Source organism: Sus scrofa, chromosome 12, assembly GCF_054392235.1.
Source record: "Sus scrofa isolate SSC_HxYL_T2T_F1_AM1 chromosome 12, Sscrofa_HxYL_maternal_Yorkshire_Landrace_v2.0, whole genome shotgun sequence".
Classification (NCBI taxonomy): Eukaryota; Metazoa; Chordata; class Mammalia; order Artiodactyla; family Suidae; genus Sus; species Sus scrofa.
In genome coordinates this window covers 36,053,590-36,197,768 of record NC_139394.1, presented here as the reverse complement: position 1 = coordinate 36,197,768, position 144,179 = coordinate 36,053,590, and the positions used below count along the sequence as shown (strand labels likewise).

The following is a 144,179-nucleotide window of genomic DNA, read 5'->3' as shown; positions in this document are numbered from 1 at the left end:
GAGCAGAATTGGAGCTCTGCATTCTGTGTCTCCCCATCGCCACTCCCTGTAAGACAGAAACCTCAGCCAAAGTGATAGTGTGGGGAGCTGTTCCAACCTCCTTGGTTACCCTGAATTTCAGCAGAGTGGCCATATGATATATACATATGGATGCATAATCACCCTACATCAGTAATGCTCTATCAAAGCCAACATGGAAGGCACTTCAAGTGATATATTGTCCAGAGCCTTGGAGAATGAACACTCATGCCCCCTCCAGTGGAAGGCTAAGGATAATTCCATGCTTTTATACCAGAATGTGAAGACCTAACCTCCTGATTGTCAAGTTTGGGGAACAGACACAACATTTCAGTAGAGACTAAGTTGATTCACACTTCATTTCTTTTTTTCTTTCTCTACTGGGATGAAATTAAGGCCAACTCCTCTCCCCATACTCTCCTGAAAGTTTGGAACAAATGACCATTTATATCAGACCAACATAAATCAAAAAATGTTACCAGTGGTTCAAAACTGTGTCTCTGAAGCAGAACTCATTTGACATCAGTAGTAGTGTTTTCTGGGTGACTATAAAATTCCATGAATAAGAACATGGGGCTTCTATTTGATTTTATTGTTTTTTGCTTGTTTATTGAATTATAGTTCATTTACAATGTTGCATTAGTTTCAAATGATTCAGTTATACATACATATATATCTTTATTTTCAGGTTATCTCCTGTTACAGGTTATTTAAGAAAAAAATACTGAGTCTAGGATGGGATTAAGATGGTGGAATAGAAGGACTGGAGCTCAACTTCTGCTATGGAAACAAGAAAATTACAACCAAATATTGAACAACCTTTAACCAAATGGACTAGAAACTTTCAAAAAGATATCCTACTACAGAAGACAAAGACGAAGCCACATCAAGAGGTAGGAGGGGCGATTACATGACATAAGCAACTCCATACTTCCCAGTGGGAAGCCCACAGACTGGAAAGTAACTGTATCACAGAGACTCACCTACAGGAGTGAGAGTTCTGAGCCCCATGTCAAATTCCCATGCCTGGGGATCTGGCATTGGGAGAAAGAGCCCCAGGAGCATCTGGCATTGAAGGCCAGTGGGGCTTGTGCACAGAAGCTCCATGGGACTGGGGGAAACAGAGACTCCATTCTTAAAGGGCACACAGAGACTTGCATGTGCACTAGGTCCCAGGGCAAAGCAGAGGCTCCATAGGAATCTGGGTCAGACCTGACTGCAGTTCTTGGAGGATTTCCTGGGAAAACAGGGGGTGACTGTGGCACATTGTGGGGGAAGGACATTGGAGGCAAAGCTCTCAGGAATATTCATCAACATGCCTTTCTCTGGAGGTGGCCATTTTGGGAAAATCTGCCCCCGCCCATCAGTGCTGAGAAGCCCCAGGCCAAACAACAATCCAGTTGGGATCACAGTCCCATCCATCAGTAAACAGCCTGCCTAAAGACCCCGCAGGCACACAGCCACCTCTAATCTCACCTGAAGACAAAGCCTCACCCACCACAGGGATAGGAATCAGCCCCACCTACCAGTGGGCAGGCACCAGTCCCTACCATCAGGAAGCCTACAGCAAACCCCTGAACCAAAGTCAGCCACAAGGGGGGTAGACATCACAAGTAAGAGAGGCTACAACTCTATTGGCCGCAAAAAGGAGACCACACCAAAAACTTTAAAAAATGAAAAGGCAGAGAACTATAACTCAGATAAGGGAGAAGGAAAAAACCTCAGAAAAACAACTAAGTGATCTGGAGATTCTCAGCCTTCAGGAAAAAGACTTAGACTGATGATGCTGAAGATGATGCAAGACATTGGAAATAAACTGGAGTCAAAGATGGATAATTTCCAGGAAACATTGAGCAAAAAAATACAACATTAAAACTTAAGCAAGCAGAGATGTAAAATACAATAACTGAAATAAAAAACTCATTAGAATCAACAAATAGCAGAATATAGGAGGCAGAAGAATGAACAAGTGAGGTGGAGGACAGACTAGTGGAAATCACTTATGTGGAACAGAAAAGAGAAAAAAGATTGAAAACAAATGAAAAGAGTCTCAGAGAATTCTGAGACAACATTAAACACACCAACATCCATATTATAGGGGTGCCAGAAGAAGAAGAGAGAAAGGAACAGAAAAAATATTCCAAGAGATAACAGACAAAAACTTCCCTAACATGGGAAAGGAACCACTCACTCAAATATAAAAAGGGCAAAAAAATATATATATATAAAAAGGGCAATGAGTACCATATAAAATAAACCTAAGGAGGAATACCCCAAGACTCATATTAATCAAGCTGATCAAAATTAAAGACAAAGAGAAAATATTGAAAGCAGCTCAGGAAAAGAAACAAATAACATACAAGGGAACCCTGATAAGGTTATTGGCAGATTTTTCAACAGAAATTGCAGGCCAGAAAGGAGTAGCACCATATACTTAATATGATCAAAAGGAAAAAACCTCCAACCAAGATTACTTTACCAGCAAGGCTCTCATTCAGATACAAAGGAGAAATCAAAAGCTTTACACATAAGCAAAAGCTAAAAGAATTCAGCAACACTAAACCAGCTTTACAATAAATACTAAAGGAACTCCTCTAGGCAGAAAAGAAAAGGCCACAACCAGAAACAAAAATACCACAAATGACAAGGCTCACCAGTAAAGGCATATACACAGTAAAGATAGGAAGTCACCCACAGGCAATCATGCTACCAAAATCAGAAATCATGAGAAGAGGAGGGTACAAATGCATGACACTGGAGAGGCACTTGCAATTAAGTGATAAACAACTTAAAACACTCTCCTATATATGTAGACTCCTATATCAAAACTTTAGGGAAACTGCAAAACAAAAATCTACAACTGATACACAAACAAATAAGATAAATCAACTCAAATACAACACTAAAGATAGTCCTCAAACAAGAAGAGGAGAGAACAAGAGAAGAAGCAAAGAAAAAAGAGTAACAAAACCAATCCAAAACAGTTAATAAAATGGCAATAAGAACATACATATCAATAATTACCTTAAATTTTAGTGGACTAAATGCTCCAACCAAAAGACATAGATTGGTTGAATGGATACAAAAACAAGATCCATATATATGCTGTCTTCAAGAAACCCACCTCACCTCTAGGGACACATACAAACTGAAAGTGAGAGGATGGAAGAAAATATTTCATGCAAATGGGAATCAAAAGCTGGAGTAGCAATAGTCATATCTGACAAAATATCCTAAAAATGAAGAATAATTTAAGAGACAAGGAAAGACATTACATAATGATCAAAGGATCAATCCAAGAAAAAGATATAACAATTTTAAATATCTATGCACCCAACATAGGATCACCACAATATATAAGGCAACTGCTAACAACCTTAAAAGGAGAAATTGACAATAACACAGTAATAGTGGGGAAATTTTACACCCCACTTACAGCAATGGACAGATCATCCAGACAAAACATCAATAGGGAAACACAGGCCCTGAGTGAAGCATTAGACCAAATGGATTTAATAGATATTTATAGGACATTCCATCCAAAAGCAGCAGAATACACATTCTTCTAAAGTGCACATGGAACATTCTCTAATATTGATCACATTCTAGGCTACAAATCAAGTCTTGGTAACTTAAAAAAAATGAAATCATATCAAGCATCTTCTCCGACCACAACGCTATACAACCGGAAATCAACAACAAGAAAAAAACTGCAAAAAAAAACACAAACACATGGAGACTAAACAACATGCTACTAAACAACCAATGGATCACTGAAGAAATCAAAGATGAAATTTAAAAGAATACCTAGAAGTAAATGACAACAAAGATATGACACTTCAAACCCTATGGGATGCAGCAAAAGCAGTTCTAAGAGGGAAGCTTGTAGCAATGCAAGCCTACCACAGGAAATAAGAAAAAGCTCAACTGAACAACTTAACTTTACAATGTAAAGCAGCTAGAGAGAAGAACAGACAAGACCTAAAGTTAGCGGAAAGAAAGAAATCATAAAGATCAGAGAAAAAATAAATGAAATAGAAATGAAGAAATGTATAGAAAAGATTAATGAAACTAAAAGCTAGTCCTTTGAAAAGATCAGCAAAATTGATAAACCCTTAGCCAGACGTATTAAGACAAAAAGAGAGAGGACTCAAATCAATAAAATTAGAAACAAAAAAGGAGATGTTACAATGGACCACAGAAATACAAAGGATCATAAAAGATCATAAGAGACTACTACATACAGCTATATGCCAATAAAACAGAAAAGGTAGAAGAAATGGACAAATTCTTAGAAAAGTCAATCTTACAAGACTAAACCAAGATGAAATAGAAAAGATGAATGAACCAAACAAAAGTACTGAAATTGAAACTGTGATTTAAAAACTTCCAATAAACAAAAGTCCAGGACCAGATGGTTTTACAGGCGAATTCTAGCAAACATTTTGAGAAAAGCTAATAGCTATCCTTCTGAAACTATTCCAAAAAAAATTTCAGAGGAAGGGACACACCCAAACTTATTCTATGAGACCACCATCACCCTGATACCAAAACCAGACAAAGATACCACAAAAAAAGAAAATTATAGGCTAATTTTACTGATGAATGTAGATGCAAAAATCCTCCACAAACTACTAGCAAACCAAATCCAACAATACATTAAAAGGATGGTACATCATGATCAAGTGGGATTTATCCCAGGGATACAAGGATTCTTCAATATCCTCAAATCAATCAGTGTGATACACCACATTAACAAACTGAAGAATAAAAACCATATGATCCTCTTAATAGATTCAGAAAAAGCCTTTGACAAAATCCAACACCCATTTCTGATAAAAACCCTTCAGAAAGTGGGCATAGAGGGAATCTACCTCACCATAATAAAGGCCATATATGACAAACCCAGAGCTAACGTCATTCTCAATGGTGAAAAACTGAAAGAATTCCCAATGAGATCAGCAACAAGACAAGGATGTCTGCTCTTGCCACTACTATTCAACAAAGTTTTGGAAGTCCTAGCCACAGCAATCAGATAAGTAAAAGAAATAAAATGAATCCAAATTGGAAAGGAAGAAGTAAAACTATCACTATTTGCAGATGACATGATACTATACCTAGAGAATCCAAAAGACTACCAGAAAACTGTTAGAGCTAATCAATGAATTTGGCAAAGTCACAGGATACAAAATTAATAAACAGAAATCAAATGCATTTCCATATACTAACAATGACAGATCAGAAAGAGAAATTAGAGAAACAGTCCCATTTACCATCACATCAAGAAGAATAAAATACTTAGGAATAAACCTACCTCAAGAGACAAGGGACCTGTACTCTGAAAACTATAAGATGCTAACAAAAGAAATCAAAGATAATACAAACAGATGGAAAGACATACAATGCTCTTGGATTGGAAGAATCAATATTATCAAAATGATTATACTACCCAAGGCAATCTACAGATTCAATGCAATCCCTATCACATTACCAAGGACATTTTTATCAGAACTTGAACAAAATATTTTAAAATTTGTTTGGAAGCACAAGAGATCCAGAATAGCCAATGCCATCCTGAGAAAGAAAAATGGAAATGGAGGAATCAGGCTCCCGGACTTCAGACTATACCACAAAGCAACAATCATCAAAACCATATGGTACTGTCACAAAGACAGAAATATAGATCTGTGGAACAGGATAGAAAGCCCAGAATTGAACCCATGCACCTATATCCAACTCATCTATGACAAAGGAGGCAAGAAGAAACAATGGAGAAAAGACAGCTTGTTCAATAAGTGGTGCGGGGAAAACTGGACAGCCACATGGAAAAGAATGAAATGAGAACACTCCCTAACACCATACACAAAAATAAACTCAAAATTGATTAAAGACCTAAATATAAGACCAGATACTATAAAACTCTTAGAGGAAAACATAGGCCAAACACTCCCTGAAATAAATGACAGCAACAGCTTCTCAGATCCACCTCCTAGAGTAATGACATTAAAAATAAACAAATGGGACTTAATCAAATTTAAAAGTTCCTGCAAAGCAAAGGAAACACTAAACAAAATGAAAAGACAATCCACAGAATTGGAGAAAAATATTTGCAAATGAAGAGACTGACAAGGGATTAATCAAAATTTATAAACACCTTTTGCAGCTCAATACCAAAAAAGTAAACAACTCCATCAAAAAATATCCAAAAGATCTAAACAGACAATTCTCCAAAGAAGACAACAGATGGCCAAAAGACACAAGAAAAGATGTTCAACATCACTCATTATTAGAGAAATGCAAATCAAAACCACTATGAGGTACTACCTTACACCAGCCAGAATGGCCATCATCCAAAAGTCTACAAACAATAAGTGCTGGAGAGGGTGTGGAGAAGAGGGAACACTATTACACAGGTGGTGAGAATGTAAATTGGTGCAACCACTATGGAAAAGAGTATGGAGATTCCTCAGAAAACTAAACATAGAACTACCATTTGATCCAGCATTCCCAATCCTGGGCAGCTATCCAGAGAAAATCATGACTTGAAAAGACACATGTACTCTGATGTTCATTGCAGCACTATATACAATAGCCAAGACATGGAAACAACCTAAATGTCCATCAGCAGATGAGTGGATAAAGAAGATGTGGCACATATACGCAATGGAATATTACTCAGCCATTAAAAGGAAAGAAATAATGGCATCTGCAGGAACATGGATGGACCTATAAATTGTCATGCTAAGTAATGTGTGTCAGACAATGAGACACCAACATCAAATGCTATCACTTATATGTGGAATCTAAAAAAAGGACACAATGGGAGTTCCCATCATGGTGCAGTGGAAACAAATCCAACTAGGAACCATGAGGTTGCAATTTCGATCCCTGGCCTTGCTCAGTGGTTTAAGGATCCGGCATTGCCATGAACTGTGGTGTAGGTCGCAGAAACAGCTCAGATCTGGCATTGCTGTGGCTGTGGTGTAGGCCAGCAGCTACAACTCCAATTAGACCCCTAGCCTGGGAACCCCCATATGCCATGGGTGTGACCCTAAAAATAAAATAAAATAAAATAAAATAAAATAAGGACAAAATGAACTTCTTTGCAGAACATACTGACACAGATTTTGAAAAACTTATGGTCTCCAAATGAGATAGGTTGTGGGGGTGGGGGGATGCACTGAGGGTTTGGGATGGAAATGTCATAAAATTTGGTTATGATGATCATTGTACAATTATAAATGTAATAAAATTCAATGAGTAATACAAAAAATACTGCATCTAGTCCCTGTGTTATGCAATAGGTCTTTGTTGATTATCTATTTTATATTTAATAATATACATAGGTTAATCTCAGATTCCTAATTTATCCCCCCCTTTCCCCTTTGGTAACCACGAGTTTGTCTACAGTCTGTGGGTCTATATCTGTTTTGTATGTGAGTTCATTCATATCATTTTTTTTAGATTCCACATATAATCATATGGTATTTGCCTTTTTCTGTCTGGCGTACTTCACTTAGTATGATATCTAGGTCCATCTGTGTTGCTGCAAATGGCATTATTTTGCTTTTTTATGGCTGACTAATATTTCATTGCATAAATGTATCATATCCTTAAGATCCACTCAACTATCGATAGACATTTAGGTTCTTCCATGTCTTGGCTATTGTGAATAACACTGCAATGCATATTGAGTAGGTGCATTGCTCTTTTTGAATTATGGTTTTCTCCAAATATATGCCCAGGAGTGAGATTGTAGGATCATATGGTAATTATATTTTTAGTTTTCTATGGAAACTTCATACTGTTTTCCATTGTAGCTGCAACAATTTACATTCTTACCAACCGTGTAAGAGGGTTCCTTTTTCTCCCCACCCTCCCCAGCGTTATTGTTCTTACACTTTTTGATGATGGCCATCCTAACCAATGTGAGGTGGTGTCTCATGGTAGTTTTGATTTGCATTTCTTTAATAATTAAGGATGTTTAGCATCTTTTCCTGTGCTATTTCTCTGTAAGGAACACGGGAATTTTCATATTAGAAAGATTTGGGTTTGACTCTCAGCTTCATCACTACTCTCTGTGTGACTTTAGACAAATGCTTTGTCTAAACTTCACTTTACGTATCATAGCGATAACCTCCCTACTGGGCTTCCTTCATTCTCTCTCAATCCTCCAACCTATGTTCTACAGATAAGCCACAGAATGTCCTTTTGAAACAAAAAAAAAAATCAGGTAATTTCATGTCTTTTCACAAAACCTCTCAATGTACTCAAAATAAAACTCACACTTCTTACCCAGAGCCCACAGATCTAGTCCCTGGTCCTCATCACTTTACAACCTCACCTTGGGCCACTCTTTTCCTTTATGCTTGATGCCACGCCAACGAGCTGATCTTTCAATTCCTCACACACCTCTTCTGTCTCAGGACCTTCTGTCATGCTCTGTCTTGAGTGCATGTCTTTCTGCTCTTTGCATAGCTGACCTGTCTTATCCTGTAAATTCCTATCTTAAAAGATGCTTTCAGCCTCATGCTAAATTAGCTTCTTCCTTCTCTCCTTGTTATTCTCTGTTAATGTATCCTGTTTATTTCCTTTATGGAGCTTATCACCATTTATTATTATACATGCATGTGTGTGTGTGTGTGTGTGTGTGTGTGTGTGTGTGTTTCCCCCATGACTGAAGGAATTCTGATTGTTTTATTCACCAGTGGGTACCTACTATCAACATTGCCAGGCACACAATGGGTACTCAAGATTATGTGAGTGTGAATGCATATATGTATGCACATTGTTTATTTAAATTTAATTGAATGAATGAATATCTCAACAAACCAAAATTTATCCTGTACATCTCCCCATTAATTCTAGCCAGCTGAAAGTAGGCTAAAATGAACATTAAGGACAGTCCCAAAAGGGAAAGCGGTCACTCTCAGGCAACATGAAATTTAATGAGAAATTTAATGAGAGATGATTGGACACAATGGAAGGGGTGTGAGGGAGGGAGGAACATGAATCTCTGCTCAAACCATCACTCAGTTCTAACAACTGCAAAACAAGTCCACTCTTAGAGGCTAAATGTTTAAGATGCAATCTAGAAAGAAAAGAGAGGAGAAAGAAGAAAATAAGGGAGGAAAGAAAGAGGAAAACATGGTACGAAATGTTCTTGATATTTTTATTCTTATACACTCAACAGCAAAAATCACCAGGGAAGAGCAGTATCTAATGAAATACTTGAAAACTTTATTACTAGAACTAAAGTGATTTGCGCCAGTCATTGACAAAGATCTTGTTAAACAGTTGGCCTCCTGTCCCAGTCCCTGATGACGGGCTGTCTGTGCATAAATTATTCACATCTCTTCCAGCAAGAACTGATCACATCACTTTCTTTTCCTTTTCTCTATGCTGCCTCTAGGAGTCTCCACCTACCCGAGGTCTCCCCAGCACTGCAGGGTGTCTCAGACCTGAGACTGGTTTCACAACTTGTCAGCATAATCCCTGGGGATGGCAGCTTTGGATGTGTTTCTCTGATTTTCTTCCAAAGGGCAAAAAGTACCTTGAGGATGAAGGTCATAAGAAACCAATGTTATTCCCAGGTTTGTTATATACCAGGTATTTTACATGAAAACCCAATGTGGAAAGTCTTATTACCCCCATTTTACACATGAGAAAAGTAAGGCTTGCAGAGTTATGTACTTTTTCTCTGTCATGTAGCCAATAAGAGGTTTGTTTGGTCTATTTGATTGCAAAGCACGTGATCTCTTCTGTATACATAGGACCGCTCAGCTGTAAGGCAGGAGAACTTTTGAGAAAAACAAAACTGCATCACTAGAGCCAGAGTGATCTTTTTGAAAACATACACCTCATCATATTACTCCCCTGCTTAAAACACTTCTGGACATAGCTCCTTCCCACGTGGAGATTGTACACACACACACACACACACACACACACACACACACACACACCATCATTCAGAGTTTCACTTACATGACTTTTCTCTTTAACCTTTTCTATACCCCAGATCAGTCGTTCTCCTAATTCAGGGTATGTATGTAAAGGCTTCACATTATATGTGAAGGCAGTTAAAATTGTTAATTGCCTGGCCTCATCACCAAAAATTCATCACCAGTGGATGCAGGGAGGGGATAAAAACCTGCATGTTAAATAATCACCTGAAATGCTTCTGATTCAGGTGGTTCCAAGGACTGCACCCTCAGAGGTATTTCAGGTGATAAAATTTCATACTATTGCTTTATCTGTGTAGCTCTTTCATGCAACAAATTTTATTTTCCAAACATTTGTTAAGCATTCACTATACTCCAGACATTTTTCTAGGCTTTGGGATTATGGCAGTTGAAAAGAATACCACAATGTTCCTGCTGTCATGCGCTTACACTCTTACTGGAGTAAAACCAAAAAAAATTTTAATGCACAGATGGTATATCAGGTGGCAATGAGTATTATAAAGAAAAATAAAGTAGGATAAGGAGATAATGATAGGCCACTTGTTTATTATGTTTATTTAATGTTTTCTCCTTAAAGGAAAAGACTTCATTTGTCGCCTTCAATTCTATCTCCTAAGTGTCCTAACCCTCAATAAATATCTGTTGAGGTAGGAATAGAACTACTTTACAGATGCCAGAAAAAAAGCAATTTATATGGCTTTTATCAAGCTAAGAATGATAACATGATGCCTAATGCTGCCACCTAGAGTGGCCCATGGAAGCATTCCAAAGTAAAACTAAGTGGTCTAGAGGCCAAGAACTTAAGTTTTATCACAAAAATAGAATAACAGGATTTCCACTTCCAATAAAGATGGAGTAACATGGGGCTGGATTTACCCTTCCACTAAACAACAATTTGTGTGTGTGTGTGTGTGTGTGTGTGTGTATAAAATGATGGTTTTTGAGCATTGGACATTAGACACTGCTGGACAGAGAGTCCCTTAAAAACAGCAAATAATCAAGGTAAGCACAGTTGTCCCAAGTTACTATTTAGAGAAAACGTCCAGGAAGCAGTGCACAGACCTGGAACTCAGGTTGAGCTCAGGCTTCTTTCTGAATTGAGGAGAGAGAGCTGGGTATCCAAGGAGATAAAGATGCCTAGCATTTCTAAGGTGAATTCCTTGAAAGACAATATCTACATGGATGGATTAAATTCCAGAAATATTCAAAAAACCCTTCCCAAATTTTCAGCTGATTACTGACCAGCACATATGTGTAAGGAAACCAGATGAGGCTACGGACAGAACAAGCCAAAGGAGCAGAGGTAACAATCAGTGAATTCACACATCCAAGAACAGTTAGTGTTCTCTCCAGTCAGTGGAAAACCTTGTAATTCATGTTCGATTAGGTAGAACATTCAGAAAGAAAGAAAAAGTAGCCCTAGATCAAAGGCTGCTCCAACCCTACCTCAAAAAGCTTGAAAGTAAGCTTCAAAGGGATCAGACTACTTACAAGTAAAGGAATCCTTCCCAGAACAAATCTAAAGCATATTTTTTATAATATAAAAATACCAATTTTACAATGTCTTGTATCCAATCAAAAATTATCAGGCATGCAAAGAAGCAAGAAAATACAACCCATACTAAGGTGAAAATTAATCAATAGAAAGAGACCCAGAAAAAAACAAGGATGATAAAATTAGTAGACAATGATATTAAAACAGTTATTATTACTATATTCCACATGTTCGAAATGGTAGAAGTAAGACAAGTCCATGTGGAGATAAGGAAGACATTCCTGAAAGATCCAACTGAACTTCTAGAGTTGAAAATTATAATATCTGAGATTTAAAACATACTGTATGGGCTAAATAACAGCTTGCACACTGCAAGAGAAAATATTAGTGAACTTGAAGACATAATAATAGGAACTATCCAAAATAAAGTACAAAGAAAAAAGACAGACAAAAAATAAACAGCATTAGTGAGTTGTGGAACAACTTCAAGAGGCCTAAGAGCATGTAATTGGAGTCTCTCAAAGGAAGAGAGAGGAGGATAAATAGAAAAAATATGGAAAGGGGGAAAAAATGGCCCAAATTTTTTTCCAAATGTTATGATCACTATAAGCCCATAGATTCAAGAAGCTTAATGAACACAAAGCACAAGAAATGTAAAGAAAAATAGGCCAAAGTCTATCCTAATCAAAATGCTTAAAAACAGTGATAAAGAGAAAATGATAAAAGCAGCCAGAGGAAAAAAAGACACGTTACATACAAAGGATCTAGATAAAAATAATAAGACTTCCTTTCAGGAACAGTGTAAGCAATAATACTGTGAAACAACATCATTAAAACTCTGAAAGAAAAACAAAAACAAAACAAAAACCTGCCAACGTAGAATTCCAAATCCAGAGAAACGACGTTTCAGAAACAAATGTAAAATAGATATATAACGTTTATCTTGCAAGAGATATAAAGCTAATCACCACGAGATTTTAAAATAAAAATAATAAGAATGTAATATGATATATATAATTTAGACAGATAAACATATAGCAAAAATAGCACAAAGGCCAAGAGAGGGAGAATAGAATTACACTGTTGTAAGATTATTATACTATATGTGAAGTGATATAATGTTATTTCAAAGTAGTTTGTTAGTTAAACATATATACTATAAACTCTAAAGCCTCTCACAAAAGGACATAGCTAATAAACCAACAAAAAAAATGGAATTTTTAAAATACCGAGTTAATCTAAAAGAAGGCAGAAAACTGCAGAAAAGAAACAAAATATAGATGGTACAAATACAAAGTGAATAGCAAGATGGTATATTTAAAGCAAATCATGATTGTTTATCATATTAATGTTAGTCTTCTTTACAGAAACACTCAAAGCTAGAAAATAAGCAATGCCTTCAAAATTCAAATGAACGTGTTTCCACATAGAACTCTACATACACACTACTAATCACACAAAGGGTAGAATAAAAATGTTTTCAGGGATGAACTACTGCCTCAAGAAACATAACTGGTTAGCTTCCTCACCCAGCCTCACCTCAGAGGCACTGGCCACCTCTAACCCACCTTGGCAGTTCTGGCACCGTATGTCACTTTAATTCAACCATATGGTATCTAGTCCATATCAGATGCAGTCCTGAGCATGGGAAACTACAAATGGCTAAGACGCCATCCACATCTTGAAGGAGGAAAGCAAGCATTCTGGTCACATCGGACAGCAATCAAAGCTAAAGCAGATTACCAGGAATCTCCCGTGGGGGTGTGTCGAATGGAGCAACTAACCATGTCTTGAGCATTTGGGAAAGCTTCTTGAAAAGCATAGGGCTGTATCATGTCTAAATTCCTCCATCTGGCATCCCCAAGGACCTCCTCACAATCTGTCTATGCTCTACCTACCAACAATCAACTGATACATTACCCCATTGACCAAACAACCAACGGACACGTTACCCCACTGACCACAGGGCTTCCATCCTACACGACTCCACTTCCTCCTCCATAACACCCTCTGCTCCAGTCCACCAGCTCCCATAACACTCTGCATATATGTTAGACTCACTGGAACCTCTGATCTCTTCCACTGATCTTCTCCATCACTGAAAGCACTTCTTTAATTATCTAAATCCTGCTCCACCCTTTCAGAGGAATTTCATTTCCACCATGTGGCTACTGCCTCTGCTCCCCCGGCACCAGAGAAGCAGTTTCCAGCCATGAACCCTAATGCAGCTTCACACAGTGCCCAATCAGGCATCACCCCCAGACTGGGAGTGAGCATGTGAGTTGAGACTCTTTGGCACCCCAGAATTAAAAGTGGGCATTTAGCATGAAAATAAATCATAACAACAAATGCTTGAGCACCAACTATGTATGAGGTCATGAAAGAGAGCAGAGAGGAGCTCTTGGTCTAAGCTGGGAAGGTGAGGTGTTCTCTTGTATTATTTGTAGATTGTTAGTAACTTGGGAGCAAGATTCATTGCATCTACCTCTGCAGACTCTCACTGTACAGAGCAGAGAACTCAGTGCTTAGTCTCAGTAAATACCAAGATGACATCATCCACAAAACAAAGAAAGAAGTAAAGCCTAATGCTGCTTCTTGAAAAGCATAGGGCTGTATCATGTCTAAATTCCTCCATCTGGCATCCCCAAGGACCTCCTCACAATCTGTCTATGCTCTACCTACCAACATGCTCTACCTACCATCAACTGATACATAACCAAGCTCTTGTCTCACTGCCAGGGAGCCCCACCAGCAGTTCAGACACCCAGACCCAGATGCATTCACCTCTCCTAGGTAGAATTACAGAGCTAGGCTTTCTCTCTTAACTGTCAGGCCTTTACATCTCATTCTGAGAGCTCAGATCAAGGTAAATGGCAATGAGATCATGTGCCCTAAGTGGGCCAATCACAGTAGCTCATTGCCTCCCTAGGATCTAGGGGGCCTGGGTCATGGGAAAACTGCCAAATCCCATCATTTTAGAAAAAAAAAAAAAAAGTCTTTTCTTAGCATTGCTTCATTAGCCTGACATGAGCCAAATGCTCCAACATGTCTACCTCCTTGGCTGAAAAGAAAGGAGTACATATTTCAAAATGTCAGGGACTGAGTAAGTTTAAAAGCAAACATCTTTACTGTGACAAGAAAGCAGTCATTCCTTTCCTCTATTAACAGAGCTAAAGAAAAGCCTTTCACCATTGTCTATGGTTAAATTTCCTGACACCTGCATTCTAAGTGCATACTCATCTCCTGCCCCTGATGCTTTCTTGTACTCCTGTAAACACACCACATGTACACCTGGACACAGCACTTGGGAAAAGAAACATGTTCCAATCTCTTATCTCAGCTGATTCTCCAAGCTGCAGAGTAAGACAGGCAAAGAAGAGATTATTATTTACATTCCTGTATGAGGGTCATAGTCAACAGGAGCAACAAAGCACAGTAATTGCCTCCTCTGGCTTGAAGAGACCTGACTACCTCCACCTGGTAGGGTGGCATACCACCCCACTGGTCCCATGCCTGCCAAAACTCACCTGGGTTTTCACAGACCCCCACCAGGACCTCAGCCTAGGGTTGTCCAGACAACTTGGAGTTGGAACTGCAGGGTGCAAAAGTTTTGGTACCTGGTGGGTGGTACTGTCCCCATATAAGACCTTTGCAGTCACATGTTCAGACACACTTTGACCTTGTCCAGAGGTGGCAAAGAGCCTAGGGTCTTTGTGGACTCCAGCAAGTGACTTTACCCTTCCTTCCTCCTATTTCTTCATCATAAAATAAGCAGGGTAGAAATGGCCCAGGTGTGTCATTAAGTGGGAATGAGGCAACATATGTAACACATGTGAGCCAGGGTCTGCTCAGAACTTACACTCACAGATGCTGGCTCATTTTACTTCTGAGTCTGTGTTACATGCTTCCCTGGCCTGGCCACCCCCCAGAAACAGCACAGGGCCTGGCACAGAGTGCCTACTCACTACATGAGCCCTGGGACAAGGGCCTAGCCCACCCTGTAGGTCTGCACACCCATTACTGCACACCCCCACACAAGCTCATTCTGCTTGCTGCATTACAGGTCAATAAATCAGGAGACAGGTTGTTGGGGCAAGGAATAACTACTTTATCTGGAAAGACAGCAGACTAAGAAGGTGTCAGACTAATGTCCCTCAGACAGAATTCGGCTCCTTTTATACAAGAAAGAGGAGGCCGGTGGTTAGTTGCTGCAAACGTCTATATACAGAAGTCCTTTATCCACAGAAATCCTGATCCACATAGATCAGGTCTCAATCTTCCTGTGAACCTCCAAAAAAACAGATGACATTCTCTGCTCTGCAAATTTTATCTAAAAACATAATACTCTTAAGACACCATCCTTTTGCAAAAGGTACAGAGCCAGCATGACTAAGCACAAGTAACAGAGGACAAAGTTAAAGTTAGAGGAAAAGGGACAGATCTAATATGGAGTCAGATTTGTTCTTCCCTATTACTCACCCACAGTGCAGGCATCTCTCCGAGATGGGGGCTGGCCTGGGATCAGCCCCAGCTTCCCTCCAAGGGAGAAGGCTGCCCCATCTACAACGGTTCCTACACCTGCTGGACTGCCCAGCAAAGTCTGTTTACAGCCCATCATAAAAGAGAGCACTTAGGAGGTAAAACAGGACCCAGTTCCCAGGCTCCGTGCCACCCCCTCCCTCCACTGTGCTGGCAAAGGAGCAGATGCCTGTGGGTCAGGGCAGGAAAAAGCATCATTCAGGTCACCAGGTGTTTCTCCCCACCCTAAAAACCACTCTTTGACCCTAATTTGTGGTCACCTTTTTTCCAGTGAATATAATGACACCATAGGAACATAGATCATTTCTTTCGGAATAAATTCATGAAAGTTTAAAAATTAAAAAAAAAAAAGAAACTCTCAAGCACCCTTTTTCTCAACAAGAGACAGAAAAATAGTCCCTACAAAATGAGAAAGTAGTCCAAGAAAAAGAACCCAGGAACAAAGGATCCAACACAAGAAGAGGAAGAAGTTTCCAGAATGAAGGTAAAAGGAAGTCCCAGGATATTAGCTGGTCATCACGCCCAGAGACCTGCCAAAATTGGCTCAAGAAGTTAAAAAGTTCCAATATAGATCATTCCAAGAAAAAAGAAGTAGAACTGATAGACTGTCTATAATGTTAACTGTAGGGGGTTCCCTGGTAGCTCAGTGGGTTAAGGACCTGGGATTGTCACTGCTGCTGCTCCGGTCACCTCTGTGGCATGGGTTAGAGCCCTGGCCTGGGAACTTCTGCATGCTGCAGGCATGGCCAAAAAAATTTTTTTTTTAATTTAAAAATGTAAAAAAATAAAATGTTAATTTGATTGAGAGTACTAACTTGTTAACTTGACATGCAACTCCAGTAAAGCATTATTAGAATGAATTAATGATAGATACATGCAAAATAAGCAAGTCAAAAATTAAGACAATCATTAATGCTAGGAAAAACACTTATTCAAAAGAGTAACATATAATCGTGTACTTCTTTCATTAAAAAATAAATATTTTAATTTTAAAAATATATTTACCAAGGAGCAGAGTCTACCCAGAAGCCCTGTTCTTTTTCTTTTTTTAGACACTCGATTTTTTTTAAACTTTATACCTTATTTAATTTACTGACAAGGGATAAAAAGGATTTACATTCACATATACTAGCATCCCTTGCTTACACACATACACGCACTTCTTCTCCCACCTTCCCATTATTACAATTTCGGGATAAGCAAAATTCAATGGTAATATCATGACCATACAAATATTGTCATAACTGTAGCTCAGGAGGATAGGAGCTGAGAAAGCTGTGCACAGAAAGTAAGTTGGTAAAATAATATCTAAAATTGAAAAAATCAACATTTTCTCAGCATATGTAGAAATATGGAGATAAAATTCAGATGGGTCAACTAAGAGTTGAACATTTCTGGGGAGCATAACTCAATGTTAGGGAGCAGGATGCCCGCAATTCTGTTTTATTATTTATGGTATGATTCTGCTTTTCTTTAATAATAATTTTAAATTAAAAAAATTTAATTACAGCCTCCAATGTGTTTGGTATTCCCAAAAAGCCCCCCTTTTTGGAAAAAAAAATCTCAAAATTAAAATATTCATTTGAAAATCAAATAATATACTGTAAAATTGAAAAGACAAATAATACAATATAGATTTAAAACTTGGACAAATTACCATCCAGGAATTCTAACCCCATGCCATTTGGCCAAGGGAGATTGACACATCACACTTAACTTTTTTTTTCAATTTCCTGTTTATCATCATGCTTCATTCCCCAAATTATTTGGAATTGAGAATGCATATTACAATTTAGCATGACCATCTTTGGATCAGTAAAATCTCTTTAGTCATATTTCCTCTTTGTTCACTGAGAACAATAAAAGAAGAACGATTGAAAAAAACATAATGCACTCTAAATCTATAAACCAGTCTTCAATTTTTAATCTAAAGCTCAGTTGATAAGCCTGCCCTCATGCAATGGAGAAAACAAACATAAAAGACATTGTGGGCCATGTATTCTCATGGTTCCAAAACACAAAATTATAGTTATAGAGAGCTGTCCTCACAGATTTCTTAACAATCTGTAGTGAAAAACAAATTTACTCCAAATTACAAAGTGTATGTTTGCTGGTATTCCTTCTGCAATTAAAAAAAAATGTAAATCTAGTTCTCCACCAAAACAGCAGACAGCAAAAATAAAAACATTTTTCTCTTCTAGTTAATCATCTGTGCTGCTGAGTTATTGTTACAGGTTAGCTGAATTCGCCAGAAAATTATCCAAAGCATTTATATTCAAGGTCTGAAAAAATTAGACTGAGTAAATAAAGTCTAGATGTTGGAAAACTTAATTTAAAAACTAGTGAAAATATAACACCCTAGCATGACTGTCATAGGTTTTGTGAGTCCTACATATTAAGAGTAGGACATAATGAAAAGAAGATTGGAATCAAGGGTTTTATTCCTGGACCTGCCACTCACCTGTCACTTGATAATAATGAACTAGTCGATTCCTTTTTCTGTGCTTCACTTTCTATCTGTAAAATGAAGGGACCTAACTAGATGATCTCTCAAGTTTCTTTCAGGTCTCAGGAGAAAAAGATACATTAGGAACACTACAAGAATTTCCTCTTTCTCTACTCATGAACCCCTTAAAATGATTTATATAGTTACATACAGGCATTTGAAAACCTTACAGTCTCCAAGGATGTGACCACCAATTACAGCAAGAAATGTGGTTGTCTAATTTAAGCTAAATCTTAAACATCACCAGCAAGACTGAAAGCTTGGATGCATCTCGATTAGCCCCAAAAATTAAGGGTGTGGTGTCAAATCTAATCTAAAACATGTCCCCTTCGTTTTGGGAATCCATTACTTTTTTTTTTTTTTTTTTTTGGCTTATAGCACACTCAAATTAACATTTTGGTTTATTTAGGCTGATTTTTAAATGTTGACCTAATTACCTAATTACATACTCAATAATCTAGTCTAAAAATGTGCTTTGCTGTATAGAAGAGACACTGTCTTTGAATTTGACATAGTCCTTGAATTTCTAAGGGCTGGTTCGCACAGAGACCCAGTGGACAAGGTAACAGAAGAGATCTTTGTGGTGGTGCCCTGCTCCCACTTCCCCCTTCTCTGAGAACAGCTCTCCACTCTGACTGGCTCAGCGATCTACATGGTGCTATGCTGTAAACCCTTCAGTTCCCACAAGCTTCAATAAAAAAGAAAAAGCAAAAATGGAAAACAATATTTAGGAAGCATCTTGCAGCATGGGTGGAGAAAAGTAAGCTCCGCAGAAATCCACAAGTGGGACTTTTCGCAGCAATACCTTACTCGGATTTTTCAGTCCTGCCATGTAGCACAAGGAACTGTGTCCAATATCTTGGGCTAGATCATGATGAGGGATGATTTTAGAAAAAGAATGTATACATGTATGCATGCCTGGGTCAACTTTCCTGTACAGCAGAAATTGGCACAACATTGTAAACCAACTATACTTTAATTTTAAAAATTAAAAAAAAAATCCTTATTTGGATTTTAAAATAAAAGTTGACTCCAGAAGTCGAGGGGACTAGGTTGTACACACCACACAAAGACACTTGGGTTATATATGAATGACCCACCCCCACACAATGGAGAAATATTTCTTCCATGTGACAGCAAATATCTCGAAATGGCATCTCATTGTCTTTAACTTTATCTTACCATTGTCTGACTTGTTTAGCTCCTACTGGGGTCCCACTTAGGACTATTGTGTTCTCTCGGCTTATTATTGGGTCACATTCCATTTCTTAAACAATTATGTCTACTACAGGTTCATGTTTACATAAAACAGTGACTGAATACTGATATGGATTCACAAGAAAAGCAGTCCATAAAAAAGAGGGTTGGATTTCAAAGGAAAAATAATTGAAGTGTTTTTTCCTTCTGCATTTATTTCTCTCAGTATGTAGCCAATGTGAAATAGCATTCCCACTTTATCAAGACCAAAAGTTATACACCAAGAAATTCATTTATTCCGCAACTATTTACTGCCCTCAGCCAAGTGACTGACACTGCTAGGAGGCAGGGCCATAAAGATAAATACTAAATGGTCATAATTTCTTTAGGGAAAGAGAAATGAAAATAAAAGTGGACGCCGGCATGTACAGTATGCTAAGACAATATAAGGATGTTTAAAGGACTATGGTTGGGGGAAATGCAGAAAGTCCCAAGTTTTGAAGAATTCATGGGAGCTCTCCAAGCCAACAGGAGGCCAAGGGCATTGCAGGAAGACGAGGGCATGAACCTATGAGCAACCACCACTCAAACAGGAAACAATGAGAAGCTTGAGATCTGGGGAAATGGCCAGGAGAATAGACGAAGGATGGCAGTGTTGGAATTTTGAAGATTCTTATACAACTGAGATGTTCTGCCTTTAACCTATGAACAACAGAGATCCAGCTTGATAGAGACCAGCGTGACAAAGATGACGTATTGCTTTAAGGGAGGGGGGAGAGGGTAGGAGTTCCCTGGTGGCCTAGCAGTTAAGGATCTGGCACTAGCTAGGGTTCAATGCGTGGCCAGGGAACTTCTGCATGCCCTGAGCCTGGCCAAAGAAATTTTTTTCATAAAATAAATAAAAGGGTGAGTTGGAAGGAAATAGAAATGGAATCTGGAAGCCCAGAAGATCTGAACTATGAAGAAACTGTAGGGGGAGCAGAAATATTATATCTTCATTATTGGCATGAATCAAATGGGATATCTCTGCTTTACTCCCTGAGTCTGGGTACCTACATCTTAAATTTGCCTAAGGGAGGAGGGTAAAAAAAGTAAAGTTAGCTGTTTCTTTTTTCCTAGACAATTCCCAAAGGAGGAATTCTATCTCCAAGCAATTTTTTTTGGTTTTCTTACGTTTTTAACACCTCATGGAGCCCTTTGCGTTACTTACTTCTACAGCCTCTTAGATTTCCATCCCGATTGCTAAGCAGAAAATCTTCTGTCCCCACTAAGATTTAGACCGGACGACCAGAGGAAGACATTGGTCTGTAAACGGCAGAGGAGGGATGAAGTTGACTCGGGTCTGAAGTTCTGAGTCCTGAGAGAATCACTAGCTATGCATCCCTCAGCTGGAGTGATTTGCAGTGCTCACCACCCCCCAGCCCAAACCACTACCACTGACCTTCACTGCCCCAGGAAATCCCTGGAAAGTCAAGTTGTACACCTATCATCTCTGCATGCAATCCATCCAAATGATCTTTTGCCAAATTCCAGTTGAATTTAGAGATCCTTGTGAAGGATGTGTGAAACTTTGTTGCCTTTAGACCAGACTTTCTCATTTTGTTTCTCTTCCTTCACTAGGACTTTGGAGGAAAGCTCAGCTTTCAGTTTGATGTGAGTTATCAGTGAAACACCTCATCCCCAAAGAGCTGTTTTGGAGTCTTCTAGCAATGATGTTGAAACAGTCTCTGTTAATCCATCAAGGATTTACTTCACTTTCCTTAGTGAAGACTCCTCTGCAATAGCTAGTTTTTATCTATAAACGCGAACTTATTTAGGAGGAAAAGTTAGGTTTAAGTTTTGTGTAAAATGCTTTTTACTAGAAAATTAGTTATGACTTGTCGAATGAAATGTTCTTCTTCATGCAATTTTAAATAGTTAGTGCTAGAAGGACCCAGAGCAAACATCTGAATGAATCCCCTCAAGGGGTAAATGAGGTCGCAGAAACCCACGGAATTCAAGTGACACCCAAGGTCACACAAGAAATATGTGGCAAAGCTTGACTTCAATCCAGGTGTCCTTTGTCCAAATCTTCTAAGCTACATTTCTCCTTCATTTTTACAGAAAAGACTTAGTTTATTTATCTACCTATCTTAGGTTTGCAACAAAATCCAGAGGAAGGTACAGGGATTTTCCACATCCCTCTGCTTTCACATAAGCTCAGGCTATTTTCAACATCACTCACCAGAGTGGTACATTTTTTCCTAAGAATAAACCTACACTGACATGTTATAATCACCCAAAAGTCCATTGTTTACCTTAGGGTTCATTCTTGGTGTTATACACTCTGTAGGTTTAGGCGAATATATGATGACATATATCCATCATTACAACAGCATATAGAGTATTTTCACTGCCCTAAAAGTCCTCTATTCTGTTTATTCAAACCCGCCCCTGGTAATGATTAACCTTTTTATTGTCTCTGTAGTTTTGCCTTTTCCAGAATATCATGTATCTGAAAGTATATGCTCTGTAGCCTTTTCAAATCAGCTTCTTTCATTTAGTAATCTGCATTTAAGATTCCTTCATATCTTTTCATGGCTTGATTGCTCATTTCTTTTTAGTATTGAATAACATTCCAGGCTACACACAGCAGTGGACCAGGCTATTGTTCCCTGGTCAGAGTGCATCACTGACTTGGTTCTACAGATGGGCAAAAATGCTGGTTGGGACTACCACTTGGGATCTGCAGGTAGGAACTGCGTCTGCCAGGATCCTGGTTCTGGTTTTTGCAAGTGACTCCCCCTTCTCTGTTGCAGATTCCCTACAGTCAATCCCTGCAGATTCCCTTGCAAAGCCCATGGGGGTTCCCAAGAAGTGACCCAAGACAATGCTGAGGGGTGGGCTTGATGTCCCCGAGGCTCTCATTTCTCACTGGAGGAGCTACGGGCTCAGGATTGATCTCTGGGTGTGATCCTATGGCAGCCTGAGGCAGAGCCATGTGATCAGCCTATGGCTGCTCCTCTCACCCTTCTGATGGGTCTGTTTTGGTCTTTTTGGCACTGGAATGCTTCAGCCTCAATCCCGTGTTCTAGAATTCTCTCAGCGGTATCTTATCCATGAATCACTGTTAATTGTTCTTCTTGTGATGAAGAGTGAAGTCAGCAACAACCTGTGTCACCACCTTGGTGATGTCACTCCTGAAGAATCCTGGAGGGACCAGTTTGTTTATCCTTTCTTCAACTGAACAATATTTTGGTTGCTTCCAAATTTTGGCAATTGCAAATCAAGCTGCTATAAACATAAACATGCAGGTTTTCACGTGGATATGAGTTTTCAGCTCCTTTGGATCAAAACCAAGGAGCACAATTACTGGACCATATGCTAAGAATATATTTAGTTTTCTAAGAAACAGCCAAACTGTCTTCCAAAGTAGCTGTGCAGTTTTGCATTCCCACCAGCAATGAATGAAAATTCCTGTTCCCCACAGCCTTACCAGCATTTGGTGGTGTCAGTGTTGCAGATTTTGGCCATTCTAGAAGATTTGCAGTGGCATCTCAGTGTTGTTCTAATTTGCATTTCCCCAAAGAGATGTGATGGGGAACATCTTTCCATATACCTATTGCCTTCTGTGTATCTTCTTTAGTGAGGTAGCTGTTAAAGTCTTTCTTTTTTTTTAATAAGGTTGTGTGTTTTCTTCATTTGAGTTTTAAGGGTACTTTTTATATTTTGGATAACAGTCCTTTTCTTTTGCCTATACTTCTGCACATGAAAAGCACATTTTCTTTGAAATACCTTAGCAAGAAAAGAAAAACCAGATAAGCTGTAGGCTTAAGACTTTCACAACTAATCTCACCCATTTATGATGATATCCTAGCTTTATATATATATATAAAAACTTTATATATATACTTTTATATATATATAGTAAGAAATTATATATATAATAATATCTATTTATAATTATATATAATAATATATATAATTTCTTAGTATATATACTCCTATTGATTTGTGTGTTCATATGTACAACTACACTTCTTAGGCATTTATTGTGGGCCTCACACAGATCTAGGCACTGGGGGTAACAAAGAGATAATATGGTTCTGATCCTAAAAGGGTTTCAAAGTCCAGACAATGAAACACCACACTAAAGTCATAGGGAATATGTGCTCTAATCCTGGGATGTGAAAAGTTCTGAAGTACAGAAGAAGGAAGATCTGAAAAGTGAAGGAGACAGGAGTTCCCATCATGGCTCAGCAGAAATGAATCTAACTAGCATCCATGAGGACACCAGTTTGATCCCTGGCCTCACGCAGTGGGTTAAGCATCGGGCATTGAGCTGTGGTATAGGTGGCAGACGTGGCTCAAATCTGACATGGCTGTGGCATAGGCCAGCAGCTTCAGCTCCAATTCAACCCCTTGCCTGGGAACTTCCATATGCTCTGGGTGTGTCCCTAAAAAAAAAAAAAAAAAAAAAAAAAAAAAAAAAAAAAAAAAGGTGAAGGGAACAGTTTAGGACTCTGACCTATAGCTAAGAATTTTCTAGAGAAGGAAGAAAGCAGAAGGCATTTCAGGACGAGGCCAGCAATAACACACACAAGCAGCTGTGGAGATACTGACTTGGGAGGAGATGGGTATCAGTCTTCCAGGCCAAAGCAGGCAGTGCCTGGTTCCTCTCTCCCCTACTAGGTTGAATGCCTTCTGAGGTTAGAGACAAGGTTTTCAAGCTAATGTTTGGTAGTTCTCATTTCCACTCATCTATTTAAGGCTGGCCTACTTTTTCTGATTATAAAATGGTCTGCAAGAGGAAATTCCTGTTCAGAGGGTGTCCTCTGGGTAAGAGGTCACAAGAGGTTTTTCTCAAAGAGAGAGAGAGAGATGTAAGGTAGATAGATAGGTACATAGGTAGGTAGATAGGTAGGTAGGTAGGTAGGTAGATAGATAGATAGATAGATAGATAGATAGATAGATAGATAGATAGAGGATTGATAGATATAAGTTTCTGATTAGACTTTCCTATCCTCACCCTCAGGGAAATCTAAGAGAAGACAGTGTCTTTGTTAGATTACCTTAGCTAACAATAACACAAGATGTGGGAGAAAGAGCCACAGACTGAAGAGAATTAAGATCCAACAAGCTCAATGCAATTCCTATCATGTTACCAATAGCATTTCTCACAGAACTGGACAAAAAGCTTTTACATGTGTGTGGAAACACAAAAGACCCCAAATGGCCAAAACAATCTTAAGAAAGGATAATGGAGCTGGAAGAATCACGGTCCCTGGCTTTAGACTATATTGCAAAGCTACTGTGAACAAAACAGTATGGTACTGGCATAAAAAAACACATAGATCAACGGCACAGAATAGAAAGCCCAGAAATAAACCTATTCACTTTTGGTCAATTAACCTACGACAAAGGAGGCAAGAATATACAATGGAAAAAAGACAGCCTCTACAATAACTGGTGCTGAGAAAACTGGACAGCTACATGGAAAAAAAATGAAATTAGAACATTTTCTAACATCATACACAAAAATAAACCCAAAATTAAAGAACTAAATGTAGACTGGATACTATAAAACTCCTATAGGAAACATAGGTAAATCAATATTTGACATAACTTGCAGCAGTATTTTTTTTTTTTGGCTTTGTCTCCTAAAGTAATGGAAACAAAAGCAAAAATAAACCAATTGGACCTAATTAAACTTAAAAGCTTTTGCACAACAAAGGAAACCATAAACAAAACAAAAAGACAACCTATGGAATGGGAGAAAACATTTGCAAACAAAGTGACCCGAGGGCATTAATTTCCAAATTATACAAACAGCCCATATAGCTCAATATAAAAAAAAAACTAATAAAAAGTGAACAGAACATCTAAATAGATAGTCCTCCAAAAAAATATATAGAGAGAGGGCCGACAGACACATGAAAAAATGCTGACAATCACTGATTATCAGAGAAATGGAAATCAAAACTACAATGAAGTATGACCTCGCATCAGTCAGAATGACCATCATCAAAAAGCCTACAAATAACAAATGCTTGAGAGGCTGTGGAGAAAAGGGAACACTCTTACTCTGTTGGTGGGAATGTAAATTTGTACAGCCTCTATGGAGAACAGAATAACTTAAAAGCTTGAATTTTAATACTTTAAACACTGAAAATAGAATTACCATATGATCCAGCAATCCCATTCCTGTGCATTTTAAAATAGCCAAGACATGGAAGCCATCTAAAAGTCCATCAACACATAAATAGATAAATAAGATGTAGTATAGGAGTTCCCTGGTGGCTCAGCAGGTTAAGGATCTGGCATTGTCACTGCTGAGGTTCAGGTTTGATCCCTGGCCCTGGAACTGGAACTTCTAAATGTCACGGGTGTGGCCAAAAAAAAAAAAAAAAAAAAAAGGAAGAAGAAGAAGATATGGTATCTATATTCAATGGAATATTGCTCAGCCATAAAAAATAATGAAGTAATGTCATTTGCAGCATCAAGGATGGACTAGAGATACCATACTAAGTGAAATAAGCCAGAGAGAGAAAGATAAATATTGTATATTGCTTATATGTGGAATCTAAAAAAAGATACAAATAAACTTATATTCAAAACAGAGATATACTCACAGACATAGAAAACAAACTTTGGTTACCAAAGGGCAAAAGTCATAGGGAAGGATAAATTAAGAGTTTGGGATTAAAATATACACACTACTATATATAAAATAGATAAACAACAAGGACCTACCATATAGCACAGGAATTAAGATATATTCAATATCTTAATGGAAAAGAATCTGAAAAAGAACATGTACATATGTGTGTATGTATGTATATATTTATTTATGTGTGTGTGTATAACTGAATCACTTTGCTAAAACATTTTAAATCAACTATGTTTCAATTTTAAAAAATCCAACAGACTGAGTGACCTTAGGCCTCTGAGTTTCTGTGTATAAAGTTAGCAGACTGTGCTAGATGACCTTGACCTCTCCTTTCTCTGACATTCCCTAACTTCTGAAAAATATGGCTCATAGCATCTTGGCTGAAAGCAAAATGCTTGTAATTAGGCCATATTTTCAGGAGTTAGTGGTTCTGAATAACCAGAGAATCCCTACTAGGAGAAAAATGTCGTTTCCGGCTATGAAGCTTTGGTCTCTGAATTTTCCCAGAGCAGCCAGAGAGAATTGGCCCAGACAATTTCTCTTCTTCTCATGTTTTTTAGACAGTCCAAAGTCTATTTGAGATGGTAAATAATGTAAATACAGCAGACTCCCAATCCATCCCTACAACACACTCCTATCACCATTTTAAACTATGAATCTGCCAAACTCTCAAGCAAGAGATGCTTTTTGAGAGTATTATGGGATTCAGAGTCTATCTTCTTGCTAAATGACTTAATTTTTCAGGCTTTCAATACAATGAGCTTAAGTGAGTCAGCCACCTCAGCAACATGAGTAAAGAGGGGATCCTTGAAACTTGTGGTATCTTGGGATTTGGACATCCCACACATAATCTAGCAAGTGCATTAAGGTGCAAAAGCAGTTTCTGGAAATGGAGGAGAGTATGAAGAGGGGAGAGAAGGGAGATTGATGCAAACTATGACTGGTCAAGTGAGAAAAAATGGTTTATTTTCTCAGCTGTTGCCAAAAATGTCACTAGTGATATTAAAAAAAAAAAGTGGAAAATGAGAAAACTTCACTATCATCCAAAAACCACTTGTCCATTTCCTGCTCTATGTGGGAGGGATAATTGGACCATATACCGCAGATTGGCCAGGAGAGTGTGGTCTTCTAGCTCCCTCTACTGTCAGGAAGGGAGACTGCAGCCGCCTGCACCGAGGAACCAAATGAGGGCCAAGCCAGAATCCAGCCCTGGGCCTGAGAATCAATAAACTGTTAACTGATAAGAAGAAATAAAAGAAAGAATGAGTATGATTAAAAGGGTGGAATGCCTGAAAATGCTTAATTGGAGGGCATCTCTTGACAGAGAGGTGCTCAAAAAAGTTTTGATGAAAGAAATGGAGTGGAGAATGAGAGAGAAAAAGACTAGCCAAAACTGTATTTTCATCCAGATTGTCATCTTAACGGAAATGTCTGAATCCATCACTCATTTTAAACTTTTTCATAAATTGTGTCAATCCTCCAGTTGTTTTCAAAAAGCTTCATGCTTGAACTGCTAAGGTACTGAGAAATACTTTAATTTGACTTTTTATGGAGACATAAATTCTCAATTATTCTATAAAGTATCTGTTGTGGTATGGATCATTTAAATTCAGAACCCTTAAAATCTGATGTACCTGGACCAGGGAATTTCCAATTCAGGGGCAAGTGGGAATACCTCATAACTGTAAGAGGTATATTATTCTCTAGCTTATTTCATTTAACTTAAAACAGTCCGTGGCCACCATTGAAAGGACATTGAAAGGACAAACAATCCTGGTATCCTCCACACCATCTGTGACATAAAGGCTGCTAATTGATGAGTGAGAGATGTTTGCAGTCAGCCTTTACCATCCACAGCAAATACTTGGTTCAATGCCAGAAGGGTTGAGCATGCTCTCACTCCCTTGATGGATGTCTTGACAATTACTCAAGTTAGGTAAATGAGGCTGCAGTAACAAGCAGGACCCTCCAATAAGCTCTTTCTTTAATTGAGTAGCAGTCTCAAGGTGAAGTTCCTGCTCAATAGCCAGCAGTGCTTCAGGCGGTGACTCCAGGGCCATTATTTCTTCCATCGTGTGGCACGGCCATCCCACAGGAATACAGACAGCATCATCACCTGGGTCCAGTCCTGGAAGAGACAAGCCCAGAGGTGGCCTCCAGCTTTTGTGCTCAAGTCCCATGGATAGAGCTCAGGTATGAAACCACCCCTAAGTTCAGGAGACATGGTCCAGCTCTGTGCCCAAGAAGAACACAGAGTTGAGTGCACAGCCAAATCCCAGGCTACTGCTACCAGAACTTTGGAGGTCAAAGTTTGGATAACTCATGCTATAGCTATCCCTCATTATTATTATAAAGCCCTCATAATAACCATCGCAACACTTTCAATGCTAGCACTGACATGTACAAGTTGGGTCACTCTGGACAAATTACATAATACTGCTAAGCTTCATTTCCCTCATCTACAAAATAATAATAATGATAGAACTTATAGATAGTACTTATACATTGCAAGGAATAAATGAGCTAATGTATAGAATGCATTCACCGTGGCACCAGCTGTTAAGTATAATGACCACATTTACTATTTCCTTCTTCTATCTTGACTGGTTTTTCCAAGTATCTATTGTCATTATGTTCAAAGTATCCTATGTAGTAGATATTTTATCCCTGCCCTCAATGAATCGAATCCATTTTGAAGATGAGACATAAAATGGGTGAAAAGTTAAGCCCTAAGAAAATGTAGATAGAACATTGATCCATTAATAGAAGAATTTTAATTAAAAAGTACATAACTAATTCCCAAATTAGTTGTGTGTACAATGAAATTTTCAGAGGAGGGAGTTAATGTCAGACATTACAGGAGAGGTAGGATTTGGATGGGGTCCTCCAGAATAGATTCCAGGTAAGGATATCAGGTAAGAATGAGGACAGAAGGTGCTGTAGGAAACTAGAATGAACTTAAAAAAAAAAAAAAGGCAGACAAAAAAAAAAAAAAAGAAATGGAGTTCCCGTCATGGCGCAGTGGTTAACGAATCCGACTAGGAACCATGAGGTTGCGGGTTCGGTCCCTGCCCTTGCTCAGTGGGTTAACGATCCGGCGTTGCCGTGAGCTGTGGTGTAGGTTGCAGACGCGGCTCGGATCCTGCGTTGCTGTGGCTCTGGCGTAGGCCGGTGGCTACAGCTCCGATTCAACCCCTAGCCTGGGAACCTCCATATGCCGCGGGAGCGGCCCAAGAAATAGCAACAACAACAAAAGACAAAAAGACAAAAAAAAAAAAAAAAAAAAAAAAAAAAAAAAAGGCAAAGACCAAAAAAGCAGAAACATGGAGGAGGGGGAGGGGATCAAGGAAAACGTCAAAGACAAAAGAGGATACAGTTTTTCTAAATGTGTATGAATAATAAAAAATAGAAGTGGAAGTATATTTTGGTGCTTATAGAAGGCTAAGCTAAGGACTTGTCCTTGCTGCCCCAGTGACTAGAAGAACTAAATGTGCAGAAAAACCTTTGGTTGATAGGGAAGATAGATAAAAGTGGTGGAGAGCAGGCGTTAAAAGCACAGGCTCCAGGGAGTTCCTGTCGTGGCTCAGCAGAAATGAATCTGACTAGTATCCATGAGGATAAGGGTTCAATCCCTGGCCTTGCTCAGTGGGTTAAGGATCCAGCTTTGCCAGTGAGCTGTGGTGTAGGTCAAAGATGTGGCTTGGATCCCAAGTTGCTGTGGCTGTGGTATAGGCCAGTGGCTACAGCTCCAATGTACCCCCTAGCCTGCTGCCATATGCTGCAGGTGCAGCCCTAAAAAGCAATAAATAAATAAATAGATAAATAAATGCACAGGCTCCAAAGCCACTGCCTGACTCAAACCTTGGCTCTGCCACTTAAAACATATGACCTTGGGCAACTTCATCCACCTCTTTGTGCTTCAATTTTCTCCTCTGGAAAATCAAGTGACAAAATTTCATGGAGCTATCGTGAGGATCAGATGGCTCTGCAAACCCATTGGAAGAGAACCTGGTCCTTGGTAGTCTCTCAGGCAGCATTAGTGACAGTTGTGATGACAATAGTGGGTGTCGGCCTCCAGGACTGAAATCAACCCAGCTTTATGCAATGGCTACTGGTAGAACACCTTTCCCACTTAGTAATAATGAACTTTCTGGAACCACTGGACCTTTAGAAACCTTTGATGAGTTCATACTTCCCATTTGGCTTCATATATACAAGTAAATCTGGCATGTGAAAGCCCAACTCAAGCTACCACTTTTCCTTGAAGCTAGGTGTATTAATTGGCTGGGGCTGCCGTAACAAAACACCATAGGCTGGGTGACTTAAACAACAGAGATTTTTCTTCTCACAGTTCTGGAGGCCAGATGTTCAAGACCAGATGTTCAAGACCAACGTCTTGGCAGGTTTGGTTCCTCCAGAGGTCTCTCTCCTTGACTCATAGATGGCCACCTTCTTACTGAGTCCTCATATGCCCTTTCCTCTATGTGCACAGCCCTGGTGTCTCCCAGTGCATCCAAATTTCCTCTCTTACAAGGAGGGCAGTCATACGGATTAGGGCCCACCCTAGTGGCCTCATTTGAGTTTAATCACCTTTTTAACGGCCCCATCTCCAAATACAGTCACATTCTGAGGTGCTGGGGGTGAGCACTTCATCATACGAATATTTGGGAACACAATCAACTCAACTCACAACAACAGAAGACCTTTTTCCTCATTATAGCCTCGTCTCCAGTCCCTTGTCAAGGAAGTCTCTTTTCATGACTATTTAGCTCATAATAAATAGTTGAGATTCTCCCAAGAAAGCCAAGCATTGTACTTGTGAATAGCTCACTCCTTCATCCATCCCCAGATACACACTAAGTGCCTCCTGTGCCATGTTTAGGCAGTGTGTCAGCATCTGGCTGTGGTTAGAACAAACTGCCCTTATGAAGCCTACATTCTAGCGGGGGTGTCCATGTATCTAACAAAATAGATGATGCACCTGGAAGTGTGTCAAGTGTGAACTAGGCTATAGAGAATAAGAAGCAAGAAGAGAAGAGGGGAGTGCCCTGGGTGGGAGGTGGGGGGAGGGACACTGTCCTATAACGGGGGGTCATGGAAAGTCTCTGTCCTAAGGTTACATTTGAGCAATGATTTGAGGAAGTCAGGGAATGAACCATGCAGATAATTGGAGGAAGAACACTTGGGGCAGATAGAACATCAAGTGCTAAGTTCCTGAGGTGGGAGTGGCTAGAACATCAAAGTGGATGGACCAGAATAAGTGAGGGGGAAGTGCTTAGAAATAAGAAGAGAGGTAGGTCAGGCCCCTGTGCAGGGATGTTGGCTCTTGCTGGAGTGAAATGGGAAATCACCAGAAGGTTTTGAAAATGGTCTGATTTGAACTAGAACAAACAATCCAAAAACTTATATGGAACCATAAAAGACCCAGAATTGCCAAAACTATCCTGAAGAACAAAAACCAAGCAGGAGGCATAACTCTCCCAGACTTCAGGCAATATTAAAAAGCTATGGTAATCAAAACAGTGTGATACTGGTACCAAAACAGACAGACAAATGAATGGAACAGAATAGAGAACCCAGAAATAAACCCAGGCACATACGGTCAATTAATCTTCAACAAAGGAGGCAAGAATATAAATTGGGGAAAAAAACAGTCTTTTCAGCAAGTAGTGCTGGGAAAACTGAACAGTCACATGTAAATTAGTGAAACTGGAACACACTCTCCCACCATCCACAAAAATAAACTCAAAATGGCTTAAAGACTTAAACATAAGACAAGACACCATCAAACTCCTAGAAGAGAACATAGGCAAGACATTATCTGACATCAACCAAACAAATATTTTCTTAGGTCAGTCTCCCAAGGCAACAGAAATAAAAGCAAAAATAAACCAATGAGACCTAATCAAACTGACAAGCTTTTGCACAGCAAGGGAAACCATTTAAAAAAAAAAAAACTATGGAATGGGAGAAAATAGTTTCAAATGGTGCAACTGACAAGGGCTTAATCTTTAAAATATATAAGCAATTTATACAACTCAAAAGCCAAAAGCACCAACCACCCAGTTAAGAAAAGGGCGAAAGCCTGAACACACATTTCTCCAAAGATATACAAATGGCCAACAAGCAGATGAAAAATGCTCAATATCACTGATCATTAGAGAAATGCAAATCAAAACTTCTATGAGGTACCCCCTCACACCTGTCAGAACGGCCTCATTAACAAGTCAACAAACAGTAAATGCTGGAGAGGGTGTGGAGAAATTGTACGCTCCTGCACTGTTGGTGGGAATGTAAATTGGTACAACCACTACGAAAAGTATGGAGGAACCACAGAAAACTAAATATAGAACTACCATATGACCCAGAAATCCCACCCTTGGGCATAAGTCCCAACAAGATTTCATGTAAAAAGACACATGCACCCCTATGTTCATTGCAGCACTATTCACAATACTAAAAGACATGGAAAAAACCTAAATGTCCATTGACAGACATGGAAAAAAAACCTAAATGTTCATTGACAAATGACTATATTAAGCAGATGTGGTATGTCTACACAATGGAATACCACTCAGCCATAAAAAGAACAAAATGATGCCATTTGCAGCAACATGGATGCAACTAGAGACTCTCATACTGAGTGAAGTAAGTCAGAAAGAGAAAGACAAATACCATATGATATCACATATTTGGAATCTAATATATAGCACAAATGAACCTTTCCACAAAAAAGAAATGCATGGACTTGGAGAACAGACTTGTGGTTGCCAAGTGGTTGGGAGAGGGAGTAGGATGGACTGGGGGTCTGCAAAGTATTACATTTTGGGTGGATAAGCAATGAGATCCTGCTGTATATCAGAGGGAACTATATCTAGTTACCTGTGATGGAACATAATAGAGGATAATGCGAGAAAAACAATGTATATTTATGTATGACTGGGTCACTTTACTGTACAGTAGAAATCAACAGAACACTGTAAACCAATTATAATGGAAAAAATTAAAATCATTTAAAAGGAAAATGGTCTGATGTACTTTTCTTTCTGTCTTTTGTCTTTTTAGGGCCATACCTGCAGCATATGGAGGTTCCCAGGCTAGGGGTCCAATCAGGGCTACAGCTGCCAGCTTATGCCACAGCCACAGCAATGCCAGATCCAAGCTGCATCTATGACCTACACCACATCTCACGGCAGTGTCAGATCCTCAACCCACTGAGCAAGGCCAGGGATCAAACCCACAACCTCTTGGTTCCTTGTTGGATTTGTTTCCGCCGTGCCATGATGGGAACTCCATGATGTACATTTTTAAAGGCTCTCTCAGGTTACTACACCGAGTAATAGACTGGGTGGGGTGGTGGGGTGCTGGCGTGGAAAACAGTGAGCAGGCCTGCTAGTTGCTCTTGTCAAGTTGATAGGTAATAGGAAGGTAGAAGCAGTGACGATAGTAGGAAAGGTTTAGACTCTTGATGTGTTTTGAACGCAGAACCAGCAGGATTTTCTGTTATTCCATCTGGCACTTACAGTTCCAACTAGGTTGATTTTGGCCTCCTGCCAATTAGCACTGTCAAGGTTTCAGTTGCATCTGAGCCTTCTCTATCCCAGGGCCAAGTATACAGTGTAAATCCATTCACATTCTCTCAAGTTCAATCTACATATCAAAATAAATGAACACAAACATTATATAAACCCTACATGGGAAACTGGATGAAATAGGCGTCTTTAATCATCTATACCCTGATCATGGATTTTAAAACCTCCAAAGCCAAAAGGAACGCAGAATGCCTCCAGATGGTATGACACTCAGATAAAGAAATGCAGAATGTCACCATGCATGTAAAACATTCCTAACCAAAAAAGGAAAAGAGAGCCTAAGAGAGGAAGGCAGACCAGGAAATTTATAAAATATGTTATCCCTAGAAGTGGGTGACTACCATGGGGCAATTATTTTTTTCTTAATAGTTATTGTCTATACTTTCAAAAGCAAGCCACAAAACTGTTTTCTAATTGCTGAAGAAGAGGTTATATCTTGAGTTTTTCTTTCTTAAGATAAAGAATTTAGCATAGTTCTATTCATATTTTCCTTCTTTGATTTTTGTTCATATAGTGTGAGATTTTAGCGCAAGATAAGTTTTAAATAGAAATAATTACAATTACTATTAATAGCAAGTATTGATTTTTACTGAAAAATGACCATCTCCGAAAACACTAGTTCCCCACCAGCTCTTTCAAAGAGAAGCTGATTTTTATTTCCCATTCTCCATGTGGTAGATTGAAAAATGACCTCCCAAGAAGAGATCCACATTCCTATACCTTAAATGCTACCTTATATCATGATATTTGCAGATGCCATTAAATTTAGGATCCTGAGATGGGCAGATTATCCTGGATTATCTGAGTGGATTCAAAATGCAGTCAAATGTATCCTTCTAAAAGTGTGAGGCAAAAAGAGATCTCTCTCTCTCTCTCTCTCTCTCTTTCTCTCTCTCTCTCTCTCTCTCTCTTTCTCTCTCTCTCTCTCTCTCTCTCTCTCTCTCTCTCTCTCTCTCTCTCTCTCTCACACACACACACACACACACATAAGAAGGCAGTGTGAGGACAGAGCAGAGAGAGCTCTGAAGATGCTAGCTTTTGTTGAGTTTATTTTTTAATTTTTATTATAGTTGATTTAATATGTTCTGTCAATTCCTGCTGTACAGCAAAGTAACCCAGCTATACATAGTATATACATCCTTTTTTTTACATTATCCTCCATCGTGTTCCATCACAAGTGACTAGATATAGTTCCCCGTGCTATACACCGGGATCTCATTGTTTATCTATTCCAAACGCAATAGTTTGCATCTACCAACAAATCCCAGTCCATCCCACTCCCTCTCCCTTGGTAACCACAAGTCTGTTCTCCATGTCCATGATAACCCATCTGTAGACAGGTAAATTTGTGCTATATATTAGATTCCAGATATAAGTGATATATATGATGATATATATGGTGTTTGTCTCTTTCTGGCTTACTTCGGTTAGTATGAGAGTATCTAGTTCCATCCGTGTTGCTGCAAATGGCATTATTTTTTTCTTTTTAATGGCTGAGTAGTATTTGAAGATTAGAGTGATGTGACCACAAGCCAAGCAGTGCCAGGATCCTCCAAGAGAAGAAAGAGAGAGAAGAAAGAGACAAGAACAGATTCTCCCCTAGAACTTCTGCAGGGAGTGCAGCCTTGCCTTGATTTGGGCTGTTATACTGACTGGACTTTGGACCTCTAGAACTGTGAAAGAATAAATTTCTGTTGTTTTAGCACAACATTTGTATCAATTTGTGCAGCAGCCACAGGAAAGCAATATACCCACATACTTCAGGATTATAGTTTAAGTCAAAGATTTGTTACCCTAAAGTGCTACTTTTTTTCTTTTTAGGGCTGCACCTGCAGCATATGGAAGTTCCCTGCTAGGGGTCCAATCAGAGCTGCAGCTGCCAACCTACACCATAGCCACAGCAATGCCAGATCCCACCCACATCAGAGAACCACACTGCAGCTTGGAGCAGCACTGGATCCTTAACCCACTGAGCAAGGCCAGGGATCAAACCCTGCATCCGCATGAATACTAGTTGAGTTCTCAACACGCTGAGCCACAACAGGAACTCTCAAACTACTACTTCTAAATGTATCTTTCCCCTTTATCCACTGGACTTGACCCCCTGACACCTTTTCCTTTTTTCTGTCATCTGGCCACTCCCTGACCACTCCCTGCTCATCAAGAGCTTTAGAGCTCAGCTGGCTTCCTTCTCTTCACTCTTATTCCTTTGACCTTCTTGGCAATTTGAACAGTTCTCTGCCCTGGGAAATTTTTTACTACTCAACTGAGAGCCTGTGCCCTTCACTGCACCTTGGCCATCCACACTCTCAGGCTTCATCACTGATAACAACACGCCCTGCTAAATCTCAATGTCAGTCATGCGCTTCTCCACCCACCACCTCCACCCCTCCCAGGGGATGGGCTCAGGTCAGGTCTCTGCTCCAAGCCTCTCTTGACCACCTAGGGACCACTGCATTGACCTTACCACTTACCACCACTCCACCCGCTCTTATGTCCTCTTCTCCCTCCATCTTAGAAGTTTGATCTAGAAGTTTCCTACCCTCTTTTTTCACCCTCTTAAAACTCCAATCTTCTTAACCAAATTATCCACCTACTTTGAGCTAAAGTTCATGGTTTTTTTTTGGCATACAGAAGTTCTGGGGCCAGGGATCACACCCCTGCTGCAGCAGTGACAATGCCAGATCCTTAACCTATGGGTTACCAGGGAACTCCCAAACATCTCACTTTAAATTCGTAATGACTAACCTCAACTCAGCACTGCCCAGCACGCCGACCCTATTTCTCTAGGATATTTGTTTTCTCTTTCTCCAACATAAATATTTCAAAACTTCTCCTGATTTTCAACCACATGTCCCTTACACAATCTCTGCTAATGACTTTCACTCATTCCTGAGTAAAAAACAAAGCAAAACAGAGCTCAGGAATCAAATGACACTAACCTCATCTTCCTACCACTAAAGCCACTCAAAACCCATTTTTCTTCTCTCTTGAAACGATGGAAGAATTGCCCCGGCCCCTCGCTGGACCATTTTTTCCATGTTTACTCTGGATCTCATCCCCACTCAAGGAACTTGCTCCTATAATTTTCCCTTCTCTCTTGGGTTGCCCCTTCACAACTGGATAATTCCCATTGGTTCACATAGATGCTTTAATATCACTCATATAAAAAAACTTTGTTTTAACCCTTCACTCCCACACTGGCCTCCAGCTACTTCCCCTTTCTCTGCAATCTTTCACAACCCAACTCCTCAAAATTATCTATACTCGGGGCATCTACTTTCTTACCTTCTTTTCTCAACCTACTTTTTGGGATTTCTTTCCTTATACCCATCCTCTAGGAAAAACTTGGGTTTTTATCAAGGTCTTGGAAACAATGGTCAATTCCCTGTTCTCATATTGCCCAATCACTTAGCAACCTTTGACCTCCTTGGCTACTTCCTTTTTGCACCCACTTTCCCTGGATTTCCCAGACACCGTGCTCCCTTGGCTTCATTCTCACCTCACTGGCTGTGCCTCTGTTTCACTTGTCGGCTCCTTCTTCCCAGATGGCTCTCTTAGTGTTGGAATACTCTGGACCCTGTCCTTAGCCTTCGTCTCTTCCCTATCTGCACTGCCTCCCAATGTCATCTCCTCCAGTTTTGTCACTATGAACAGTCCCTGTAGATTGCTAACTCAAAAATCTGTACCTACAACCCAGACCTTTGTACTGAGATGCAGACCCAGACATCCAGCTACTCCTCAGCACCTCAAATTTATCCAGTCCTAAGGAGAACTCTTGATTCACCCCCAAACCAGGCGTGTGCATATCACCAAGTGGAAACCCCATATATGGTATCCATATATACCTCATCACTAAGGCCAAATGCCTCCTTCTCTCATCACTTACATCCCATGCTCAGCAAGTGCAACATATATTTTTCAAATCCAAGCCACTTCTTAGCATCTCCACCAAGACTCCAGTCCCCGCTGCCACCACACCTCACCCACAACATGGCAACAACCCCCCTCCGATCCCTCTTCTCCCACTCCTGTCTCGCTATAACTCAACTCCTGAAGATCAGCCATAGAGAATTTCTCCAAGAGTAAGTGTGCTCAGTGTCACTACTCTATCTAAATCTCTCTGATAGCTTCTTGCGGCAATTAGGATAAAATACAAACTCTCTCAGGGTAGCTCACCAAGCCCTCTGTGATCTGACCCTTCATTAATCTAGTACATCTTTGTTATAGAGATGGAATATTCTCCTTCCCACTGTGCCTTTTCTCACACTTCTGCTTTTTTCTCTCTCTCTGTTTTTATTATTTTATTTTATTTTCTCCAGTTTTATTGAGATATAATTGACATTTATGTCAAACCATCACATTGTGCACCTTTGTCATTAACTGGTGAGGAATTGCCCATGACATAAGGCATCACCATCACCAAAACACCCTTCTTCTCTACTCACTTCTCTTGGATTGAAAATGCTGAGGATAGGAGAGAAATAAGGTTTGATGTGTCCTGGATCTATATACAGGGGCGGGCAGATGGTGGAGTTGGTTGTAGAAATGCCCAACTATCCTTAAACATTCTCTGTTCCATAATTTAAGTCCTGATTATACCCTGCATGGAAGACCGTACAAATACTGCTAAATCCAGCTCCATCTACCTGATAATTAGTAAGAGTCTCTCAAATTCTGGTATTATGTTGTCATTCCAATTTATTTTAAATCTATGTAAAACTTACAGCCCTGACTCAAGTATACCAAACCCATTTTCCTTCATTTCTCTGATAGTAAAATAGTTTGAAATCCCCATACCTGCCAATGGTGAAAATTCAGCCTCGCCAATAAAAACCAACTCAATGACTTCTTATCTAAAGCTTCATCTTTGGGGAAGTAAATACCCATTCAAGTTCTGGATTCCCCCTTGCCCCTTCTTCCCTCCTCCTTTCTGGGAAACATCTAAATTCCAGGGGTCTTAGGACCCAGCTTTAGGGAAAGGAGCATGTGGGGTACCTATTTGTATTTGTCTTCAGTGTCCCTGTGTCTTGTCCAGTCTGTTCTTCGTGTCGCATCAGATTCTGCATCAGCCACATCACTGCTCATGTCGAAGCCTCCAGGCCCTCAGCCATCAATCTGCTCACCCAGTGCCCTTTGGTAGAACTATAAGCCCTTTTAAATCAGACGTCTCTCAACTCTTACATCTTAATCCCATTCGGATGTCCTGGAAACTCTTGGCTATTTTCCTTGACCATCTTGATATGCCTTCAATTGTAAAGTAGCCCCAGCTTAAATAATTAGCCACTTTTCTTGGAAATTGCTCTCCACTATTCCTGCACACTGCCACTCACTGTCACATAGGGCATAGGGCCTCTCCAAGCATCTGACACTCTCCCAGAGACATACTGTGGAATTAAATCCCAAGCCTTTCTGCCGTGGAGTGATTCTACAGTCTCTCCACCAATAGGTGGTGTGGGGGAAGGGAAGGGCTCTTGCTACCTGCCCCTGAAATCTCCCTCTCCACCTGACTGACTTAGATAGGAAAGCTGCTCACTTTCTTCACTTTCTCTTTCCTCCACTTTGGCCTATGATATAAATCCATGTTTGTGGTCTCTCGATACACAAAGCTGATATTTTATCATTTTAAAAGTGGCCTTTGTTCTACCTGCAACACCTGGCTCTCCGCCTACAGACTTTGGTATAAATTTACAGACGTCTACAAAGAAGCTCAAGAATAATGAATGTGACTCTTCCAGGATGTATCCTTCCCGAGATTCACTGAAATCCTGGATGATGAAGGTGAAAAGAAATGAGTTCAAATAATTCTAGGGATGGGGAGAAGGGAGAAGCAATACCTTAGCCTCTTTAAAATATCATCCCCTGCTACACCGCTTTTTTATTTATTTCATAGATCTTTCTATTTTTCTGCACCTTCCGAGGAATTTCCCTGGGAAGATAAAAGGCTACATCAGGGGCTGTCAACCAGTTTTGATTTTTAACTGAAGGTCTTGTGTGTTTATTTTTTTAGTGGAAGCAATTTTTTTTCTTCTATTTATGGCTGCCCCTGTGGCATATGGAAGTTCCCAGGCTAGGGGTCAAATTGGTGCTGCAGCTGCCAGCCTACACCACAGCCACAGCAATGTTGGATCTGAGCCACATCTGCCACCTACACTGCAGCTTTTGGCAATGCCAGATCCTTAACTCACTGAGCAAGGCCAGGGATCAAATCCTCATCTTCACAGAAACATCAGGTCCTTAACTCGATAAGCCACACTGGAAGCTCTGAAAGCAAATTTCACATACAGGGGAAGTTCCCATTGTGGTGCAGTAGAAATGAATCCGACTAGTATCCATGAGAATGCAGGTTTGATCCCTGGCCTCGCTCAGTGGGGTAAGGTGGTGTAGGTCACAGATGCAGCTCAGATCCTGCATTGCTGTGGCTGTGGCATAGGCCGGCAGCTACAGCTCTGATTCAACCCCTAGCCTGGGAACTTCCCTATGCCATGTGTGATGCCCTAAAAAGAAGAAAAACAAAACAACAACAACAAAAAAAAAAAAAAACACCTACAGGAATTTTCTTTCCTCTCTGGCATTTTCTCCATGGAGACTTTACCTGAGCTTAAAGAGCAAGCAACCAAACCAGAGCTAGAGGTGCAAGTACCAAAAAGAAGCGGAGGGAGGTCTGTCCAAAGTGAAGCTTTGTCTCCCTCTCAGTGCGCTCCAGGCCAAGCCTGGTTTTTTCAAAGCATTAGAGAGCGGGTGTATCTGTTCCTACTGTAATGAACTACCACAAACTGGGTCACTTAAGGCAACAGAAATGTATTCTCTGACAGTTGTGGAGACTCGAAGCCTGGAATCAGGGTGTCAGCAGGTTCAGTTCCTTCTAGAGGCTCTGTGGGAACCTGCCCCGAGCCTCTCTCCTGGTTTCGGGTGGCTGCCAGACATGCTCAGCCCTAGCTGGCTGGCAGCTTCCTCACCCCAATCTCTGCCCATCTCCATGCAGCCTCCTCCTTTCTGTGTGTCTGTGTCTCCACATCGCCTCCTTCTAAGGACACCAGTTCTGGATTTAAGGCCCACCCTCATCCACCATGACCTCATCTTAACTCATTACTTCTGCAAAGACCCTCTTTCCAAATAAAGTCCCATTCTGAATTTCTAAAAGTATGTGAAGTTAGACAGAGGTATATTCTACCTAGTACAAGTGGGAAAAATATCTTGAGGTTGCTCGGTGATAATACGTGGAAGGGAGTTCCCACTGTGACTCAGCCATAATGAACCTGACTAGTAACAATGAGGATGCGGGTTCAATCCCTGGCCTCACTCAGTGGGTTAAGGATCCTGTGTTGCAGTGGCTGTGGTGTAGGCCGGAAGCTGCAGCTCCTATTCAACCCCTAGCCTGGGAACTTCCATATGCCGCAGGTGCCCTAGAAAGCAAAAAGAAAAAAAGAAAAAAATCATGGCAGTATTTTTCCAGAAGCTCCCAGGTGAACCTTTCAGTAGATTCAGATTGGGAAGTCAAGAGGGGCAGTGGATTAGGGAAGTGGAGTCATGTTCTCTCAGTGCAAATTTTTAGGTCAAGGGGACTTTTGAAAACATAAATGGCTAGCATAGGGTTTTTAGGATGATTGCCATTCTCACTTTTTCTAGCATCTATGACATCTAGACCTCTTTCATCTTCCTCTCTATCTAGTCAGTATCTGCCATGAAAATGAACTAGATTAGACTTCAAAACTTGGCTTGAACTCTTATTATTATCATTTACCATCTGCTTGACCCTAAGCAAATCACTTCCCTGAACCTCAATATCCTCAACTGTAAAATAATTAAACTTCTAAAGACTTTTTTGTAAGTTTCTGACATGTTTAACCTCTGAAGTTATTAAAAATTAAAACTACTAAAACTTTCAATACAATGTTGCATTGTATTGAAGAAGCAAGGCAGTGTGTCATATCAGAGAAAAATGCCTATCCAGAATAGTTAAAATACAAAAAAACTATTTCGGTGTTTTAAGAAATAATTTCTTGTTGCCTAGAAATGCAACTGCTACATGCAGCACATATTTATCTGTATTGGCCGATGTTCTGGGTCAGCAGATAGAACAGGCTGTACTGTGAGCGAGTGTGCACACAACTGAGAGCCCAGGGACTATCTCTCTGATTAGGCCTCAAATGCCCCATAGTGTTGCTGAAATCTCTGCTGTCTCTGTACAGCAGTGCCAAATAGAAGCCAGGAGACAGAGGTGGAGGAAACAGAAAAAGCAGCTTTAATTTCCCAGCAAAGAGGGGAACACAGCAGGCTAGTGCCTCAAGGACTGTGGCCCCCCACCTTGGAGGAGGTAGTGAGGAGTCTTACGGTGTGTGAGGAGCAGGGCATGATCAGCTCTTGGACATTTTGCTGATTGATGGGGATGTCACTGGGCATCAGCATCACCAACCTTCTGATTCCAACCGGTCTGGGGTCTACATGTTTGTGGGCTGCATACAATTAACTTCTTCCACCCAGTGGGGGCTTTAGCACCTGAAAAACCACTTCAGGGACATGGCTCAGCATATTATGTATAGTCCTTGAAGAACTGAAGGTCCTTGACTTTGTTGAATGAATGAATGATTGTTTTCTTTTTTCTCTGTATTTTTTTCACTTCTCTGATTAAATTGGTTCCTTGACTCAAGTTTTTCTGTACATAAAAAGGAAGGTTGAAGGCATGAGTGGGAGATCCACTCTGGGAAGGCCTCACAGGGTCCTGCATGGTTACAACTGCACATAGCACATATCTACGTAGATATTTGAAGTAGGAGAAAAGAGAAGTGGAAAAAAGGGAATAAGAATGAGCTAATTGGAATCCATTGTCTCTCAGAGCCTCACGTTCCTATTCCTAAGATGCACCTGATGCTCCCCCTCTTCACGAGTGCTGTCCACCTAGCCAGGGCATGCAGCGCAGCTTCAAGCTCCAAAGAACCGAGCAGACCGCCACCATGCTAAGTGCACAATACATGTTTGCAAATGAATGAATTCCTGATTCCCCATTCCACATCCTGACTTCCTCAAGGGGGTGATCTGAAAGGTGGCTTATTATTATTACCTCTGACACCCTTTCCCATTGATTAGAGAAGAGCCCTCTCAGCTGGCCCGGGTTTTTTGTTTTTTTTTTTTTTCTTTATTTAGCAATCTCTGCTTTGGCCACTAGAGGGCACAAGAGGAAAGTTCTTTAACTATCAGGTAAGAAAGAAAAATTGCTTTGGAAATGTTGGTCTGCAATAGGAATAAAGCAGCCACCCCCTGAGGTTAATTTAACAAACCAGGTAGCCAGCATTTCACTGAACACATTCGAGGGAAGCAAAACCTGCACAAGGCTGGATTTGAAATGACCTTTGAGCTATGGTAGACACAAAGACAAAAATACTCTGCAGCAGTTCCCTGGTGGCCTAGTGGGTTAATGATCTGGTATTGTCACTGCTGTGGTTGGGTTTGATCCCTGGCCTGAGAACTTCCACATGCCATGGGTGTGGCCAAAAAAAAATACGCTCTGCAGATAGTAACAAGATAGTGAACCCAAAACAATAGCCTTGAACAAAATACTCTGGGACACCACAGGAGAATAGCAGAAGGAGACAATGCAAGAAGAGAGGTAGCCAGACCGGACCAACCATCATGATTACAGGTCCTCACTGATGCCCAGAGAACCTGGAGCCGATGTGGAAGCTCCACTCAATATAGCAGAGCTGCTTCATACCTCTCCGTTTCACTTAACATGGACTAAACCCTATGTGGTTCTCCTTTCAGAGTCAGTTTTAGCAAGTTTTTATGTCTTTTGTCTCCCCTAAATAGTGTTGCACAGAAGAACTTGTGCCATGTAGATGGTCGATTTACTGCAAAAGTCAGGGATCTAGTTCCAGCATGAACAGAACAAAGTAACCCCCTGGGACATACTGCTGCCTCTTAAAGCCTTGCTGTGATCTGGGAGCACTAATGTGACTTACAGAAGCACCTGACAACTCTTAGCTGAAATTCCGTCCTCAACAAGAAACTTTCTATCATGAATGGACTTTGTCTATAGATCTGCATTCAGGGAGAAAAAGCTATGGTCATTCTAGCACAAGATCCCCTGACCTTGTGACAGGTGTATTTTTCACCGTAACTGAATAAATTGGTATTCTGTTTTAAATATCAGGTTCTTATGAGCTTGGTAAATATGAATTGCCACCAGGAAGAAAAGACTTTCTATTGGTGAGAAGAGCTATCTGATCCTGAAGAATTCAGAAGCTCAGACCATGTGATTCTGTGATGAAGACCTCCTATGATATTTTTTAGCGGTCTGTCTACTGGTCTGGTAACCCATTTTCTACACATCCTTCTTCATAAGTCTATTGCCATGATTCTCCATCCTGGCTGCGTATCAAAATTATCCATGGGAGTTCCCGTCGTGGCGCAGTGGTTAACGAATCCGACTAGGAACCATGAGGTTGCGGGTTCGATCCCTGCCCTTGCTCAGTGGGTTAACGATCCGGCGTTGCCGTGAGCTGTGGTGTAGGTTGCAGACGCAGCTCGGATCCCGCGTTGCTGTGGCTCTGGCGTAGGCCGGTGGCTACAGCTCCAATTCAACCCCTAGCCTGGGAACCTCCATATGCCACAGGAGCGGCCCAAGAAATAGCAACAACAACAACAACAACAAAAAGACAAAAAAAAAAAAATTATCCATGAAGGAGTTCCCATCATGGCTCAGTGGAAATGAATCTGACTAGCATCCATGAGGAGGCAGGTTCGATCCCTGGCCTCATGCAGTGGGTTAAGGATTCCAGTGTTGCCCTGAGCTGTGGTGTAGATCGAAGATGCAGCTCAGATCTGGTGTTGCTGTGGCTGTGGTGTAGGCCAGCAGCTATTTCTCCAATTCAACCCCTAGCCTGGGAACCTTCATATGCTGAGGGTGTGGTCCTAAAAAGACATACAAAATAATTATCCATGAAGATTTTTACCAATGCAGATATGCAGACTCCAGCCACAAAATTCTAATTGAATAGATCTGCAGTTGATCTGGGAATCTTATTCCCAAGAAGCCTGATATTCCAATGAGGCTGAATTTATACCTACAGTGTTTGAGAACCATTCATCTTCTTAAGCATAATTCCTCAGGTTGGTCCAGGATCCAGTATCATGGAATACCAAATCAATTAGAAGGACTTTCTAGAGCAATCCTGAATGCTAAGGATCCCAGAGAAGCTAGGCATAAAGGACTGGACAGGAAACTTGTGAGTAGGCCATTAAAGCTTAACCACCACAAGAAACCAGCAGACCTCTGAGACCTTAGCCTTTAGCCAGGAGTATCAAAAAAAAGTCCCATTAGAAGTTCCCGCTGTGGTGCATTGGGTTAATGATCTGGCTTATCTCTGTGGAGGTGCCGATTCAATCCCTGGTCCAGTGCAGTGGGTTAAGGATCTGACATTGCTGCAGCTGTGGCATTGGTCACAGCTCCGGTTCGGATTTGATCCCTGGCCTGAGAACCCCATATGCCTTGGGGGCAGCCAAAAAAGAGAAAAGAAAAAAAAAAAAGTCCCATTAGCTCTTGGGGAAAGGACCTGTCTGGCCAAGAATGTATGCATGACACCAAGGTCAGATACATATTTGGTGAGCTCAGTGCAAAATAAAAAATTGTGAAAAGTTTGACTATGGAGACAGCAGAGCCTTAAACTAAGTGCAGGGCCCTTCTGAGCAAGGGACCCTATGCAACTGCCCAGATCACATGCTGTGAGGTTAGACCTCGTTAGCACTGTTGGAATAGGCTACCACTGAGGCAGGAAGATGATTATGAACAAGGGTTATCTGCATTTCTTTCTTATCTGATCTTCTTTTCAATGTGCCTATTTTCCAGCATTTACACAGCAAACAAAGATTTGGGTTTTTGTTTTTGTTTTTGTTTTTTATTTTGTTTTGCTTTTTAGCACTGCACTTGTGGCATACGGATGTTCCCAGGCTAGGGATGGAATGGGAGCTATAGCTGCTGGCCTACATCCACAGCAATTCCAAATTCCAACCACATCTGTGACCTACACCACAGCTCATGGCCACACCAGGTCTCCGACCCACTGAGCGATGCCGGGGATAGAATCCACATCCTCATGGATACTACAAAGTGATCTTTTCTAAATGCAAATCTATCCTGTCCTCCCCTGATTTCACTGATTCAGTGGCACCCCTTGCTCTAGCATCAACTCTAAAGCCCTGACCAGGACCCACAGGACCCTTTGCAATGTGATCCCCGCCCTCCTCTCTCGCAGCATGCTCCCCCTTCTTTCTCTTACACCATAGTCACTCTGTCCCTGTTTCAACTCCTCTAATTTTCTAAGCTTCTTTCTACTTAGATCTTTCATAAGTGCTATTGTCTGTGGCTTGAGGAAATTTCCTTACCTGTCCTAACCTGGTTACATTTTGCATATCATTCAGGTCATAGGTTAAATGCTTCCTCACGGATTGGGACTTATTCCCACTCTTTTTAAATGGTGACTTGTGCAATTATTTGTTTAATATCTGTCTCCTCTGTAGATTAAATGATCTCTGTCTTATTACTGCTCGGCACAGTGCTTAGGACATAGGTGTTCAAAAAGTATTTTTGAATGAATGAAAAAACATACAAAGGCAAAAGTGGTGAAAATGTCAGGTGCTGGGTGTATGTCTCATTAAAGAAACACATCCATTCCAGGCAAAAAAAAAAAAAAAAAAAGGAGTTCCCTGATGTCTCAGTGGGTTAAGGATCTGGCATTTTCACTATCATGGCTTGTGTCACTACTCTGGCAGAGGTACAACCCCTGGCCCGGGAGCTTCTTCATGCCATGGGCACAGCCCAAATCACTTGAAAGAGGGAAACTTGGCATTTTTTTTTTTTTTTTGTCTTTTTTTGCCATTTCTTGGGCCGCTCCCGTGGCATATGGAGGTTCCCAGGCTAGGGGTCGAATCGGAGCTGTAGCTGCCGGCCTACGCCACAGCCACAGCAACGCGGGATCCGAGCCGCATCTGCGACCTACGCCACAGCTCACGGCAACGCCGGATCGTTAACCCACTGAGCAAGGGCAGGGATCGAACCCGCAACCTCATGGTTCCTAGTCGGATTCGTTAACCACTGCACCACGACGGGAACTCCGATACTTGGCATTTAAACCTCCCTTGGATAGCAAAGGAGACAAACCAAAAATAAACAAATTAATTAAACTTAAGTTTTTGCACTATAAAGGAAACCATCAACAAAAGAAAAAGACGACCTACTGAATGGGAGAAAATATTTGCAAATGACATGTCCAATGTGGGATTAATATCCAAAATATATAATCAGCTTATTCAACTCAATATTGAAAAACAAACACACAAACCAAACCAACCAATTAAAAATGGGCAGAAAATTTGGATAGATATTTTTCTACAGAAGACCTACAGGTGGCCAACAAGCACATTAAAAGATGCTCAATATCTCTAATCATCAGGGAAACCCCTAACCAAACCCACCATGACCTCACACGTCAGAATGGCTACCATCAAAAAGATCACAAGGAACAAATGTTGGCAAGAATATGGAGAAAAGGGAACCATCGTTCACTGTTGGTAGGAATGTAAACTAGTGCAGCCATCAGGGAAGAGTATGGAGGTTCCTTAAAAAACTAAAGATAGAGGAGTTCCCATAGTGGCTCAGTGGTTAACAAATCTGACTAGGAACCATGATGTTGCAGGTCAGATGCCTGGCCTTGCTCAGTGGGTTAAGGATTTGGCGTTGCTGTGAGCTGCTGCGGTGTAAGTCACAGACGCGGCTCGGATCCCGCGTTGCTGTGGCTGTGGTGTAGGCTGGCGGTTACAGCTCCGATTGGACCCCTAGCCTGGGAACCTCCAAATGCCACGGGAGCTGCCCTAGAAAAGGCAAAAAGACAAAAAAAAAAAAATAGAACTACCATATAATCCAGTTATTCCACTCCTTGGTATATATCAAAGAAAATGAAAACACTACTTTGGAAAGACATGTGCACCCTAATGTTTATAGGAGCAGTATTTATAACAGCCAAGATATGGAAGCAACCTCAGTATTTATCAACAGAGGAATGGATAAAGAAGATGTGTGTGTGTGTTTGTGTGCGTGTGATGGAATAATACTCAGCCGTAAAAAAGAATGGCATTTTGCCATTTGCAGCAACACAAATGGACCTGAAGGGTATTATGCTTAGTGACATAAGTCAGACAGAGAAAGACAGATACTCTATATGATCACTTACATGTGGAATTAAAAAAAAAAAACAGACAAATACATAGAACAGAAACAGACTCACGGATGTAAAACCAGTGGTTACCAGTAGGAAGAGGGAATGGGAGAGGGGGAGGGGCTAGAGAGGAGTATGGGATTAAGAGGTAGAAACTGCTATGCATAAAATGAATGATACATGGATATATTATATAGCACAGGAAATATAGCCAATATTTTATAAAATTTGGAGTATAATCTATAAAAATATTGAATCTCTGTCTTGTAGATCTGAAACGAATACTGTAGATAAACTACACCTAAATTATAAAAATAAAATGAATAAACCTCCCTTACATAAATGGTGATGATACTTAACAATTTTTCCAGGACCATCCGATTTTTAAGAGTGTGCTTATTAACAGCACTTACTTTTGTTCACCAAAACTGCCTGTTTGGGCAATGAACTATATGGACCTCCTGCTTATATGCCACACTTCAGTAACATATGAGCCCTTTCTCTCTCTTTCTCTACGTAGGTGAATTGATGAGAGACAGCTTCTGTGCTCTGGTGGCTGCAGTATTAACAGCAAGAGCTTAAGTTATTAAACCAAGCAGCTCTAATCTGTGAGGTCTCCTGGAGCAGTGGAGATTAACGTATTTTTTTCCAGAGCCAATGTAGCAATTCTGATGAGCTAGGGTTTGCTTCCAGCAGCCCCCAGACTGACCTGACTGCCTTTCTCTAGACCCACTTCCCAACCGTGAGGGATGTGATGGAGTTTTACCTGGAGATTGACCCTGTCACCTTGAACCTGATTATCTTAGTTTCAAGTTACGTCATCTTGCTCCTGGTTTTCCTCATCTCCTGCGTGCTGTATGACTGTCGAGGCAAGGACCCCAGTAAGGAGTACCCTCCGGAGGCCACCCTGGATGCTCAGTCCTCCATCCATCTGGTGGTGATGCAGCAAAGTTCATCCAGGGCCCCCTGGGCAAGGGGCCCCAGCCTTAATTTTGGGAATGCTTCTCTGCTGGGGAAGAAAAGCACTATGGTGTGAGGCTGGCTGAAGGATACTGGACATTCTGGACAAGCCATTTCCAACATGGCTACAATTCTCACCGCACCCGGGTCTTGCTTGGCTATGTAAGTGGGAGCTCTGACTTCCTTTCTGCTTTCTCATTATCCTCCTTGTAGGTGAAGCATTAGTTAAGGTAAGAAGCCCAAGGTCAATTTCTCCAGATGCAAAATCTCAGCAATACTGTTGTTTAGTGAAGCTGGTGACAAGTACCTTCCTGATGAAGCTGTCCTTGCAACTTGTAGAAAAGATTGACATTTGAGTAAGGATTCAAAGAAGAGAGTGCAATTGTGTGTGTGTGTGTGTGTGTGTGTGTGTGTGTGTGTGTGTGTGTGTGTGTGTGTGTGTGTGAGAGAGAGAGAGAGAGAGAGATGAGGAATGGGACTAGCTCAAATCTATCCTATACTCAGCAAATCCTTTCTTTTCAAGGCAAACATCGAACTTTTCCAGATATAGAGATTATTGTTATTCCTACACATACCAGCTCTTCCTAGTCTATTCCCCACTGTAAGTCAGTATGGTGAACACAGTAGAGCACGGTCATTTACTGACAAATCTTGGTTCAGACCCTGCCTCCTCACTTACTAGCTGTTGACCAAAGCCATTGGTTTGCACCTCAGGGCTAAGTGATAAGATCTCCAGGCTCTTTGGGGGTATTTAGATGAGTTAATTCACTAAAAGCACTTGAGACAGTGCTTGGCACATAGGGTTAGTTGCCATGGTGATTATTAATATTATTCCCTTTCATACTTCTTATCAAGATGTTTAATCTCCAGTCCTCAAATCTCACCTGCCCTAGTGTGCAAGAACTGAGGACTCATAGCCAAAGTCGCTGAGGTTCCAAAGCTTGGTATTTCAGTCCCCACAGCACAGCTTGCTGTCTTCTTGTACCCTATGTTTGTTGATAGTAACTAATAAATTTGTTTCCCTGCTCTATTTCCACAATTTTGAATTATGTCTCTATTGTGTGTGCATGTTTTTATTAGTTCTCCCTTTCCTGAACTCAGAGCAGCATATATGTTCACTTAGTGATTTTTCCAATCAGGCCCTGTTGGAAATACAAAGAAAGGAGTGTGTCGTCATGACCCTTTCTCTAGTCTTGGTTGCCTAAGAGGAAAAGAAGGAGTCAGGCATGACTCGGATGCAGGACAAGAAAGCACCACAGATGCTCTGCTAGAAGCCAGCTCAGAGGCCAGGGCTCCTCAGAGACACAAGCACCTAACATGAGAAGGGAACTCCAGGAGTTCCCATTGTGGCGCAGCAGAAACTATCCAACTAGTATCCATGAGGTTGTGTGTTCAATCCCTGGGCTTGCTCAGTGGGTCGAGGATCTGGCGTGGCCATGAGCTGTGGCGTAGTTGGGGCTCGGATCTCTCGTTGCTGTGGCTGTGATGTTGGCTGGCAGCTACAACTCTTATTCAACCTCTAGCCTGGGAACTTCCCTATGCTGCAGGTGCAGCCCTAAAAAGACAAAATAATAATTATAATAACAATGAAAATGTAAAGTGAATGGGAGAATACACAGGTAACTACTAAGAACCTACCCTTTCCTTAGTGTGAATTTCACCTGGACTAACCTTATTTCTTTCCCCTGTCATGGGAATGTATATAAATTAGTGGAGACAAAAATATATCAGTGGAGGAAAAAAAGCAGTGGAGCACAAGAAAAAGTGATAACAATAATAACAATAATTGTAATCTTAGCTTTTGGAGAGAAATGAAAAATGTTCAACTTATCTAATTTTTTTTGGCCACACTTGGCATGTTCACAGGCCAGGAATCATTCCCATGCCACAGCACTGACCCAAGCCACAGCAGTGACAATACCAGATCCTTAATCTGCTGAACCACCAGGGAACTCTAACACATCTAATTTTAAAATTAAGAATATGAAGTAATCATTCATTTATAATTTATATATGTATTCAATTATATATTAATCACATATTGTGGTCAATTGAAGAAGAAATTAATAGAGATGGGAAGGTATAAAAATAAATTCTCAGAGAAAGAAGGAGGAAGAGAAGAACAAAACACCAAATAGTTAAAGTAACAAGAACAACAGAAAAGGGAACAGAAGTCAGAAAAGAGAAACAAAGAAGGAAAGAAGGAAAGCAAGAAACTGAAAATACTAAAGTGAATGTTGGGATAAAGGGCATTACGCTTTTCCAAACCTCTGGTTCATTTGATTTGCAGTTCATTTGGAGTTATGTTAATCTTTTCTACAGAGCAGGTATGCTTAGAATCTTATAAGAACTAGAAGTATCTTTAAGAAGTTCACCAACAAGGAAAGTGGCCCAGAAGGAAGAGTGATTTTCCCAAGAGCATTTGGCTTCAGAGCTGACACTTAAGATCCTATTATTTCCTTTTTATTTTTTGTCCTCCAGTCCTCTTTCTATAGCATAATTTCTTACCTGTTTGTATTTTAAAACTCTGTGATTTATTTTTTTTCCTTTTTTAAAATGAAGCTTCAATTCCCAATGGAATTCTTAGTTGCATAGCCATGAAGTTATAACTGATATCGTAAAGCCTTGTGGAAATGATGCATGCCAGTTAGAACCAAGGAGTTCTTTAAATTCAAATACTTTAACCTTATTTTTATTTCCTTTCGGGATTAGGAATCCCTTATTCCACCTGCTTTTAATTCATTATTCTCCCATTGTACACAAATTTTATTAAAGCAAATGCAATAGTTTAACCATAATTTGGCTGATAGCTGTGGGAAGGACACAAATGAAACACCTAGGAGACAAGGGGGTGGGAGGACAACAGAAGTTTCTCAGGAAACTGCTACGTGCCAGATACTTTTTATTCATCTCTCACTTAATCCTCACTCTCCCCTATGAGTAAATCCAATTAAAAGTAGTTTAAAGATAAGGAAATGGAGGCTCAGAGAAGCACTAGATCTTGTGCAAGGCCACACAGCTGGTCCACGTGGGAAGGAACATCTGAACTCAGTTCTAAGTGTGTTGCCTTCTGTTCTCTTTTTTTATAACCATTCTCCCGTGCTAGAATTGCAAACCTGGGAAACTGCTCATTAAAATACTATTAAATAAGCTAACGGTCTTTCCGATTTTCTCCCCTGAATAAGCTGTCTATAGAGATATATTTTTCTCCAGCAGAGAAAAAAATAAATTATGATACTTAGGCCAGAACATTATCTTCTTTTTTTCATTATCTAACTTTTAATTTTATTAATTACTTTATTCATCACTTGGCTAAAAGTAATGACAGCACATTTTTACATCCTAAAGAATACTGAAAATATTTCGTAGAAGTATTACAGGCATCATTGAAAATACAAGGATGTTAAGAATCTTACACCATATTTAATGATTTTTAAAGTTTATGTTTTTCCATTATTTCACCCTTTTTCATTTGCATTACTCAAAATAATTTCTACACAAAGACTAATTACTTTTATTCCCAGTGACAGAGACATTGTACACTAGTGTAAAGAATAGTACAAAGAAGGCACTTCCCAAGTTTTAGAGTTCTACATAAATTGCTAGTGGATTCATCAGCTATTTGAATTGACCCTTTTGCTCCAAAGGCGACTTGAGATTTTTTTAATAAATTTTATTGGAGTATACTTGACATAAAATTGTGTTAATTTCAGGTATACAGCAAAGTAAATCAGTTGTACATATATCTGTTCCTTTTGAGATTGTTTTCCCATTTAGGGTATTATGCAGTATGGAGTAGATTACCCTGCTATATAGTAGGTCCTCGTTACCTATCTATTTTATGTATAGGAGTGTGTATATATGTCCCAACCCCCATAATTTATTCCTCTACCGCATGTTTCCCCTTTGGTAACCATAAATTTGGTTTGTTTCTGTTTTGTAAGGTTTTTTGGTATCATTTTTTGTTATATTCCACATATTAGTGATCTCATACGATATTTGTCATTCTCTGACTTACTTAGTATGATGATTTCTAGGTCCATCTGTATTGCTGTAAATGGCATTTTTCATTCTTATTTATGGCTGAGTACTATTACATTGTATATATGTACCATAAAAAATTTTTTATCATAGTTGATTTATAATGTTCTGTCATTTCTGGTGTACAACAAAGTGACCCCATTACGCATATATATACTTCTTTTTCTCACATTATCCTCCATCATGTTCCATCACAAGTGATTCGATATAGTTCCCCGCAGGATCTCATTGCTTATCCACTCCAAATGCAATAGTTTACATCTACTAATCCCAGATTCCCTGTCCATCCCACTCCCTCCCCCTCTCTCTTGGCAACCACAAGTCTGTTCTCCAAGTCCATGAGTTGCCTTCTTTTCTGTAGATAGGTTCCTCTGTGCTGTATATTAGACTTCAAATATAACTGATATCATATGGTATTTGTCTTTCTCTTTCTGACTTACTTCACTTAGTATGAGAGTTTCCAGTTCCATCCATGTTGCCGCAAATAGCATTATTTTGTTCTTATTATAGCTTCATATTATTCCATTGTACATATGTATCACATCTTTTTTTTTTTTTTTTGTCTTTTTGTTGTTGTTGTTGTTGCTATTTCTTGGGCCGCTCCCGTGGCATATGGAGGTTCCCAGGCTAGGGGTCGAATCGGAGCTGTAGCCACCGGCCTACGCCAGAGCCACAGCAACGCGGGATCTGCAACCTACACCACAGCTCACGGCAACGCCGGATCGTTAACCCACTGAGCAAGGGCAGGGACCGAACCCGCAACCTCATGGTTCCTAGTCGGATTCGTTAACCACTGCGCCACGACGGGAACTCCCATGTATCACATCTTTTTAATCCTTTCATCTGTTGATGGACGTTTAGGTTGTTTCCATTTCTTGGCTTTTGTGAATAGTGCTGCAATGAACATAGGGGTGCATGTAACTTTTTCAATGAAAGGTTTGTACAGGTATATGGCCAGGAGTGGGATTGCTGGATCATATGGTAGTTCTACACTTAGTTTTCTGAGGTACCTCCATACTGTTTTCCATAGTGGTTGTACCAATTTACAATTTCTTAATCCATTCGCCTGTTAATGGACATGTAGGTTACTTCCATGTCTTGACCATTGTAAAGAATGCTGCAGTGAACATTGAGATGCATGTATCTTTTCTTATTATGGTTTTCTCTGGATATATGCCCAGGAGTGGGATTGCTGTATCATTTGATAGTTCTATATTTAGGTTTTGGGGGTTTTGGGTTTTGTTTTGTTTTGTTTTGTTTTTAGTCTTTTTAGGGCCGCACCTGCGGCATATGGAGGTCCCCAGGCTAGGTCTAATCAGAGCTGTAGCTGCTAGCCTACACCGCAGCCACAGCAACAAGAGATCCGACCTGCGTCTGCGATCTACACCACAGCTCACTGCAATGCCGGATCCTTAACCCACTGAGTGAGGCCAAGGATCAAACCCGCAACCTCATGGTTCCTAGTCGGATTCATTTCTGCTTCATCATGACAGGAACTCCCTATATTTAGTTTTTTAAGGAATTCTATACTAGAACATTGTCTTCTGATGTTCTAGAAGACATCAAGGTGGAGTGGACTAAGGCCAGGATTTTTACCAGAAATGTGGAGCTCAAATGCCCCTCCGTTGCCACCTATTATTGAGCCTTTTATGCATCACTGAACTTCCTAAGCCTCTTTCAACTTAAATATAACGTTAATGTTGGTGAAGTTTGTTTTGGTTTGGTTTTTGGTTTTTGTTTGTTTGTTTGTTTGTTTGTTTGCTTTTTAGGGCTGCTCCCATGGAGTTTCCCAGGCTAGGGGTCCAATCAGAGCTACAGCTACCAGCCTAGGTCACAGCCACAGCAACATCAGATCCGAGACGAGTCTCCAGCCTACACCACAGTTCACGGCAATGCCAGATCCTTAACCCATTGAGCAAGACCAGGGATCAAAACTGCAACCTCATGGTTCCTAGTTGGATTCATTTCCACTGCACCATGATGGGAAATGAGTGTTGGTAAAGTTTAGAATAATATACTGAAAGCATATGGCATTGAGTAGGGTTTCAACACAGTGAAAGCAAATATTCTAATACCAGCAGGTAAGGTGAAAGTAAGTAGGGGCCCCATCACTTGGAAGCAGAGACTGCTCTGGTAGATTCAGGCTCATTGATGGGGAGAAGGAGTTGAGGAGAAGGAGTATGAGGTTGGAGAGCGGCCACATGTGGGAGACATTTGGAAATAGGGTAAAGTGTCTGTCATGGGTTGAGGACATATATTGACACCTTTATCCATGTACTTCAGAACATGATTCTATTTTGAAATAGGATCATTACTGGTGTAATTAGTTAGGATGAGGTCATAGTGGAATAGGATGGACCTAGTCATGTTGAATAGGGTGGACCCTTTATTCAACATGACTGGCATTCTTAAGAAAAGGGGAATCTGGACACAGATATACACACAAGGATAATGCTTGTGAAAACCAGACTTTTTACACCTCTTGCCAAGGAACTACCAGGAGGTAAGAGACAAGCCTGGAACAGATCCTTCCCTAGTGCCTTAGGAGGGAACACTTTACAAAAATAACCAGAATGAACCTCTCTTCCAACACCTTGATCTCAGACTTCTTGCCTCCCAAACTGTGAATAGTGAGTTTCTGTTGTTTAAGCCACTTAGTTTATGTTAAATTGTCAGGATAGGCTTAGCAAACTAATAGAGTGCCTAAAGGTAATGTTTACCATATGTTTGTTTTTGTTTTTTGCCAAGCCCACAACCTGTGGAAGTTCCCAGACCAGGGATCAAACCTGCCCCACGGCCATGACCCAAGCTACAGAAGTGACAATACCGGGTTCTTAACCTGCGAGGCCATCAGGGAACTTCTCAAGGCCCTTTAGGGTCAGTGACATGATTCTTTTGGATATGACTCCATGCTGAATTGGGGCATTGGGCAAAAGCTAGAAGGGCCAAGCTTTATCAGAGTTATCTGGGAAAGAGACCTGCACAAGCAGAGTAACCACTTATGTTTTTAAGGGGGACTAAATACAGGAGAAATGTCTTGAGGAATAAAATATGCTTGTGGTTTTGCTAAATAGACTGTAAAGACATGGGAAGAATAAGAATTCCTCAGTTCTATAAAGAGGAGGATGCACAAGTCACAAAGAAAAGATATATGAAGTCCAAGTGTAAATACAATGGGTCGAAGCAAAAAAAAAAAAAAAAAAAAGACTCAGGACTAGCCCTAAAGAACTAAGTCAGATTCCCGTTATGGCTCAACAGGTTAAGAACCCAACTAGTATCCATGAGGATGTGGGTTCAATCCCTGGCCTTGCTCAATGGGTTAAGGATCCAGTATTGCCAAAAGCTGCGGCATAGATCACAGATGTGGCTCGGATCCAGGGTTTTGGGGCTATGGCATAAGCCAGCAGCTGCAGCTTCAATTCTACCCCTAGCCTGGGAAACTCCATATGCCACAGGTGTGGCCCTAAAAAAAAAAAGAATCCAAGTCCCCCAGATATCTCATAGATAACTTCAAAAACACTGAGTGAGTGCCAGAAACATCATTTAATCTGCCAAAAAAAAAAAAAATGGAGGGAGAGGAACCATTACTCTTATTTTTCAGAGAAGAGAGTTTCAGATTGTCTTGCCTGAACATTTAGGGGGACAGAATGGAATTCCCAGAGCCCTGGAATTCTGACTCAGCCCTGAGTTTGCCCTATCATTCTATGACAGCCCAGAATCTATGCAGAGTAACAAAGCAACTGGGACCTCCAGATACAGAAAGCCCACCCCTTTGCCATCTGTCAACCCCTTCACTTTTGGGGAGCACCAATAACACAATCTCTTGATGAAGGTAAAAGTCTCTGAGAACTAGAGAGCAGACAGTGTCCAGTGTTGGTCAGGAGTACCAAGGACAGCCCTTTCTCATGACTTCATCTTCCCTGAGAACAGTAGTGGTTGCGATATAAAAAGTAAAAAAGCCTCTGTTGTAACAGCTCATATTGACTTTGACCTTCCTGGGCTGTCAGTGTTCTGAGATAAGGGCTTCGTGACATGAAGATTAAGAAAGACCTCAGCTAATTCACATCCTCCCAAGCCAATGGGAAGTTGTCCACATATACTTTTTTTTTTCAAAGCTTCTCTGTACTTGACTATTATTTAATTAAACACCAGCTGTATGCTGGGATCTGCTAGTTCTTTGGCCCTACCTACAGCCCACTGGCCTCATCTGTAATCTAAGTTTGACAAGTGTGCAAGGTTCAGGAGATAACTAGAAAAATGAGGACTTGGTTTGGAAGGATGAAGGGGTCCAAGGGAAAGAAAACCCTGCTGCTCCCAGGGTGGCTTAAAGTCGCCCAAGAGTAGTTCATGGGAAACGTGGCAATGGAATTTGGAATCAGAACTGTTTGGCAGAATTGATAAGGACATTCTCACCCTGGAATTTTACCAGCGAGAAGTTGCTTGCCAGTAGGGGAGGAGGAAAAACTAATGTTATGATAGAATTTTGAAGAAAAACTTCCATACAAAAATCACTAGACACATACTCAGGAAGAAAATCAGAAGGCCCAGACAAGGAAACAATTGATTTCTTAAATGGCAACAAGAAAGTCTCCCTAAATTTAACCTAAATCTCTTCTGCTCTGATAATTTACATTGATTTTTCTTTCATTTGTCCCTTTTGGGTTTTATTTTTTAAAAAAAGCACTGTTTATGTGGTGATTTGTATAAACATGCCCCATGCAGGAATCCAGTCGGATTAGATGATAGGGTGTAATAAGTTTGGTGATAAGTCATGGCATATTGATGAATCACCATTAGTGGTGAGGTGTCTGCAAGTCATTTGTTGCTAAAAATAAGTGAGTTAAGAGTGTGAAGGATTTACCTATTTTTAAACAGGGAGTGACTGAAAGGTTATCTCAATCAGAATGCCATGTTCATCTCTGTGCACGCTCGTGTTGCAGCTGGGGCAGCACAGATGGATGTGCGGTGACGGTTAACACGGAAGCAATGGCATGTACCTTTCGATCCCTCATCTATTTGACAAATATTTGACCTACTTTGTATAGGCCTCGTGCCAGGCCCAGGGGGATACATTAAGCACAGGTCAGATACGAGTTCTGTCCTCACAAAGCTCTCCTTGCAGCAGGAAGAACTACTAAGCACTTTGCATTTTTTTTTTTTTTTTGGTTTTTTTTTTTTTGGCAAGACTCTAAGGTCCATTCTCTAAACTAGTGGCCTCCAAGCACCCCTAAGCATGAGTTCTTTTCAGTGAAGAAAACTTTGGTACCCACCTATCTGTGTATGTATTTGAATGAGTATACATTTACATATATTTAAATAACACATATTTAAATTAGTCTAGATTTGCAGATAGTTATACTTTATATATACTCATATGTGTATGCTTACACATTTTATGCACATTATATGGATCTTCCTGTACACCTCAGCTTGCAGACCACTCTACCATGTGGCCTCCAGATTTCACCTGTGCATAATGGGAATCAGGAACCTCCAGTCTCCCTCCACCTAACCCTAGGTTTTGCTCTGGCAGAATGGGGATGGGAATCCTGTCTAAGAACTTGATCTAGGAAATATTTTTAAAAAATAAAAAGGAGCAGTAATTTTCAAGTGTGGACTGGGTCTTTGTGCCGCTAAAGATGTTTTGGCAGAATTCCTTGATGAGTGTTTTAATATGTGCAGAAGTAAATTCTGCTTCGTAAATCCTACTTATTTCCTTTGAATTCTCTTTCCTAGCTGGATTTAAGTGCCTCCAACAAAAGAGGCAGTGTCCCGTGGGTCTGTTTCAATCCCCACAGCACCCAGTAAAGGAATGAACCCATCAGGACATCTTCATCTTGTTGGAGAAAGGAAGATGTTTTATTTTCACTGTAGAATAGGAATTACTAGTTTGTAGCCCTTGGAAACAAACTGTCCCAGACACCAGAGGCAGGTGGCCAGGCTGCTTTGAGGTCCCCAAGTATGGAAGACTAGGAACATGCAGCAGAAGGTCTTATAGTGAATGAAGCAGATGACACCCGGGCTGCTGGCCCCCACCCCAGCAAAGTGAGGGGAGGGTTGGCAAATCACAGCTATAAAGATGAATCCTTCTACCTCTCTACCTGGTCTGGCCCCAGTGCCACCAAAATCACCTAACTTCTTCTTTCCCCTTTGCTTCTTCCTCTGTGGAGTTGCCTCTCGAAACCACCGGCAAAAGGGCTGCAAGTTCCCCCAGACTGGGTACTGAAAATGTCCCTCTGTGCCCTGAGACTCTGCTGCTGCTCCAGATTCCAGCTCTGGCCCAGGCACTAATTTCCTAGGAGGCCTTAGGCCCCACCCACTCACCTCGAGAAAGAAAATATTGAAGTTAATTAACAACCTACCAAGGTCCTTCCAGCTCTGGCATGTTTGACTCCCATCACTCTTTTATCCTGACCTCATTTCTCCTGGCCATTTGGAATGAGGCAGGAGGATTTGTCCTGAAAAATCACCTTTGTTTGTGTCATGGTTGGCCAGAGAGCCAAAAAGAGAGACTTAAGAGAGGGCTGAGCCCATTTATCTCACAGGAAGCATGCATATACCCCAGTTTCTAAAATGTTTTTCATCTGACATTCCAAGTAACCATCCCCATGTTGATGCTTCTTCAAGTCAAGGTCTGTTCCGTGCTCTTTGGAAGCAGCATAAACCGTGACAAATGGTCTCAGTTTAGTCATATGGTGATGCATCGATTTCCTAGTTACAGGGATGTATTCACCAACCTATTGCCCCCAAATGTAAAAATAATGAGCTTACCACCAAGCATGGAACATTGATAATATGAAACAGATTAGATTTATTGGAGACAATCCTTAATTTTTTGTAGAACATTGCCTTTTATTTTGATCCTAAGTGAATTTCAATTGCCTTCCACCTAAAAACCTTCTTTTCAGATGGTTGCTGAGGCAAGGAATTTTAAAGTTGTTTGTTTTTTAAGTGGATGTATTGGTTAGAAATTGTGCTCAGCCATGACTAACAAATACACAAAACACATTGGCTAAAACATGATGGGGACTCTTTTTATCTCTCCTGCAACTTGAAGTTGGGAGGAAGATGGTTCAGCCTTGTACCATGACTCCAAGATGCCTACAAGGTCCTAGGAACTTTTATTTCTGCTCCACCAGCTTTACTTTATGGCTTCCATTTCTGAAGTTGTACTCTCACTACAAGATAGCCACTGCAGCGCCAAACCTTACATCTGAGTTCCAGGCAGAGAGAGGAATAAGAGGGGAAGGGCAAACCAGTACATACCAGTCAAGTCAGCTGTGAGGCCCACTCAGCAACTTCTCCTTACGTTTCATTGACTAGAACTTAACCAGATGTCTACCACCAAATGCAAGAAATCCTAGAAGAGGCAGACTTTTGCAGGGTACATTGACTTTCTCCTACCAAATTCAGGGTTTCATCAGAAAGGAAAAAAGAGAGAATAGACTTGGGGTAGGCAACTGCTCTGGTGGGGTTGTTTTTCCTTCTAAAATTAATACTTATTTGTTAAGGTTAATTTTAAAACTCCAGAAATGGAGAAAAAAAGAGATAATGATGATTTTTAACTATGCTAAGTGATCTCCAGTAGCATTTAGTATAAAGCATATGCCTGGGTTTCTTTAATTAGCATTTGTGTTTTTCTGATTATATTTTTCTGACTATAAAAGGAATGCCTATTCATTAGGGAAACTCTGAGCAAAGTATAGAGAAGAAAATAGAAATCACTCATGACCCAAAGATAATCATTATACTATTCTGTTGTGTTTTCTGCAACTTATATATATATTTTTTTCATGTTAATAATCATAGTATAGAAAATAGGAATCACCCATAACCCAGAGATAATAATTATACTATTTTGTTGCAATTTCTGCCACTTTTATATATATTTTTCATATTAATAATCATAGTGTATATATAGCATTTCATATTAATAATCATAGTGTGTCTATATATATATATGTTGGTACCTTGTTTTTTTTCACTTTCTAAATAAAATTAGTGAATTCACATATGACCCTACTAGTGTCTCCTTGCACCTTCATAACAGGGCATTCCAAATCACGGTTGTGAAGCTGTTTGGGAGGTGCTTAAAGTAGGAGAGGATGAATAGCACAGACTGGTTTTCTCCACCCCTGTTTCTAGGAGACCATACGGCAGATTTGGCTCACTTCTCACTTGCAGGCTAAGACTCTATCATATGCTCTCCTTTCTGTATTTTTCCATCTTAAAAAATGTAAAGTGCACATGCCAAGAGTTAAAATGATTCTTTGGGAAACATGAGCTGTCATGCCCATTCTTAGTGCATGGCTCCCAGCGGTGGCTTTTGCTCTGGCTTGTAAATTCATAGGATCTCATAGCTAGATTGGGCCCTCATGGCCCCAGTTCCAAGCCCTAATACAACAGTGAAGAGAAGTAGACAGGAAAAGTGCCCTGCTCAGGGACACGTGGCATGGTTAATACCAGAACCCAGGCCTACCAAGTACCTTCCTAGTGATTTTTCCAATCTACTTGAGATGCTTTGGATGGTGTATCTAATTGGTCAACTTCAAAGGTATTACGACTCAGCATATAACCAACTGCAGCCAGTTGTGAAAGGCATTAACTAAAGCCTAGAGATTTATAACTTGCTTAGGGTGGTGTTTCTCATATGGGCCATTTCACGTAAAACACTTGGGTTTTCAGAGAAAATATATACTCTACAGAAAACAAGGCTTTCCATTCAGTGTTCACATGCTGTTGAGCTCAGACCTGGCTAAGTGACAAAGAGTAGTGCTATAGATTTATAGAATTTACAGCCTGGTTGGGGAGATGAGAGAAAATGAGCCACTATGGCACATTCATGCAATGAATTATCATACAACTGCAAAAGGGCATGAGGTAGACTTACATGAACTGTTGTGAAAAGATGGCCATGATGAGCATTAGAAGAAAAATGCTGAATGCAGATGAGTCTGAGGGCATATGTAGTAAGATCTCTTTTATGTTTAAAAAACAAAGTATATTCACCCACTTACAAGTTTTGTATACATAGATAATAGCTAGACACACACAAGTTTTCAATAGGGGCTATTCAATAGAGTGGATTTTAAGATGGGGAAACAACTTTTTTTATTTTTTTCATTCATTTCCATTTTTAAAATACAATCATGTATAGTCAGTTTCCCTGTCCTGCTTTTTGAATAATTATATTATCTACTACCACTGAGAAATTGTGGGGATTAAATGAATCGCTATGACTAAGATACTTAGAATTTTGCCAGGCACATACTAAGAGCTTAATAAACATTAGTGGTTATGATGATGATGGGGGAGGGGAAGATGAGTGCTCACATGCTCTTGATAATGCCTACAGGTAATCCCGCCATATGGTGTATGCGACACGGGGTGCCCATGGCAAGCAAAAGTTCCTGGGCAAGGACTTTGGTCCATATCACAGCAGTAGCTCAAGCCATAGCAGTGACAATACTGGATCCTCAACCACTGAGCCACCAGGGAACTCCATTGCTCACATGCTCTTGCTGAGCTTGTATATTCATACAAGTTATTCTTAGAGCAATTTGACCAGATATATATGCCAAAAAGCCTTTAAAATTTGAAAACATTTTAACCAACAGCTCCCTTTCAGAAATTTCTACTATGAAAAAAAGTAAGTGAATGAGAAATACAAAGATTATTCAAGAGCAAAATGTTGGCAACAATCCAATGTTCAAAAAGAGGAACAGTTTAATAAATTAGAGTTGATCTCTACAATGGAATAGCGTGCATTCATTGTAGTAATAATTCATTAGCATGATAATTAATATAATTAATGTAATTCATTAACATGGTAATATATTAATGATTTAATATTAAGTGAAAAAAGGCAAATTTCCAAATAGCATTTACAATATAGTTCCATTATGGTACAAAAAATATAATCAATAGATGTATGACTAAAAGCACATGCACTTAGGAGTTCCCTGGTGGCTCAGTAGGTTAAGGATCTGGTGTTGTCACTGTTGTGACATGGGTTCAATCCCTGACATGGGAACTTCTGCATGCCTTAGGTGTGGCCAAAATAAATACATAAATAAATAAATAAAAGCACATGCACTTAAGTATTAATAATATTGCACCCTGGGCAATTGTGCAAATTTTCTTCTCTATACTTAGATGTAGTTTTCAATTTTTCTACAATAAATATCTCTTACAAGTTTGTAAAAGAAAGGCAAAGGGAAGCATTTCATAATGCAGCCTCCAAGCCAACAGACTGGCATGGGGACACCTATGATCTGGAAGCCAGAAGAGATGCAAGTGCTTCAAGCCTCCAAAGATAAGTGGGCAAGCTTTTTCAGTTCCGACTGCAGACTCAGCAGACATGGGACTGACATCCCATCCTGACTTGGGAGACAGACTTTTGAATCTTGATTGAAGGACAAAAGAAGGAAATAGGTGAGCAAAACTGGACCATGTCATTGCAGTTAGTAGACTCAAATTCTTATGATGTCTCCTAGTTTTGCCTGGTACGATCCCAGTTGATGTCTTTTGACAATATCCTTTTCATTCTCAGCCACCATGTCTACTTGGAGTTTGCTCATTTGTTTCATTCTTTGCTTTAATTTCTTCCTCTAGTTGATATATTTCCTGTGCATTGAAGTTAGTCAAAGGCTTGGTTCAGATTCAACTTCTTTTTTGACAAGAATTCTTCCTAGATGGTTCTGTTTGCTGTACACTGCCTCATGTCAGGAATGCTCAATGTGGGTCATTCATCCAGCTTTTACTGATAGGCAAATGGACTCAGGTGGTGTCCACATGATTGGGCCATTGTGAAGTTCTCCACCACCATTTCAGCTCATGGGTTCATCCTTTGTTAATCATTGTTGGAATGACTGCATTAGAGGTTAGAAAATAATTCTAGCTCTAACATTCCTTTCACATTTATTGACTGGAATTCTTTTGTAAAAGAAGCATGTCCCTCATCAGTTAGTGCTGGGTTACACTCTAGCAAGGTTTACGCAGGAAGGACAGAATAAAGCTTAATTCTTTCCTTTTAATGGTCAGTTTTCAGATTAAGGAGTTGAAACCCTAATTACTTCAGGGTCCAGAGTTTTTATTTTTGTGTCATTTTTTGTTTGCTTGTTTGGGGCAGGGGTGGGGGATTTCTATTTTGTTTTTTAAATTTCGGTATCATTATGAATCCATTGGTTTTGTTTAGGTTAAATACATTTATAAAACAAATTATGCTCATAAATTAGGGACTATATTAGTCGAGCTTCTCCAGAGAACCAGTAGAGTAGGTGGGGAGAGAGTTGGAGGGGAGAGATTTATTCTAAGGAGCTGATTCGCACAATTGTGGGCCTGGAAATTTCAAAATCTATAGGGCAGCAGGCTGACTGGAGACCTGGAGAAGAGCTGATGTTGCAACTTGAGTCCAAGTCTCCTGGAGGCTGGATTCTTTCCTTGGGGAACCTCTGTCTTCTTCTCTTAAGGCCTTCAACTAATTGGATGAACTCCCCATATTATGGAGGATAATATGCTTTACTCAAAGCCAACTGACTTAAATGATAACCTCATCTAAAAATACACACCTCCACAACAGTATCTAGACTGATGTTTGACCAAATATCTGGGTATCACAGCTTAGCCAAGTTAACACATAAAATTATCCATCACATTATGCATATATTTAAAAAAAAAACTGGCAATACAAGTTAGGAAATGTAAAGTGAGTGCTAGAATCAGTGCTTACTCTGGGTGTTACACAGATACAGAAGAACACTTGGGCTGAACCAAACAAGAAAGGTTTAAATGAGTAATTTTTGTGTCTTCTCCTTGCTTAGGTGCCAGGCTGAGAATGGACCTAGTTCTGGCACTTTTCATGTAACTTCTTGTGTGTAACTTATATTAGTTCACCGAGTTTCTGAATCTTCATCTGAAAAAGCCAGGATAATAACATCTATTCTATCTACCATTGTACTTTGTTATGACAGCCAAAAGAAATGATATCTTTTAAAGCATTTTGAAAACTCTGATGCAAGTATAAGGTGTTAATTAGACTACTTTTGTTAACAACCAATAAACCACAGAGTGTCAAGGAATTGTGCTTAAAAGTTGCAGCCATAAGTTCTGGGGAACATTTGAGAGAGTCCATCACTCTAAGCCCTGCATTTGAAGAAGAGGAACAGTTGTTACTCCCCTAAGAGAAATAGAATCAGAGTACTGATTTTCCACATTAATGTCCCTGCCTGTAAATTCACGTTTGCCCTAGAGTCCCTATTTCTCTATCACCCATGTAGCATTGATAAATGCAAAGGACAGATATCTGGCTGGCTTGATTCATTAATGTATTTGTTCAAAATCTTTGTGTGTTTTTCGTTGTTGTTGTTGTTCTTTTTTTAAGGCCACACCTGTGGCATGTGGAAGTTCCCAGGCTAGGGTTCAAATCGGAGCGGCAGCTGCTGACCTACACCACAACCACATCCTTAACCCACTGAGAGAGGCCAGGGATCAAACCTACGTCCTCATGGTTACTAGTCTGATTCGTTTCTGCCGAGCCATGACAGGAACTCCCTCAATAAGCATTTTCAAACACCTGTCATATGTGTTTTATTATATGTGAGAACCTCTGACAGGTGTTACTGGAGACACAGAAATGAATCAAATCCAGAGTCTGTTCTCAAGCAATTTACAGGTTATTAAAAGGAAAAAGCCGTATTGTTTTTTTCAAAAATAATATAATGTAGAAATTAAAATGTACAATGAGAGGGACTTCCCTAGCAGTCTAGTATTTAAGGCTCGGTGCTCACACCGCTGTGGCCCAAGCTCAATCCCTGGTGGGGGAACTGAGATCCCATATCAAAACACTGCACATTGTGGCAAAAAAAAAAAAAAAAAAGTACAGTGAAAGAGATTAGTAACATTCCATGGAAATTCAGAGAAGGAGAGATCAGTTTTAACTGAAGGTTCCAGACAGCTTCTTGGAGGAGGTGGTACTGAGCTAGAGTGAAGAACAGGAAAAGATCTGGGCCTGTTAGATGGGGCCAGGTGAAGCAGATAGAATGGGGTGGGGATGCTGCAGATGAGCCGGAGGATACAAGGTTCTCGAAGGGAAGAAGTAGCAATAAACATGTGCTATTTGTGGTCATTTAATAATTTTCTCCTTTACCTCTAACCAACCCCCTTCTCTATAATTCTGGAAATGATCTTAGGATTCACCTAATGATGGCAAAGGGACTTCCTTTGTCTAGCCCACCAATGTCCACTAATGGGTAGCAGCAGGTTATAGCCGGTTGGTCAGCTCAGTGGAAAGGTTATTGTCGACTAACTACTTCATCAATTATTATTGCATTATGATTATGATGCTTTCTCACTCTAAAACTCTAGGATTCCAATGATTCTCAGAAACCAAATCTTCTCTGAAGGTTTTTAACATTTCAGACAGAAGTCTTTCTTACCTAGGGTATCCATGTCTCTGCTTCCCAAAACTGAAAGACAGAACTTAATTTAGCCTCCTTGATGATTCAGCCTCAAAAACAGAAGGGATCAGACCAGACTGTGCTGTATCACAGCATTGCCAGGATCATGAAGGCACAAAGGATAACTTACCCCTGAATTCAGTGGCTCCAGATTGCTCTGTGTGTTATCATGTTTTTTCTCTTTTATTACTGCCTTTTTGTTGAGCAGTCAATGCTAAGATTTTGAGGCTTTTAGCATACCAGCTTATCTCATCCCACTTTTGCTTCACTGGCTGCTTCTATTCTGCATGAGGCTTGGAAATCAGATCACCAATTTCTATTAGAATTATATATAAAGTAAGAGTAAATAAGTTCTGAGTAAGGATCTAAGAGGATTACCTACATGTCTGGTATCTTGAGACTTAGCGCCATCTGGTCTGGCTGTTTAATTAAAGGGGTGTGTGTGTGTGTGTGTGTGTGTGTGTGTGTCTAAGAGACAGAGAAAATGTATGTTTCACATGTGTGTGCTCCTTCACATGTGTTTTCCCTTATGTTTTGTTTTGTTTGTTTGTTTTTACTGCGATTGTGTGACTGGTAACTTCCATATTTATCTATTGGTAAAATGTGACAGTCTATCACTTGCCAAAAGAAGTTAAGAAGCATTGAAAAATCTGGAGTTCCCGTGGTGGCGCAGTGGTTAACGAATCTGACTAGGAACCATGAGGTTGCGGGTTCGGTCCCTGCCCTTGCTCAGTGGGTTAACGATCCTGTGTTGCTGTGAGCTGTGGTGTAGGTTGCAGACGCGGTTCGGATCCCGCGTTGCAGTGGCTCTGCCGTAGGCTGGTGGCTATAGCTCTGATTGGACCCCTAGCCTGGGAACCTCCACATGCCGTGGGAGAGGCCCAAGAAATGGCAAAATGACAAAAAAAAAAAAAAAAAGCATTGAAAAAATCTAAGAAAAGAGGAAATTTTGTAACACTGCGTGTAGGTGTTATCTGGGTTGCCCTGTGATGATTACAATGTGGCATAAGGAACAACATTATCTCTGAGAAACAGCAGTTATATTGACAAGTCCAAATTTCCATTTGAAATTGAAATAAAATGATGAGACTTGAGGTCTCCAGATCCCAAACCAGAGTTTCTTCAACTACTACAAAATACTACACACATGATAATTAGTATTAGAAATCAGAAGAAATCCTGCACCTCTGCACTTCTCCACCACATTGGAAGGGCATTTAACTAAGGGATGTAAGTTTGGAGTAATTACAACGCATCCCCCAAATCAACCAGTGATCATGCTAAACAGAAACACCTGAAAAGCTAATGAAAATATGAGTGCTCAGGTTCCATTGTCAAGAGTCCATTTTAGCAGATCTGGGCTGGGGCCAGAAGTTTGGGAGGGGAGTTCCTGCTGTGGTGCAGCAGGTTAAGCATTCAGTGTTGTCTCTGCAGTAGCGAGAGTTGGCTCCCTGGCCTGGCACAGTGGGTTAAGGATGCGGTGTTGCCGTAGCTGTGGCACAGGTCACAGCTGCAGCTCAGATTCGATCCCTGGCCCGGGAACTTCCATATGCTGAAGGTACAGCCAAAAAAGAAAAAAAAAAGTTGGGGAGAAATTTTCACCCATAAGTTTAAGCATCCAACTCCATCATAACTACAGTACCATGATCACACCAGGTTTTCATTCTATGAGCAAAGCAAATTGCTTTTGTGTTCCCAACCGTTTAGTGTTCAGGCATGGGCTTTAGATAGTTAGCAGGTCATTGCTCGTATTTTTTTTTTTTTCACAGTACATCCTTCTTCCTGCCTCTTCGTTCCCTGTTCAGATCACTGTGTACTCCTCAGCCCCTTTGCCCAAGCCTGTGCCAAAATAACAGACTATCTAGGCAGGCATGAGATCTCACCCCATTTCTTTCTGTTCTACCTCTGCTTGTGGTGCTCAGCTGGACGTGGTGATGAGGTTACTACAGGACATTTTCACTAGCCTCATGGGAAGGTTACAGCTTTTTCAGCAAGAATCAAGAAGGGGAAAAATGATCAAAGGCAATGTGAATAGTGAAAATAGTGACGGTGGTCCAGCTGGGACCTCAAAGTATTCCACGGGGTTGGAGGCCCACCTGCCAGAGGCCACACCAGAGCAATAGGGGTGCTCACTGTGAGTACACACTGAAACAAATGTTGTGCATATCAGCTCATTTAAAACTCCTGGCAGTCCTAAGATGGGCATACTATAATGCCTATTTTACATATAATGAAGCTAAGGCTAGGAAGTAATTTGTCCAAGTTTGTACAACTAGAAAGAGACAAAGCTGGGTTCAAAATCAGTGCAGCCATTGTAGGGTCTTACATTCAGCCACTAGGCTACATTGTCACACAACCAGATTTGTGCTGGATTATGCTCTGAACACACATTCAGATGTTGCCAAGATCCAAATGTCAGCCTATGGTCCTAAGCAAAGCTTTGGAGAAGGCTGGTCCCATGTGTACACCTGAGGGGCATGGTAGGGCTACTGAACCCTCTGAAAGCATTGGCTAGAAGCTTTGTTTATGCATCTAAAGGCCAAGAAATCCTCTGTTCCCTGAAGTCAGTGTCAAGATTTATGATTGATGCTGGCTGGAAGAAACACGGGGGTACTCCTGCTCCATTGGGAACAGAGAAAGCCCTCTCCATCAGGGAGATGGAGCATTATAGAATTCAGAAGAAGAGTTCCCTGGTGGCTCAGCACATTAAGAAACTGCCATTGTCACTGCTGTGGCACAGGTTCGATCCCTGGACTGGGAACTTCCATGTGCGGCAGGCACAGCACCCAAAAAATAGAATTCAGAAGAAATTACAGTGAAAGAGGCTGCACATGAGTCTGCAGGACCTAGAGAACTGGCCTATGGGCTCCCTGCTGCTATAAAGAGGTTCTATTCTACTTTCCCAGACTCAAGATCAGATATTAGGAAATGATAGAGCTGGGTTGTAAATAACATCCTCACCAATGAACATTTAACCCAGTGATTTTTGAACTCTGATGTGGCTGAGTTGTCCCACAAAAGTATCTTAAGACACATGCAAAGGAATAGAGTAGGTGTATCAGGTCATCTTCCCAGCCAACCCCATTTCAACCAGAACACCTCTATATCTCTGCTGAAATATGTTTTACATATTAGGCTTCTGTGTAAGCTTCTATTTGAAGGAGAGATTCTATGTTAAGAAATATGCTTGAAAGTAACTGTTTCTGGAGTTCCCATTGTGGCTCATTGGTAATGAACCTGACTGGTATCCACAAGGACACAGGTTCAATCCCTGGCCTTGCCAGTAGATTAGGGATCCAGCATTTCCATGAGCTATTGTGTGGGTTGCAGACACAGCTCAGATCCTGCGTTGCTGTAACTGTGGCATAGGCTGGCAGTTGCAACTCTGATCTGACCCCTAGCCTGGGAACGTCCATATGCTGTGGTTGTGCAGCACCCCCCCCAAAAAAAAAGAAGAAGAAAGAAAGAAAGAAAGTAACTGCTTCTATCCTTCTGAATTCATCTAAATTCTCCTGGATAGTTGGGGACCTGAGGCCTAGTGTCTGAGGCTAGACAAAATCTGAAGAATAACCACCTGCTACCATAAACTTTCAACACAGCTGGTTGGTCTCTATCTTAGCCCTTTACTGAGATGGTAAAATGACCAAAGTATCAAGTACCCTTGATGGCAAAATTGTACCCTTCTCTGAGGAAAGAAACACTCCCTCTATTAAGTTGGATGCTTTGGGTCAGAAAGGAATAAAAGGGGACTACCATTAAGGACCTAGTACATCACTATGTGTAGAGGCACCCAGCCAACTCCACCACTGTCAGCCTTTAGCCAACTCATACCTGAGCACCTATCGTATACAATTTTCAGAGAGAGCCTCAGTTCTATTGGGGAAATGCAAAGAAAAGGTTTTATAAAAAAGAGATTTGATTAATTACTTAGTGATCATTTCCCACTCATACCCAGCTTCTTCTTTCCTGTGTTGACCTAAAACAAATAGACAGCCAGGTATTTCTCCAGCAAGGATGGGTTTATTCAGGATCAGCAGAAAATTGCAAATTGGAGTCTGCACCTATAGCAAGCCAACTCTTCACAGGGCAAGTGAAGGAAAATGCTCTTTTTTTTTTTTTTTTTGGCTGCACCTGAGGCATGCAGAAGATACCAGGCCAGGGATCAAACCTGTGACATGGGAGTTCCCTTCATGGCTCAGCAGTTAACAAACCTAACTAGGATCCATGAGGATGCGGGTTCGATCCCTCGCCTCCTGTGCCTGTGAGCTGTGGTGTAAGTCGAAGACATGATTCAGATCTGGTGTTGCTTTGGCTGTGGTATAGGCTGGTGGCTACAGCTCCAATTGGACCCCTAGCCTGGGAACTTCCATATGCTGTGGGTGCAGCCCTAAAAAGACCAAAAAAAAAAAAAAAAACCTGTACCCTGGCAGTGACAATGCTGGATCCTTAACCCACTTACCCACCAGATAACTCCTGCATTTATAGAGAAGAAAAGGAGTGTGGGAGGCTGTAGTAAACCACGAGTCCTTGGCTTTTCATTGGCTGGATCCTTGCAGGGAAAGAAAAGGAGTCCTTCTTTTTTCTGTTGGACTCTGCTATCATCTCCGGGCATGAGAGAGTCCCTTTCTGAACTCCCAACTCTGTTTAATTGAGGTTCCAGTTTATTAACATTTTACAGCTGGCAGGGCCCATCTCTCATTGCTGAGATTGAAAACATAAGATATTCACTTTCCCAGCCTCTCTCATATCTGGGACATGGGAATGTGACCCATGCCTTCAGGGGGTTTCTGAAAAGGACTTTCCCTTCTATTAAAAAAAAAAAAAGCCCTGAAAATGCCCTTCTCCTTCATCACTTAACAGACACTTGGCAAATAGTACCTCCCTTATCCTCAAAGCAACCTCAGGAGGTGGTTAATAATGCAGTCCTGATTTTAGGAATGAAGAAACTGAGGCTGGGAGAGGTGAATTACTTGACCAAGATCATGTCCAATAGATGGCAGGGCCAAGATTTGAATTCACATGTGTATGGCTCCTATTATGGATTAAACTACATCCACTCAAAAAGGTATGTTGAGGAGTTCCCATTGTGGCTCACTGGGTTATGAACCCAACTAGTATCCATGAGGATGAGGGTTCCATCCCTGACCTTTCTCAGTGGGTTAAGGATCTGGTGTTGCCACAAGCTGCATTGTAGGTCACAGATGTGGCTCAGATTTGATGTTGCCATGTCTGTGGTGTAGGCTGGGACCTGCAGCTCTGATTCAACCCCTAGACCAGGAACCTCCATGTGCTGCAGGTGTGGCCCTCAAAAGAAAAAAAAAATGTAATGTTGAGGTCCTAATCCCCAGTTTTTCAGACTGTGACCTTATTTGGAAACAGGATCTCTATAGAAGTAATCAAGTTAAAATAAGGTCAGTAGAGTGGACCTAATCCAACATTACTGACGTCCTTATAAAAAAGGAGAAATTTGGGAGTTCCCGTCATGGTTCAGTGGTTAACGAGTCCGACTAGGAACCATGAGGTTGTGGGTTCGATCCCTGGCCTTGCTCAGTGGGTTAAGAATCCGGCGTTGCCGTGAGCTCTGGTGTAGGTTGCAAATACGGCTTGGATCCTGCATTGCTGTGGCTGTGGTATAGGCCTGTGGTGTAGGCCAGTGGCTGCAGCTCCAATTAGACCCCTAGTCTGGGAATCTCCATATGCCATGGGAACAGCCCTGGAAAAGGCAAAAAGACAAAAAAAAAAAAAAAAGGAGAAATTTGGACCCAGAGATTGACACACATGGAGTGAAGATGCTGTAGAGACACACAGGGAGAAGACAGCTCTGTGGCTGGAATGATGCATCTAGGAGCCAGAGAATGGCAAGGATTGATGGAAAATACCAGAAGCTAGAAGAGGCAAGAAGGGATTCTCCCTTCCAACCATCAGAGAGAGAGTGGCCATGCTGACACCTTGACTTCAGACATCCAGCCTCCAAAACTATAAAACCGTATGTTACGGTTGTTTTAAGCCACCCAGGTTTTGGTACTTTGTTACAGCAACTCTAAGAAACTAATAGAAATTCCAAATTCTTAAACACGTTCTTGCAGTGCTCCTTCTTATAGTGCTCACTGAAAAGATGCAAATTTACATACATGTGGCTGGGGATGTTACCATAGGAGTGGAAACAATCCTGGAAAATAGTGGTATCTTCTTGAAGGCACAAAGTCAAAGCTAAGCAAACCGTGTGTTGGCCCAGCCGGAAAGCCAGGTTTCAGTGCAGACCATCACAAACTCAATCTGCATGTATCACACGATAAGTATGGTCAGAGGTGCTCACACACAAGGTTCCCACCACCCTGCAGGATTGGTATCTCTATCCCCATACAGGTGATGGAACTGGCTGGCTCCAGATCCCACAGCTTATAAGCAAGACTTGAAACTTAGAGCTTCTGACAAGCCCCACTGTTCTTTCTGCCTGCTGTGAATTATTCCCACAGGAAACCATCTTCAGGGACACTGCCTCAGGATGCAGGCCCATATTAGGGGCTACACTGTGCGAGTATAATTCGCTTTATATGTTGCATTTCTATTTGTCCTTAGCTCTCTGAGGATTTGGGGGTAGGTTTTGGTTTTAAGCCTGTTTTTAAGACTTAAATCAGGCAGTGTGATCAGTTGCAGTTGCTGTCTCAGAATGCCCAACTGTATCTCCCCAATGGCCTCATTTCCCCCGTCTGTTCTTGTGCATTCTACTGCAGTGCAGCTAATAATTGCAACTAATTAACTTAAGAATTGCCTTGAGATAAAAACAAAAGTGCTTACGTTACAGAATTCAGTAGATTGGACGTAGGCATAAGAACTTGTCCCGTAAAAGGAAAATTCTGAACTTTGGCTTCCAGCCCTGGGCACCTCTGATGTCATCAAGACTATGATCTTAAGACTGTTGCTTTTCAATGGAACAGACCCGTGGTGCTTCCTCTACTTCCTGGAGAACTACCTCTGTGAAAGCCCTCCCTTTCTTTCCAACTTCTGGGGACGAAAATGTGCCTTAATGTCGTGGGTCTATCTCTACACATTGTCCAAGGAAGAGCAGCTCAGGAAGGAAGAAAATGGAAGGTAATGACTCAAGCTATAGTTCCTAGATAGTGAACTCCAGGAGGAAAGAAATATAGTGTCTGGAATTGCCTTTATTCATCCTTGCCTTCAGTTCATCCTTCCAGAATGAGGAATTTTTACAACATTTTTGCATTACATTTATCATGACAACCTGCTTGATGTAACCTCCAACTCTCATATCTCACGTCTAAATCTCTCCACCCACTGACCTTAATATCTTTGCAACCAGACTCCAAACACCCTTCTTTGTGAAACCTCCATTTGATTTGAATGACTCCAGAACAGGTTTGGCACTTTTTCATCTTCCGGGCTCCTTGCTCACAGCACCTCTCCACCAGAATCCCATCATAGCCGACGAGAAATACAAGAAGACCCATCTTCCAGTCCAATGGGTCTAAATTGCTTATGCAGGGACCAGTTTTATCAGAACAACCTCAGGGGCTTATTAGAGATAACTGAGCTCTACTCCCAGATGATTCTGAGGCACAGGCAATTTGGAATCTAAGAGCCCAAATTCACTCACGCAGAACAGGTCTCCCCTCTATACCATCCTAAGACATGGAAATCAGCACCTGCTTGAATACTATAATTTGGTCTTGAATTGCATTTCTTTTTTATGGCTGCACCCATGACACATGGAAGTTCCCAGGCCAGGGACTGAATCCTAGCTGCAGCTGTGACCTACACCATACCTGTGGCAACACTGGCTCCTTTAACCCACTGCACTGGGCCAGGGATCAAACCCATGCCTCCACAATGACTTGTACTACTGCAGATGGATACTTAACCCACTATGCCAGAGCAGAAATTCCTTGACTTGCATTTTTAGACAATGCTGTTTGTCAAATATTTCTGCCATATTTGAGAAAGTATTATCTTCTTTGCAAATCCTACTATTTGACCTAATTCTGTCATATAAGTCACACAGTCAAGTCCAACAGCTCTTCCCAGTAGCAGTTGTTCAGATACCTAAAGATATATCTCACCTCCCATTCACTTCCTTCATCTCCCCCATCAACTCTAATTTTCTAGTTCGACAACTCTAATTCCTTCAAATATAGATCATAACTTATCATCATCATCATCATCCTTGCCATGAGAAAACAGAGGCTATGGAAGGTTAAATAATTTCCCTAAGGTAACAATGAGTGTCTGAGCTTGAACCTGAGAAAGTCTGTCTTACTCCAGAGTGAATGGCCTTAACTGCTATGCTGTCACCAACTTGCTCATTATTCTTTGCACTCTCTCCAATTTTAATGTCTCATTAAATGTGATACCCAGAATGGGACACAATGTTTGTGAACCTGTCTGCCTAGCACAGAATACAGTTCTCTCATTACCCACTGCTCACTCCTACTAACACAGGCTAAGATGACCTTGGTATTTCCTAGCATCTCCATCACATGGCTCACTGACATCAATTAAAATTCACATGGACTGTTGCAAAATCAGGTATTATGTCTATTGTATTAATTGCCTGTCATGGGATTCCTCTCCCTAGCCTACTGTGTCTAGGGAGTGTTCAGCATGGGGTCCTCATTTCATTTCTAGGTGCCCCCTCATCCCGGACTGGAGGGATGGTCCTTCCTTGGTCCCCAAATAAAGAATAAATTTCACTGGGAAAAAATCAACTATTATGTGCCAATCAAAGAACTATGGACTAGAAATGCGGGAGTGGATACAGTGTTGGATAAGGCACACCTTGCTTTCAAAGGAACAAAGAAAGAGGAGGCGAGAGTGGAAGCAATGACAGAACTGGCTCCCGACCATATCACTGGTATTCTAAGACTGTCAGGCATGGAGATCTTAGGGAGACTCAAACCTTCTCCAACTATGTGACTAATGTTACTTTGTGACTCTATGATTTCTGGAGGCTGAGCAGAAGAGCATGTCAGATGCTTAAATCTACCACCCAATATGTCTTATCCTTTGCTTGTAAATTTGATTTATTTTAAACTTGAGTTAAGGACTTTCTTTCTATTTGCACTTAATTTATCAAGTGGGTTGTGTTCCATGTTTCCAAACTTAGTGTTTCATTTTGTTTAGCCTACTAAACAAGAATCCGATTCTGCAATCTCAACACTCCCAGCTCCCAACCTCCCCCAAGAGGAATGAACATGCCTTCTATGTATGTCACTGATAAAACTGTTAAGAAGGAACTGACCCTGGACAGGCGGTATTGCAACAGAGATACAAGCTGAGGCTGGGAAAGGGCTGGATCCAGTTTGTTCATTACTGACTCCCCAGGACACAGCACAGGGATCTTTACAGAGTGGATGCTATACTAAGCCTTGTATAAATTAATCAGTTGAGGTCCTCCAGTTTCAACCCATAGAATATTAGAATATCTTAGCTGGAAAGAACCTTAAAAGTCTTTTAACTCAACACCCTCTCTTCATATAGTCAGAAAAGGAAACCCAAAGAGGAACAGTTATTTACTTCAAATCACTTACTTAAGGAAAAAAACAAACAAACAAACACAAAAACAAAAAACACCTTAAGGACCTAGGCTTCCTATTTTCTAATGCAGAGCACTTCCCATCATAACGAGCAGCGGAGTTACCAATCAACACTCTCCTATTAAATGAGTTCACCCCATAACTGTACTACTACTATCAAGCCTGGGTGGGGGGGACTTGTGAAAGCCTCATTTAGGGCAGAAGAAATACCTTTTTCTTTTGACTCAAAGATCAAATGCTCCTGGGTGAATAAGAATAAATCCCCAGCTCCTTGGATCCTAAATCTGCCAAAATAAGGAAAAGACTCTTTTTTTTTTTTTTTTTTTTTTTTTTTTTTTTTTTGTCTTTTTGCCATTTCTTTGGGCCTCCCGTGGCATATGGAGGTTCCCAGGCTAGGGGTCGAATCGGAGCTGTAGCCACTGGCTTACGCCAGAGCCACAGCAACTCGGGATCTGAGCCACATCTGGGAGCTACACCACAGCTCACGGCAACGCCGGATCGTTAACCCACTGAGCAAGGGCAGGGACCGAACCCACAACCTCATGGTTCCTAGTCGGATTCGTTAACCACTGCGCCACAATGGGAACTCCAGGGAAAAGACTCTTAACAGAGAGTTCCTGAAAGTATCTCTGGGGTTCTAGAGGGGGGAAAAAAAAAAAAAAAGCTTTCCAGCATTCCTTAGACATAGCAATCAGCTTCCAAAGGAGCTCTCTGGAGTATTGAACCCCATCAGAGGCCCATGACCCCAAAGGCCAAAATGTTCTGTTCTGGCTCTGACCTGTAATGAATTCTGCTGCCCAGATCACAATGAATATTAAATGCTATATATTGTTGCATACTTAATAACCCCCTCATACTGGGGTTTTCCTTCTTTATTTCAAATCTTCATGACAATCCTGCAGCTATCTTTTATTGGCTCATTTTCCAGATGAGGTAATATCTATCCATCTAAGTCCAAGATTTAGTTCAAGGCCATACACGTTCCATAGCACCAGACCTCTTGCCCCCAAATCTGTCAATTATTTCAGTTTGACCTCACCTAACCACCAAACAAGTTATCAGAATAATATGAATTTGGCTACCATCAAAGGCTATCTGTAGCCTTTCCCATCTGCTACTCCAGACCAAGCTCCCAGTGGATTTCTAATGTAACCTACATTTGCAGCCTTCTTCTGCAAGGACCCTCTACCCTGAATTGTTCTATCTACTAACCATATCACAGAATCAAAAACAATATGACTTCAAGGGTACACTTAACTTATTCAATACTACCACTGTGGAGGAGGGGCCTAGGGTTCATTTTTCCTCATTAAAGAAATAGATCATAAAAATGAACAAGTTATATTTTGCTGGATATGCATAGAAATTATTTGTTTAAACCACTCCATCTGTGGCATTTTATATAACAGCCCTAGCTGACTAACATAGTTGTGTGATCACCGCCATAATCAAGATATAGGATATATCCAACATTCCAAAACGTTTCTCTTTGTAGTCAATCTTCTTTCTCCACCTTCGGTCTCTGCCATCTGTTGACCTGTTTCTGCTCCTACAGTTTCATCTTTCCCAGAATGTCATATAAATGGAATCATACATCGAGAGCCTCTCGAATCTGGCTTTTTTCACTTAGCATTATGCTCTGAGAATCATCCCTGCGGCTGCACAGATAATCATTTCTTTTGGGTTTTTCTTTTTTCTTTTTATTTTTACAGCCAGGTGATGCTTTTAATTTTTTTTTCATTTTTTTCACTTTTTTTAGTAGAAGTAGAGTTGATCTACTATGTTGTGTTAGTTTCTAGTGCATAGCAAAGTGATCCAGCTTTTTTAATATAGATATTCTTTTTCATATTTTTATTGTAGATCATTAGAAGATATTGAATATAGTTCTCTGTGTTATACAGTGGGGTTTTAGTGTTTACATTTCTTTTTGATGAAGCTGTTTGGAGAGTGTATGAGCAAGAGAGAAGAGAGAAAAGGAAGAGGAACAAGACCTTGGTTTTGAGGAGTAAGGTGATGTTGAGTCAAGAATCAGATATTTCAGAAATTGAATGTACTCAAAATACTGTACAAATAGTTCCTTTAGATTTTTCCTAAATCTAATCTAGATAAATCTCTCCCATATCTCTCTCTCCTTGGCCTTAGGTCAAAGTTGAGATCATCATATTTCCTAACCTCTGTCTCCTATTACCCTTAGTCTGTGTGAGGACTCAATCCTGCTTAATTTTACTATGTTTCTCAGCTTATTCTCTGGAGTTCTCCCCCCTTGACTCTCTCTCTTCCTCCAACATGTTCATTATATGTGCTGAGGTATATAGGGGGTCCTTAAAACCTATGTAGTGCTGATTTGTATATTTATGTGTTTTAAATATAAGTAAAGGGTATTGTGATATACAGAGCTTGAACCGCTTTTTAACTCAGCACTATGGTTTTGAGATCTAGCCATAATGAATTAATGTGTAGTGCTTTGTAAACTATAAAAAACTCAGCAAATATTTGCTACTACTAACTTGTAGTAGTAGTAGTAGTAATGATAACAGTTTATTCATGAAATCTTTTTGAGCCTCTATTTTGTCAAACCTTAGGTACAGAGGAATGCTACTTTTTTAAAAAGACGCAGTTCTTAGAGTTCCTGCCCTGGATCAGTGGAAATGCATCTGACTAGCATCCATGAGGACACAGGTTCCATCCCCAGCCTCGTTCAGTGGGTTAAGGATCTGGCATTGCTGTGAGCTGTGGTGTAGGTCGCAGATGTGGCTTGGATCCTGGGTTGCTGTGGCTGTGGTGTAGGCCAGCAGCTACAGCTCCAATTTGACCCCTAGCCTGGGAACCTCCATATGCTGCAGGTGCAGCCCTAAAAATATTTTTTTTAAAAAAAGGACACAGTTCTTTATGGAGAAATAGAGTAAACAAATAAGTACATAATGAACTATATAACTATGATGGTAATAATCCTAAAATTATAAAGAATTAAGTGGTATGAGAGTTTCCTAATGAGAGTTTCTAAGCTCATCTTGAGACTCACAGACTGTTTCTCTGAGGCAAGGACACTTCAGCCAATTTTTTGTCCCTTGAGCTAGAGCTCCCATGAGACCCACATTAGTCACATACACTGTGCATATACCAGCTGGATAAATTTGAACAAAAGAAATCTAGGACTGAGCTGCCAAAAATCAGGTCCAATGTCTACTGTAGGGAGATGAGTCAAACGTAGGTGATGCAGAGGTGACAGAGTGACACAAATAATTGAAAACAGGACTCATCTATAGTGGCGTCATCACACGCCAGCATCATCAAAAGATATATTAAGATCCTACTGCCAGACTTGGCTGATCGAACTGCAGGTCTGTTTTTTTTTTTTTTTTTTTTTTTTTTTTTTTTTTTTTTTTTGGAAGGAAGTGCAATTAGAGAAAGTTAAGTAGCAGATCCCAGACACAGGATGGAAACATCGCCTTCGGCTCTAGCACTGATTGGCACCAAGAGGAAAAACTCAGGTTCAAAATAAAGGATTAATGCCCCCAAACTCACTAAGCACTTTATTTTGTATTTGTTTCAACTGAATAGGCTGTAGGAAGGAGAAGAAAGAGCAACACTTGAAACAGGGAGCACATACCCAAGTAAGGATCAGTTAGTTCAGACAACAGGCAAATCCCAGCTCCCCACTCCTATTAGTCTCAAGAACTAGATCTGCTTATGGGTTAATGGCATTTACAAATGTTTTCCCTTTAGTGACATAGCCAGATAAAGATTTTGAGAGCTGTCAGCAGGATTTTGTTTTTAACGCAAGCCTAGGGAAACACTGTTCTTCGTTTAAAAAGCGTTTTTGTATTTTCTAATAGTGCAGACCTATGTAAAAAATGCCAGGTTTCACCTCTCCTAATCTACTTCTACCACATGAACTAATCTCTTAAAAATCTCTGTCCTTCGGTTGGAGGAAAACCATTACATCATAACTGCTTACCGATTTGCAATCCTCTGAATGAGGAAATCTGAAATTGTAAAGTGCTACGTAGGATTCACCAAAATGCTTGATGTTTAATGGTGCCTAAAAGACTAAAGAGCATGGTCTATTTCAAATGCATTTGGAAAGCCTCTCAATTTGCCTTTTTTTTTTTAATGTGTTGGCACGAGTGGAGATTTAACACCAATGTGACTAGAAAGTAATGAAATTTATCCTTAATCCCCAAAGGATAAACTCACATTATTTTTTACTGTTTGAATGATTTATTGTAACAAATATTTACCTAGCTTTCCTACTATATTCAACAGAGAAACAAAAATTAACAAAACACAGACCTTAAATAAATAAATAAATAAATAAATAAATAAATCCGCAAACTTAAAGAGACACAGATCTTTTTTTTTATTTTTTTATTTTTTTTGGCCGCACTCATGGCATGCCTAAGTTTCTGGCCCAGGAATTGAACACAAGCCACAACAGTGGCCCAAGCCATTGCAGTGATGATGCCAGGTCCTTAACTTCTTGCACCGCCAGGGAACTCCAAAAAGCCACAGTTCTTAAATGGACTTCCAGTGATGTTTGATAACCATAATGTTGTTAAATATCCATATTTCTAAATCTATTTGGGGAAAAATAGAGCTCAAAACTTTAATCAGATTATCAAAGGTACCTGTGGCTTCAGGAAATATAAGGATCTCTGTGCTAATCATGGGATAAGTCATACATGAAGATTGAATGATAGATTGTTAAAGGTGAAATGATACTATAAAGCCATATAGACTGGATTAGCCTCCTTCAGTTTACAAGTGAGAAAACTGACGTTCTGAAGCGGGAGATGACTTGCTCTTAGTGCCAGAGAGTACTAAGGCTTGGGCCGCAGCCCCCATTCTGGAACTATAGCTATGCCTGGGGTAGGGTAAGATAAGTAAAGAAAAGAACTACAGGAAAAACGGGAAACTATATTTCTTCGACTCTGTCAAAAAAGACCTGATATGGGATGTGGCTTTTGAAATAGGCTCAAATGATGGGCTTTGAGACACACTATTGAGAAGATTAAGGAGGGATTAGATGGAGTTAGGAACATATGAATGTGTGGGTGTGGATGTGGGTGTGTGGGTGAGTGTGTGTGTGTGTGTGTGTGTGTGTAGAACAGGAGACAAGACTGGAAAAATAAGCAGTGGCTCTATTGTGAAAGGTGTCAGAGGTAAGATGAGAACAGATATGCCATGTACCGCACAAGTTAAAGAATCCACAATGTACCATATATCCCCTGTCACATTTCTGAAGACTTCTTTAAGTGCTCACACTTTTCTCAGCACTGACAAACACTCATAAAGTCTGCTGGTAGGACTATAAACAGATACAACAGGTACTGGAGGGCAATTTGGGAATCAGTATCAAAATGTTTTGAAAAGCTTTGGACTGGGCAATACCTCTTCCAGGAATTTATTCTAAGTTAACAATAATGAACATGCATAGAGATTTCTAAGACTATCCATTGCCATGTTCATTCTAGTAAAAGAGTAATTATAAACTGCCTAATCTCTATACACAGAGGATGTTAAGTAAATTATGGCAACACCTCAAAATGGAAAAAAAAAAAAACAGGATCATGAGCTATCATATTGTAGAAGAGTAGTTAATGGGGAAATGTTTGTGATAAATTGTGAATATCTAAATTTGCTTTGACTATTTTACCTTCCCTATTATGTTTCTCTCAAATGAGAAGCCAGAGGTTTTTAACTCACCTGTATGCCTTATCTTCATAGAACGCCGATGGCACATGTTTAGAGAAACAAGGCAAGTTGCAAACCAGTAAGTATACTCTTATCCTTAGTATCAAAATAGACTGAAAAGATATTCACCATAAAGTTAATAATGACAATCCCCAGTTGTGACGTCAGCATTTTAAAAATTTTGCTCTGTTTTTCTATGTTTTCTAGATTGAAAAAATAATAACTGATATTTTTAAAAGCTAAACAACATAGGTTTGTTCTTAAAAGACTGCAATCCCTGAAGTATGATTATTTTTGAATGAGGAAGTTAACCTAGCCAGGAGGACTTCTGACCTCCAAAGTTCTTTCTTGGGTTTAATGCATACCCAAAGGTCATATGACACTTCCCTTTCTCAGCCCTTCCAATCTTATTTTGCAGACTTGTTTCAACTGGGATAATTTATTTAAAGCTTTCATTTCCCTCTTAGCCCTTCCTTCCTTAAGTGAGCCCATCTAAAAAACGGGTTTTTTTTTTTTTAATATGAATATTCCCAAGATTCCTACCGAACACAGATTCAAAACCTACTTCCTCGGAAAGTTACTTCTGGTTTGTTAAAAGTGCCACTGCTGACCAGATGACAGAGTGATCGGCTGGTAATGAGAGAGAAGAGGAAGTACACTTGACTCTGACTGGTCCTGATGTCCTTCCAGGCTGACATGTCTTTGCACATCAGAAAGAAAATTCTTATGATGCTATGCAGGTAGATATCTCCCAGAAAATTCAGGGCTCAGTCATTGACCCTCCAAAGGCAAAAAAACCTGTAGGTTATTCCAGATATCACCCAGTGAAGATCCACCCCACTGCCAAGCTTAATGGTCTTGATCAAATACTCTGAACACCTGTGGGATTTACTGTTCCAATCTAGGGACCAGCAATTAACAGCAGACTGGGTTAATACCCTGGGGTACGTGTATGCTACACCTGCAGGGGGAGGAGGAAGCAATGGGGCTTCCAAGGAGCTGCTAATATTCTGTTTCTTGTTTTCATGCTGGTTATAAGGGAGTAAGGTAATACTCAGCTTCGAAAGACTCATTCAGTGTACATAAGTGATCTTTTTAGTACAAATGATATATGTTAATAAAATTTTTTTAAAAATCCACCTGGGGACCATTACCATCCCCAGTGCAAGAATCCTCAGTTGGACCAATGCTGAACTTGCTAAGAGACTTGTTGGATAATGCATCCGGCTTGCAGGCCTCTTGAGAAGGAAAGGAAGGGAGAAGGAGCGTGGAAAACAAGAGAGACCTGTATGCTTGGAAACTGAGTTGTGTGGCCTTGTGTTCTGAGGACCTGCCCAGGCGGTGTGCTTCAGAGGAAACTGGAGGTGACCACATGGGAGCCCAGAGACTTGGATTTCTGAGTATCCCCCTTTTCCTCTCTGATCTTCCGCTCAGCCAGCTATGAAAGGAGGATATTTGATCTTACTGACCATGACCTGATGGCTTTATTCTCACAGGGGAGTTTAAGAAAAGACACAATTTGGGGGGGGGGCATTTAAAAAAAAATGTAGAAATAGCTGAAGGAACCATTTTTCTTTTTAGAAAGCAAAGTTAAACATTCAGAGGTGACACTCAGGTCACCCAGAGACAATGTAAGCTGAGTGATGACGAAGCCCATTTTCCACAACAGGACAGCCACTGTGGAAATGGAGCACTGGGAGCAGCAGGGCCGGGGTTTCTGTGGCTGTCCACAGTAACTTTGCGGTCAAAGTCTCACTCACTTCCCCTCATTCAGTGTCAGTGATCCACGGGCTGACATTATTACATTATTCTCCTACTTCTCTATCCTACGAATTTTCCTTCTTGTACCACCATCACTAAGCTTGCTATTACCAACTCTGCTGTGCTGTTTCTGTTTTGTTGGGGAGGTGGGATTGTCTTTTTTTTTTTTTTTTTTTTTTTTTTGGCTTTGTAGGGCCATACCCATGACATATGGAGGTTCCCAGGCTAGAGGTCCAATCAGAGGTGTAGCTTCCGGCCTACACCACAGTCACAGCAGCTAGGGATCCAAGCTGTGTCTGCGACCTACACCACAGCTCACGGCCATGCCAGATCCTTCACACACTGAAGCCAGGGATTGAACCCGCATCCTCATGAATGCTAATCAGGTTTGTTAATCACTGAGCCATGACGGGAACTCCATGTGCTGTTTCTATATACAACACTGTGCTCACACATACTTGTGTACAGTCTGGAGTCAACCAGCTATTTTCAAACAAAGTGGTAGTTTCACTGAATGCAGCTGCATTTTTACACCAGAGTTCCCAGGCTATGCTCTTTGGAACATCTAGATTCAGGGATATTTATACAGATACCTTGACAAAAATATTTGTGGTCAAATATGCTGGGGGAAGACTGAGGTTCCTTTAAGTGTTTACTTTAGAACTTCTCAGAGCATTATGGATGTTTCAGAGGATACAAAAAATTCTTAAATCTTTTTTTGTAGGAATAAATAATAACTCCTTAGGCAACCTAGTATAGGAAAACTGGTAAGGGCATTCAATCAATAAACATTTATTAACTACCTACTATCACAGGCACTGTTCCAGGTGCCTGGATAAATTATCTTTCTCAAGGTCCTTTTCAAAGTATTTTTATTGTAGTGGCAAGAGAAGACAATAAGCCAGTAAACAAGATAGCTTCAGTATATGATAGGAAACATATTAAAAAAACAGCTAGGACCCACTTTAAGGCCTCTTTGAGGAATTATCTGAGCTGAAACATAAAGGTAAACATGAGTCAGCCACAGGAAGAGCCACAGGGAAAACATTCCAGACAAACAAGAGAGTAAGTGCAAAGGCCCAAAAGCAGGAAAGATCTTGGGCTGTTCCAGGACCATGTCAAGGTCTGCTCAGGCTGATGTTGCTGGAGGGTAGTAGGGGATGAAGACAGTTGTAGAAAATGAGGTTGGGGAAGAGGCAGGTACTGGATCACATAAGGCCTGGTGGCAATAATATGGAATTTGGGTCTTAGTCTAAGGATGCTAAGGAGCTTCCAGGGGGCTTGAATTATTGAGGGGCTGTCAAGGGAGATGGAGAAGAATGGGTGGATTAGGAATGTGTCCTGGTAGGAGCACCCCCCTTAAATCTGTGCTATGCTCATATTGTCTTTCTGTGGTGTGGACCTCTGTTTCCTAACTCAGCTGGAAGTTCCCTCACTCAAGGCTCTAAGCAGAAAGCAAAAGGTAAGATCTAGGTGCCAGAAGACCTGGGTTCCAAGCCTGGGCTTACACTAAGCAGCTGTGGAAATGTGGACAAGTCACTTCACCTCTCTGGATCTCACTCACTTCATCTGCAAAGTGAAACAAAAGGACTTAGAGCTCTACTTCTACAATTCTGATATCTACAGTCCATGCCTCTCAAGGCTGAAAGAGATATAACCAGACACATAGAAGGAAACTAGGAATTTGCACCATATCCCTTTGAGAGACAATAAGGAAGAAAAAAAAAAAAGAAGGTTAAAGATTAGCCCCATAACCTTGGGCTTGGTGATGATTTCTTGCATATGACACCAAAAGCACAAGCAACAGAAGCAAAATTAGACCAATAGGAACTACATCAAACTAAAAAGCCTTTGTACAATAAAGGAGACAATCAGCAGACTGAAGAGGCAACCTAGAGAATGGGAAAGAATATTTGCAAACCATAGATCTGATACGGAATTAATATCCAAAACATACTAGAAACTCCTACAACTCAATAAAAAAAAAAGAAAAGAAACACCTAACTTAAAAATGAGCAAAGGAAGTGAACAGATATTTCTCCAAAAATTTTCCATTTTCCTATAAATGGCTAACAGATATATGAAAATATGTCAATATCACTAATTGTCAGGGAAGTGCAAATCAAAACTACAATGAGGTATGCCCTCCCACCTGTTAGGATGGCTTTTATTAAATAATAATTTTTTAAATATAACGAGTGTTGGCAAGGATGTGACAAACTCAAAGCCCTTGTACCCTCTTGGTGGGAATGCAAAATGGGGCAGCTGTTGTGCCAAATGGCATCGAGTTTCTTCAAAAAAAATTTAAAATTGAACTACCTAAGAGCCAACAATCCCATTTGTGTGTATTTATCCAAAATATGTTCAATCCCACAAAATATATGCATTAAATATGTTCATTTTTTAAAAAGTCAAAGGTTAGAAATTATATTCGTTTTCTGTGTCTGCGGAAGAATTCTCTACCTGAGTGTCTTAGAACAACAGAATTGTTCTTTCTTATATCCTGGAGGCAGGACATACAAAATCAAGGTTGGTAGGGCCACATTCTCTCCAAAGGTTCTAGAGGAGGATCCACTCCTTGTTTCTCCCAGGTTGGTGGCTCTAGGAGTTTCTGGCTTGTGGCCTCATCATTCTGTCCTCTGCCTCTGTTGCCTCTTACTCTTCTGTCCCCACTTCCCTCCACCTCTTTTTTTTTTTTTTTTTTTTTTTTTTCTTTTTTGACTGCCTGGGCATCATATGGAGTTCCCAAGCCAGGGATTAGATGCCAGCTGCAGTTGCAACCTACACCAGATCCTTTTAACCCACTGTGCCAGGCCAGGGATTGAACCTGTGCCCTGGTGCTGCAGAGATGCCACCCATCCCATTGTACCACAGCAGGAACTCCCTCCTGCCTCTTTCTTTTAAAGACACCTGAGAATGCATGTAGGGCCCATCTTGATCACCTAGGATAAGCTCCTACTCTCAAGATGCTTAACTGTATCTTTTGTCGTATAAAGTAATATTCAATCTTTGACCTCATAAAGTAATATGCACAGTACCTGGGATTAGGACCAGGACATATCTTTCAGGGCCATCACTAACCCCACTGCAGATATCCATTACTGCCTCCCTCCAAATATATTCTCATACTGTCCTCAGGAATTCATTCTTCCTCTCCAGGATTCCTATTCCACCAGATTTTATTTCTTTCATTTCTCTTTCATAGTGCCCAGTAAAAGACTTTGCATAAGGTGGGTAGTTATTCAGTGAATATTGCTCCCAAACTGAAACTTCCAGAAACCTTTCAGTAGGAGTATGCTGGGTACTTCCCTTACAATTCAAAAAAGATTGGAAAATTGGCTAGTCATCTGCTGATTTGTAAAGCAGCAAAAGAACACACTCAGCAGCATGAGAGGTTGAGTTTTAGTCTCTATTCTGCACCAATCTGTTCTGTGATCGTGGCTAGGCATGTCTCTCCGCTGTCTGGGCACTGGCTTTCTAAAGAGGGGGGCCTGGAGTTCCCTGGTAGCTCAGTAGGTTAAGACCTGACATTGTCACTACCGTGGCTTGGGTTTGATCCTTGACCCTGGAACTCCCACGTGCCATGGGCGCAACCAAAAATAAAGAAGTAAAAAATTTAAAAATGAAATACAGCAATTGGCTTCTAGAAGCTCTTATACCCTTATATTTTACAATTAGAATTTGGAGGGAGGAAAATTTTCCTCTACCCGTCTGAGGTTCATTAGCCTTGTAAATTAGCCTGGCAAAAGACATATTCACAAGAGTGAAACAAGAGTTGATTAACATGTGTATCATACAGACACATGGGAAAATTCAATGATAAGTAGCTCAAAGAGGTGTTTAGAATTTAGGTTTATATAACCTCTTAACAGACAAACAATAAATTTGCAGAGAAGTGACAAGACAAAGGAAAGCCCTTGAGCTTTTAGGGGAAGCAAATTGTAAAAGACAAACATACAGGGAAAACCAATGGAAAATAAGGGCAGGGTAATACGGTTTGTCACCTAGGTCCCTCTGGTGCCATCTTGGGGCTGACAGTCCAGAGTTGTTTCCAGGGACTAAGAACCATCCTGCCCTTTCAAGTAAGGCAGGGGAGGGACAAAGCGTTTTTCTTAGGTCCACTTTTTCTCAATTGCCTTTAGCTCAAAATAATCCTCTGTCAGAATGGCATATGTTGGAGTTCCCGTTGTGGCACAGAGGAAATGAATCCAACTAGGAACCATGAGGTGGCAGGTTTGATCCCTGGCCTTACTCAGTGGCTTAAGGATCCCGTGTTGCTGTGGCTGTGGTGTAGGCCGGCAGCTGTAGCTCTGATTCAACCCCTAGCCTGGAAACCTCCACATGCCATGGGTGGGGCCCTTAAAAAGCAAAAAAAAGAAAAAGAAGAAGAATAGCATATATTAAGGAGTGGCATACCCTGAGCTCCTTCAAAGTCAAAATTAAATATATTCTTTCTCAGGATCCTTTGAAAAAAACATAGCCTTTTGTGCTCTCTTACTGCAGTTTGGCGGGAAGCATCTGCCCCAGAAAGAAGAAAAGGATGGAAGTGAGATAAAAATCTTCATTTTCCAGTCCTGATGCCCCAGATCTGAACACTTGAAGCTTCTGCAACAAGGAGGGTCAAATTTCAAAGATCTCTATCTCTACCATGAGATCTATTGCTGTTTTGGAAAAAGTCAGCAAATCCTTCAGCTAACAAGTTGTTTCTTCAGCCCAGCCAACTGGATGCCTGCTTCTGACTTCCTCTTCATCCTGTCCCCCCTCTATCCCCACTCCCACACCCCAGTATATCCTCAGGACAACTTCCTCCCATAAGTAATTTAAAGAGCCAAGCTATTAATAAGACATATTGTAACAGAGGGTGAAAAAGGCACAGGAAAAGGAAAGTAATTATCCTTTCCTTCTTATCCTACTCCCTTATTAAGTGCTAGAGGAAAGATACAAACTTTTTTGTACTAGGGACAATGGAAAAAAATAACATTAACTGAGCATATACTATGTACCAGGCCTTTTCCTGGTTATCTTATCCTCAAGACAACCCTGTGAAATAGGTATTATCATCCCCTTTAAAAGACATGGAAACATTTTGCTATACAGCAGAAATTGGCGCAACTTTGTAAATCAACTATACTTTAATGAAAAAAAAGAAAAAAAAAGATATGGAAACAACCCAAATGTCCATGATGGGACAAAGGGTAAATAAAATCTGTTGTGTATATAAACTGGAATATTATCCAGCCTTAAAAAGGAAGGAAATTCTGGTATATGCTTACAACATGGACAAGACATTAAGACATTATGCTTAATAGCATGATAATGGGAGAAAAAATAATGTATACATGTAGTGTAACTGGGTCATCATGCTGTACTGTAGAAAAAAAAATTGTACTAGGGAAATAACAATAAAAAAATTTTTAAGACATTACATTTAAGACTCATAGATATAGGGAATGAACTAGTGGTTACCAGTGGCGAGAGGGAAGGGGGGAGGGGCAATATAGGGGTAAGGGATTAAGAGGTACAAACACTTGGAGTTCCCTGGTGGCTGAGTGGTTAAGGATCCAGCATTGTCACTGCTGTGGTGCAGGTTTGATCCCTGACCTGGGAACTTCTGCATGCCATAGGCATGCCCAAAGAAATTAGAATTAAAATTTAAAAATGAAAGAGGTACAAACAATTTATGAATAAAATAAGCTGCGAGGATCTATTTTGCAACATGAGGAAGATGGCCAATATATTTTTTTTCTTTTTCAGAGGAACCCACAGCATATGGAACTTCCCAGGGTAGGGATCAAATCCAAGTCAGAGCTACAACCTACATCACCGCTGCAGCAGCACCAGATCCTTTAACCCACTGTGACAGACCAGGGACCAAACGGGTGCCTCCACAAAGACAAGCTGGATCATTAAAGCACTGCACCACAGCAAGAACTCCTGCCAATATTTTATAATAACAACAAATGGAGTATAACTTTAAAATTGTGAATCACTATATTGTACACCTTATATAATATTGTATATCAACTATACTTCACTAAAAAATTTTTGAGACATTATACGAAGTAAAATGATTCAGACACAAACGTATCCATATTATATGATTACATTTATACAACGCACCTCGAATAGGCAAATCTAGAGAGACAAAAAGTAGGATAGAGATTACCAGAGGGTGAGAGGAAGGAAGAATGGGAGTTTATTTTTTGATGGGTACAGACCTTCTGTTTGAGATGATTAAAAAAAAAAAAGCTCTGGATATAGATAATGGTGAGAGTTGCACGACATCGTGAATGCACTCAGACTGCACACTTTGAAACGGTTAAAATTATAGCAATTTTAATTATGTATATTTTACTACAACTTGAAAAAAGGTTATGGAAACTATGAGGTTAATTGTTCCAACTGGCATAGTCATTAAAGGGGACGCCAGAGTTTGAACCCATTTAACTGACACGTGATAATTATTATGTAAAGAAAAAAGAAATCAGTAGATAGTAATAATACTGATCTCCAGACAAAGCAGAAACTGCAATTGAATAAACACTAGTTTCTACCCCAAGCTAATTTCCTGACCCAAGGTTGTTTTTCAGATGACGACTGCGTGAGTGGAAAGAATGTTAACTCATCTCTCATTGAATATTATCTAACCACATCCTCAGTCTCTTCTGTAAACGGCCTTGTCCGCTGTGTTATCTCCTGGTTCAGCTCTGTTTGGACTTGGAGAATAATTAAAGAACTAAAAATAAAGAAATGAGCCTGGCTCCAAAAGCCTGAAAAGAATGGCCTTGATGAGAATAAAAACAGTGATTCCTTTTAACCAGTGTTGAGAGAATTTTGAGTAGCCACTAGATTGTCACATTCAGGTTCAGCTTTGTCTCCCTTCTCAGGTATTTGGCACAATATCTAGCCAACAGCAATATTTGGAAATGTTTAATTAACTGAATTACATTTTGAAAATTTAACCCCAAACCTCATAGGAGACACTCTATATGACCAGCCTAGATATGGAATAATCCAAAGTCCCTAATGGCAATCAATGATTCTGTTGTTGTTATTGTGTTTGGGTCTCTGGGTAGCAGGGGTGCTACCACCACCAAGACACATAGAAATTATCTAGCTTTTCGGTATGTGTTAGTCAAAGAACCACTGAGGAAGATTTAAGTACTGTATCCTTTCTTGGTAATAATAACAGCTGAAGACATGACTGACACAATGTGCCTACAGAAGTGACACAACATGAAGTGCCAGTGCAACTTGTGAAGCACTGTATTCTTCCCCAAATATGTATCCTGAATATAAGGAGGCCTTTAGACCTCATTTCCAATTTATAGGAAATATACAAGACAGAGAAATAAGTTAAATCATGCCATGATCCCTCAAGACAATTGACCTTCTTACTTCAAAACATCCCATGGGAGCAAGAAGGGGCAATGGCTCTAGATTAGAGAAAATTAAAGAAATACAAAGCCAGGAGAGTTCCCTTTGTGGTGCAGCGGAAACGAATCTGACCAATAACCATTAGTTTTGGGTTTGATCCCTGGCCTCACTCAGTGGGTTAAGGATCCGGCATTGCCATGAGCTGTGGTGTAGGTTGCAGATGCAGCTCAGATCCCACACTGCTGTGACTGTGGTTTAGGCTGGCAGGTACAGCTCTGATTCAACCCTTAGCCTGAGAACCTCCATATGCCACAAGTACAGCCCTAAGAAGCAAAAAAAAAAAAAAAAAGAAAAACAGACAGACAAAGCCAAAGTACATTATGTGAAGCTTCAATAGATTCTGGCTCAAAAAAACCTATAAAATGGACAGTTAAAAACATTTGAGTATAGACTAGAAAGTAGTTACTAGGAAATTATTACTTGTATTCTTATTATAATGATATGATATGAAGGAAATCTTTCTTCTTTTTAGAGCATATAGCTGAAGTATGTAAGACTGAACTGTCATGACATTTGACCCTTATTTCAAAAAATTTAGCAAAAAAAGTACACACATTCACATACACGTGCCTATGAGTAGGAAAGAAAATATAGCAAAACCTAGATCTGGATGTTGAGTATTTGGGTGGTCATTGTACTATTCTTTCAACTTTTCTATATATTAGAACATTTTCCAAATTTAAATTTATTTTGTAAAAATTAAGGAGTTCCCATTGTAGATCAGCGGGTTAAGGACACAGTGCAGTCTTTGTGAGGATTTGGGTTCAATCTCTGACCTCGCTCAGTGAATTAAGTTGCCACAAGCTGCCACGAACGTCACAGATGTGGCTCGGATCCAGTGTTGCTGTATCTGTGGCATAGGTCGGCAGCTGCAGGTGCAATTGGACCCCTTGCCTGGAAACCTCCATATGCCACAGGTGTGGCCCTAAAAAGAAAAAAGAAAAAAAGAAAAAATCAAAATCAAGAGTATAGCAACAAAACATAGCTAATGTTTACTGCGTATGTGCTATGTGTCAGGCAATGGTCTGAGACTTTACTTAGCTTATTTAATTTTCATAACAACTCTGCGAGATAGGTTCTAATATTCTCACTTTAGTAATGAGGAACGTATTCAATTATACAGTTCAGATCTCTTAAGGAAAGAACATGGGGCCACTTCCAGGCCAGTTCCTGACAGTAAATTTTTGCACTTACAATAAATGCCAAAAACAGACATGATGCAGGCTCAGAATGAAAGCCACCTGAATTCCGGTTTAGTGCCCTCCTGACCCAGGAAACTCACATCTTCCATTTTTACCCCTTAAATATTCATTTATGCAGCTACTGACATCCCAAAGCTCCATCTCTTAGGAAGTTATATAATAAAATGACCTCGATTCTGCCAGAATGGTTTCAGCTTTTCATTTAGGGGTCAACTCGTTCTGTTTTAATAGAGAGAGGAGGCAGTCAGGTGGGCTCAGAGCCCTTGGCCATTCATCCCAGCTCTGCAACCAACAGCGGTGGGGCTTGGGCATGAGGGACGTAATTTTACCTGGCTGGGCCCATCTCTTGTGAATGAAGAGTTTGGCCCAAAAATGTGTAAGATTCTTTCCAACTTAGCCTTCCTGCAATCAAAGCTTACAATAGTCAGTTTCACCATCAAGATGCTCAATTTTGTTCAGCTACAGAATTTTTTTAAACAGTTTCTCGGGGCTGAGCAAATTACTTCCCTCCTAAAGGTTTTTTGTTATTGCTGTTTGTTTTTTAATGCAGCATGTGGAAATTCCTGGGCCAGGGATTAAATCTGAGCCACAGATTCAGCCTATGCCACAGTTGTAGCAACTCCAGATCCTTTAACCCATTGTGCCCAGCTAGGGGTGGAACCCACACTTCCAGAGTGACCCAAGCCTCTGCAGTTGAATTTTTAACCCACTGTGCCACAGCAGGAACTCCGCCTTATAAAGTTTTATGCGTTTTGGGTTTTTTTTTTTTTTTTTTTTTTTTTTTTTTTTTTTTTTTTTTTTTTTTTTTTGGCTTTTCAGGGGCACATCCACAGCATATAGAAGTTCCCAGGCTAGGGGTCAAATTGGAACTGTAGACGGCCTATGCCACAGCCCCAGTAACGCAGAATCTGAGCTGCGCCCACAACCTATACCACAGCTCATGGTAATGCCAGATCCCCGACCCACTGAGCAAGGCCAGGGATGGTATCTGCATCTTCATGGATACTAGTGGGATTCATTCCCGCTGTACCAATGTGGGAACTCAAGGTTCTATTTTAAAAGTGTCCTCTGCAGCTGCTCTCTGGACCCTTTTTCATCCCCGCAAGTCTGTTGATCTGGTAACTAAGTGTAGGGACCCCTTGTGATCTGAGGCAAGAGATTCAAATTTCAAACAGTGGAGCACAGGGCATGGTGGGGGGACTTTAAATTGCACTCCTGCCCATTAGGACACAAACTGTCTGAAATGCTATGCTCAGTCCCAAACTCGCTCACCTCCTCAACTTCGTGTCCCACCAACAATAGGAAATGCACTACATTCACCTTAAACCAGCCAAAGGTCAGGCACCATCAGGTGGGTAAGTGAAGAACACAAGAATTCTGCTAAAATTCACTTAGTCTCCAAAATTGTCTGGCCAAAGAGCCTTTCCATCTTAAGTTCAGTGAGCACCACCAAGGCCAACTTCTCCAAGTGGTTAAAGGTGATACAGATTCTAATCCCCTAACAGAATTGTCAAATGGATTTGAGTTCTACAAGTTGAACACAGGTCTGCAGTTACCCCCCTATTTCAGGTGGAACTCTGCAAGCAAACTGTGATACTGATGATTATACCCAAACTCCCACCCACCTGCTCACCTTCCATCCATCCTGCTGCCACCAGCCCCACTCCAGCTCCAGCTCCCACTTGGAGCACCTCTTCAGCCTTTTCTTACTGAAGTTTTTAGCAAAAGTAATTTTGCACTGTGATTGACTTTTCACCTTTATTTCACACAAACACTATATATATGTGTGTGTGTGTATTTGTGTGTGTGTGTACGATATATATGCATGCATCTATATAATGCATATATATGGTGCATATATATGTTGTGTGTGTGTGTGTGTATAGATATACTGTAAATGGAGTCATTCGAACTTCTATTGGAAGGAATCTAAGGTTGACTCCATTGTTTGTTGCCATTGTTAGTTTTAAAGATATGTAGGGCAATATTGTCACAAGATGTAGCCCTAAACCCAGAGCCCGTGGAGCCAGGAGAGTCCCTTCACACCCCCACCCAGCAGCCGTGGGAGTGGGAACTAGACCTGGTTCGTTGACAGGATCGGGTGGGACCATGAAAAGCCCTTGCCCTACTTTGATTCTGCCATCCTTGCTCAGAGGCTGAACTCCCTCCCTTTGCCCAGGACATCCGGCACCAGGATTTCTAAATCAAGACCAAAGGCAACAAAGTGTAAACTTTACATTCCATTCCTTCTGTAAGAGAGCCCTGTGAAAGCTCTCTTCTTGGAAAAGGGGTGGTGGAGAAAGGTGGGGGAGCTACCACAGGCTGCCTGCTCTCAAGGCAAATCTTTCCAACTCCCCATAGAAGGAGACTTTGAAAGGAGACCAGTTAGGGTAATGCATCATACCCCCAAAGGTGGCCCATTTACCTTCTACTACCAAAAAATTCATTTTTAAATAAGGTTGGGGGATAATGCATTTGGAGATTCACACTTTACCTTGACATATAAAGGTTCTGAGAAACAAGCCTGTGTATGTTTAATGCAAGCTTTCCAGAAGCCCTTTGAGTATCTAGTCATCTTTTTCTCTTTTAGTAATACTTATAAACATCTGTTTTAAAGAATACAAACTGGGAAATGCAGGTTTATTGGGAAACTGTGACCTTTGGAGTTAGCTAATCTAGTTTGGAATCACCATCTGATCATTTACTTGCTGTGGGGCCCTGAGAAATTTATTTAACCTCTCTGAAGTTTCTCTCTTGCCATCTTTAAAAGTAAGCTAATAATTCCAACCTCATAAGGGTACTGTGAGAATGAAATGGGTGAAGGAATTGCTTGACACCTGTTGGGAGTCTAATGAATGGTAACTGCCATTCATAAAAATAACACCTTGTGGAGTGGAGGTTGCAAGGCACTTTCCAGGATAAAGGAAGGAATTGTTTCCCCAGCGGCTGAGAATGCTTCCCTGGAAGACAGCCCTCCACTCTCAGCCCTCTTCAGGAATTGTCTTGGCTGAAGAGAGCATGCCAATGACATGCCCCATCCTTAGGGCAGCTGTGGAGGAAAAAGGGTTACAAAAGTCTGATCTTCTCACCCATTAGAAGACCAGTCTGAAAGGCTGTCTCAATTTCAGAGCTTCCCATGAGGTCGGCTAAGGCCACCCCTGAGACCATATTGCAGCCTATTTTCTCCTCCTCCCCCAGTTCTACTACCCTTTCTTCCCTTCCCCCTTCCCGCTCTTCTACAGATGTTAATCCAAGAGCACTCCCTGATAAACCTCCAGCACACAGACTTCCACTTCAGAGTCAGCCTTCCTGAGGGCCTGGCCAGCACTGCTGTGATTCTAATAACCCACCTCCCATCAGGACCTTGATGGCAGGAAAGAGGCAGCAGGGCTCAAAGCATCTCATCAAGACCCAGATTTACGCCTCTAATGAAGTACAAGTTCCTTAAAGAAATGCATCCCAGGAGTTCCCACTGCTGTGCAGCAGGTTAAGAACCCAGCCTGGTGTCCTTGAGGATGTGGGTTCAATCCTTGGCCTCACTCAGTGGGTTAGGTTTGCAGCATAGGTCACAGGTGCCACTTGGATCCTGTGTTGCTGTGGCTGTGGTGTAGACTGGCAGCTGCAGCTCCAGTTCCACTCCTAGCCCCGGAAATTCAATAGGCCCAAGTGTGGCCCTAAAAAGAAAAAAAAAAATTTTTTTTTAAATGCAACCAATGCCAGGCAAATGTCTTCCCCATCAATGTCTTTGGCAAGTTCCCTCATAGGCTATGGTCTTACTCATCAAAGTGTGGCCCATGGGCCTCACCTGAGCAGCTTGAGAGCCATGGGACTTGTCAGACCTGCCCCAGACTCTTGGGAGGTGGTTTGCGATGACACTGGGAATCAGCATTTGTAACAAACCCTCCAAATGATACTGATGTGAGCCATCTTTAGACCACTGTTGGAGAAGCAGTGGTGCAAAAATTTTCTCTCTTAGGCATGGCAGGCTAGAAAGCCTCTGTCATAATTGTTCAATTCCACTATTGTGGAGTGAAAGCTGCCACAGACAAGATGTGAGATGAAGGAGATGGCTGGATTCCAATAAAACTTTATTTACCGAAACAGATAGCAGGCCACATGTGACCCAGGCCATGCTTTGGCAACCCCCACCCTAGAGTCTTATTATTCAAGGCGTGGTCCTAAGATCATCAACATGGAGCTTGCTGGAAAATGCTGATTCCCAGGCCAAGCCCAGCCCAGTCCCAGAATTACCGAGTTAGAATCTGCATATTTTTTTTTAATTTAACAACTTAATCTGTATGTTTGAGTTTGAGAAGCAATGCTCTATTGTGTCCACCAGAGCAAGGTTACAGATCTATATCGCCATAAGCTCGGTTAGCTCCTCTCTGTTCTTGGTTACAGAGGAAAGATGGGAACCTGGGCTATGCCAGCTATCTTGCAAAAGCGTGTTACGTAGAGCAGGTCGGCTCCAAGGGCCCCTTTCCTGGGTAAACCAAGTAAATTCTGACTTTCTAACTGGAAGCCAGTGTTTAGTTAATGTGTAATATAACAGATTTGTAAAAAAAAAAAAAAAAAAAAAAAAAAAAGATATAGGCAAGCTGCTACAGAGAGAGGGGGAAGAAAAAAGAAACCTTCTTATCTTTGTGGGGGGGAGATGGTGGGGGGGAGAGTGGAATAGATCATCCTGATTGCCAGGCACAAGAGCTCATTTTCCTGACTCATGCAGTCCTGTTTTTCTGGTAGAGACTTTGCAATATCACATTAGTCAAATGATTCTGCAACATCATTTAAATGACATAAAATGTCTGCTTGTGTCTGAGTATGATTCCGAGGGCTGACTTGTGCCAGCCCATCTGTTTCTCTGGAGAATAGATCCAGAAGTAATTCTATTAGAAACAACAGGCTCGGTTTGGCAGGCCAACCCTGGTCAAAGCCTAGAAAACGCCTGTGAGCAGGAAGAACTGTCCTCATAAGGGGCATCACCAGCGTAAGGGCAGATACATCTTGTCCTGCCCTCCACCCATGCCCTGAGAGAAGCCCAGAGACGCTTTCCTGGTTGGAGTTAATCGCTCTGTCCTCTAAAGCAGTAGTTGGCAAACTGTAAAGTAGTTGGCAAGTCTGTAAAGGGCCAGAGAGTGACTAGTTTAGGCTTTGTCTGCTACAAAGTCTCTATTAAAACCATTCAGCTCTGCACGGTTGCACAAAAGCAGCCATGGAGAGCGTGGAAAGGAATGATGGGGACACTTGTTTCATAAAACCTTATTTACAAAAGCAGGCAGTGAGCTGGATTTGACCTAACGATTTTAGGTTACTGGCTCCTGCTCTGGAGCCTGATCCAAACCACTGCTTCTCAAATTTTAATGTGCATAGGAATCATCAAATATCTTGTTAAAGTGCACATTCTTGATCAATCTATGAGGAGCAAGGTGCTACATTTTTAACCAGATCCCATATGAAGGTGATAGAGTGGTCTAGGACCATGTTTTGAGCAGCAAGGAAGCTCTCAACCTTGGATGCACCCTGGAATCACCTGGAGTGCTTTAAAAATACCACTTCCCAAGAGGAATGACACCAAAACCTGGTTCCTACCTTCACTTGCAGAAGTTCTGGACTCATTGATCTGGGATGTGGCCTGAGTTTCAGCTTTATTTAAAGCTCCCCAGGTAGTTTTGATATGGAGTTTCACTGTGGCGCAGTGGGTTAAATCCAAGTGCGTCGACTTGGGTCTCTGTGAAGGTTTGGGGTTCAATCTCCAGCCTTGTGCAGTGAGTTGAAGGATCCAGCATTACTGCAGCTGCGGCTCGGATTCAGTCCCTGGCCCAGGAATTTCCATGCGCCATGGGTGTAGTCATAAAAAATAAAAATAAAACAGCTTTTAAAAAAGCAGGGACTCTGTGTTATTAAAAAAATTTTTAATAAAAATTAAAAATCCTTGTTAGGGAGGTCCCATCATGGCTCAGCAGGTTAAGAACCTAGCATAGTGTCTGTGAGGATACTGGTTCAATCCTAGGCCTTGCTTAGTGGATTGACGATCCCACATTGCTATGACTGTGGCATAGGATGGCAGTTGCAGCTCTGATTTGACCCCTAGCCCAGGAACTTCCATATGCCATGGGTATGGCCACAAAAAAGGAAAAAAAAAATTATTGTTAGGATAGAATCCAGAAGTTGGGGCATTCATGTCAACTGTGTGGTCAAGGAAGAGACCCACCCAGCAGACACTTCCTGAGCATTTAGCATGTACCAGGGAAGGTCATCTGCTGAGTGGGAAAAGCAAGTGGAGAAGGACATGAAGAGAACTATGAAAATTCAGAACAGGTTCTCAGAACATTAGGAGAAGATGCAGAGCAGAGGACAAAGGGATTCTCTGTTGCTGTAAAGGGCCCATGGCAGTTAGAGACATTTTTCAACTGAATAAAAGGAAGAATTTGCTGACAGTAAAACTGTCCAAAGTTGTCATAGACTCTCATAGGAAATGGCAACCTCTCCATTACTGGATGATTTCAATCAGAACTTTGCATGAATAAAACCTATGTATCAAGAATAGCCAAGCTGGATATTACTAGTAATTTTGGCTTTTAGGAGTTAACCTGCCAACCTTCACAAATGAATGACTTTAAAAATATTCTTTAGAACACAATCCAGCCTATCTCTGTAACAGCATCTGTCTTAACTATTTACATTATTGATTTGCTCTGGGTGGAAGAAAAAGGTGTGGCCCAAAGTTAATGCCAGGAATTGCACACAACCCACTAACTTTCCTTTCTCATCAGCAGAGGTGATGTGTATCTCACATGTAGCACCATCCATCAGGTGTGGAGTAGTGGAAAAACGGGCATCAAACTGCTTAGACAGAAAGTACTGTGGCAGAGGGGGATCCAAGAAATGAACTTCAATTCGGAGCACGGATGATGGCAAGCCGGTAGCAGTTAAAAGTCTTTCTAACTCTGATGTTTGGTGATTCTACGAAAACACCTGTGCATCTGTTCGTTCTTTTGGTTTGAAAGTAAAAACTTCCTGTAAGACGGAGAATGATTCACTACATAAATTATTCAGGGCTTGAAGTCCCTTAAAGAATTGCCCTCTGGTCTTTGATCGAGGCAGCCCAAGTCTCCCACAGCCCAAGTCTGGATCGAGGTTGCATTTTTTATTTCTCAGATGCAGAGAAAGGGCATGCATAGATAATTAGGCCATAGGTGACTAGGCCTCCTCCATCTACTTTTTTTTCTTTTTTCCCACCCTGAAGCATATGGAGTTCCCAGGCCAGGGATCAGATCTGAACCCCAGTAGACATCTATGCTACAGCTTCGGCAATGCTGGACCCCTTAACCCATTGTGCCAGGCCGGGATCAAAGCTGCATCCTGGTGCTGCAGAGATGCTGCCCATCCCAATGTGCCACACCAGGAACTCCCATCTTATATCTTTATAATTATCACAAGCATCACATTGTGCACAGCTTGCAATAAATTATTTTCCTTAAGGCCCAGAATTCTTGTTTGGTCTAGATGAGGTGTTACTGCAGAAGGATGTCATAGCTAGCAAGGTGCATGTGACACAGCAGTGCATCTGTGTTCAGGTATAAGCTTTACTGCTTTAGTTACCTTAGATAAATTGCTTTCTGCTCAATGCCAGCTTCATCATCAGTAAAACCAGGATAATGGTGCCTACCTCTGAGAGTTACTATGAGGGCATAATACGTATCGCATGCTTAAATTAGCATCTGACAGGTACAAAGCTAAGTACTCAGGCTCCATTAGTCAATTGCAAGTCCTGTCTTCTAGGAGTTGAGAGAAAGATTCATTCAAATGGATGCACGTTTATAACACATGCAGCCAACAAAAAAGAACGTAAAACAAAAACAGAATTAGACCATGGGTATTTTTTTTACTTTTCTTTTATAGGTTCTATTTGTTTATAAAATCAAGTACCTACTCTGTAGGTTGGCATCAAAGGCCATTCTGATCTCATGGCAATGTTTCTACACACATAACACATTCTTCCCCATTAAGTAAACCAAACCAGACCATTAACTATGGGCCAAATGGGCTCTATACTTTCCTTTTTTTAAGGTATGAGATTTTTCTGTTTAAGTTAATTTTTATTTTATACAGGAGTAGAGTCGATTTACAATATTGTGTTAGTTTCAGGTGTACAGCAAAATGATTCAGTTATACATATACATATATCCATTTTTTTCAGATTCTTTTCCCATATAGGTTATTACAGAATACTGAGTGAATTCCCTGTGCTATATTGTATGCCCTTATTCATTATCTATTTTATATATAGTAGCATGTACACGTTAATCCCAATCTCCTGATTACACCTTCTTACCTCTAAAATCTTGTTCATTATATTTGCTCAACTACGTGTAATATGGTTTTTACTCACATTCACCAGTTAGTATCTTCCCATCTTTCACTATCTAGCTAAATGTTTTTCTCCAGAAGGCTTTCTTTAAAACCCCAGCACACAGACTGTATTTATCCCCCTCTGTGGTATCAATATAATAAATAATACCATATTTATTATCCACTCCCTTGGTTTAGAGTTATTTTGTGAGGCTCACCAGATTTTGAGTACCCTGAAAGACAGAAATTGATCTTTATTCATCTTTACATCCCATCCTTGGACCAGACCTCACCATTGCCACCTTCACAATATGCACAGTGCAGGCCATGCCACTTTAGTCACATTTGACAAATGGCTGGGTTTGTGGATTTCTAGGGTGTAGGAAAATGTAAGTGGAGTGGAGATTGGGAAGAATCTCCTAAGTGGTCCAAGTAGGGAAAGAAAAAGAAGATGGCTATAACCCAGGTGCTGCAACCACTCGTGAAAATTAGATATTCAATGGCTGAGAACAAATTCTTTTTCTTTGTCTTTTTCTTTTTTTTTTTTTTTAATGTTTACAGTTGTGCCTGTGCCATATGGAAGTTCCTGGGCTAGGGGTCAAATTGGAACTGCAGCTGTAGGCCTACACCACAGCCACAGCAACAATGGATGGATCCTTAACACACTGAGCGAGGCCAGGGATCAAACCCGCATCCTTAATGGATACCAGTTGGGCTCTTAACCTGCTGAGCCATAACAGGAACTCCTGAGAACAAATTCTTGCACATATGCAATATTTAGGCATCTTTTAGGTGCTGGCTACTTTCATACCTCTTTCTAAAATAACTGTCCCTCATCCTCCACAGCCCCTAATCAAATGGGGGCTAAGTCACCTGGATTGTTCTACCGTAGTCCGACCTTCAGCCTAAGTTGATTGGATCAGGGCAGCCAATTCACAGAAAGCCTGGTTACCTATGGCCCCATGAGACATGAGCAGCTCAGTCAATGGAGAATGTCAAACTGGAACTTGGAATATTCAACCAGGAACTATAAACACTGAAGCTACTGTAATAATAACACCACAGCTGTATTAATTGAGCATGTACTATGTGCCACGACTCTACTAAGTATTTAAGGACATTGTCTCCTTCTCACAATATTCTATGAGATTGAGGCTGTTACTCGCTTCATTTTAGAGATGAGGAAACTGGGACATAGAGAAGTTACATAACAAATAAGGAGTCAAGTTCAAGCAATCTGTCTCTAGAGTCTGTGCCTTTAACCTCTGTGCTGAAATCTTTGTTTCCCCAGGACAGGGCAGGGCAGGATGAAATGTCCTGAAGACTGAGAGATGGGACCCCCTTGGAAGATCACAGACAAGCCAAGTGAGTAAGTGGAAGAAGCCAGTCTACAGAGGAAAGAAAAACAACAGCAGAAGGAGCGCCAAAGAGAATAACGTAAATGTAAGATTACACAGCAGCAGAAAGACCTCATTTCCTGTCAGCTGTAAAATTCCCAGGGACTTGGCAATATTGTGTTTCCTGCCATAGGATTTTGTAACCTGACTGCTTATGATAAACTGACCTTTCTGTGATCTAAATCAAGTGGGTCTTCTTTGCAATGAAAAGAATCCATCTGTACTTGTTTAAAGCCTGTTTCCATATTGAAGTTTCAGCCTGCGGACTCAGAAGTCACTTTCATTGCATGGTCCCCAACTCAGCCCTAGTCCAACCCTGAAAACCCTCCTGTTCAGTAAAGAATTCCTTATTCTGAGTCAGAGGACCTCACTGGAGTTCTAGCTCTGTCATCCTATTAAACTCATGACTTGAGACGGGTCCTTGATATGTCTGAACCTCAACAGCTTCATTTATACAATGGGTGTGGGGGAAGGGATGACCAATAACAAAACCATTGTCCTGCCTTCTGTCTCCAGCTGAGAACTGTGGCAGTGGCTTAACCAAGGCTGAGCAGGTGAAGGCTGTGCAAATATGGAGCATTTTTTTAAAGCTTAGCATTCCTTAGGACTTATATGTAAACTATGGCTTTTATCAGTGGTGCTGGGTCAGTAAAGAAAAAGGTAATGTTATCACCATCACATTTTCCTTACTCGTGTCTCTGTTTACAAAGTCACAGGTATTGCTAGAAAATACTCAGATTCTTGTGTTTCTCACTAGTGAGTCAATTCTGGGAGCACTAGTCGCTTTATCATCAGTAAGATATCTATTTTTCCTCTACTCCATTTACTCATGAATATAAACACCCTCTTGGGCTATGTTTCTTCATAGTCTTGGCACTCAGTCTTGCCATTTCTCTGCTTCACCAAACTTTACCTAATCTGCCAACTTGGGCCTAGATGGCCTCCTTCCCACCCCCAACAAGTATTTTGATTGCTGTCCAGTGGACCCCTAATGGACTGGGGAGAAACTAACTTGACGAAAATGAGGTGGGCTAAATAGATATTAGCTTGAGAGTCCAGCCAATGGTGTGATTCTCTGATATAATTAAGATCAATTGTATATTATAATACAAAACACAGAAGGGTTTTAAATTAGATTTAATTTCATTGATGGGTTTTTTTTGTAAATGAAGCATGCCTTCTTCATAAATATTATTTTGTGCGGTTTTCCCAACTTTAGAAACGTTTAATGCCTCATCAAAACTGTAAAACTCACAGAGTTCCCTTGTGGTGTAGTGGGTTAAGGATCCGGCACTGTCACTGCTGTGGCTCAGGTCGCTGCCATGTCCTCTTTTTTTTGTTTGTAGGAAATAGGCCTCATTCAGCCTCCATAACCTTCCCTAGGTTCCAAAAGGCAGGTTTATTTAAGTAGCTGCTAATCGGGGAAGCAAAGGGACAGAGAAACGAGGGAGAGCAGACTTGGGGCAGGTCCCGATTCCCCCTCAAGGGATACATATAACAATATCTTTGAGCTCTTCTGCAGAGCTAAAACCCCCAACAAATGGAAGGTATTAATTATTCGATGAAGTCTTCTTCATTCCAGAAGGAAGGTCACAGTGCTATAGCCTCAAGGACCACCAGAACCCATCCCAGGCCATCTGACACCTGCCTTAAAGAAGGCAAGCCTACATCTACCCTAATCCTAATCTGTAGCCCTATTTTCCACTCCCAAACTGTAAGACCTCATCTTATTTTCTCCCAAAGAAGGGCACGGTTTTTGGCGCATTAGCCTTCTGTGGCCTCCTTTGCTTGGCAAAGAATTAATATATGAGTGGACCTGGTTCGTACCTTCATCAAAGAGAGACAGCCAGACTTTAAAGTGGGGAAAACATTTTATTCTGTAACTGACAGTAAGGGAACGAGCTGAACTCCACCCTGATCTGCACAGAGGTGACTGGGCGTTTAAAGGGAGAACAAAGGAGTGGGGTTTTCAGGCAGGGGGTGGGGGTGGGGACAGCAACTGGGGGTTCAAGAGGAAGATGGAGAACATTACCAGAGGCTGGTTAGTGTAAACTGACTAGCCAACTCTGTCAGCTAGCTGGCAATTCATTACTGAAGCAAGGAATCTAAACTCCCACAGAGACTGGAAGACCAAGGCCCTATCCTTCCAAATGATTCCATTTCAAAAGAACAGTTTTTAGGTCCCTGAGAAAGACATTCCTGAGTTGTAGGAGACACATATACATTTCAAAAGGACAAAGGAAGAATATACAATTGTAAGGGTTTTTTTAGTAAAGGCTCTAAGAAAGGGGGGTCAGGGGCCTACCCTCTAGCATTGGCTAGAAGGGGCAGTAAATTATTTTGACCACCCTCAGCTTTTCCAGTAGGAACTCTACAGGGGGCTGGGCCATCCCAGGAACCTGGCCTAAGGCTGCTGGAAGCTACGGAGCATTGGTCTCTAAGTGCAGAAGTTTAGAAGGAGACCTCCTGTACCCAGAGATCTTTGCACTTCTCACCTTCAAAAGTGCCTGGCACAGGAACTTGCACTTAAGAAATTACTATAATGTAACCAAATTAGATATGAGGCCTCCCCTCTTGGGGCCCTGGCGGGACTGAAGCCCCCTGGTTTGGTCAGGGAGTTCTTTTCTGCTCTGATTTGTGCTGTCAATAACAATACTGAGTCTGATGCACGCAAGACAGGCCAGAGAATGGAGAAGGGGAGTTCATGCTCTAAAGCCACCTTCGCCATGAAGGGAGGAAAATGGGGAACTTTTAAGAAGTAAGGGGCAGGTGCATCGTCAGAACCTGGGGAGAAGGACAGGGATTTCCAGGAACAGATGGCCCATGCACTGTTCCTCAGGCTCCCTTGCGTATGGCAAAGATTGTGCCTAGCAGAGTACAAATCCCCACTTTGGGCAGAGATCTTAGCATGGTAATGAAGCAAAGGTAATTTTCAGACACCTCCAGATTTCACCTGCACAGGCACATTACTGTGATCGAGTCAGAGCTGGTTTGAGGTGGTTGACCACTTGTATATCCCTCGAAGCAAATAATATCTCTCAAAGTACAGCTGCAAAGAGTCTCTGCCAAACATCAGGTACTCTTGAAACAAACACAGAAATAAACCAAACAATGAAAGCCGTGACCTTTAGCCTACCTTGCCCACTATCTGGATCTAACCAGTTACGTCTGGTTTTGTTGCACACCTTTGTGGCATCCTGTGGATAAAACACAATATTAGCCTGCATGAGTTTTTGTTTTGTTTTGTTTTAGTACTTTTGTCCTTTATAGGGCCACACCCGAGGCATATGGAAGTTCCCAGGCTAGGGGTCCAATTGGAGCTGTAGCTGCCAGCCTACACCACAGCCACCGCAATGCCAGATCCGAGCCACGTCTGCAACCTACAGCACAGCTCACGGTAACACCAGATCCTTTACCCACTGAGCAAGACCAGGGATCGAACCCGCAACCTCATGGTTCCTGGTCAGATTCGTTTCTGCTGCACCATAACGGGAACCCCTAGACTGCATGGCTAAAAACAGTTTTGGGTCATGGGGCCTAGCCTGGGTGACAATTCATTTATTTTTTCAAAATACTATAAGATCTTTCGTGATGAAACTTCATCCAACCAGATTTTTTTACAACTTATATGTGAAGAAAGGACTTTTGAGGCAAAGTTTTAGCTGGGGGTGGGAGGAGGAATAAGAAACCTGCTTTAACTTGCTTAAAACATGAAGTCTAAGAAAAATGTTGGCAAGCAATGGACAGTTTAAAATGAATCTTATTTTTTCATTAAAAAATCTCTTTTAAGGAGTTGCCATTGTGGTTCAGCAGTGATGAACCTGACTAGTATCCATGAGGACTCGGGTTTTGTCCCTGGGCTCCTTCAGTGGGTTAAAGGATCAAGGATTGCTGAGGCTGTGGTGTAGGCCTGCAGCTACAGCTCTGATTCAACCCCTAGCCTGGGAACTTCCATATGCCATGGGTGTGGCTCTAAAATGCCAAAAAAGAAAAAAAAGAAAAAAAAAGAAAAAAAAGAAAGAAAGAAAGAAAAAACCTCTCAAGACTTGCAGTCAGTGTGGTTTTTTTTGTTTTTTTTTTTTGTTTCTGATGTAGTTGGTGATCTATAGGCACAAAATACATATATTTAAGTTATTCTAGAATTTGTACTATTCATTAGCTCTCATCTTGCCCCACTTTAGTCCAAATAAAAAGAATTCTTAGTTTCTGAATATGTCAGGGTACTACATTGATTTAATTATATCTACATTGCAGCTGATCTGAGCTGGGTCTGGGGGAAAGTATATGTCCTATTTTTATTTCTCTTTACTCTTTAGATTTCTATTTTTAAATAGTACTGAACTATGAGTTTAACTTAATGTTCACATAAGCAGTCATGTGTGGCATTGTATTCTCATAGATTCAGGCTTTATAGAAAGAATCTTTTCATCCTTCTCAGATGAGCTTCTTTCTCTCCACTCTGATGGCATTAATTTAGTTCTGACCTTAATTTCTTCTTGACTGGATTACTCTGATCACGTTTCACCTCGTCACTCTAGCTGCAGCTGCACTCACAGTATCTGTTACATACTACCATATGTAAAAGAGATATGCATGTGACAGAAGCCCAGAATAAGAGTTGTATAAATGAGATAGAACATTCCTGCTCTGGTGTGCAAAAGTCTGATTGGCATGGCATTTCTGGACCAAAGTCATGGGGGCCAGCTCCTTGTATATTGCTACTCTACTATGCCACATACTCCCAATATTGCAGTTCAGTCTGCAGAGAAAAGGACATGGACAAGGGGTATAACTTTACCTTTCAAGGCATAACCCAGCACAGAACTTGCACTTCAGTTCACATCTCATTGCTCAGAACTTACTCATATGGTCCACACTTAGCTGTAGGACAAGCTAGAAGATGCAGTCTCTATTTTGGGCAGGCATGTACCCAATTAAAAAATGGGGTTTCTATTAGTACAAATAAAGAAAAAAAATATATAATAATGCTGTCCAATATGGTAGCCACTAGCCACATTTCACATGCTCAGTAGTGGGAGTGGCTGCATGGCATGATATTGGGCAGCACAGATATAGAACATTTCTATCATTATTGAAAGCGCTATGATAGAGCTGATATAGACAACCAGTGATCTTGCCCACATTCCTCCAATTCTTCATACAAATTTTCTGATGTACAACTGATCACTTTGCTTGGGTGTTTAAAGTTTATCAAAGATACATGCACTCCAATGCTCATTATAGCACAATTTATAATGGTCAAGACATGGAAGCAACCTAAATGTTCATCAACAGAGGACTGAATAAAGAAGATGAGATATTCCTCATCAGTAAAAAAGTAAAAAAGAAGATGCGATATTTACTCATCAGTAAAAAAGAATGAAATAATGTTATTTCTAGCAATACGGATAGACCTAGAAATTATCATACTAAGTGCAGTAAGTCAGAGAAAGACAAATATCATATGAGATCACTAATATGTAGAATCTAACAAAAAATGAAATAAAAGAACTTACAAAAGAGAAACAGACTCAAAGATTTTGAAACCAAATTCATGGTTACTAAAGGGGATGTGTGGGGCAGAAGGGATACATTACAAGGTTAGGACTGACATATACAACTACCATATGTAAAATAGATAGGTAACAAGGATCTACTTATAGTATAGGGTAGTCTACTCAATACTATGTAATAAACGAGATGGGAAAAGAATCTGAAAAAAATGGATATATGAATATGTATAACTGATTTCCTTTGCTGTTCACCTGAAACTAACACAGCTTTCTAAGTCAACTATACTCCAATAAAATTTACTTTTAAAAAATAATTTTTTTCAATGAGTGTCTACTGCTTTTAGTATAAATTTCCAATTTCCCTAGCTTAGCACATCAGTCCTTTGTTTACTCTGAATCCTTCTTACCACTCCATCTTCATCTACTACACTTTTCCACAAATGCCTTTTACTTATATCATGTGGAACTACAAGTCTTGAAACACATCATGATTTTGCATATGCTCTACTCTCTTTGTTACCTGAAAAATGGATTCAAATCTTTGTGAGTGCCAAGCCAGAAGACCCCCTATATTATCTCCTTCCAAGATTCCCCCTTGAGATATTTCACTCCTCAGTCTTGAGGGGTACAAGGCCAAATGTCAGTCTTTCATAATTGTTTCCTGCTGAGACTGGGCATTGTAGTCTCCCCAATCATAGAAATGAAATGCTCTTGTTTAAAGAACTAGATAAGATTTGGGGTCCACCAAAGTAGTGTCTTAACCTCACTTGAATAGCAGGTGAGGGAGGGGCACAGCAAAAGAGATATTTGACAGCAACTATGCAATGTCATTAGCAGAGACTTGAGCCAAGAGCCTCCTAAATCAAACCATTTTTCTAATATTTTCCCTAAACTGGAGAGGGGATCATTCAGAAAGAAGATCTGATTTTTCACATGTGTCATAAGTTGAATCACATTAAAAGTCTCATATTTGGTACGTATTATAGCATAAGTTCATTCTTCGGACAATGTTAAATTGTCAAGGGCTATGTGGTTTCGTGGGATCACTTTTTGTATTGTAGAAACATTTTAGCTCCAGCAGATTGACAGGCTGATTACTATTGTTTTAAGACTTGCTAAGTAAAATTCATTAGGCTGCTATATAAATGACAACATCCTCTATTTTTTACTTTTAAATGCATTCCTCTCCTCAATGGCCAAAGCAGATGTACAATGCATGTTTGATAGGTCACGAAATAGGCCACTTTGATCGGTATAAGTTAAATTTGATGATAAGATTTGTGTTAAACCACGTATTTGTCAAAATTACTTCCTCATACCTCAATTGGAATTTTTGTTTTATCATTTCCCTTTTGATTGCAAATCTTTGGGTAGATCAAAATATTTATCCCTTCATGCCATGGTGGTTGCTGTCTGCCCTGGGTCCATCATGTCCATTGGTTCTTGGACCACTTTTTCATTCTTATATTTTCCTACCTATCCACATTGGGGGAAAACAAATCAGATATAGTGAACAAGCTCAGAGTTAATGAGGAAACATTTTGTAGGCTATACATGTTATCAATTAAACAGAATTGTCACACAAATATTGTATACATGCTTTTAGCAGTAGACTTAAAGCAAGACATGATACATGCCATGAGTAGTTACAATACTCTGTGACAATTTCACTAGAGAATTTTCTTTATATCCTAAACATTGGAGAAGTTTCAATAATGACAGGGAGATAAACATTTGGTGAACAGTTCAATTAAACAAATAAGATGTCTTAAAGGCCTGGTCCAGATTTTCAGGTCAGCTGCCTCCCAGGACTATTATTTTTTCCTCATCCTGATAGGTGTCCTCTGGGGTAAGCAGTCCTTTCTACAGACCAGTCCAATGTAGAGGCCGTGCTGATAAGGGTCCTTTTAATAATCCAATTAAATTTCACAATAATGTAATGTAACAGCAGGGAACCACCTGGGAAGTGAGTTGTAGGCAGTAAATACAGATTTCAGTTAACAAAACCAGAATTTAATATCCATTGAAACATAATCTTTTCTCTTTAAATTTATTCTCATTTTTACCAAATATAGCCAAGTTAAGACTAATTTTTTTTTGCAAAATAAATCTTGTTAGAGGACCACATAGATTCTTTAAATTGGCTGTCCTGAAACATTTCATAAGAAAACTAATCCTTTCTGTTAATAGTTTTATGAAACCATCATGTTTTTCACTAAAATTCTTTATTACCCAGTTCAGCAGTATGATCTGATGTTTTTCAGAAATCTGTAATTGTCAAAAAGTCCCTTCTGTGCAGGAGTTCCCATTGTAGTGCAGCAGAAAGGAATCCAACTAGTATCCATGAGGATGTGGGTTCAATCTCTAGCCTTGCTCAGTGGGTCAGGGATCTGGAGTTGCTGTGAGCTCTGGTGTATGTTGCAGATGCTCAAATCCCATGTTGCTATGGTTGTGTCATGGGCCAGCAGGTACAGCTCTGCTTTGACCCCTAGCCTGGGAACTTCCATATGCCTCGAGTGCAGTCTTAAAAAAAAAGGAAAAAAAAAGTCCTTTCTGTGAATCTTCTTGAAGAAGAAGTTCTTTCGCAAAAACATCAGAGTAAAACAATAGCTTTTTATGAACGGCAAATGACTTAAACGGCAGGGTTAACTCTTCTGTACACCTGAAATAAACACAACTTTGTAAGTGTTCAAATAAGATTTAAAAAATAAATAAGTAAAAGGCATGATTAAATACCTAATCACAATACAATTGACAAAGAATCTTGTTTATAATCACTAGAATTATGACTGATAATATTTTATCAGGACATGCCAGATTTTTAGAAATTTCATATAATTTTTAGAATATCTATACTAATAATATTTACCTATAAAGTATAACCTGAGAAGGCTTTTCACCACTCCTTTGACAATGCTTCCCATGCAATTTAACATACCAAATAATCCTAGTTAATTTAGTCTCTCTCTGAGAGACTAATTCGGGGTTACTCTGAAGCAACCCAAAGTTAGATGGTCAAAAGAACTTTAATTAGTATTTGGTATTTGGGAAGTTTGTCGTAAATATCAAAAAGTTTCAAAACACCTGGTTAAACAGCTTCATAGGTCACTGTGAAATACTCACTTAATCCAAGTGACGATAAAAGATCTCAGAGGCAAATATAGAAAGTTACAATCAGATCTCTCAAAAGGCAGAGAAACTCATAATCTGTTATCAAAAGAAGCTCAACAGTCTAAGAAAATTTTGTTTTCCCAGCAGAGAGAAAAAAAAAAAATCCAGTCTTACATCAGACTACTCTTAATAACAAAATTCATTTATTTAATTAAATTCAATCCAATCTAAGCCAATTTTGACCATTTACAAAACTCTTTTCTCAGTGTTCCTTTTCCACAAACCTTATAACTTAAGGTAAAGACACTGTATCTATAGTGAACACAGACGTACTTAGATCCACAAAGATCCACAGGAGATCTCGTGTAGTTTTCCTACTTGAGTTTAAAAAACCTTTACCTTTTTTCTTTCAGTCTCAGGAATTAAGAATGGATTAGATAAAAGTTCCTGAGAGTCTGAGTAGAACATTTACATCTCAAAGGCACTGAGAAAGAGCGTTCTCTGGTGGCCTAGTGATTAGGATTTGTCACTTGCACCACTGTGGCCTGGGTTTGATCCTTGGTCTGGGGACAAAAAAAAAAAAAAAAAAAAAAAAAGAAAAAGGAAAAGAAAAGATTAAAGGCACCAGGAGAGAAATGCAAATTCCTCCTAGAAAGCCAGTTGTTATTAACTGTACAGCAAAATCAGTTTTAGGTTGTCAAAGGAGCCCCATTTTTGCCATTTCCAGGGTGAGATATCCTAGTATCTCTCTTTTCTGATGTTGTATTCTCTCTTGGAGGGAGATGTTGTATTCTCTCTTGGAGGGAGACTCCTTTAGACTGCCAATACTGAGAATACGGTTCTGCTACCTAACAAAAATTCAGTTGGATCTCCCCCTATTTCTAAGGTAACCCAGGGCTCCTTAGGGGAGGTTGGGTTGGTGTTTTGAGGAACCACCTGGGGAGCCCCCAGACCCTGTCAGTCCTCATCTTCAGCTACTAGGAACTGAAAGGAAGGGCATATAACTCAGGCCTTCCCTCTCTGAGGACAATCAGAGCATTTTCTCTTCCAGTGTCCCTCTTTCTTGCAGTAAATGCATTGACTCGGTCCCAGCTTCCCTGGAGGCCTGCATGGACCATGCTGGGGACAGGGGGCATTCACCCATACCTGGGGTGGGCTGCTTTTTGTCTTCTTTTTCTTCTTTCACCATGTCTTGCGTACTGAGAACCCTAAAGGCCACTTCAACCAGTTGAGAGGTGGGGGTGTTAAGTCCTACCACAAGTGTGTGACAAATATCTGGAGCATTCTGAGATATGAACTAGGTGTTTATTATTATTATTGGACGTCTTGGATCCTCAGGGTCCAGGGTTGTGCATTACCTAAGGCATTCTCTAATCTTTTCCAAAAAGGCAGAAGAATTTTTATCTTTTTCTTCTACAAAACAGTTCAAGTTAAAAGATGGCATTAGAATTGAATGAGCCATTCTCTGGTTTTTTCTTCTGGCTGCCTAGTTGATATTGTGGCCAGACAGTATACAAAAGAAAACAAGGTTTTGTTTTGTTTTTCTTCGTTTTGTTTGTCACTTGAGTACAGCCATAGAGTTTCCAATAACTCAAAATGCACCCTAATGGGCTGTCTGAGACCACAAGCATCTGGTTCCCCATATCCTCAGATAAAGCAATTATTAAAATGTAAAGCCTCCCAGCCTTTTCCCTTTGATATTTGTCATACTTGTAAAGAGACAGATTGAAAGCCAGGCACAGAATAAGATTTATAATCAGAAGTTCAGGCAACCTTCCTGGGTATCTGGAGTCACGTCTGGAACAGAGATGCTACTTTCTGACTGAATGATTGCAGCCAAAGGACTGGGTTCCAGGTGCTTCCTAGTATGGTCAGCATCCAGTCCAGGAACTCTGCAAGAAGGGCAGATATTCTCCTGAGAGATTTCTCTGCAGCTGGTAATTTCTCCATCATAAATCCTTTCTTCTAGGCCAGGCTATGCAAATTCTAGTCCGCAGTTGTACAGAAAGAAGAACTAGTATTTGTCTGAGCTTAACAAAAATGTCACATCCTGCTATTGTGAAAAACTTTCCATTTTCTTCCACCCCGCAACACTAATCTCTAAGTTGAATCTAGTACCTCTTTTCTGCATACTAGGGATTACTCCTCAAAAAAATTCAAATGGACACCTCACTTAAAAAAAATGTAGTAGGTGTTTACATAAATAATCCCAAGCTGTTTTGCATTTTTTATTTTTATCTTTTGAGAATTGCTTTCACTTCTGGGAAAGAGTCACCACTAATGAGGCTGACTTAAATTTGTGATTACATTGTTTAAACAAGCCACTTTTAGGGCACATTCCTGCATATTATATTCCTGTGATATTTTCTATAAAGAGACCACTGTAGGTCAAGTTATTTTATTCTATCAATTTAACATAATTTTTATCTCACTAATTTTTTTCCTTGGGTAAACACCATTCATATCGATGTTTCTAAGTCCAGGTGGCCACTCATAAATCTTTCCCGTACTGACCATGACTCCTCTTTGTTCCAGCCATTGTCCCATATGAGGCTGTGTGCCAAGTCATCCCCATCATCTCTTTCAAAATTCATCTCCAGACTTCTCTCCTGCACCCCATTCCCTAATTAGCCTCACCACCCTTTGATACTTCTTATCTGTGCATTCCTAAGTCATTGGTAGAATGGGTGACATGGCATCTACTGTGTCATTGGTTTTTTTTTAACCCTTCCTATGTTATATCATATTTTTATTTTTAATCCATTTTTATTAGTTATTTCCTTTGTGACCCTTCTCTCCCCCACCAATTCATTTAACCTAGTGACTGGACATAGCAGATTAGTAAATTTTCAATTCATGCTCATTTTTCTGAAAAAAAATTTTTAAAGAGATATAACACTTAAGGAGAGGCAATCTGGTGCACTGAAAGGAACAGAAAATTAATATTAGACAAAATACCTACAAATTCTAGTCTTGCTTTTGGCAAGTTTCTAAATCTCTGTCTCCTTATCAGTGAAATGAGTAAAGTAATGTCTATCTCTTGGAGTTCTTGGGGAAATTAATGAAATAACCATGGAAAGCACCTTCTAGGTCCTGCCAACCGGGAAAGTGTTAAAGCAAAAGAAAATAGAATTACAGGTAAAAGAGTTCTCAGCTTTCTAAAGCTCCACTGCATGCAGGGTAAACACTCCTAACAGGCTGGCCTAATGCTCCCCTGAGAGTCTGAAGTTTGGGTGTGAGAGACTGTATGGACAGGCTACATAAGGGGAGCATATCTACATTCCAGGGGTCATAAGAGAAAGCATCAAGAAATCAGCCATTCATTATCCTTTGAATGTCTTTCAACAAGCCCTCTGAGCTTAGGGTTTGCTACAAAACCCTGATTCAAATCTACTTTTTGGTTTATTTGGAAAGCCGTTAGAAAGGAAGGAAGGGAGGGAAGGAAGGAAGGGAGGGAGGAAGGAAGGAAAACATGTAAGTATCTCTTACATGTAAGGATTCCCTCGTTCTCAGTGAATCTGAGTTAGAAGATGCTCATCATATGACAGACAAGGAAAGGTTTGAAAATCTACCCTGGAACCTTGCACAACAGCCTAGGAGTAGTTGACTCTGAAGATGAACGGAGCGACAGTGAAATGAAAGATGGAGAATGAATGAATGACACACAGTCAGGACCAGAAAGCAGAGGTCCCAGTTTGCTGCTATTTTCTTTACAATTTCCTTTGAGATTCGGGCTCCACCCCCTCCCTCACAATTTCTCTTCCTCTGCCCTCTGCCTTAACTAATTTCTTGCTCCAACTAGACCCATTCTAGCAGTGCGCCGCCCTTCCCCAGCGCCCCGCCCCTCCGCCGCGAGGTCCCGCCCCTCCAATCCGGCCCCAAGGGAGTGAAAGGCAGCCTTCCCCCTGCTCCGCTCCGGACGCTGATTGGCCGCTCGGAGCGGTGACGCGCCGGCGGCCGCGGGAGTACGCAGGCGAGCGGGGAGGGCGGGGGCGGAGCTGGGCTCCGGGGCGGGGCGCGGGCGCCCGGGGGCGGAGGACCCAGGAGGCGGGAGGCGCTGGGCCGTTTAAGTGGCCTTCCTCCCGCCCCCAGCCGCCCGGTTTGGCCCCGGCTGCGTCCCGACCCCCAGCCTGGCCCACTCAGGTCCTGCCCCACCGAGCAGTCCGCCGGGCACACGGCGGTCTCCGGAGCAACACAAGCCCATGAGGGCCGCGCGCCCTGCCGCCGGCGCTGACGAGACGGAGCTCCCGGGCCCGAAGGAGGAGCAGAGGATCAATGCGGTTCCAGAATCGTTTCCAGCGGTGAGAGGGATGGCGCCTCTGTCCCGTCGCCTGTGCCGGGAGCGGGTGCCGGATCGTGCCTTCTTCCGCGTGGGTTCCGGCTCCTCACCTGGGTCCATCTCCCATGAATCCCGCCGCTCGGCCGGGGACGGCTCCCGGGGGATTCTCGGCCCTGCTGTCCCTGGGTGATCCTCTTCCTCCGAGGACCGGGATCTCGTGCCTGCCCGGGTCCCCCCTCGCGATCTGCAGACCTCGGATTCCCTGAACCTGCCCTCCTCCCAGGGGGTCCCATTAGCCTACCCAGCCTCACTCTCCGACTCCTACTGTTGCCCCCCATCCCAAAGTCCTCCGACCCTTGCTTCGGCCTCCACCCTTTATTCCCAGCTTGGAGGGTTCCCCCGGCGCACGAAACCGGGGCCGGGTTGCTGCTGCGCCCTGCAGCGAGATTTGCCGTAGAGCGGGGGTGCTGGGCATTTTAGGGGCTTTGTCTTTGAACGGCGGTGACAGTGGAGAAACTGAGGCACGCTCCGCTGGTTTAGCCTTGCCTGGCCAAGTCCCGGCCAGCGGGTTCTCGGGCTTGGAGTCCCAGGGCATGCTATTTTGGGCACTGTGAGGGGGCAAGGTGGCGTTTGGGTAGAGACCTGCTCTTGAAGCGGCTGTGTTAGAAAGGAGGAGGAGGAACCGAGGAGGCACCACCGGAAGGCTGGCCGGCTGCTCTTTCGCTGGAGAGCCCTTGGGAACACCACCCTGGGGAGGTACCATGGCCTTAACCCGGACTCCGGGTCTCTGCCGTCTAGCAATGGATGGAGGCTGGCCATAGCTGTGAGAGGAAGCTCTAGGCTTTTTTTTTCTCCTCATTCTTCTTCGTTTAAGTGGGTGAAAGTTCACCTCTCCCGTGTTTGTGATAACTCTCCATCCCTTTGTCTGAGTCAGGCAGCCAGCCGTCCCCGTTACCAAACCATCACCCTGAGCAGGTTAGCTTAGTGTGGAGTGACGGAGGAATTTAAAAGACAGAAAAAGAATGCATGAAATCTCCCAGGGAGGGAATTGCTGCGTTTTTAGGCATTGGCTCTTATTTCAAGATTTTAAAGGGCACTTTTTTTTTTTTTTCCTTTTCAACTCCCTAATCCCTTGATGCCCCTTCACCCATTCTGCTGATCTCATTCCTCTCCCAGCCCCAAAGGAATAAAATATGCATAGGGAGAGTTGTGGTGGACTGTGCCATCGGAAAGGTGATCACTTTGAAGACTTGGATTAACTTATAAGTATTGCTCATCACTCAGGGTGTCGAATGCCTGTCAGTATTCCTCTAGTGGGAACATCATATCAGTACTTCTGAAGGCAAAAAGGAACCTTGATGTTCTGGCTTTAGAACATGAAGTCAGTCAGCAATGAGGACTGGAGGAGCTAAAAGGGAGGATGTAACAGGGGTTCAGTCATGGTTGGCAAAACCCTGTGCATGTGGTTTGTTTGATTTGGTTTTACTTCTCTGCACATCTGTGCCCTTCCTGTTTTCAGAGAACAGTGGCAACATTCTGTGAAATTACCGGTTTTTGTTTAAGAGTTGTATTTCTTTCCTATCCTTTGAATTGTTCTCTAGAAAGAAGAGAAAAAGAAAAAAAGAGCCTGCTTTATTGTTTGTTGCACAAACATTAAAAATGTTGAGGAATGAAAAACAAACCTTCATTTAGGAACCTACCGTCTCAACTGATCAAACTCTACTTTTTGCTGGACACTAACCTATCCAGTTCTTATTATCACAGTTGTCATGTGATTTTGCGCTCTACTTTCATTCATTTAAAAATGAAAAATACAGGCATTTTCTTTTGGTGCAGCATAGATGTAATTTTCTCAGCGACTGCACAATATCAATGGATATTTAACAGTTATTTCCTTGATGACATCTAAATCTACTCTGATTTTCTTTGAAGATTGAATGATCCCGTAATTTGTTTTTTTATCATAGGCTAGAGTGGAAAGATGCTTCTAAGGGTCCATTGGAACTTAGAAATAAAGCCTTCAAATAAAAAGTATAACAAAACCATCCTGTTTTCTGTGGTCCTCACATTAAAATGTTGAGAGTACTGTTGTGCACCTCTTACTGCTGTGTTGTACATCTTGTGAGCGTTCAGATAGTCACAGGAGGGTAAATGGCAGAGGAACTAGAGAGAGGAGCAGGCAGACTTCGAACACATGTTCTCCCTCTGAAAGATTTCCTAGGCCTCCACTGAAGAGCATTTGACTGCAGTAAAAACATTTCATTAGGTCATAGTTTGTGGCTATTCTAAATAATAAAACCTGAACACCTTGCTGGTGTGTTATAATGGAAACTTGGTGGTCACTGTGGCTTTGGATCAACTTCCAGAACTCTGCCATATCTGTGGAGGAGAGCTGTAAGGACACTTAGCCCACTGTCATAGTGGAGGGCTTTCTGTAGGCATGCTTCTCAAAAAGCTTAGGATGTGAAAAAGTCCCACTGGGACACCTTTTATCTTTCTTGCTTTATCCCTTCCACGTTCGATCCACCCCTCCCCCTGCCACACATACATACATACCCACAGTCATTCCTTCCCTTACACACCATCTCTGACTGATTAGCATACCTGTTGACATTCATTGAGTACCTACCTGTGCCAAGCACTGGCTGGGTATTTGTAGATTCTTCATCTCATCCTCAACTGTGCAACGTTGGAAGGCAAATTGTATGCCTATTTAGTAGAAAAGAAAATAGGGTTAGAGAATAAAAGAGAACTTGCCATCATCACACAGGGCAGAGTGAAGGGTTCAATATCACGTCCCTCTCCACCACCCATGCCGCTATTCATCTCTCTCTGTGAGGGAGAGCCCTAAGACCCACAGAGCTCTAATGTTGATGCATCTTGTTGATGCAAGTTTCTCCAGCCTGCAATGCAAGTTCTCCAGCCTGGCAACCAAAAATCCAAGGAGAAGGATACTTGTTTCCTCTGCCTGCCCTACCTTCATGACCACTGGCTGGCTACAAATTGAATATGTGGTAAAGTGTCTTATTCTTAAAAGCATTAGAAAGGCTTCTAGGACTGTGTGTTGCCTTTTTTTTTTTTTTTTCATGTTCTCAGAGACTGAATCATAGGCTGTGGTAGTCTCCTTATATATGTCATCTTCCTTATTTAATAATTAAGTTGAATGTCCCGCACCACTATCACTGCCTCTGGCAGCAGACACTTTGTCTAAACATCATGCTCATTCATAAAGGGGAGCTAATAGGGGGTGTACAGGAGTCCATGGAATTCTTGGCCTTTAAGAATATTATTTTCCTGGGATTCAAGATTCTCTTTGGCTCTAAGACTGCCTGTTTTTCTTTGTTGCATGCGAAATCCCCAGTGACACTAATTGATGACAGGATCTGTCTCAATTAGGATAAAATAGTTCAGCAGCAGGCAGAATGTCTGTCTTTTAATTCATTCCACATTTATTTATTAAGTTCCCGCAATGTGCCAGTCCTTGTGCTTGGGATTGGAAATGAAATGGTGGAAGATAGCCTTCATGGAACGTACATGACAATGGGGAAAGATGAAATTTAAAATGAACAGGTTAAAAAATCTGACTCTGAATTGTGATATGGGCTCTGGTAGAATGGGGAAGGCCAACGTGATACTTAAGTGGGATGATCAGGAAAACCTCTCTGAGGAGGTGACATTTGAGCAGAGCTTGACAGGTGAGAAGAGAGCCGGGCATTCTGGAGAAGACTGTTCTAAGCAGAAGTAGCAAATGCAGATGTCCTCGGGCAGCTAAGACCTGGGTGATTTGAGGAGCAAAAAGGATGTGGTTGGCTGGAGGCGGAGAGTGAGAGGAAGGCAGCAGCAGAGGCTGGAGAAGTGGTGAGGGCTTGTGGCCCACATGCTTTCTGAAGCACCTAGGGAAGCCAGACAGGTTTTTTAAGCTGGGGTTGGTATGTGTGCCATGACCTGGTGTTGAGAGACGCAGCTGCTGGGTAAAGAAGAGAGTCCACTTGTGGACAAGCTGGGAGAGCAGAGCTTTTGTATCTCTACAGACCAGAGGTTTGATTTCTTTCTTTCTTTCTTTTTTTTTTCTTTTTTTGCTTTGTTTTAGGGTTGGAAATTCCCAGGCTAGGGGTCAAATCAGAACTGTAGCCACCACCGGCCTACACCACAGCCACAGCAATGCGGGTTCTGAGCCGCATCTGTGACCTATACCATAGCTCACAGCAATGTTGGATCCTTAACCCACTGAGCGAGGCCAGGGATGGAACCCGCATCCTCATGGATGCTAGTCAGTTTCGTTAACCACTGAGCCATGAAGGGTACTCCCCAGAAGTGTGATTTCTTGATTTAAGGTAGGATCTGTGGTGCTCTACCAATGGGGACTCATTCAGAAAGTATTTTGAGGGATTGGTAGCATTGACCGCATTGACAGTATTGACAGCACTGGCATTTGGAGTAGGGAATACAGGGGAGTCAAGGACAGCTTGTGAGATTTGATCTTCCTTAGGCCTCTGAGATCTCCCGGTGGGTTACCGATTTACCTTTGGAAGGCACACTACCTTGAGCTGAATTTAAATGAGTCTAGGGAGTGTTACCAGGTCCCGATCTGTTCCCTCTCCATAGTTTTGAAATTCTTTCATGTGGAGAGCCTGAGGAGTTGAAAGAGAAAGTGAGGGGGGCTAATGAACAAACCCTCCTTAACTAATAGCTGTATTAAATGGGGTTCCCACACCCACGATAGTCGTCTTGCCTCGAACCCTCTGAAACAGGCTGGATGCTCTTTCTCGAGTTGGGTAGCCATTAGGGTGGGTCTTCCATAAGCTCTTGAGAACCCGCTTCATTCTTTTTTTGGGAAAAGAGAATAGGCTCAGTATGGGGGAGTTTATTTGCATTTTGCATCTGCTTTTCCATTTAGGGCTTGGGCAGCTAATTTCTCCACAGTGATTTCTGCAGGAGGCTGTGTTGAAGGCTTGATTGTACCCTGCCAGATCAGAGAGAAATGGAATATTGCCTGTAAATTTTCCCACAGAACCATGTGTGGTCCCACGGGGCCCCGACAGCTCTGAGCTTGGTGTACTTGCTCTTCCCTTTCCTTATTGCCGGAATCTGGCCCTGCCCTTAACAAGAGACTACCTCAAGTCACATGGATGGGATATTTCTCTCTGAAACCTCTGAGTTTATTTTTAACCTGAGCGTTCCAAGTGGGAAGGGACTAAGCTGTCCCTCGCCACCTAGCTTCTTTGTTTTTAGGAGAAAATTTGAAAGTCTATCCCTGTTGCTGTGTAATAGCCTGACTATTTTTAGATTGGACTGCCAGAGATACAGATTGCTATTTTGGTCTGCAGCCTGGTGGTGGGTAGACAAACCCTACTTGTAGGGCCCTACACAGAGCACTTGACGTTTCGTCTACCCTCAGCCATACCAGAGCCTTGCTTTTTACCCTTAACAATTCCTGATCGGGTATGCTCCTTATAGCCCTGTCGTTATGTCTTAGGGTAATGATGTGGAGATTCTTGAATGCTTGGGACACTTTTAAAGCATCCTTCCCAAGAGTGTAATTATTTTCCTTTTTACTAATAGCTGCCATATAGCAACACTCTCGTCCCTTAGGGAATTAGTAAAATTATTTAAAGGATTATCAGGGGAGAAAAGATTTATTTATCTATGTGGGAGAATAGCTTGGAATAATTCTGAGGCTGTTAGCTGTATATTTCTCTTAAACAGTTTTAAGGCCATCTGATGAATTCCATTCCATAAGTATATATTTTGCTTATTTCCCATTGGTGGTCCAAGTAAGGTATCTTCACTGTCCCAAATCCGTTCCTTAGTAGATCTTCCACCTGATTTCTCTGTGTTGGGTTAGCAGGGACTGCCACTTGATTTTTACTTACTTGCTTCAAGCTAAGAGGCCCTTCTTAATTCAGGGGGAAAGTATTGGCTAGTCTTTATAAACTGGGCACTATTTGGAATGGCTTGACCGTGTGTCTGACCTGGCTCTGCCATTTTGTTTAGCCTGGTACCATTTTTTTCATCATGTTAATTAATAAGATGTGATTAGTCAGAACTCGTTAGTGATGAATAACAAAATCTACCCCCCCCCATCCCTAACCCCTAAACTAGCTCAAGCAGGAGGCTACTTTATTGTACAAAGTCTGTTGACATCCTGTAGGCCCCAAGCACAGGAATCCTGCTTCAGTGCTGAGACCTGAGTGCCTCTTGGGTAACAACCTCCATTGTTTCTCTGTATCTGCTTCTTTCAGGCAGCTGCCTGGTTTTTTTTTCCCTGAACTTACATCTCCCTCCTCCTAGAGAACACAGAGATGAAACCAGAATCCCTCATGAAATGTGGTATGGGTATAGATTGGGTCTGGGGGATCCTCACCTGCACACTGAACTTGGAAGAAAGCTATTCTTCTTTTCAGTCCTGATAGTATTTGTGCTTTTCACTGTTCCACTGATTGCCACAAAGTTAGCTCAGAGAGAGGTATGGAATATGGGCATATGTCTATATGGGTAACAGAGTTTGATATTTAGATACATAAACACATTGTTGTGTATATATGAATTTTATAGCCACTGTAGCAAATGCTAGTCGTAGAGATTTTGAGGGAAACTCTTTTAATTCAGGAAGGATGCAGGTGAAAACATACCTCTGTTTTCAGGTGACCTGGAGGCAGCCAGGTATCATTTATTTAAGCCGTCTGGTGCCGGAACAGGTAATGCAATATAGGGAAACTAGTTGGACAGGCCTGCTAATCATGGGATGGAGGAGGGTTTAAAGATCTACATGTATCAAGCTTTATACATTTTGAGAGAAGCCTTTCAAGTGCATTGAATTTGCAGTAAATGACAGTTACTGGTGTTCAAGTTTAGAAAAATTACCTTGGTTTTTTTCTGTTAGGATTTAAGATTTGATTGTGCCTTTATTTATTTATTTATTTATTTATTTATTTACCGTAGGGGTACCAGTTGAAGGGGGTGGATGTGGTTTTTGTTTGCTTTTGGTTGGTAGAAGGTTTTTCTTTTGAATAGACGGAAGGAATACTTAATCCTATAAACTAGGGCATTTGCTCCAAGAGCATTGCTGTTGGCTCAGTTTACACGCATTTAATGGCTTTGGGTTTGTTCCCATAACTGGGTATTTCCAGCAGTTACCTCTTCAGTTAGAATAGACCAAACAACCACGGACAGTCTTCCCCATTGTTCTTTACAAACTCGGAGCTTTTCTCACATGACGTCTTTGTCCCTGCAGGTTCATGAACCACCGGGCCCCAGCCAATGGCCGCTACAAACCAACTTGCTACGAACATGCTGCTAACTGTTACACACATGCAGTGAGTATGAGTTTTTTGATGTTTCCCTCCTTCCCAAAGGGCCTCAGTGGGAGGAAGGGGCAATTGCCTCACTTAAACTCAGCCCTGTGAGTCAAGTTTACCCATCTCTGTGACCTTGCCTGTCAGGGTACCAGTGTTGGGTCATGACACCAGGAACTGAGTGTGTCAGAGACTTGGAGTGCTCTGACCTGCAGTCAGCCCTGTCCCTCTTGGGCTTTCTTTAGATGTATAATTATGGGAGATCCCGGTGGCCTAGCAGTTAAGGATCTGGCATTGTCACTGCTGAGGCATGGGTTCAATCCCTGGCCCAGGAACTTCTGCATGCTGCAGGTGCAGCCAAAAAAACAAAAGTATAATCTTGGTAAGCACCTTAGTTATAAGGAAAACTCAGCCCTGGAATGAAAGGAAATACATTTTCGAGACAATGAGCTGTATTCATTTGGCAAGAAGAGTTCAGCGTTTGTTGAAAAGGGTATTTTTTTAAATAAGTGAATCCCTAAAATAAGTAGCCACATCCTCCCCATCTTCCCCTGTGGCCACTGCCTCTCAGAGCAGATGTTAGTCCGTAGTGTAGACAATAAGACTGATTTAATCCATAAATTCTTAGTTAATATTTTTTTCCTTATAAACATGTTCATTATAAGAAACTTAAGAAGTATTGAAGAATATATAAGAAAAACAAAACTACCCAGAAATAAACTTTTAACACCTGGGTGCATTTCTTCTTTTGTGTGTGGTATTTGTGAATATATATGTATTTTCATAGTTTTCCTATTAATGTCACAGTATTGGCATTTTCTTATGTCATTATGAATTTCCCTTTGTGATTTCATTATTCCTTTTGAAAGTTTCATTTAGTGAGACTTTTGAGGGAAAAATCGTAGCTGCTGTATAGTGAGGATAAGAAACAGAGAAGTAGGAGTCTCTTGTGATGCAGAGGATAAAGCACGTGGTGTGGTCACTGCAGCAAATTGAGGTGTTGCTGTTGCACAGGTTCTCTGGCCCGGGAACTTCCATATGCTGTGGGTGCGACAAAAAAAAAAAAAAAGAAAAGAAAAAGGAATAGAGAAAGAGACCGGTTTACTCCTTTAGTGAAGAGTGTTTAGAACAGGCTAATTGAATTATTTTAGATAGTGTTAATACAATATGTAGGTTATATACGTATGTTATTAGAATAAAGTTTGCTGGAATTCAAGTTGTGCCTTTTCATTTCTTTAATCCCCTTCTCCAAGAATAGTCAGTGTTTTCTATAAAGGAATCATGATGCCAAATAAACCTGAAGTCAACTAGTTTTGGTGGATTCTTTTATAATCTAATAGAACAATGCCACTTGGCCATTACTAGCAGAAATCAGCTGTATAAAGTATCAGTTTTATGTAGCATAATGATGAAATTCACATATTACTTCGTAATACTGAAATATTATTCCAATTTATGTCCTTTTTCCTTAGGTAGTCAAAAAATTTTTATTTAAATAATTAATATGCTGAAACCTTGCTAAACTTTTTTTTTCTTTAGAAAAAAGTTTGCACCTGACATGCCCACTCTGGATTCTATAAGAAGGCTTCAATAATGAAATTTGGAGCAATCTTACTAGTAGTCAGTCTCCCTGGACCCATGGCATAGATTCTGGGGACAGCAAGGATTTAGTGGAATTCTTTAGATTTAATTGACCCCTGTCTTTGCATTAATGACATGCTTTGTGAAGTGAGCTTCACAACACCAGAGCATCAAAATGTTTAGAGTCCAAACTTGGTTTTAAAGACTGCACAGCCTAATTGGACTGTCAGCTATACTTGCCTGGGTATCCATCTTTTATTCTTTTATTATTATTATTATTATCATTATTATTATGGCTGATTTAATAGACTTTGGAATATTCAGTTTCAGGTATATAGCAAAGTGATTCAGTTATACATATGTTTTCTTTTTCAGATCATTTTCCATTATAGGCTATTAAAAGATACTGAATATTGTTTCCTGTGTTATGCAATAAATCCTTGTTGCTTATCTATTTTACATATAGTAGTTTGTATCTGTTAACCCCATATTCCTAATTTATCCCTCCCCGATTCCCTTTCCCCTTTAGTAACCGTAAGTTTGTTTTCTATGTCTGTGAGTCTGGGTTTTTTTTGCATATAAATTCATTTGTATTATTTTTTAGATTCCACATATAAATGGTATATACTGTTCACCTTCTCTGATTTAATTCACTTAGTATGATATTCTCTAGGTCCATCCCTGTTGCTACAAATGGCAATATTTCATTTTTTTTTTATGGCTGAGTTTTATTCCAATGACTATATATACTACATCTTCTTAAACCAGTCATTTGTTGACTGGCATTTGGATTGTTGCCTTCTTTTATTCTTGAATAAATGTCAAATAACTGTTTGTATGACTTGCTTCTTTGTTTATTATTTCAAAATACATCCATTGTTTTCTCCATCAACTGACTACAAAACACTGATAAGAGTTACAAAAATAATGCCCTGATAGTTGTCATAATACTGATCAATAAAAACAATCAATGAAATACTTTTTTACTTGACATAATGTTGAGCATTTAAATATAATGGTTTTGCATTTCCCGTTGTGGCTCAGCAGTAACATATCTGACTAGCATCCATGCGGACGCAGGTTCAATCCCTGGCATCGCTCAGTGGGTTAAGAATCCAGCGTTGCCATGAGCTGTGGTGTAGGTCACAGACATGGCTCGGAACCCACATTGCTGTGGCTGTGGCATAGGCTGGCAGCTGCAGCTCAGATTTAACCCCTAGCCTGGGAACTTCCATATGCCACATGGCCCTAAAAAAAAAGACAAACTATGTATATAATGGTTTGGATGTTGAAATGCACAGCTCACTTTTAAAAATAATATTTGCTTGAGATAGACCTGAATAATCCCTTGGCTTATCTCTTCTGGATTGTCATAAGGAACACTTTAGAAACCAAAGTTAAGGAAAATCTGTCAAAACATACACATTAATTTTTTAGAACAGAAAACATCATCTTATTAAACTTACTAAATTATATCCCTAATTTTTGGATTTCAGAGAGCAGTAAAATTTCTAAAATGGACCAATAAAACCTTCTGTCTAATGTCATCATTTCATTAAAGAGAAGATAGGACAGGAAAAAATTAGATGGAGTTCCCTGGTGGCCTAATGAGTTAAAGAGATAAAGATCTGACGTTGTTACTGCTGTGGCTCAGGTTGCTGCTGTGGTGTGGGTTCAACCCCTGGCCTTGGAACTTCCATATGCCATGGGCATGGCCCAAAAAAGGTAGAAAGAGTATAATCTCAAAATAAATTAATTAAGTTCTCTTTTATGATAAACTTACTTTGTTGTCCTTAATTATCTCATTTTGTTCTGGGCCAGTGAAAACTTCAACATTTGAAATTCAATGCTGATCTCATCTGGAGGATTTAATATTTTGTGGCAAGAGGGAAAATGTAGGTGTTGGGGACAGAAAAGATAGGCTTGCTAGAGTTTGATTTCTTTGCTGGGTATGTTTATTCTAATATCTCATAAAGCAGTTTCTGCTTTAATGATTTCTGCTATTCTAAAATGTTTACTTGTCCTACTGATATGACTGGACATTGAAATTTGTGTCCATATGTAGTATAAATTGTGGTACAGAAGGCAGAATTCTGAGACTCTAGTCTCTTAAAATTATTTGAATAGGTAGGCGTGGATTACCCTTGCTTACTTGAAAGGTGCTTTTAAAAATGAAATAAACCCAAAAGACTTTCATTCTGCAGCAGCCCCCAGATTGGTGGAAAGTACATATCCAAACTAGATATGAGGACATATAACTGGAACAGGTGATTTATTTGCGTGTAGTCTGTACATTATAGAACTTAACTGACTTGATTCATTTGTTGCTCTTTGCTGCACTATTGGGCTTTCAGTAGTGCATGGAGGAAACTGATAAGATTGTTTCAAGATCAAGACCTCCCTGGGAAAGGGGTGTATCTTCTTGGTATTTGACTACTTTAAGTGTCTACCCTAAATCACATAGAGAATAGAATGAAACATGTTCTTAATTAACAAAATTAGGATAGGGAACATTTGTTTTGCAACAGTTGAATAATGTTTTATTCTTACTGCTTGATTGTGTACCCATTGGTGAACGCAGTTCCTGGGCCCTGAATAGCAATATCTGTTTTCAGAGCAGGACCTGACAACTTCATCTGGCTCATGTGTCCAAGGAAGGCAAATGTTTGTTTTAAAATGATCGTCCTAAAATTGTCCCTGGTAAACCTGTGTATTTTTACCAAAGTTCTCAATTCAGTGTTTTACTGGCTATTTTCTTTCCCTTTCTCTCAGTTCCTCATTGTTCCGGCCATCGTGGGCAGTGCCCTCCTCCACCGGCTGTCGGACGACTGCTGGGAAAAGATAACAGCATGGATTTATGGAATGGGCCTCTGTGCCCTCTTCATCGTTTCCACAGTATTTCACATTGTATCATGGAAAAAGAGCCACTTAAGGTACAGTGGATTGTATGCTATTTCAACAGGTCACAGAAGTTGACTTGGGTCAGCCTCCTGTGCTGGTTCGCTTTGGTCACGTGAGGCAAAGAAGTAGACATTTTCCTCCCTGGTAAACTCTAATGCTGTCTCATCATTCAGGACATGGTCTATGGATTGGACAGAGTTTGAGGACTCCTATATATACCTAAGAAAGCAGACCTTTGCTCAGAAACCAGTTGAAATTATATTGCTTCCCCAGGACTTTCAACCTACAATCCTGGGACCTGTTTTCAGTGTGTCAGCCTGGCAGCTGGACTCCCCTGTTGGGCTTTGAGCCCCAGCCCTGCCCCTTAATCTTGTGTAGATCACTTGACCTCATGGTGCTTCTGTTACTTCGTCACTAAAATGAGAATGATAATGCCTGCCTCATGTGCTGTTGTGATAGGTAAATGAGAGGATGCATGTGGAAATGATTTGAAAACTGCAAAAGACTTCAGAATTCTTTGATGGATGGAGGTATACGACAGCTCAGGTTTACTGTCTAGCAAAGTTCAGCTTTCAGAATTAGGTCCCATGTATCTATTCAAACAAAATTCATGTATTTTGCTGCGATTAATTGTCAAGCACTTTCCAAACAACACTGTGGTCCCTAGCCTCCCAGTGCTAAGGACACAAAAGCATTCGTCCTTTGAGCGAAGGTTAATTTGGGAGATTACAAAGGGAGCAGCACATCATTCACTTGCTTGCGAAATAGATTCTGCACAACCCCAAAGGGCAAAATTTCTCAGAAAAGGAGAATGCAGAGCAAACTTAGAGTGATTTAATACATTGGAATATACCTTTGATTTTATAGAATGTCCAAAAAAAAAAAATCTCAAACTTATTCAAACAGTCTGATATTAAAAAGGTATGCTTTAGAAGTTTTCCTATTGTAGCTCAGCAGGTTAAGAACCCTACATAGTGTCTATGAGGATGCGGATTTGATGCCTGGCCTCACTCAGTGAGTTAAGGATGTGGCATTGCCACGCGCTGCAATGTAGGTCGCCGGTGTAGCTCAGATCCGCTGTGGCTGTGGCATAAGCTGGCAGCTGCAGCTCTGATTTGACCATTAGCCTGGGACCTTCCATATGCCACGGGCATGGCCATAAAAAGAAAAAAGATTCTCAAGATGGATTTGGGATTCATGAGATGATTCCTGGTTTCTTCACATGTAGAATCAGAGTTTCAGAGCTGGAAGATTCCTAAGGGATTATTGAATCCCACCCCCTTAATTTTCTCCTGGGGAAACTGAGGCCCAGAGAAGTGGTCAGACTTGCCCACGTCAGTGATACCAGCAGATTCTGACCATCCCAGGACCTCTCACTCCCAGTCCTGAGGTATTTTCACCACACCCTTCACAGCATTGCTTATAGTCTGCAACATTCCACCTTCGCCTGTAAGCTGACAGTTCCCCAGGCTTAAAATAGAACCACAGCACTGAATCATGAGGGGACTCTGGGACACACTCAAAAGTGAGCCTCAAAAGTACCTGTCCCAGCTCTTCAGGATGTACTGTCGCAGAGCCAAAGGCCAGAGCACTTCATTATCTTCTTGGCACAATCCAGTGCTGTGGTTGCCTTGGCTGACTTGGCTCTGCTGTCTAGATTCCTGAATCAATAAAGAGTCATAGGTGCCGGCTTCGGTATTCAGGGCCTCCCTGCCAGGGCCTAGAGAAGGTATGATAGAAACCAGTCTCTCCTGAACCTTGAAATAGCATTGCAAGAATCATACGCCACACGTGGATTTTTGCTCTGTGTTAATTTTTTTGTTGTTGCTTTTGTTTTTTAGGGCCACACTCACAGCATAGGGAAGTTCCCAGGTCAGCAGCCAAATTGGAGCTGCAGTTGCCGTCCAACACCACAGCCATAGCAACTCAGGATCCCCAACCTACTGAGCGAGGCCAGGGATCAAACCCACGTCCTCACAGATACTAGTTGAGTTCATGAACCACTGAGCCACAATGAAAACTCCTGCATTAAGTTTTTAAAATATCCAAGTAGAGCTTTAATTTAAGTATGGGGAGGGAATTAGTGTCTATTGAGTAACTACTGTGTTGTAGGTGCTGTGCTAAACCTTGGCTACATCATCTCATTTAATGCTTACAGTGATAGAGATGTTACACTTTTGTTTTACCTGTGAGGAAAGGGAAGGTCACAGAGGTGGGTGGTGGATATTGAGTAAAACTGCAGGCCTTACTTTACCTGCTGCAACAGTGCATAACAGTCTAGAAAGCAGAATTAGGAAGGCCCCAAACCTGGCTCAGAATCCAAGTCATCCAAGGAATTAAAAAAAAAACAGATTCTTGGAATTCCCTTGTGGTGCAGCAGGTTAAGGATCTGATGTTTTTACTGCAGCAGCTCAGGTTGCTGCTATGGCATGGATTTCATCCCTGGCCAGGAAACTTCCATATGCCACAGGCACAGGCAAAAAAAAAAAAAAAAAAAAAAAAAAAAAAGAAGAAGAAGAAGAAAAATTAAATTTAAATTAAAAAATTAAGAAAAGAGATTCTCTTCTTCACACCATCTTCTACCTTATCCTCTAGGCCTTTTAAATTAGAATCTTCTGGACTGGAGTTTGTGACTATGTTATAAGCTCTCCGGGTGATTCTGATGGGCAGTCAAGTTTGAGAAGCATTAATTTGGTATTTGCTTAGACCCATGACCTAAATTATTTTCAATTCTGCACTAACACGTAACTAACACTAACCATGACTGGACGACCTCAGCCTGCTTTGGTTGAAATAATATCGCTGTTCCACCAAACCATAGAAGCTACCCTTGGGACAGAAAGTGGATTCAAGATGGTGAAATGCATTTTTACTTTGAAATTACCCCAGTAAAGGGCGGATTCTGTCTCATCCGTTTTGTGAATAGATCTCAGTGAGCCAAATCTTTGTACACTTCCTGACTCTTCAGTTTTGGAAGGAAGAACTTGCTTAGAAATCCAGGTGGCTACCTTCTTGGCAGCAAATGCCCTTTTTTTGTTTTTTTCTGGTTTGTGTTATTGCTGTTCCTAAATTAGTTTCTAAATTTGCTTTATTGCAACTTATTGTCTACACTAAGATATTTGAAGTAAAACCTTCTTCAAAGAGATTCTAAAAAGAATGTGACTTTGGAGAGAATGTGCTGAGCCTTCGTGAATTTGTGCCCTGCACCATGATAGAGGTTGAGAGGTGGTCCACCCTCAAGGAATTTCATCTTTCTGTTTTCTAGATAGATCTACGTAAAACGAAAAACATCAGAAAAGACAGATTGTGTTTGTTATTTTTAACTGCTTCAGAGTTCCTGATTATTGGGGGGTCCTTATATGGTGAGGATCTGTGATATATGCAATCTTAAAAATAATACAGAGCTTTCACTTGTGGCTTCGTGTTATTAACAATAGCTGTGTGACTTTGAAGGCCAAGTTATAAATGCCAAGAGAAACAAGAACAAGAGCGAAGTTGCAACATAGAGGAGTAATAACTCTTTCTTCCAGTCTGCAAGTTTTTTGAAAACTTTGTCTAACTTTTTTTTCCCACTAGGACAGTGGAGCATTGTTTTCACATGTGTGATAGAATGGTTATCTATTTCTTCATTGCCGCATCTTATGCTCCCTGGTAAGATCCAGTCTTTCTATCTTTGAAGGTAGTTTTTTTAATGAGCGAATTCTCACTCTTTCTCTCCCTTCTTCCTGTCCCCTGCTCCAGCCCCCTCAACACACATATATGTACACATGCATTTGTTTTTATTTTGATTTACTTGGATAAGATTGCAGATGTTAAGGGAATATTGCTGCCATTCAGAATACGTATGGCATTGGATTGTTTGAGAGAAGTGCTACAAACTCATGTGTGGGTAGCACACTCACTTCTGAAATGTGTTACCTTTGCCTTCCATACTCTTCCTCTGTGCTTCTGCTGCTGTCCAGAATACCTGGCATCTAATTGTTTAAATGGAGATGCTAGAAATACATATAAAGAAAACAAGCTCACTTTTCAAATTCATGCTCTTTGTCTTAAGTTCACTTCACATCACAGTAGCTACGGGTCTATGGGGTGCATTTCTCATTTTTTTAACGATGCGAGTAAAATAATTAGCCACATTAGTTAGCGCTTTAAAATATTTAGTATTCAGGAGTTCCCATCGTGGTGCAGCAGTTAATGAATCCAACTAGGAACCATGAGGTTGCCAGTTTGATCCCTGGCCTTGATCAGTGGGTTAAGGATCTGGCGTTGCCATGAGCTGTGGTGTAGGTCACAGACGTGGCTCGGACCCGGAAGTTGCTGTGGGCCTGGCATAGGCTACAGCTCCGATTAGACCCCTAGCCTGGGAACCTCCATGTGCCACGGGTACGGCCCTAGAAAAGGCAAAAAGACAAAAGATAAAAATAAAAAAATAAAAAATAAATAAAATATTTAGTATTCAGTTCAGTGTCCTTGATTTTCTTGCCTTTTGGTATAGGTCAGATAGAATTTTGCTGCTTTGAAACGCATAATTAAAGAAACATTAGTTTTCCTCTACCAAGACATGGTCCAGTTTTAACCACTCAGAAATTCATATAATGCCATCAGCGACTGTAGTCATTAGAAAGAGCAGGCCTCTGGATTCTGACTAATGCAGCAGCCGTCATTCAAAAGAAACCTAATTATCTGTTGGAGTAAAAAGTAAGTGCTGTTTCTTCCTAGTACCTGTTACTAAATTATAGGTCTGCATCATATTGGAGCAAGAACACTTAAAGGCTTTTGTGAAGTATACCTCAATTTAAAATAAGTAAATAGTCATTTGAAACGTAGGCTGAAAAAAATCAAATACTATAGTAGGCAGTTTGTTCACATGTAGCCTTCGATATGCAGGTGCTACTTTTTCCATTTGGAAATATTAATTTTGTAGTTATGGCCATTCAGAACATTTTTTAATATCCATTCTTAATCTGAATGTAGTATAGATGAGTATGCAGCATTTTAAATTCAGGCTTCACAAGAGTCCATGGTTAAATTCTAACAAGGTATCTTGCATAACCTATATTGGGTTCATCCTTCTCATATTCTCTCTTGGCAGAGAGGTTGATCATGGAGACACCTGGTCTGTGTATTAGGTATCTGCTGTGTGTATTTGATCCAGTTCAGGGTTTTGTTGAATTCTCAGTAAGCTTTGTAAACAATCCGCTCCCAAATATGGAATCAGAAGTAAGAAAGCAAGTAGCTTGGACAACAGTCTGCCTAATAAGGAAAGCCAGGCATCACAGGTGTGCCAGAACTCACTTCTGCATGTCTCCTTTTAGCTGGTTCTGTTTTTAAACCACATTAGAGCTAATTCTAAGTCCTAAAGATTGAATGACGATTTTATCTTTGAGTTACTAATTTTACCCCAGTTGCCCAAATACCTCCACAGCATGTTGAGTGCCTTTTCTTTCTGGCCATATCCTAGTACCTTCCCTCCCAGTTTTCAAGACTAGAGGAAAACACAGGTTGTCTGAATTCCCTTCATTTATCACTTCTGTTCTTTGTTGTCATGTTTACATTTTTTAGGTTAAATCTCCGTGAACTTGGACCCCTGGCATCTCATATGCGTTGGTTTATCTGGCTCATGGCAGCTGGAGGAACCATTTATGTATTTCTCTACCATGAAAAGTAAGAGAAAATAATTTATGTTTGATAGCTTTAAAATTAACTTCCTAAATTTTGTCTACCTTATAACACAAATTACATTTTCATTTCAAAATAGTAGAAATACATAAATAGAATATATATTGCTTTAACAAATCTTCAGAACCATTTGATACTCACTATTGGTGGATAGATTGCTTCAGAGAGAAGAGAATGGTATGCTTGTGTGGCATAATGTTAGTTGAAGGCCAAGGTGGACTTGTCCCTCACAACACTTACCTAGAGAGGAGCCCAGAGGATATTCCAAACCAGTATTCCCTGAGAAATGGGACGTTTGGAAGGGCATCTAACTCTTCACGCCTTCAGCATGTGACACACTTTCTTTAACCTGTCATTCGTAGCTCCTAGTCATTAGTGTTAAGCAATATAAAAAGGATGCATATTGAAATTTAGTATTTTAGTTCTAGGGCAGACCTTCAAGGTCATCTGTTTCCACTTCAGGCTTTAAAAATGAGAACATTTAGTACATGCATCAAATTGGTGACTCATCTGGACTTAGGACCCACGTGTCCCCATTCCTATTCCGTCACTCTTTTCATTATCTCACATTCCTAGACTTGAAAAACTTACAACCATGAAGTCGCTGACATTGGATACAGTTTATTAAATTCGTTATGTATTGTCTTTGGCATATTGGCCCTCAGGATTGAGTGTTATTTATGTTTATCACAAAGTATTAAATTTTTTTCTCTTTTCAAAAGAAAATGGTAGTTTGAGCAAACTTCGCTCTGACTTTGAAATTCATTTAAACACATTTTTTACCATAATTAGCAATTCTGAGTAGTGTTATGTGTTATATATATCCAAGGGAACAGTTTGTTTCGCAGCCTCAAACCCTAATTTATATCCTTGGATAAAATAGGAAATAAAGTAAGACAACTGTTTTTTCTCCTACTCCAGGCCTTTGTTGTAAACCAAAGCCATATTCTTCCCCAGTCTACTTCCTGGTGGACTTTGAATATAAAACACTAAGAATGAGATCCAAGTCACCCTTGACTCTTAAGTCAAACTATAAACATAAGCTGAATTTCGGTACAGTGTGTTTCTTAGCATTTTCAGGTATTCTGCACCCAGTGCGATGAACCTTATGAATTGGAGTTTGTGCAGGTGCAAAATAAAGAGACGAAAATATATGCCCTAGTTTCTTAGGGCTCCTATCCCTGTGCCACTGATAAACCAGGCTCCATGCCCCCTCCCTATGCAGCTTCAAAACTTCAGGGTCTCCTACCAATGCATGGGAATGACAAGGCAAACATGCTGGGATTAGAAGGGGAGAGATGCATGATGGATTGGATTCAACGGTAACCAGTTTTGTCAGGAAACATCTTCCCTGTAGCAAGTGCAGTTTGATGTCTTATCAGTTTTGAAAGAAATGCTAGTTCACTGTTACTCAACTACAGCTACAGTATTTCAGTTAGAGGCTTAATATTCTCCTACTGAGAAAATACACTTCATTTGAACAGTTAGGTGTTTACGTTCTTTTTTCAAAAGGAAAAACTGGTATAGAAATGGTCTAAGTGTTACAAGAATAGATAAATCAATGGCCTTTCTCTTGCAGGTATAAGGTGGTTGAGCTCTTTTTCTACCTTACAATGGGGTTTTCTCCAGCCTTGGTGGTGACTTCAATGGTAAGAAGTGGCTTCATAATCTTAATTATTTCACCTTATTTTCTTTTAAATTGCTGTGACCCTTAATATGTCTATAAATATAATACATAGCTTTTCTTTCTAAAGCTATGACATGTCTTATTAACTACAGACGCCAAAGAAAAAAATAAGTGAGTTACAAAGTGCCGCAGCTTATACTAGTGATTATCTAAAATTTGGAAAAGCTATACATTGAAGTGTGTCTATGTGGTCATCTGCTGTATTTGTTCTTTTACATAACCTTTCTGTTCACCCTACCCCTACCCTTTTGCCAAAGAGGTATGAGATTATGTGAAAGTGAGCCTTTCTACTTGAATTACTTAGTGTCTTAACCCTAAATCCTAAATTATGGTTAGTGACTTCTTAAACTTAAGAATTGGAAGGACCTCTAAAGGTCATTTTTGGTTCATGTTGTTGGCTGTTTCTCACATCCCTTCATGCTTACTTTTCCTTTCACTTGCGTATTATTTCTCTTTCTCAAGAAAGTGCTTTTTTTTTTTTTTTTTTTTTGTCTTTTGTCTTTTTGTCTTTTGTTGTTGTTGTTGTTGTTGCTATTTCTTGGGCTGCTCCCGCAGCATATGGAGGTTCCCAGGCTAGGGGTTGAATCGGAGCTGTAGCCACCGGCCTACGCCATAGGCACAACAACGCAGAATCCGAGCTGCATCTGCAACCTACACCACAGCTCACGGCAACGCCGGATCGTTTACCCACTGAGCAAGGGCAGGGACCGAACCCGCAACCTCATGGTTCCTAATCGGATTCATTAACCACTGCACCACGACGGGAACTCCTTTTTTTTTTTTTTAAACTGTGCTTGAAAATTCCTTGTGGGGACTTTGATGGGTGAAAGTGTGGAATTACCTGCAGTAGGCATAGGCATGTATGTGTTTTGTACTCCCATTCAGACCGATCACTGTGGAGACCTCGATGTGTGTGTGTCTGTCCATTTGAAACAGTAACATAACAAAACAATCTCAGGATCCCATCCACTGGTCCCTTGGGCCTTTAGCTTATGTATTCCTGGTGCTACACTTTGCATTTTGGGGCACTAGCCACTATGTTATAGTATGAGCTCTCTTCTCAGCCTGCAGTGGTCACAATTATACCTATAATTTCAATCCTGAGGTCCTAGGCATGTTACAAGAATGTAATTTTGCTGTAGATCTTGCCCTCATCACAAAAAAAACACCTGCAAAAGGTTTTAGAATTTACAGGTTTACTTATGTTTCCCCCTCCCCCCGCCGAGAGAATATCTTAGGAGAATGTAACAGTATATATTCTTTGAGATAGGAGATTTATAATGGCTTTAATAATTACCTAGCACCAAAAATACATACAGTTTAGTTGGTCAGGGCAACAGGGAGGTGAGGGGAGGGAGATGAATGACAGAAATGAGGAAAATCTGCCTTGAAGGCCATATAGTTAGAACGTGACTGAGGACACCAAAGCAATGTAAGCAAGATCTAGGTTGATAGGTTACTGATCCTTAGAGTGGAACTTCAAGTAAATACCCTCTTATCTTAAGAGTAAATTTATCCAGTATTTTTCGTAGGCCTAAGCCTTTCATGGCATTTTCACATGTGGTACAATAGCAGATGACGAATGTTTGTGACAATCAAACAGGAAAATCCCCACACTTGCCATGATAAATTTAGAATCAAGCAGAAAAATACCATTCATATAAAATAGGAAACTACCATAAGGTTTTATAATGTCTTTGACTGGGGAAAGTGCAGCCTGCCATGGGAGCACATAATGCTAATTAATCTGATTCAGAAAGGATAAATAGGAGCCAAGAGATGGAAGAGGTACTGCAAGTGGTACAGAGAAAAGATACAGCATGGAGGAAGCTCTAGAGACAGGGAAAGCACAAGCATCTTTGAAGAATTAAAAATAGTATCTGTTTGAATATGCATGTATGCATGAGGGCATGTAATTATGCAGGTAGCACAAGTCTTGTGATAAAAGCCCGTGAGCTAGATGGAGACCAGATCAAAAAGAAATTCATCAGCCATCTTAAGGAAAAAAGCAGCAGTCTAAGTGATGAAGACTCAAACCTGAAGTGTTTCAGTCAGAATAATGGATATGACTTACCCTCTGCCATTAAGAACTATAAAATTCGGAAAAGTATATGAAACAATTGTTTTTCGTCATTGGGCACAGACACTTAGGACTGTGATCCTTGAAAGGAAGAGAAACCACAAGATGAGCTTCAAAGGCACTGCAGTTTTCTCCCCGGGCACACTTTCCAAACTGCAGTAGAGGAACGTAGAGTCCAAGAGCAGCCCTCTAGATGGAGGAAACAAATCTGCATTTCAGCTGCAGAGCTGGCTGCAGTTTGAGGGCAGGGTCCTGGAGAGGAGGGAGCATCACTCACAGAGAAGAGTCTGCAGAAATCTACAAAGGGGTTCCCTGGAGTCCTTGCCTGAATATTAAGCTGCATTTGTTCAGGGCAAGACTCTGTGAGCCCTGGCTGAGAATAGCTGTTGGAAGGCTGTGAGATAAATGGAGATTCCAGAAGGATCCTACGCTGGGAGATACCAGCCGGAATAGAGTGACCATGCTGAACAACTCAGTATTCTGTTGACCCCACCAGAATACTGGGGCCGGAAGAGCTACACTGGTTCTAAGTGAGGGTGGCTCTGGCACTGCCGTAATAAAGCCCAGAAACCTCAAAAGGTCAAAAGTAATCCTCCTGTAAATAAACTGCCTGTCAGAATAAACCCAACATTCTTTTGAGGAAGACAACAAAAGCTATACTCTTTAACAACCTGGCATTCATTATCCAAACAAATATTACTAGATAAGAAATAGGAAATATCTAAGGAAAAACAGATCAATAAAAACAGATCCAAAGATGACAGATGGCGTTCCCATTGTGGCTCAGAAGAAGTGTATCTGACTAGCATCCATGAGGACTCAGTTCGATCCCTGGCCTTGCTCAGTGGGTTAAGGATCCGGCATTGCCATAAGCTGTGGTATAGGTCGCAGATGTGGCTCGGATCCAGCATTGCTGTGGCTGTGGCTGTGGTGTAGGCTGGCAGCTCTAGCTCCAGTTTGACCCCTAGCCTGGGAACCTCCATATGCCACGGGCGCAGCCCTAGAAAGACAAAAAAAAGACGGCAGATGTTGAAATAGCATACAAGAACTTTAAAACACAAGGAGTAAACTGATGAGGAATCTCAGGAAAGAAATGGAACTATTAAAAAAGAGAGCCAAATGGAAATTCTAGATCCAAAAACTGTATGTTAAGAAAAAATTTATTGGAGGGGTTGAACAACAAATGAGACACTGCAGAAGAAAAGATCAATAAACTTTAAAATGAATAGTCAAGCCCCAGACTGGGAGAAAATATTTGTTTTCTCTGTGTATATCCGACAAAGAATGTATCTCAAATATATAAAGCACTCCCAATCAGTAGTAAAAAAGCTAATTCTATAAAAAAAAAGAGTAGAACACTTCAACAGACACTTGACAAAGAAAAAGGTATTCAAGTATCCAGTAGCCCTTGGATAAGTTCTCAGTGTCACTAGTCATCAGGGAAGTCAGGGATATGAAAATTAATACCTCAGCATGCCACTACTACACCCCCTACAGAATGATTAAAATTAAGACTGATGCCACCAAATATCAGCAAGGATGTGAAATAATTAGAACCCTAGTTCATTGCTGGAGTTTGAAATGGTATAACCACTTTGGAAATTTGTTTAGCAGTTTATGATTAAAAAATGGAGTTCCTTGGTGGCTCAGCAGGTTAAGGACTTGGCATTGTCACTCCTGTGGTTAAGGTTCAATCTCTGGCCCAGGAACTTAGGCCACAGATGCACCAAAAAATAAATAAATAAATAAATAAAATTAAGCATACCTTTATGACTCAAGCAGTATTATCCAACAGAAACAACAGCATGTATCTACAAAAGGACTTGTAAAATAATATACATATTAAATTTATTCATGATACCCCTCAAATGGAAAGGATAATCAAATGATGTTAAATAAATCAATGGGATACTAAGTAATAGAAAAAAAAGAATGACTTGGTACACAGTAGCACATTCATGAATCTCAAAAACATTGTACACTGTTCATTTCAAAAAAATGAAGCCAGACACAAAAATGTACATAGAGTATAATTCCATTCATGTGAGGTTCTAGAACAAGCTTAGTTTGCGGTAAAAGCAATAAGAAAAGTGGTTGCCTTGGTGGACGGGATTGTCCAGGATGGGGAAGGGGCATCAGAGAACTTTGTGGGGTGTTAGGATACATGAGCGTGAGTATCTTGATGGGGTGGAATGGTTTACATACATGTGTGCATTTTATCAAAACTCTTACTGTTCACTTAAGATCTATGCATTACCCTGTGTAAATTAATCATCTGTTTTTTAAATGACCGCCCCCCCCCAAAAAAAGGAACATAAGTTCAGGAGATAGACCACCTTGGTTCTTTGTTCAAATCATGATTCTGACACTTAAAAGCCTCATAGCTTTGGGCAAGTAATTTACCCTCTCTGTGTTCTGGCTTTCTCATCTATAAAGTTGAGATTAAAATAATACCGAAATATTAAATGAGGGTTTCAAACAGGGCCTGATACACAGAAACATATTGACATTGATAATGAAGAAAACATAGCTGGTTTTGTTTGCTCTAGGTTTAACTATGTTCTTGTTCTTTGAGGGTTGATAAAGCAGATGTGCTGTCCTGAAGAACTAACCGTCTATTAACAGAATGTGTGTCAGAACCAGCCTGTGCACTTGGTTTGGTCTCTCATATATTGTTTTAGCAGAAGAAAAAGGAACAGTGTCTTTGGGGCATCGAGCAGCTGTGTGACTTTGTTCAGGTTACTCGTTTCTCTGACCTTCTTAGTGTCTTCATCTAAAATAAGGAGGTTTGGGAAGTTCCCTTCGTGGCTCAGTGGTTAAGGAACCCAACTAGGATCCGTGAGAATGCAGGTTCGATCCCTGGCCTTTCTCAGTGGGTTGGGGATCTGGCGTTGCTATGAGCTGTGGTGCAGGTGGCAGACACAGCTCAGATCCCTCGTTGCTGTGGCTGCTCTGTAGGCCGGCAGCTGTAGCTCCAATTTGATGCCTAGTCTGGGAATTTCCATATGCTACAAGTGCAGCCCTAAAAAGCAGTCAATCTGTCAATCAATCAATCAATCAATAGGAGTTAGTTGAGTGACTCCTCACTGAGGAGTAGATGCCCCTGTGAGAATCCCATGAAAACCTCCTCTCTTAGGAAAATGCCCCTAATACACATACACAGAGAATTGCGTATAATTATAGAATATCAATTGCTTTGTAACCTTTAGGAAATAATGAGTGTGTATGGTGGTTTGTTTTGCTTGTTTTCCTTTTTAAGGAAAACGAAATCTGGCTGATGTCCTACCTTAGCGAGGTTAATGAGAAATCTGGTATCTGTCATTTTGAATTGGCTCCTTCCCTCATTATTTTATCCTACAAAAACCATGGTGCTTATGTGAACTTGAAAATTACAAAAACCATGGTGCTTATGTGAACTTGAAAAATACGGCAGATCCTCACCCTGGCCCTGGATCCTCAGGCCTGGTTCTTGGCACACATCGTCCGTGACTGCCATTGCTCTGGCCTAGGCCCATGGGACCCTTCAAGCAAGTGGTTACAACGAGGCTTCCCCATGTTCCCTGTTGAACTTGGCCACGGGGATCTGCTCCAAGGCTCCCAAAGTCACAGCCACCCAGTGCCCAGTCCTCTAGGTTATCCATACACCTCTCCCCATCCAAGGCCATGCCACAATCTGGCTTAAGTTTCCACTCACCCTACAGAACCTGATACCTTTCTATTCCTAGTCTCCAGGAATCCCAACTTGTTTCTCTATCAGCTTCCTAAGCGCTGCCTCTGTTCTCTTCCCCTCTCATTCATACAGCCCAATTTTAATCTTATAAATGGGCCAAGGTCTTTGAAAACCAAAAGTAGTCTACGCGTTCTCCTTTTTATGCTAAAACACACAAGGCTGTTAATTTCCTGCTAAGCTAAGAAACTCCCAGGTGCAAAGACAAAAAGGCCTGGGAACATCCAGAAAGTTAGGAAATATGCCATGTGGTCTCAGGTCTCAGAGGTCACTCCTAGCTGGATTTTCCTGTGTTAGCCATGAAGAAGCAGTAAGCTCACCGAAGCAGGGGGAGAGTCTCAGAAAAGTAATTAGTGTAGAACAGAGTTTGAGGAAGACAAAGGAGTGGAAACCAGGCTGAGAGGTGGATTATAAATGGAGTGGTGTGGGCGTGCCTTAGTAGGGAAAAAAAGCTCTTAAACGGGAAGATGAAAGCCGAGGACTGTACTTTATTAAAACAAATTATCATTCATTTTAGATGCAATCACAGTCTGCTTAAACTTGCTATAAATGAGCAGGAGGTACCACTTTTTACCATGGGACCTGTAACTTGACCGCTCAGTCAGGTCAAGACACTGATCCAGAGGGTAATCTAGGTCAATTTAAGTGTAGTTCATGTTTACAGGTCAGGGTTCTGTCTACGCAGAGCTACTTCATTGTCTAGACAGTTAGGAGGCTTAGGGGGAATTGCAGTGATCTCTTTAGCTTGTCACATCAGAGTAACATCAAAACCTTTTTATTTTTTTCCTCTGTTGACAGAATAACACTGACGGACTCCACGAACTTGCCTGTGGGGGCTTAATTTATTGCCTGGGAGTTGTATTCTTCAAGAGCGATGGCATCATTCCATTTGCCCATGCCATCTGGCACCTGTTTGTGGCCACGGCAGCTGCAGTGCATTACTATGCCATTTGGAAATATCTTTACCGAAGCCCTACAGACTTTATGCGACATTTATGACCAATCTGTACTAGGTCTCCAAACCAGTATTATTTCAATTATGGCACTTAAAAGAGTGAGGTCAGACCTGAAAACTGCACGGAGGAAAAAACAACAAAGAAGACAACTGCACTGACTTTCTTTATATCTTTTGAATATAATTACTGTGAAAGTACAAAAGCTGTGTTCTGGAGTTTTCCCCCTCACAGCAAATAAGTAAAGTTGTGACTTAATTATTCATTCCATTCCACTATTATGAAGGACTCTGGATAGGCTTGGCCAGCTGATGTTTACAAACCAGAATTTTGTATTTTAATTTTACAGATTTTACTACATGATTTTTCTAAATTACCAGGTCAGGTTGTAAAAGTCAGTGCAATAACAAAACTTCCTTTTTAAGAGAAAATGATTTCTATCACTTTCCCATTAGCCGTGTAAAGAATCATGGACAGAACTTACACTACTTTTTACCATGTTTCATCTTGGCATAACGTGGTTATTTTTTAAAATAGAAACTTCAGTTTTTTGTAAATTTTTTAAAAAAATAATTCATTGAAGCGCATCTCTGCGGTTCCTCATTCATGTGAATTTTTGCAGCAAGCTGTCAACATTCCACAAGAGAACAAACATTATACCTCTTCTGATAGTTTTGTGAAGCATGGAGAAATTGCCAATTTTTAAAAACTGCAAGTTTTCCAAAACTTTTCTGCCAACCTCTGACTCCGAATTCCGTGCTGCTTTGGGTCATATACTTGACCTAGTTAGGTGTCCTAGTGATGGAAAAGTATTTTGATATAAACTTTTTCAAAAGATTCAACCTTTTCTCTATGCCTTTGCCATGTTTTCTTCAGGGTCTTTTCTCAACAGCGGATGCCTATTCAGTCTGTATTAGAGTATTGTTGGATTGGCCATCCATAGAAAACTCCTGAAGAGCATTCTGAATTACAGAGAATAGTGGTCATGCCTGTTTGGTGCCTAATGGTTAAGTCATTGTCACTTAGCTGTACATTATCAGTTTGATATTCATTTTAAATTGTGGAACTAGATGCATAAATTCACATTTCTACCTTTCCTTTGCATTTCTTGATATACTTTTTTTCTTTTTCATAAAAAAAAATATTTAAAGCCTTGTTTGGCAGATAAAAACTCATGTGCCTGTAGTCCATGGGTTGTATCCTGACTCAGTGGAGTGGTATTTAATATGTTGTTTTTGGTTTTCCCTCAGTGTCTTATATTAAGATTAACATATCAGTTGCTTTGTTGGTTAATCTCCTGGTGGTGTTTTAATAAATGAGATAACCTTGCCTTTATATCAGGTGCTGATAGCCTGTTTTCCAGTAATGGGTTTGATCATTGGACTTGTTGGCTTGACAGTATATCAAATTCAATTAATTGAAATATTGTACTGATGTGGCTTTAAATGAGGGTTTATTTTGTGTGTGTGTTTAGAAATCTCTGACTTTGGTAAATTACATGGGAAAGAAGAACAGAAGAACTGCTTTTTTGCTGGTGAATTCTTAAATAGGCAAGGTACCCAGTCATAACACCGTCCAGACCACCCCTTCTGCATGATTCTGAACATCTGGATGCCTGTTGTTTTATTGTGTATATTTAATTTTTAATATATTAACTTTTGTGGATTCATTTGAAGTCTGCTCTAAAGTAACACTGTCAAAAACCACTAAAATGTATATAAAAAATTGTGCTGTAGACTAAAATAAAATTGTTACTTGGATTTGTTCCACTGTCTCTAAATTAGATGACTGTGAAAATGATAATGCGTTTTTGAAAGCTTGAGCTCATCTAGTATTTGTCATTTGTATACTAGCCTTTTTTTTTTTTTAAAGTCAGGGTGAGAAGACAAATGTGCCCTGTCATCTAGAGCTTTCTAGTCCACTTTTTAATAGTTGAATTACCAGAACCAGTGCAAACATGAAAACCGAACCACAATTTTCAGTTTAAAATATACTGTCAGGGCCTAAAGATTATAAATTTTATACATGATGTGTCTGTCACAGAGAGGCCTTTTGGTTTAGTTTATATAACATACTGTAAGGCTGGGGTTACATGTTTTTATGTTAGCAAGCAGGCACGTATCATGTTGCAAAGCTAACGACTCTGTGAGTGTTAGGTTTCATCTCCCTCTTCTACACAGCAGGAACCAGAGTCAGAGAACTTCCACTGCTTCATCCTTGGCCAGGGATCTAGGAGCAGGAACCCAGGTCCATCCAGTTCCAAAACTTCCTATTCACTTTGTACCACACCACTGTCAGCAAAAACAAATGAGTTGAAAAACTTGAACTGAAAATTGTCAGGCATGCATATGGCAAAGGAAACAAAGATTCACGCAGTCTCCATAAACCCTCAGGCAAACCTCTGTCAAGTCTGATTTAGAAGACTGAATGCCTTGAAGCATTATTATTCCCAAGAATTCTGTCCTCTGCTCCACCAGAGTAACTCATCTCTTTTTAGAGCATCTGGCAACCTCTGTGCTGTCACCTTCCTTTATCACTATCTGCAGCCTTACACTGGTATCTGAAAGCCAGACCTCTAATCAACTGCCCAGGTGCCTCCCACACAGCCCAGCACACTTCACTCGCCTGGTCCCAAACTGAGTTCATTATCTCATCCTTATTCCCCCACCAAATCCATTCCTCTCAAGTGTCCTATCCTGGTTAATGGCATAGCCACAGTCATCTATCCATCCTTCATTTCTCACCCCCCAGATCCAACCAGCTAGCCAGAGCTGCCACCTCCACCTCAGGCCCAGCTCACCAGTCCAGGTCCTCACCTTTCTTCCCACTGCAGGGTCCTAAAAAGCCCAGGTAGCAATCCTCAGACTACTGCAGCCCCCTTCTCATCTGTACTCCTGCCACTGGTCACACCTCTACACTGCTACCAGTGTTATCTTCCTGAAAGTCTCTCCCTGCTTCAAAACTGCCACTGACTATGAGCCTATACAACGTAGGCCAATCACCTTCCTGTGGCCTCTTCACTCTTCCTGATCTTCCTCTCCCTGATTCAGCTGAACCCCACAGGCCAGCCCCACCCCAACATCTTGTGCACATGGTGGCTTTGTAACTCTGTTTTGGTACCTGCTGTTCCTGAAACTGGAATGCCCTTACCCCAACACTTCCCCTGCCCTGGAAGCATTTTCTAGGTCCAAGCCTCCACCAGTGCCACCTAGGCCCAGTGAATGGTACCCTCCCCTTTGACCCTACAGCACTGATGCCCCTTCATGGCCCCTGTCATGTTGCACTGGGATGCATTTGCTTGTCTGCTCCCTCTGTGGCCACAGACTGACCTCTCAAGGCAGGAGCTGAGT

At 40.9% G+C, this 144,179-nt stretch overlaps 2 protein-coding genes across 5 annotated transcripts; both read left to right on the top strand.

The window, feature by feature from the left end:
* Positions 1 to 48,833: 48,833 nt before the first annotated feature.
* On the top strand, positions 48,834 to 105,889 carry SMIM36 (small integral membrane protein 36). Of its 3 annotated transcripts, none has more exons than XM_084983019.1 (3): positions 48,834 to 49,293; positions 81,908 to 81,953; positions 101,918 to 105,889. In XM_084983019.1, the coding sequence occupies exon 1, from the start codon at positions 48,926 to 48,928 to the stop codon at positions 49,205 to 49,207; it is 282 nt and encodes a 93-aa protein (XP_084839145.1). In that variant the 5' UTR covers positions 48,834 to 48,925; the 3' UTR covers positions 49,208 to 49,293; positions 81,908 to 81,953; positions 101,918 to 105,889. The 3 variants fall into 3 exon arrangements, with proteins under 3 accessions (XP_084839145.1, XP_084839144.1, XP_084839146.1); XM_084983018.1 differs by lacking the exon at positions 101,918 to 105,889 and adding an exon at positions 88,139 to 89,025; XM_084983020.1 differs by lacking the exon at positions 81,908 to 81,953.
* Positions 105,890 to 114,654: 8,765 nt separating this feature from the next.
* On the top strand, positions 114,655 to 142,612 carry MMD (monocyte to macrophage differentiation associated). 2 transcript variants are annotated; one of them, NM_001044595.3, is given in 7 exon segments: positions 114,655 to 114,948; positions 122,161 to 122,242; positions 126,575 to 126,735; positions 130,280 to 130,354; positions 132,266 to 132,367; positions 133,962 to 134,031; positions 140,675 to 142,612. In NM_001044595.3, coding segments are annotated over 7 exon segments (717 nt in total). In that variant the 5' UTR covers positions 114,655 to 114,922; the 3' UTR covers positions 140,876 to 142,612.
* Positions 142,613 to 144,179: the final 1,567 nt, after the last annotated feature.

Excerpts from the sequence above, each read along its gene's own strand:
- SMIM36 (XM_084983020.1), top strand. The coding sequence starts at position 48,926 with ATGGAGTTTTACCTGGAGATTGACCCTGTCACCTTGAACCTGATTATC.